The 133,673-nt window shown below is 44.7% G+C and overlaps 1 protein-coding gene across 1 annotated transcript; it reads right to left on the bottom strand.

The window, feature by feature from the left end:
* Positions 1–12,077: 12,077 nt before the first annotated feature.
* Positions 12,078–110,591, bottom strand: PGRMC2 (progesterone receptor membrane component 2). Its single transcript, XM_085641527.1, has 3 exons — positions 109,891–110,591; positions 35,854–36,009; positions 12,078–13,241 (listed from the first exon to the last, which is right to left on the bottom strand). The coding sequence occupies exons 1-3, from the start codon at positions 110,297–110,299 to the stop codon at positions 13,144–13,146; spliced, it is 663 nt and encodes a 220-aa protein (XP_085497653.1). The 5' UTR covers positions 110,300–110,591; the 3' UTR covers positions 12,078–13,143.
* Between the last annotated feature and the right edge of the window lie 23,082 nt (positions 110,592–133,673).

Raw genomic sequence — 133,673 nt, 5'->3', positions numbered from 1 at the left:
TGCTGCTTCTTAAAGGTTTTTGCCAGTGAAACATGTTTTTTAATCACTTCCCGCACTTTCTCCTTGAACCCTCACACTGAGCCAAGTAGGTTTCCTGAAGGTGTTGTTGGAACACAACTGTATCCTAGCTGATTTGGGCACATCCAGTGCCAAATTCAGGCAGGTGTTACAGGTGGTTTTGCCCTCTTGGAATTACTGCCCGTCACCCCTTTTCCTGCCCTGTTGCGGTATGTGCTACATCAACTATCTCCTCCCATTGCTAATGGCAGTACCGGTTGAGCAGTGTTGAAGTTGACTTTGCATGACTATGCTGTGGCAGATATATCCATCTCACATCTAATATCTTGCTCAGACACCCTAGGATTTTGTAGCATCTAGTGACAAATTTTGCAGCACAAAAAAATAAAAAAGGCAAAAATGAGTGGCCCGAAACCTCAAAATCTGCTGCATTTGTGCAGTAGGCAGAAAATGTGTCTGCCTCAAAAATATTGAATGGCCTCTGCTCGGTCGTTAACGGAGAATGTGCGATGTCACAATCTGTAACCTCAGCCTCCAGCAGTAATTACTTGAATTGGAGGATGTAGGATACTACAGAGTGTAGATTGCAATATAAAAGCTGCTCTTTCTGGTATCAAACGAACTGCCTTCCTTGCAGTGTGCCAGGCAGCAGGGGGTAGGGGTGGGGGCAGGGTCACAGGATCAAGGTTGGAGGTGGGGGGGCATGAGAGTCTAAGAAGGGGCTGGGAGGGGCAGAGGAGTCATGGGAGGGGGCACAGCAGTGGAGAGGCAGAGGAGGAGGCCTAATGTCCTTTAGCCAAGTTGAACCAGGTACTTACCTTCTGTAACAACCAATCTGGTAGAGACTATGTAGCCACATAATCCTTACCTTAGAATTATACACAGGCATCAGAAAGGATCAAGAATTATTTTTGTCAGCAGTACTCGTGCACACCGGTAGGTGGCGTTGTTCAGCTCCGCATGGCGTAATGCGCGCCAGAAGTGACGTGCAGGGTGCCTCTAAATGCGATACCCCAGTGCTTTAATGTCAGGTTCTTTTTGCAACTTTCCATGCCAGAATCGAGGAGCCACAAAGAGTACTGACCACTAGTGAGTGAAAACTAGGGCACTGAAAGAAGAAAATGCTTTAAGTCCATAAAACCATTCACAGAGCGGGGAGGAAGGGTGGGTCGATTAAGGAATCTGCAGCAAGACAGAGTCTCTACCAGATAAATTGTAAGCAAAGGTAAGTAACTTGTTCATCTCAGATTTCAAACCGCATATTCCTTACTTTACAATAGATAGCAAGACCATACCTCCCAGAGGAGGGTATGTAAAATGGTTTCAGACTAAAAAGTCCTGAACGACCAAACAGGAAAAGTGCCTGTCCCTACTGGTTTGACTGTCCAGGCAGTAGGACTTGGCAAATGTGTGCAGAGATGCCCATGCTGCTGCCTAGCAGATGTCCAGGACCAGGACTGTGTGTGGTAATGCAGTGGTTGTAGCCTTGGCTCTGGTGGAACGAGCACGCAAACCCTCAGGGGGTTGCCCCTTGGCCAATTGTAGGCAAGTAGGATCTGCTTTTTTTTTTTTTTATTACCCCACTTTTTGCTGGTGTCTTTCTGACTGGTCTGACTGGGATCCGGCTAATCAGGACACCAGTTACTGTGCTCTCTCCCTACACTGGACTATGTTCAGGACATTGGTACCTTGCTAATTGGCTACTGGTGTACCTTTCTAAGTACCTAGTTTATGGTACCAGTAGCAGCTGGTGTACAGAAAATATACGTTTTTAAAAAAAAAACACAAAGAACTTACCTGCCGCCCGACGCTCTTTTCTGTGTCCTCGCTGCTGCGAGCTCTGGATGCCGTCTTTCCTCCTGGCGCTCTCCCCGGCTTGGGTGGAAAGGGAAGGACTTCCTCCGTAGAACGCAAAACCAGTCAATCCTGGAGCTTCAGCGGCAGGAGCAGGCTAACCGAGCACTCATTTTGAGGTTGCGGCTCAATCCCTCAGCTGTTTCTCAGCCTTGGGATTGCAGGCTTTGAAGTACGCATGTGACAACGGTGGGCTGTAGGAAGCTGGCCAATCTGACCTGCGCATTGGCAGGGGGCTGCGCTACTCGTGCAATGGCACTGATCAGCCCTGCCCCGGCCATGAGCCTTGGACACATAAATAAAATGGTATTTAATACCATTTTAATAATGTGTGCCTTCTGCACTCTCAGCAGGTAGGGCGACGCTCCGCCCCTGTATGGTACTATGGTACCCAGGGCATAGGTACACCAGGGGGTCTCCCATGAGCAGCAGCATATATTATGCCACCCATGAGACTACTCAAACTGACTACATGCCTGCCATTGCAGCCTGTGTGAACAGGTGCTAGCACCACTCACCACAGATATAACTTTCCTTCTATCCGATTTCACTGCACTTAAAACCTAAATGTCACCCCTAAGGTAGGCCTTTCAATCCTGAAGGCAGGGTGTGAGGTGCCAAGTGTAAGGGTGCCCTGCATGAGCAGGGCAACCCCGACAAACCCAGGAGTCGATTTGCCAGGCTTTGTAAGTGCGGTCAGCCATTTTAGTTAATTATGACATTTTGAACCATATATTGGCTGCACGGACACCAGTCATGTTTGGTATCAAACATGTTGGAATCCTACCCCAACACCAACTTCAGTGCTGTATGTAGGGTCCCATGTACTGGGGGGCTCCCCGGTACTAGCCTTTCAGGGTCTAGCAGCAAGCTAGTGTTGCTGTCAACCACACAGGATTCTCCCCTCCTGCTGCTGAGCCAGGCTTGAGCAGGGGAAGGTAGAGCAATAGGTTTCCTGTCACAGGGAGGTGTAACCAGCTCCCAGACAGGACATAGTGTACTGGGCTGGGGTAGGGGCACTTACAGCGCCACCAGACTGCTTTGAAGGGCATATTTGGTGCCCTCCTTGCATTACTTCAATCGGAACCACTTCAGGGAGCAGTTAACTCCCGCTGACACGAAACTGGACCTCTGTCCACCTCCTCTTCTGGGAGGGGCCCCTGAATCGCCCCAACCTTTTCTTTTGGGTACTTAAGGGCTTACCTTTGGGTGGCTCTTCACATTAGTCGTGGGACAAGATTCAGACCCAAAACCGCTTTAGCGTCTGGGCACTTTGTTGGATTTCGCCTTGGGAACCGAGACTGCAACTGGGAAGACTCCTGCTGCTACTGGTCTTGACGTCCTGCCAGTATTCTGCGTCATTTGTGCCTGTGCACCATTCAGGCTCTTCTCCAGGCCTATGGGCATCAATGACACACAAAAGGAATCTCCCTTGGAGTGAAGGAGTCACTCCCCTGCATCTGCAGGCACCGCAACAAAACTGACCAGTCTGTTGCTCCTGAGCTCCCACGGACTCAGAAAGATCAGCAACACAGGTTGTGGTTCTGCAACTCCCTCGAGGACTGCACGGTCTTCTCAGCAATTTTGAAGTCCGTATCCCTCGTCGGAACCCCTGTGCACTGCGTCGACTTGCCATGCCAAGGCTTGTTGACTCTTCTCCAGAGATCTTCGGGCTCCAAGAACCTCCAGTATCTCCTACTACCAAGATCTTCATCCTCATCACATCCTCTGCACCGTAGACCTGCATTCTTGGTGAGCTGCTCGAGGTTCTCTTACGACTCCTGTGCCTTCGGCCTGTGGGTCCTCTAGAGAGTCTTCTTTGGCTCCAGTGGGCTCCAATGGTCCTGACACGACACCTTTTTCGTTTTCCTAGACTGTTGCTGCTGCCCAGGCTTGTTGGCACCCCCCTCGACTTCCGACATAAAACAGCTTATGAATGGTTCCTGGTCTTCCACAGTGTCACCCGGTCCTCACAGCTGCAGCAACAAGGTCCCAGTCAACTCTCCTGCATCTTCGTTCATCTGTGGTCATTGGTCTTTTGTGCCTCCTGGCCACTCCCGAGTGGCATAGACTCTGTCCCCTCTGCTTGCAGGCACTCCGCTTCCAGAATCCACCCTTGGATTCCACTGGACTCTTACCTTCTTCGCCAGCAGCATCTTCACTGAAGTCCTCCTTTGTGGTCTACGGCGGTTCCAGACGTCAATGCAAACCTATGCACCAGGCTTCCCTGGTGTCTGTATCCCTGCTCCTGGGGTATCCACGGTGGGGGTGACTGTCCAACCTTCCATGGGGTTTCTTCAGGGTCCTCTGGGAAGGCTTCTTAAAAACTGCAACCGTGACATCCAAATTGACTTGCATTGAGCAAGCGGTTGTGTTTCCACTCTGCACACAGCCTCTGTGGGGTTCTTGGGTCCCCAGATCTTCTAAATCTTCTGGGGCAAGTCTTGAATTTGGTTGTCCACTTTATTAGTATATGGTTTGGTCTCCTCCTGGAGACCACCGTATATTCATGCTATTTACCTGTTCTATTGTTGAAATATTGTGTGTAATGTGTTTACATCTCTGGGTAGGAGAAATACCAATGTGTTAGTGTTTATAACAAATAACTTTTTAACTACCCTCTGTGGTTCTTTTTTCTTAATCTTCACTATATGATTAGTACTGGTAAAACAAGCTGCTTACCACTCCTTCTGGACTAAGCCTGAAGGAAGGTCTCCACAGCTACCACTTAGAGAGCTTTCTATGGTTGTCCAAGACCACTAAAATCACCATAAGGGTTGTCTGGATTGGTGCAAGGTGCCTCATTTAAATAAGTGGTCACCATATACTAATCCAGCCTCCTACACCAATGCATAGTAGCATAGTAGTTTTTGATATGGAGCATGATCCTTTGAGAGATCAGGCATTTCTGTACCGCCTTACCTTTCTGGGCTCCAACATACTCCATGAAGAGTTGGTCACCGACCCGGAACCCTTTTGCGCAGTCATGGTAGAAAAAAACATGTTGGTTCCAGCCTCTTCTCAGAGGGGTGATGCAGAGTGCAAAAGGTGGGCAGGGTGATGGACTGGCCTACATGAAAGGGAGTGACCACATTCGGCAGGAAGGAAGCTCTAGTGCAAAAGACCAGCTTGTCTGGATAGATGTTGAGGTACGGAGGCCTAGATGACAAAGCCTGGAGCTCACTGACCCTCGAGGCAGATGTTACTGCCACTAGAAAAGGCCATCTTGATAGTAGGGAGCCTGATAGGACAGTTGTGTAGCAGCTCGAAGGGAGCGTACATTAGAGAAGTTAAGACTAAATTTAGGTCCCACTGAGGCATGATGAAGGGTGAAGGTGGGACCAAGTGTTGAATACCTTTCAGGAACCCATGCACAATAGGAGATTTGAAAAAGAATGGCTGATCTGGCAACTGTAGAAATGCAGATGGCAGAAAGATAGACTTTTAAGGCACCCAAAGCAGACGCTTGCTGGGCAAATGAAAGAATAAACCTAAAGTTCTAAGAAAGGGAAGCAGTAAAGAGGCAGTGGTGGTGGTGGTGGTGGTGGTGGGGGGGGGGGGGGGCACCCCTTTTCCTGCGCACCATGCCACAAACTTACCCCAACAGTAGGTGTATACTCTGTTTGTAGAGGGACGCCTGGCTGCCAAGATTGCATTACACTCTTCGGCTGGGAGGTCGAAAGTGGTCAACTGTTGCTGATCAATCTCAATGCAGGAAGGCAAAGCGCTGACAAGTTGGGGTGGAGAACCCTTCTTTGCTGCTGCGACAGAAGATCCTCCTGAAGGGGCAGCCCGATTGGAGGACCGATGGCCATGCTTAACAGTTCAGGGTACCAGACTCTCCAAGCCCAGTCCGGAGCCTCAAGGATGACTTAGACTGGATAGTTCCAGATCTTCTTGAGAACGCTGGAAAGGATTGGCATGGGCGGAGAGGGGTACAAGAGGCCGGAGCTCCACTCGAGACTAAAAGCATCTCGTAGCAAGAGCAACCTTGGAAACTCCAGCGCACCGAACTGCTAATATTGCACGGTCAACAGTGGCAAACAGATCTAACCAAGGCCATCACTCCTTACGCCACCTCCGGATGGTGATGCCATTCGTGATCTGCTAGGCATTTTTGGCTGGGTTTGTCCGCTCTATCGTTTAGAGATCCTGCCAGGTGTTGAACCACCAGTGAAATGTCCTGAGTTTCTAGCCATGTCCAGAGTTGTAAGGCCTCTTGAAAAAGGGGCCATGACCGCCACCCCACCCTGTTTGTTGCAGTACCACATGGTTGTGGTTTTGTCCGTGAACACCTTGACTAGCCTTCCATGCCAGTCGGATTGCTCAAAGCACCAACAGGTTGATGTGGAGTCCAGAATCCACCAGATCACAACCTCTCCCAGATGGCCACCCAAGAGTGATGCATCTGTCACTACTGTCAAATCTGGTTGGGGAAGGGAGAGGGGTCTGACACTGACCCAATCGGGGTTCACTAACCACTACTGCACATCTTTTGCAGTGCTCCTAAATTCTGGGCCATGTTAGGGAGATTCCCCTGATGCTGCGCCCACTGGAACATCAGGTCCCACCGCAGAGTTTGCATATGCAAAGGGACATGTGTCACAAGCTGGATGCAGGAGTCCATGAGACCCAGCAGCCTCAGAGTCAGTCTCCCCAAAATCCAGGACATAGGCTGAAACATTAGTATCATAGCCTGAATATTCCTGACTCACCGTTCGGGATGCCAAGCCTGAAACTGCACTGGGTCCAGAACAGCTCCGATGAAAGGGAGCATCTGAGAAGGGCTCACGTTGATAGTGAACCCCAGCGAGTGCAGGAAGTCTACCGTAGTCTGGAGGTCAGAGACAACTGCCTTGGGTGAGCATGCCTTTAAAAGCTAGTCGCAGAGATAGGGGAAAGACTGGCACCCCTGATCTCTGTAGATGAGCTGCAACCACCGCAATCAGCTTGGTGAACATCCAAAAAGGTGCTAGTAAGGCCAAAGGGGAGCACTGTGAACTAAATGTGCTTGTGACCTACCTTGTAATGCAGGTAACATCTGTGGGTAGGCAGGACAGGGATGTGGAAGTATGCATTCTGCAAGTCCAATGCTACAATCGGGTCTCCCGGGTCCAGGGAAGACCGTACTTTAGCGATTTTTCAGAAAGAAATTGAGGGTGCAGGTCTAGGATAGGAATAACGCTTCAGTCCTTCTTGAGCAACAGAAAGTAGCGGGAATAACCATGATCTACTTCTGATGCCGGCTCCATTGGGCCAAGAGAGCTACCACTTCTTGGCAGAGTAAGGAGATATGGTCCTCCGTCAGCCTGTCGCTAGTAGGTAGCATGGGTGGATGGGTAGTCACAAGGGGAGAGAGTAGCCTCTTTGGACAATCTCGAGAACCCAGCAGTTGGATATTATTGACCTCCAGTGGTGCGAGTGGTGGCACATCCTGCCTCCCCACTGGGTGCCCATGATGGTCGAAGGGCAAACTAAAGAGGCTGGAGGCTATGGCTCCCAAAGGGTGCGGGGTGGGCTGGCTGACCTCTGGCTACCTGGCCCCCGGGGCCTGTGGGTACCGCGTCGTCAACCGCACAGAGGCTGGAAAAATGGTTTCCCTGGTGGCTGAGCAGGTAGAGATGCAGCTGGAAGCCCCTTCCGTGGCCATGAAAGGCAGAATGGGGTTGGCGAGGGGCTATGGAAAGGCCCAAGGACCTGACCCTAGGACTGCTGTCCTTGAACTCTAGTGCAGAGTTCACCTTGTCACCGAAGAACTGGGAGCCATCAAAGGGCAGGTACATGAGAGAGACCTGGACATTTGCCTAAAAGACAGTGGTTCTCAACCAGGCGTGGTGCCGAAGGCCACAGACGAAACCACTCTGCCTAGTGCGTCGGTCGTATCCAGCCCACAGAGTATGGCAAACTTAGCTGTGTTCCTCCCGTCAGCAATAGCTTGGGAGAGTATGGCTCAGACCTCCTTCGAGACCATAGGCAGTATCTGTGCAACTGAGTCCCAGAGTGAGTAAGAGTTCGTCCCAAAAGGCACGCAGAATTCCCCGACCGCCGGTCCAAGCTGGCGGAAAAGAACATCCTTCCCAAGCTAAACAGCCTCTTGGATTTCCTGTTGGGTGGAGTGGAAGGGAATGCACCTGGATTTAGTTTGGAAGTGGAGGCTTGGACCACCAACTTCTCCACGTGGGGTGTTGGGTGGAGAAGTTGGCGTCCCCTGGGGCGGACGATGGCGGCAGGCAATCGTCCTATTCAACAGAACCACTGTACAGGGCTTAGACCGGGCCCAGAGCATGATGTCCTTCAGGGTTTCATTAAAAAGCAGAAGTGGTTCAGAAGGGGTGACATTCGTCTAGGCAGCCACAGAGGGGAAGCTGAAGGTCCAGGATCTCAGGTGACCTTAGCACCATCATTGCAAAGAAGGCTCCTTCCTCCGTAGGCACAGTAAGAGAAAAGACCAAGCCAGTATCGACGGAAGTGTCCAGTCCACTGGCATCTGCCAATTTCTCACAACAGTCCTCTCAGTGACATCGAGGGGATGGTATTCTTCAGGGCCCAATGGCCCCTTCCATCCATCCACAAGTCCTAGCCCATAGGAATAAGGTATAGGTTTCGGCCTGGATGGAATGCATCCAGCTAGCACCGAAGTATGCGCCGGAAGACGCCCATCTGGCAAAGAGTCGGAGTCAGGGATGAGAACAGGGATGGCGCTGCTGGAGACATCGGCAGCGGGGCCAGAAGCAGGGAAGGTCGAGGTAGCTTGACCAGTCCAGATCCACCCCTGCCCGACAGGGGGCAAAGCAACTGGTGAAAGACCAACAGGGGCCCCTCCCGAACTCACGGGGCTCGAAGGCGCCCCAACAGGGACGGGACAGTTGAATATGAGGTACATGGCCTCAAAATGTTCAGTTAGGTGGGGTTCACTCTGGCTCCTGGAAACTCAGGGAGGCACTGAGACAGCCCAGGGTCAACCATGGAGTCAGGCCTCAAATGCCGATGCTCCCTCAAGTCGTCCGATGACTTCGACGGACGGGACAAAAATGAAGTGTGTGTGAACAACTTTGAGTGTGATGACCAGCATTTGGAGGGGCTCCGTAACCGATCCTGGGGCCTTCCTCTTGACCGGGATCAAGACAATCGCAGCGTCACACGTCAAGTGGCAAGCAGCTTCAGGGACCGCTCCCTCAAGGGTTTGAGGTACATGGTGCGACAATTGCCTGGCCATGGCTTCTTGGTCGAGGCACCAGAGGTTGATAAGGTGTGGACCTGTCACAGACATTTGCCAGTAACAGGAGTCAAAGGGCTTAAAACCAGCCTTCATCATGGACATCAATGCAACACTGGGAGACAATGTCTCAAAAAAACTTCGACAAAAGGTCAAAAAACGGTCAGTCAAAAAGTGACTAGAGGTAGTTCTATATATTGGCACTGCGCAAGTCACTCCCAGGGAGCGTGACACCATGTGGAGCCGGACGAATCTACCTACCGGAGGGGTACAGCTCACGAAAGAAATCCCAGATCCAGTCCAATTGGAAAATTCTTCAACTTGACCCCATAGTGGGCAGAATCATGGGAAAACATCCAAATGAGGCTCTTAGGCGAGCAAACAACTTAAAAGATCAGTTGGTCCATAGCCATTTTCAGAAGAACAACAAACAAGGCCAGTGGCTCAAGACAAAAGGCTTCACAAAATGCCATAACTGCAAAGTTTGCCAAATAGCAGAAAATACAATGGAAATAAGATTGATAAACAACAAAATATGGAGTATAAAAGAACTGATCACATGTAAGAGCAAATTTGCAGTTTATGTAATCGATTACCCAGGTTTGTTGAAATATGTAAGCAGCACAATCTGAGTTGAAAAAACAGATCCTAGAACACGTCTGGGTGATCATAAATAAAGATCGAAGCAACGCTGTGGCCAAACACATGGAGTCGCATCATGGCAACAACTGGAAGCTCCTATAATTTAATGCCATTGAAACAGTAGCACGAAATGTACGAGGAGAAAACAGAGAGAAAGAATTGCGCCAAAGAGAATCAAGACAGATGCTTAACTTAAACCAGAGTGAAGAACTGTATGTACATTTGTGAATTATGATGCCTTTGCTTCCCTGAATTAATTTTAACTCACCGATAAGCATCTCTTCACTTTAACACTTTTTTAGCATTTTTTTTAGCATTTTTATATTCAAATAACATTGTCAAGCTTAAGAAATGAAACCAGATTGCCTCATAGAGAATAGGAAATAGCACATCAGAAAAATATATCAGTTGCACTGAAATTCCAACTGCCCACTGGAGGGCAAAACTCATGCGTAATATCAGGATTGGACGAATACAAATAGCATATGAATTGTAATAGGAATGAAGCACGATGCACTTTGTCTTAAATTCCTCAGCTAAAAATGCCTATATTTATGTTGTTGAAATCAAAAGGTTTGACAATTTGCCATTTTATCACTAATTTTTCAAAGTTTTTTTTATAATTTGGGCACTATTAGCACTGTGTTTTGCACTTTGTAATTTTACGGAGAAAGAGTCGGGGTAGACTACATCTTTCAACATGCCTTGCGATGCCGGTTAATACAGAAAATGATGTAGTTACAAAAGAACGTACTCAATTGTGTGTGGAACGCATCGCAAATACCATCGTGAACAAGGTCTCAGGGGAGACAAAAGCGTAGATGTTGCTTTCATCTAGGAAATGAATTTATTAAAATAATCATGGATTTTGCTTCATAAGCTTCCGTGAGTGCGACCTTAACTCTTTTGTGAGAGGACGTATGTATATAAAAATGCTAAATAAAAAGGAGGAGAAATGGGGCAGGTTAGGGGTGAACAGGAGACAGAGGGCAGTGGAGAAAGGGGGGGGCGGGGGGGCAACGGAGATGAGTGTAGTGGAAGGTGAGTGGGTAAAAGTGAGGTCCAAGTACCTGCAGAGCCAGCAGGAGATGGGCCACAGGCTAATTGCACATGAGGGGGTTCTGTGCATTTCAAAGGCAGTTGACAGAAGTTGTTAACACCTATGCTGCCTGCTGCTCACCTTCCTTTTCCTGTCTCAGACACACAGTGCCGAGCCAGTAAAGAGGGTCAACCTCGTTTTTAGGTGTCGCCTGACCAAGCGCATGCGCTGGTCTGGCGAGACTTATTGAGAGGGCTCCAAAAAGTGCTACCAGGCCAGCCTAGAGCTACAGTGCATGTGCGCGGGCGCGCCGCTTTTACCGCGATTATTTTCACTTTCGCGGCCGCATGGCCGCCTTAATCGCTTTCACTTTCGCGGCCGCAGGGCCGCTTGGCATAGCCAATAGGTCTCGCTTTTGGGACCTTATAAGTATTTAGTTATGCAACTGTTGCATGGCTCAACACTTATAAGGTCCCAAAGGCGAGACCTATTGGCTATGCCAATGCTTGTTTTTTTTTTTACTCCAGATTTGCAGGAACAAAATGTGTAAGGAAAAAGGAGGCTGCAGCATACACCATCTTCTCGCTCTGAAAGAGATCCTCAACTACAGTGTTTGGAATAGGCGAGGTGTATTTAAAATGTTCTGGAATTAATAGAGATACTTTTCATTAAGTAGTGAGGTTTTTACCTAAATGTATTGAAGGCTAGACATGCACGGATGACTGGTGATCAATTCCATTTTATGTTTCTGTAAGAGTAGAGAGCGAGTGAACGCAAACAGAGGACGCCTACTCTTTTAATGAATAGGTTTCCAGTCTTCCTGAAATCATGCTGTCCTTGATTTGAATCCTAATGCATATGCCATCAGAAGGTGAGAAAGAAACAGCCAAGCAACAAAAAACTCCAGAGTGGTTTATAAGCTTGAGGAACGCCCTCAGTATCGGCGAGGTGATATATACTAAGTACTTATCTTTAAAAACAATACTTGTCAATTTCGGAGGGTATTTAAATGGTTAATAGAAAAGAACATTCAGTGAAGCACTTTCGTGATCTTCCATGGGTAAGCAGTAGGTCCCTATGAGCTGATAAGTTAATAAGTCAAAACCTGTAATCAAGGTTTAACTTAAAAAGGAAATCTACATTTCAATTCTGATCTGTTATAAATAAGCGCACAACCTTTCCAAAAGGACACAAATAGTTGTTTAGAAACAGCATTCACTTGGTACAATTCAATAATCAATTTGGTGCCTTTATTCTGTATACAAACATATTTCATGACAACATTAATAACTTGCCAAAACAATTTCATTTATTGACAAAGCATCAGGTTTATTTATACATGCTTTATTAAAATGGTACTCATATTTACAATATCTGCTGAAACTATACTTTCCAGCTCACACTCACTCACACATACTGTCCCACACAGATGTGAAGGTTAAACTCCCAAATGTTAGGTAGCTCTTGGATTTTGTTTAAAAGACAAAAATAAAGCATAGAGGGGGAATGCATTTGGCCATTGTATGCTAATTAGATCTGTGCTAATTAACATATGGCAGTAACACTGAGTATTCCTTTTACAATCTATTTACAGAGTGACATTAAGGTCTTCCCAGTCAATACAGACTAACCCACCTTCAATACTCCAACTCTTGCAGTGACTAGTATACATTGGGAATTCTCATGAGAACAATTCAAGTGTTTTAAGAGAAATAAGGCACAGTTAATAGATTTGATTGGTTGATGCATTGGGAGTAATGAGTGTCTCTGGAATTTGAGGGCTGAAAGAATAGTTCTATACAAGTTCATTTGATTAACAAGCTTAACCACTTACCTCCCCAACTGCAGCACACTTGAGACGAAGTTGCCCGGAAGGTCTAGAAAAGTCAATGGCAAAACAAGCTTGGAAATTCACATTTTTAACACCAGTTTTCAGTAGTGCAAACTACATGTAGTTAAGTACATGAATGTCAAATGAGTATTTTAATGCGGAGAAAAAAAATACAATACAGCATGTGAATAGGTTTCCAAGAATAATAGCTTGTTTAAAGACCATGTGAACACGAATTCACCTTACTAAAAATAGTGATAAAGTGTACATATTGTGTTGCTTCTTATAATCCACGGCGCCCATCATTAGTTTTACCAGACAATACAACTGCAACAGAGAACAAAGATTTGGCAGCATAAACTAAACGCCAAGTATTAAAAGTTTTCTTGCAATAGTACATTGCTGTACTTTCTTTGTACAAAATGTTGTGAATAGTCTGCAGAAGATATCCTGTACCAAAACATGTGGGATGTTTTTTGATTCGTAAATGGGGAGAAAGATGTTGCAGTTCTGAAGGCCCCTAACTTTGGTTATTTACACAGTTCAATCTTGCTTCGGATGATCTTTAGCATCTTCCTCATCTGTGTATTCGGATGGTTCCTCCCCTGGTTTGAGCAGTCGGCCTACATAGTCATATTTTTCTGAAAAATAAAGTTTGCTTATAAGTGCACACATATAGGCAATTAAAGAAAATTACTTTGCATCGCATTGGAAGAAAAAATAAAAAAAATACAAAATCGATGTTATTTCAAGCATCAACTTACTACACTGGAATTTCCACACAAGAGTACTTTACATCGAACAGTTCTCTAAATACCAAAAAGTCATCAGGTTTGCTTGCCGGTTTAAAATAGTGTATGAAATTAGAGGAAGCATTTTGAAATAGGGTAGCATTGGGTTCACAGTAGGAAAACCTTGACAAAGCTTTCACGAAAATAAAAAAGGAACGTAGGGCCGTGTAGACCAGTGTAGGCCCAAAGAAATGGAAAGCGCTCTGCTCTTTTTTAACGGGGCATATGTCACCATCAGAGTCCCATCATATCCAGTTAGCAACACCAGACCCAGCTAATTTTTTTACTGTAAGATAAGGGTCCTGGCTACGAAGCTACTAATAATACTTACTTTTTCCTCTAGGACGGTGCCAGGGTTCCTTGGAAGAGAAGATTTGCAGCTTACAGTTAGTATTTCCTTCTCAGGGAAACACTAACTAGAAAAGTGAGCCTGTCCTTCATAAAAAGATGGAGCAATAAAGTAAGACGATAGTCTACCCAAAAGATGTTTTAGAGGGTCCTAATCCAACTGGGTACCTGCCCTCGAATCTAATTCCAGGCAATGTCATATAAACATGTGCGGAGACTTAAAAGTAGTGGCTTTACAAATGTATGAAATGGTAACTATTGTAGCTGCTTTAACTCTAGCACAGTGGGCTTTAGGATGTCCAGAGAAAGCCTTGTTTGGCAACAAATCAAAATTCTACATGAAACATTCCACTCTGAAATGATGAAGTGCTTAGTAGTGGCTAAACCTAGTTGAATGGGCCAGTAATTGACCAACAGGTGAAATGAAGAACGCTCTTAATATCAAGTGAGCGTTAAGGGATATCTGTTATGTAGAATTTTGACAACAGGCTGGCAATTAAACTGTCCGATTCATATGGAAAGCTGGAAGCTTGAGTCCGAAAATCCAGATGAGCCTTTATAATCACTTTTAAGGAGTACATTGGAAGGCTAAGGGCAGGAAAGAGCTTGTATCTCACTAACTCAGAAAGTAGTAATCGATGCAAGAAAAACAGCTTTCCCAGTTAAATGTTGTAGGGACGATTTATGTATCCGTTCAAATATGGGCACATTGTATTGAGTAGACTATGTAAAACTCCGTAGGGGGGAGAACGTCTCCCAACAGGATGGAAAACACCCTAGATAATTCTTGACCACTGGCACTTTTGAAAAAAAAATAGGTTTGTGAAGGCCGTAATGGCAGCAATATGTACCTTAATTAAAAAAGTAGTGCTGTTTTTATTTTAATTAATAGAGGAGATATAAAAGTATTGCTTCTTCTAAGCTGTTCTGTATGCATCATGCGCAGATCCTATTCTATTTAAGGGCGTATGAATCCCTGGTCAAAGGACGCTGTACTTATTTCACAATATCTATACAGTATTGGGGAAAATGTAAATGCCCATCTTGTAGTCCTTTTGGAGCCAGGGTGCAAAGCTCAATGACTGGGGCCAGATCCAGCATCACAACCTTCAAATCTGTGCTGCAGATTCGTTCTGTACAACAGCCTCCTGTGTGGTCGCTCCAACAGATATACAAGGCCTGTGACCCACCAGTGGCACGACCACTCTAGAGCCATGAGGGAGAGGTGTGGCGCCGCAGCCAGGGTGACTGACTCCAGAATCTGGGGATCATGGTTCAATCCCTGGCGCCAGATTAGCCCAGCACCATGTGACTCTGGGCAATAGCTTGCTTAATCTTCCCAACGGCCCCCAGCGCCTAGAGACCCTTACGGGTGATTGTTCGTGCTTTACAAATGTGGATTAATATTAATAATGAGGATTATCCTGGCCTTAGAGTAGGACAGTTTCATTATTTACGTTGGAATTAGGGGTATCGGACGAAGTGAACAGAAACATCCATGACCAGTCCCCTTCATCCTAGGTTGATAGTACTTCAAGGTAAAGTCAGAATATTTTTATTTCCTGCACCTGCCAAAGAGTCCATTGGAGAATAGCTCCAACCGTGGAAAATGTCTTGCAACATTTTGTTCGGTAATACCCACTCATGGTTTTCCTGGAATGGTCTGCTGAATGAGTTAGCTGTACTGCTGTAATATGTAGGTTCTTGGCTACAAGTCATTTCCAGATTGGTCAAGCATAGAGACAGACTCAAAACCTGTTCTGTCTCGCTTGTTCAATAAGTACACAGGCAGGACTGACATTAGCACGAACATAGGCTGCTCTAAAACAGAGAATGTTGGAGTGATAAGTTGTTCTTGCATCAGGTTTCTTGAATATGAAGGAGATCCTGGAGTACACCACCCCAAGAGGCATCTGCCATAACAGTCTGCACCAGGGTGTCCCAATGGAAAGGTACTTCCTCCAGCTGACTTTTTAACTAGCACCACCAGAACAATTGAATTGCAGACTAAGTGTGTCTTCCCACCCATCTGTGGGCAGACACCACTGGTCCTCTCAACATTACTAAGAGTCCTTATATGCAGATGAACATGAGGCAGTGTGAAAATGCAGGAAGCCTCCAACAGCAGCAAAACAATGCTTTTGGTGAATATATGCAAGACTCTGCTCTGATGCATACAGTTTTGAAATTAGAGTATCCAGTGTGGCACCTATGTAGTGAATGTAACAGATTAGTTTCAATGTTGATTTGACCCTGCAGGGACACAATGGACAGAGCGGTCAGATAGTAGCACAAAACCTTCTGTGGTGTTGAGGGTTTGATCAGCCAATCACCTAAACATGAATAAACAATATCTCCTACTTCCTAAGGTATGCTGTTAAAACTCAATATACAAAAGAATACTGTGGGTCTTGAGTGTAGGATCAGAGCATATAATGCTAGAGCAAGAAAGAGAAGGAGAGTCCGCAAATAACCGTGGCGGGTCTAAAAACCTCCACTGAGGTTTTAAGTTCCCATCACCCACCGGTGGTGGTTCTTCATCATTTGGGAACTAAGGACGAACCCCGGAGTACCAGTCACTATGTTGGTTGTGGTGGTACCCTGGTTGTCCAAGGCAACCGTGCCAAATTGTTACCAGCGGGTGATGATTGCAGTGCGAAAAAGTGATGAAAAAAATAGTGAAGTTAAAAATGACTACCAAGACACTGTGCAATTTTATTCTGGCGCTATCTTGGTGTCAAGATTAAAACCAAGTGTTGACAGCTTAAACAAATAACTGTCAGATTACAGGTCTACATGTTTCGGCTGTTTGACAGTGGAGTCCGAGCTCTCGTCAGGACCATGTAAACGCTACTGCAAAACGTGATAGAAAATAATAAAAACTGAATCAACGGTTGGTACCCAATACAACCTGGTGGAGTCCTGTGCGTCACATTGGAAACGTTACAGGCATTGTCTGGAGGATGGCCTCTAAATAGAAACAAACACACAGGTATACTAAGTGGGACACTCTATCGATCTATTGACACCCTAGTATATATAGCTGATCCAAAACTAATGTATAAAACAATGTACTGGACGTTCCTTAATTCTTAATATTTGTCAAAATTATGGAAATTTGCAAGGAGGACATATGTTGTATTAAATCAAAAATCGTTATTGACAGAAATTTTAAAGTGCACTTACCCGAGTCAATGTGGGTACGCACCTCGCCTCGCCTGGCATCCGCTCAGGACTATGAGGCACCGCTCTAAGGAGGAAGAATTCCAGAATGGGATAATGTTACCACCGTGGGTAGAGAAACACCTTCAGCCTGCACGGTCAAAAAACGGAATTCCCTCAACTTATGCTGGTGAAAACTAAGCTAAAACCATGGCAGAAATACCGTTCACCTAAGTGTAGAATCTAAAATAATATAGTGGTTCGCATACATGATATCGAAAACCATTCGAGTCGTGTATCTTAATCAGAGTGAAAGAATAGTTAAAATGACCGGAGCAGACTCGGAGGGAGAGAGAAAGGTCCCGTGAGTCTGCCTGTATGCCGTTTTGTGCTCTTACGAAAAAAATGAAGAAAAAGGTAAATAAGTGTGAGTTTGCTAAAAGCAACGCTTACCTGTCCGTCGGTACCCCGCTCCAAATGTCAGAGCTGGAAGGGGAGGTAAACGGCGGGCGGCAGGAGAATGATTTATGGAGTCTGGAAGTGTTTGTAGGCGCGCTTCCGTGTCAACACTACGGAGCGTGCGAGCATTCATAAGCGAAATGGTGTTCCCTGAGATGCTAGGCTTGCTGGGACATGTAGTTTCCGATGATAGTATGGTGATCATCGCATATTTGTGAATTGACGCAGCATAGAGGAGGCTGTCAAAGATCCCTGAGTGTGATGGGATAAAAAATCAAAATCTTTCAAAGGAAATAATGCAGAAAGAGCATCCATGTGTCCTTCCCACTAAGGTATATATATATATAATCAAGGGTAGAGTCAAAGCGTACCGGTCAAAGAAAATTAATCAATGTATGAATATACCATTAATCTGTGTTCTGAGTTGAAGGAGGATCAATGATAAAAAGGGGTTCTATAAAGAGGACCACGGGATATCATCATTTAAACCCTGTTGGTCACTCTTAAGTTTGAAGACCCATTTTTGTTCCTTGATAAACAGAAAACGTGTAATGTCAGTCACATGGGTAGGGATGAAAGGCTGTTCCAGGACCAGCCATCTTAAATCCTCCGGTGTATGTTTCAGTTCTAGAAAGTGATTGGTAAGTTTCGTTGCTTGTCTGTTTCGCCTGATGGTACTTTTGTGTTCTGAAATTCGTGTTTTGATTTTGCGTGTTGTCATGCCGACATAACGCAGAGAGCAAGGGCAAGAAATGAGGTAAATCACTTTGTCAGTGTTACAATTGGTATGTTTACGAAGTAACCAAGGTGTGCCTGTACCTATATCTACTGATTTGGTCACCTCGGTTTGAGGACAGACTGAACAGTGGCCGCATGGAAAATGGCCTTGAACTGGCGGCAAATTCCAAAGAGTATTTGGTTTACCACTGGTTTTGTTTCTTGGTCTGGTATGTACGAGGCTATCGCGCAGGTTGGACCCTCTCTTAAAGGAAAAGAGGGGAGGTGGAATAACCTCATTTCCTGTGTTTAGTATGCGCCAGTGCCTGCGCACCGTCTTTTGTACCTGGTTAGACCAAGTGCTAAAGGTGTTGACAAAGGTCATTCTAGATAAAGGTGGCTTGGGCATCGGCGGTTCCAAAAGGGCCTCCCGGTTGTTGTTCAGTGCTCTTTTACAAGCCTGTTTGACCAAACGTTTGGGGTATTGTCTGTCTTGTAGTTGATTAGACAGATCCCCGGCGTGTCGGTTAAAGGTAGTCACATCTGAGCAATTCCTACGAATGCGTAAGAACTGACCAACAGGTAAATTCTCGCGAAGGGACTTTGGATGATGACTTTTGAAGCTGAGTAAAGAGTTCTTAGATAATGGTTTCTTGTACAGTTCACAGCCTAATTTACCCCGATCAGGGACAATAAGGATATCCAGAAAAGGAAGTCGTTGTTTGTCAAATGCTACTGTGAACCGGAGAAAAGTATTCTTAGTGTTAAGCCATGCATGAAATTGTAAAAGTGAGGTTAAAGATCCCCGCCACACAACCAGGATGTCATCGATATATCTTTTCCAGATGGTAATGTGGTCTCTAAAAGGATTTGTCTGGGTGAGTACGTTGTTCTGTTCGAAAAGGTGGACATACAAATTCGCCAGACTGGGCGCAAAAATGCTGCCCATAGATGTACCCGAGATTTGTAAATAGATGGTCTCTTCGTGCTTGAAAAAGTTTTCCATCATGGCCAGTCTTGCACATTCCATGATGAAATGGACCGGGGTGATGGTGTCCAAATCTCTTGCATCCAGAAGACTTCTGACCGCCTCTAGAGTTTCAATCTGTGGGATGCAGGTGTATAAAGACTCTACGTCAAAACTGACCAGGAAGTCTGTCTCTGTGTCATAGCTGATGTCCGGGAGAAGTCTGAGGACATCCTTCGTGTCTTGCAAATAGCTGGGCATTTCTTTTACAAGTGGTCTCAGGAAAAAATCCACAAAGGTGGAAAGGGGTTCCAATAAGGAACCGATACCTGAGATAATAGGTCGCCCCGGAGGTGGTCTTTGGGTTTTGTGGATTTTGGGCAAGACATAAAAATATGGCATAACTGGATGTGTGGTTATTAGGAATTGCGACTCTTGTTCTGTAATCCAACCCGCAGTCTTAGCATCTTCTACAAGAGCCTTAATCTCCCTCGAGAGTCTGGGTGTAGGGTCCATAGGCAAGGGTTCATATGCTGTGCGGTCATTTAGTTGTCTAAGACACTCAGTGCGGTACGCATCCGTGTCCAGAACGACAATGGCACCACCCTTGTCAGCGGGTTTAATGGTGATACTCTCGTCATTTGAGAGGGTTTGTAAGGCTTGTTTCTCTCTAAAGGACAAATTATGATAAGGTTTGTTTTGTCTAGTGGTGATGTTAGTAATATCATGAATTACTGCCTGTTCAAACACTCTAACTCGGTCAGGTGTAAGATGAGCCGGAGGATTGAAGGTGGATGGATTTTTAAGGCCTGTATTCCTATCAGGTGAAGTGTCAACAGAGGATGTCAGATCTCTATCTTTAAAGAAAAAGTGTAGACGGATTTTACGGAAAAATTTGGCTAGCTCACAACGCAGTAGAAAAGGATCTCCAACATTAGTGGGGACAAAACCCAAGCCTTTGTTAAGCACTAAAAGTTCATCAGGTGTAAAAGTTCTTGTGCTTAAATTCACCACTAGCTCGTTGTGTCCGAGCTTGTCCCTGCTTGAGGTTGACCTTTCCTGCTGCGGGTGTTGGGTGGTGGTTGATCCGCCAGCCAGTGTACTTGAGGCTGCCTTCTCCTTCTGCCCCTGTTGCGTCCGCGGCCTGTTCCTAAAAAAGGCGGCTGTCCAAAGATAGGGGGTTCTTGTGAACCGAAGGGAGGTAAAGGCTGAGTGTAAGGAGGGGGGAATGGATAGCCCCATGGGGCTGGGGGCCACCATGAACCTCCTTGGTGATAAGGATTAGGCATGCCACGTCTAGAATTGGGTCTAGAATTGGGTCGGAATTGTTGTCCATACCCTCTTCTGGGTGGCTGCGTGTTGTTCTGAGTAGCTTAGTTTTCACCAGCATAAGTTGAGGGAATTCCGTTTTTTGACCGTGCAGGCTGAAGGTGTTTCTCTACCCACGGTGGTAACATTATCCCATTCTGGAATTCTTCCTCCTTAGAGCGGTGCCTCATAGTCCTGAGCGGATGCCAGGCGAGGCGAGGTGCGTACCCACATTGACTCGGGTAAGTGCACTTTAAAATTTCTGTCAATAACGATTTTTGATTTAATACAACATATGTCCTCCTTGCAAATTTCCATAATTTTGACAAATATTAAGAATTAAGGAACGTCCAGTACATTGTTTTATACATTAGTTTTGGATCAGCTATATATACTAGGGTGTCAATAGATCGATAGAGTGTCCCACTTAGTATACCTGTGTGTTTGTTTCTATTTAGAGGCCATCCTCCAGACAATGCCTGTAACGTTTCCAATGTGACGCACAGGACTCCACCAGGTTGTATTGGGTACCAACCGTTGATTCAGTTTTTATTATTTTCTATCACGTTTTGCAGTAGCGTTTACATGGTCCTGACGAGAGCTCGGACTCCACTGTCCAACAGCCGAAACATGTAGACCTGTAATCTGACAGTTATTTGTTTAAGCTGTCAACACTTGGTTTTAATCTTGACACCAAGATAGCGCCAGAATAAAATTGCACAGTGTCTTGGTAGTCATTTTTAACTTCACTATTTTTTTCATCACTTTTTCGCACTGCAATCATCACCCGCTGGTAACAATTTGGCACGGTTGCCTTGGACAACCAGGGTACCACCACAACCAACATAGTGACTGGTACTCCGGGGTTCGTCCTTAGTTCCCAAATGATGAAGAACCACCACCGGTGGGTGATGGGAACTTAAAACCTCAGTGGAGGTTTTTAGACCCGCCACGGTTATTTGCGGACTCTCCTTCTCTTTCTTGCTCTAGCATTATATGCTCTGATCCTACACTCAAGACCCACAGTATTCTTTTGTATATTGATTATTGATTTGGGGATTTTTGCTGTGTTGGTCTTTAAACTTATCCCTAGGACCCTCTTACTTAGCTTTTTGTTATGCTGTTAAAACTGTCATACACTTGAAAAATGTTGTCAGAGTGGACTTTAGGATGAGTGGATGAACTTTGTACTAGTAGGGATTGCTCCCCACTAGGAACCTTGTGAGCTTTCAATGCTGTGGTGCAACAGGAAAGTGAAAACATGCTTCCTGTAGATCTATGGTGCAAATATAATTCTGTTGAAGTAGTTGGAAAAACTGATGCAAAGGTAACATCCCGAATTTTCTTTTTTATCCATTTGTTTTCCGTTTCGAGATGAAGAATAAGTCTGAACTTGTCTGATTCTCTTCGTTAGAACCATAAAGTAAAAGGAATACATTTCCTTTCATATTTGGAGATGAGGGGTCTCCTCCGCACATTGTTTTTCAAGTGAGATTTTCACTTCTTGTAGGAGCTGGTCCTCACAGAATTGGGAGAATCGTTTTGAAGTAATGCATGGAGAAGATCTGAACCTCAAAGAGAAGCTATTGTGCACAATATTCAGCACCCATCTGGCTTTGGTTAGGTCTTTCCACTCTTCTAGGTGATATGAGATGCTTAACCCACTCACAGTGGGAAGCTAAGGAGTAAAGGCGAAGTCAAAGTTTTATTGAAGGCTTCCCTTTGAGCACTGGTAGTTGCTTTGCAGATCTTCCTTTGGAGGTGTTGCCCGGGTGATAAGGTTGTCTCAGCTGCTATTAGCGCTGCTGGAGCCACTGAGGGGGTTTGAACCATTTGTAGGACATAGACTGTTGATTGACTTCTAGTGCTGTTTCTTGAACTCCTCTGAGATCAACAGCTTTTAGTGTCTCTACCTCTGCCTTCAAAAGCAGCACCTAATCAAAGTGACTAAAGCAGTGTTCCCTGAAAAAAGAACATTGACAATTATTTACCTGTTAGCAAGAGCCAAATATTTTGTTACAACGCCAAACCATTACTATAATGGTGTGCAGTTAGGACGAAGTAATTCTCGGCAGAGCTGAACACTTACTTGGAGACACAGTGGCATATGTTCACACATTTTACTGCACAGAGTCAAGCATCTACTCTCCTCTTCTAGAGACCCTGGAAGAAAGTTTTGGCATCGTTAATTGTTGGTTGTAGCGACAATGACCTAATCTGGCTGAGAGTCTGTGTGCATAAACAGATGTCCTGTCTTTGAAGGCTTATACTTCTTCAGAATTCTGGAAGGCGCTGAGTTGGCAAAGAAAGAAGTACAAGAGCTGCATGGATTGTTCAAGAAAACAAAGTACTTGTGACAGCAATATATTAAAGCCTAACAATGGTGTAAATTCTTGCATATCACTGAAGCAGAGGAATGGATACAGGCACATGTATATTGAACTTCGTAGTTCCCTTGACTAGTGCATTATTTAAGGTATTGACGTCAATGTGCCATACTCTAGATGGAAGAGGAGCCCGTCAAGGTAGGTGAAAATTCTTTGATGGCCAAAGACTAAGTAATTAAGAATTCTTGGAGTGTGAGAATACTGAGGCATACAAAACATGCTTCTTTAGTGTCAGTAGTAGAGCGAGGACTTTGCGATGTGATCACTCAGGTGCTATTGGTGATAGTGGCACTTGTGTAGTAATCTGAACAGAAGTTTGAGTGTCATGGGGCTGGAAGAGCACGCAGGGGACCTTCTGGTGGACCAAGGAGAAATGAGATAATGCAGATCCCATGGGTAAAAGATTAGGAAAGATGTACCAAAGGCATTATCTAACAATAGGGTGAGTAAAGCCTTGTACACTTCAAGTTTGATGCATCTAGAAGTGTCTTTTTCAAGTGGTGGACCCAATCAGGAGACATGTTTAGTTATCTGCTCAAAGTCTAGGTCTTTGAAGTCAATTAATGTCCAACAGCTAGCAATGCTTAGATGTCAAGCGTCTTTGCAGTGTACTTGGCTTCTACGACAAATTGGGTCACCACTATGCCAACTCTGTATCATGAACCTCGATGGGGACTGCTTACACTTTACATGCTGCTGTCTTCATGGATCTTCCTCTCTGACAGTCTCTAGAAAATGCAGAACCACCGTAGAAGCCATGTCTCTGCCTAGGGAGTCTGTTGTGTCCAGCCCACACCAGATGACAAACTCTGCTGCATCCAAGCCATCCAGGAAGTCTTGATTAAGGATGGCGTAGCCCTCTTAAAAAGTATGGGAAGAAAATGTGCAACCAGGTCCCACAATACATGGGAGTAATGGCCCAAGCAACATACAATGTTCACCCACCACAAGACCAGGCTGTTGGAAGAAAACAAATATGCTTCCCAAAAAGGTGCTCAGCGTCTTAGAATCCCGGTCCATTGGTGTGAGAGGGAACACATTTGGGGTGACCTTAGAGGTTTAGACCTGCACAACCAGACTCTCAGGGTACGGGTGCTCGGACAGGAATGCTGGGTCTCCTGGGGTAGGATGGTGGCATTGGTCAATCATGCGGTGCACAGAAGCCCCTCTGCTAGGTTTAGCCCAGGTCCCTAAAACGTTGGTGAGGGCTTCATTGAAGAGGAGAAAGAGCTCAGTGGAACCTGCTCCTGGATGAAGCACCTCCGTCAAGACGTTGGTACTGACCTCGCCCCCTGGCAGCTGCAGGTCAAGGACCCACGCTGCCCTTCGTATCACGGTGGCGACGGATGCACCTTCCATCAAGGCCAGAGTTTTGGGACATTTCTAACTCGCTGGCATTCTCAGCTTTTGTACCAGTTTTCAGATGGATCAGGGTCCTCCTTCATAGGACCAAACCCTACCTCTTCTACTCCCCTCCCCTCTCCCCCTTCACAGAGAAAGGGCCCAGGGGTGTGGAATTTAATAAAGTATTTACTTGTCCATGGGGCAGGTTGCTTCATAAATCTACTGGTCTTGTAACAAAATCCACTTGCCCCTTTAGTGCCATGTAGTGCAGCGACAAATTATGGCAGCAATCTCATTATATAAGAACCCTGCTATAGCCTCGAGTGATCGAGGGCGAGTCAAGAACCGAAGCTCAGACTGATGAGAAACAAAGTTCCGCAGTTCTGATTTTAACAGCCAAAGGGCTGGTGCACAAATACCCAAGACACTTACATGATGGAGGTGCAGGTATGCTGTTACACAGCATCTCGAGGGTGCTGATTTAAAGATATCGCTGGTACACATTAGCGTTTGCAGAGAGACCAGTCGACCCAAGCCCTGATGAAGTTGCCGGTAAAGTAATATGGCAACGAAACATGTCGGTTTTTAAATGAGCAGCGACACAGCTGAGAATAAAGCACCATATAGCCAGTGTAGTGCTGCTCGGTTTTATTCCTGAGTGACTTGAGTCCTGATCAGGCTCAACTCACCGAATCTGGGTCGACACTTCCTGTTTTTGTAGATTAGCACACATCACTGCAACACATAGGTTGCTCGATAGATAGGAGTCATTAGGACGATCACGAAGAGTTTGAGCGCAGTACATTACACATTTCTGTTCCACCTTTACTGTTTCTGTTTGGGCGGCAGCGACCGATGATGACAACAGGAGGTAGTAGGCGAGTACCAGTCTACACATACCTCGTTGGGGCTGCTTCCGTGAGGCGCTGTCGTCCTATCACACCTTTTTTACCTTTTTCACTTTTCTTGAACACGAACTAATCACCAGGAGGGTTTTTACAGCACCATTGGACACAATGTTCTTAAGACACATGTGGTAAATACATCAGTGACTGAGAGTTAGGCAGGTACTACAGAGATTGAGCACCTGCACACTACACAAGAATTTTTATAAACTTGTTCATAGGGTAGGTCTTGTTGTATTTCAGGATCCAAGGAAGCCACAATCCACAGTTACAAAGCCCTCCACATTTCAGTTATAGCAATGAATCAAGGCTCCGACTGATGTGAGCGAGTCCACTACAGCCCTAGGCTAATTGATCTAATTGGACCATCCCATGCAAGACATTGGTTTTGTCCAATCTCACCTGCAATGGAGAACCAGCAAAAGAAGTCTATACATGAGGCTCCTGGGAAAACACTCTTGGATCTATTCAAGCAAGGACCCAGCTGTTCCTAACGAAGATTTACACAGAATCCACTAGACAGGCCTCCCTGCACAGGATGGTTTCGCTCATGCACGCATATCCTCCCTTTCACCCAATCACCCAACTTACCCACATTATTCTCACTCCACCAAAGATTGGTCTAGGCAGCACTTGAAATGGTCACCCAGAATCCCGGAGGACTCCCTAGAAGACGTCGGCTATGAAGGCACCTCAAGTAACATCCAGTTGAAGAAACTGGAAACTTTGAGCATATTCCACTGAATTTAGGTGGTATTAACACATTAAAAGAGCAGAATTGTTTCCAGAGACTTAAGAAGATCATGTGCTTAAGAAGGAGCTCTTGCACATTGAGGCAGATGGCGCAACTCAAAGCAATATATCATTTTTTACATATGTGAGCACCTCAAGTGAAAGAGCAGGTATTAGGTCCCGTCTACACAGTGGCAGAAATCCAAATACAGCTATGAGATTCGCTCGCATAGTCCACCAAAACAGTAGTGTGGAAAGAATGAATCTTGCAGCTTGGATGGCTGAGAAAGAGTTCTACTGACCCTCTTCTTCCATTGTTGAAGGCACAGGACGAGATCTTTTTCATAAAACCAATGCAGGTTAGCAGAGAATGGACGGCTATTGTTCTAATATTCCCCACAGCATACAAAGGTGATGAAGAAACCATAAACCAAAGGACAGGAAAATCCTGGCCGCCAAAAGGAGCCAAGGATGCCAGTGAATATTCACAGCTGCCAAGTAGAGAGAATGGATTTAGATCAGAAAGCTAACAGTACTACAATACTAGATCTGGGTGCAAGCCGTGGCATAAAGAAAGGGGAACTCAAAGTGTTTAATAATATAAATGAAGAGCAAATATGTGCTCCTGTCCTGAACTTGACAGTACCTTGGAAATACCATGAGTTTGAAGAAGAGAATGTAGCAGGACTTCATAGATGTTTAATCCCTTATTTTCATCATCAGTTTTCCTCACATTTTATAACCTATGAAGCAGGATAGCAAGCAAAACAGGAGGTAGAACTATTTTGAAACTGCACACTTTGGAATTTTTTGATGAGCCTGTGCAACTGCCACTACAGTAGTCATCTCCACATCCTGTAAAAAAGGTGTCTGCTACAAGCAGCTGTAGGGGCTGATCACCGATTTACATTCCTTAGAAAATTCAGTTACACAATTTAAAGGAATTACAAAACCCATTGAGGGAAAGCCACTAGATGATGTTCACAGTGTCCTTATAAGGTTCTATAAACCACTGCAGCACAGCCTTAGTCACCCCTTGCACCCAATTTTTGCCTAATGCTACAAAGTCAATCTATACTTTCCTATTTTCAGGACAGCTGTGTCGAGATGCAGTACTAGGATACGGTTTTCCTTCAAAGTACTTGTACACTACGCTGAAAGAAAGACAATAGTTCTATTGCATTCATTATTTTACCTAAGAACTCCAACAATAGGTCTAGGATAAAAATTAAAAGCAGTAGACAACTTTCGGGAAAAGAAAACTCACCCATCTTTACTTAAAACATTTTTATGGTAAAAACTGTTAATTCTTCAACTCAAGGCGTGTGGCCATCAATTGGGATACAGAAGGCAAGGATGATCAGAGACAGCAAAGACGTCTAAAACAATAAGCATGGAATACTACTTGCACATGACTGAAATCAGAAGAAGAGGACAGTAGATGTTTACCCTTTAGCTGAGATAGCTGCATCCAATGCAGGCACAGATAGGGCAACAGAGCATTCCGCCACGGGAAAACAGACCATCGGGATTAAAAGAAGAGTAGAGCTTGAAAGAAAGGGAACCCTGGTTCTGAACCACAAGATGTATACATTTATTACAAGCTTTCTCCTACAAAGTGGTCAAGAACGGCCGATTGGTAGGCTTTCATCATACGATTCCTGATCAGCTAGCCCTCTTTAGTCTCACTAACTGGTATAGGTAAATCCAGATGTAATCCCTAACACTCCTTGTGTCTCGCATTACCAACACTAAAATGAAGCTAAAAACATTTATTCTACTGCACTGTAATTGAATTTCTATAGTGCTACAGACCCCATTGAGAGTCGCTGAAGAGCAAATGCTGTGCGCCTATCTGGGAAAGCCATTTGGTGTTGTGTGTGAAGGACCTGGGTGATGCTCTTTTTTTATCAGGGCTGCATGATTTGCAGTGCTATGGAAGAAGGAAGACAAAGAGCCTGTTGAATTACATTAGCTGGATGACATTCCCGTGACTAGCACTATCGTCAGAGCTTAGACCAAGACAGCACAACACAAAAAACATAAAATAGTACATCAACTAACTGCCCATCACCACAACACTGGTTAACAAGAAAAACTGAATAAAATGTAAGTAACAAAAATAAAATACAAATGCTAAGACATTACAACCTAACATAACCGAACACAAATAACTTTGATGCCGTTTGATGAATCTGCACATAAACCTCCCCCCCCCCCCCCCCCCCTCCCCCACAACGGTAATCCAATTGGTCTCCTTCATGGAAGGTTTTGTACTGATAGCCAAGAAGATGGGGTCAAGCAAAAAAAGGGGCGCTCCCAAAAGTGCGATTTCCCATTTTAATCCACCTTGATATACCATACAGAAACAATGACTTAACAGAATCACACAAAACTTGTCAGAAAGTCAAAACTTTACTCATAAAGTGTGCTTTTTGTAATCTGTGTTAATCTGGTCAGCCGTTTCAGAAATTAGCAATTAAAATGGGGATTGGGTTGGGCATTAAAGGGTTAACCCTCAGAAAGAGTCTGATATATTTAGATGGCTGGTCCCACAGTACCAAACTTAAAATAAATACTCAAAGATTTTTCTTCTGTCAGCCATGTCAGTACTGGTTTCAGTTGGTCGCCCAACCTATATTGCTCATGGTTGAAGGCCACACGTAGTAGGTGGTTTCTGTCCAATTACTGCTCCATTGGGGGGGATTGTCTGCTATGTTTGTGTGGGGGGGGGGGGGGGGGGGGGGGACAGTGTCAGGTCCTGTGACACACAGCCATTTATTTCACTGGGATTAGCCCATGGCTGGCCAACCACCGCAGTGGCTTTAGAAAAAGAACCTCGCTGCAAATCACACCCTGCGGTCAACCTCTGCTGCGCATGGCCTTCGGAACTGGCTCTGACTTAGGGCATGGCACCTCCAGGACCCAACCCACCCCTCCATAGAAAAACAACTGGAACGGGTACCAAAAAGGCCAATGGCAGTGCGCAACAGGGTTGGATGCCCCACAGCAGTTTTGAAGCAAGACTTGGACATAGGCAAATTCTTATGCAATAAACATCACAGGGATTGGACCTAAAAAGCTACACCTACTGAAGGCAAGCATAACAGCTTATATTTATCCATATATTACAACTTTCCAGAAGTGCTGTATTCTACTGTACACATAAAACGTTGGATAAGTGTTAAAGCATCATTTTAATCCTAGATATGCTTTACAAAATGCACATACTCTTGCAGTGTAGTGCAAGGTTATCTGCAGAAGTGCAGGGCAGAGGAAAGCCAGACACGGTCGGTACAGTTGGGGGGGGGGGGGGTAATATGTAGATTTCTTTCTTTGTGACTTTGACAAAACAGTACAACGATGAGCCAAAGAATATTCAATTTTTCCTTTAAAATGTTACAACATACTTTAGTTTTTAGACACAGACATTACCACTTTTTTTTTTTACATTTTAGGTGGTTTTGAACAAGAACCTTCGCCGATTTGTAAAAGATTTGTTTTTTGTCCTGCACTTTCAATTTTGGGGGTAGAGGGGGTTTTCAATTAATAATAAGAAAAAAAAAGGCTATCAAAACTTGGATCCACATAAAACTCTTTCCCTGATGCAGAAATAAGTTTACAGCACTAGGTGCAGTACAATCCAATATTCGCACACTCACATTCTCTTGAGTGGCTAGGACTTACGAGTAGGTTTCAGAAAGGGGAGAGTAGCAGAAGCAATTAATGTGCCTTTATTGTCCTGTGGTCTTCTCTTTGCAGCATGCAGATGACTGCTGTGTTATGCATTCAATTCAAGAGCTTCATCATTCCAGAAGTATCAAAAGAGTACTTCTTACTGGTACCCATTCTGAACTCCTTCTGGCACACATTACATCAACAGTTTCGCAGGCACCTTCTATTATCCAGGAAGAATAGGAAAACACTGCTAAACATTGGACTCCAGATAGGATCGGAGCTGCTGGGCAACCAAATTAAGTGATAATGCATAACTAGTGTTGGGGAGAATCACACATAATCTTGCAACAGGAGGCGGCAGCCACATTGGAGACAGTATAAAGGGGAGCCTGAAGGCCCTTTCAGTCAGTCGTCCCTCTTTAGAGACTCATGTCTATTCTCAAAACTTCAGACAGTAAGTCCATCCTTGGTATAGTTGAAAGATCAACTGTAGGTAACAATACAGTGCCCTCTGCATGACCGTTCCTGCTTTGGTTTGTGATGTAATAGCAAACATATGTACTGTAGATTGCGAGAACATCGCTGTAGTACTAGCACACAACACATTTGAGGCTGGCAGGCCTCTCCTTGTAGATGGATCATTATCCAGTCCTAGGTCTTCAAATTAATCACCATTGTCAAAGTCTCAACTCACTAATCAAAGTAGTCAGACTACAAGTCCCAGAAAGTACAAATGTGTTCAGTAAAAATTAAAGCACTAGAAAGAACACGGATTTTGCATGGAAAGCAATCTTGCACATTTGGTTAAATTGTACTCTGGGTCCAATAACTTTAGCAAATTGCATTTTATTCAAGAACATGCATTTAGCAGTTATACATATAAACTGCATATTTGTGTGTGCGTCCTGTCAAAGGAATTAGATTTCCTATGCTGTGACATAATGCAACATGTATAAAAACTCACCACAATCTAAATTATTTCACTATGTTTAGCTTCCATTTTCATTACCCTATGTCCCTCAATACCGGAAGGGCACAATAACAATTAGTTTTAGCCGTTTTACAACTAATGAGTCCCTCTGATCTTCTCAAAAATCATAAGGTCAAACAATAAGAGCCCATGATAACACAATAAATGGCCAGCCCTAAATTGGTTGTTTTAAGAGGGGACTTGAACACCACCAATGAGAACAGCAGATGATACTAACATGGTGCAATAGCTCACTCGATGTATTCCTCTTACACTTCTATCTTGCCGAACAGACAGTGATGCTCTTTCTGAGGGAGAGAGAAGCCTGCTCATCCTGTTTGTGTCTGCTTCCACTAATAGGCATGTGCCACTCCTCATGTTAAGGCATAATTTGGTTCCATGATCTCAGCAGCAGTTGCGCTTTTAAGCAAATAAATTCATTTTTCTTGAGCAAAGCACTTTTTCTTCTTTCTGCCATGCAAGACTAAAGTTCTCTCACTGCCTCTGAGCTCTGATATTGACATATGAACAGCTGTGTTTAAAGTGTCTTTCTGAGTAAGGGTATGAGAACTTCCTGGTCAACCATGACCAATTAAGAAGTCCCAGAGCCTGTATGCACACCGCAATAGTTCTCACCCCTGTTCCACACACTCTGCCCTAAGCCCTGGCTTAGCTCTCTGAGGGTTATCTTTGGTTTACCAATCCCTTCCTCGCCAACAACTAGATTCCAATCCTAAGGTATACAAGGTATATAACCTTAGCGCCTAAGCAAAGGGTGTAGAAGTTAAGGGTTGCTTCCCTGTTTAGCATGAAAGAAATTGGGTTATTGGTTGAGGGAGGGCAGCAACCACAATTTGTGTCGGGTGAAACACAACACAAGCAATCCCCAAATTAAACCAGGCTGGTAGCTTGGCACAAAGCAGTTATGCCTAACTTAGAGGCAATGTGCAAAGTATTTATGCAGCACCCCAAACAGTAATATAATCAAAACACAATAAAGGAAAAATCCCACACCACTTTAGAAAACAGTAGTGTAAATGTTATACATTGTTTAAGACAAAAACTACAAATATCCCGTTAGTAGAAATGGAGATATGCAAATTTAAAGATTTAAGTTAAATTAGTGCCTAGAAACACAAAGCGCTAACTGTGATTATCTGGTTGTGCCGGACCAGTACAAAGTCACAAATTCTGGCCAAACATGGGCTGGATACATAGGCCAAGCAAGCCTACTACATAAAGTACCCTGAATCCTGGCTGCGGAGCGTTTCGAGATACCGCTATGAGAAAGCGTTGCACAGCAGTGTTTTTGAAGAAGCTGCAGGGCTGCGATGTCGGGAATACAGTCAACAGGGGCTGGCAATGTGAAATCTGGCGCAGAGTGCGTCGTGAAGGGGTGGTTCAAAAGAGCTGCGGGGTTCTGCATCATGGATGCGCATGCGGGTTCCAATGCAGTGCTGTGAGGAGATGTATCACACTGCTTTAGTTCTGCTTGGACCACAGTCGGATTGGCAAAGCACCTTTAGGCCCACTTTCAAAAGTAAAGGAATGGGGTGGCACCACTGGAGGGGCAAGACTCGCAGCAGTCCAGGTTCTCGGTTTGAGGTGGTTGGAGACTTTTCTGTGCCTAAGGTTCTCATCAGGAGACCAGCCAACCAGCCCTTGGAGGCCCTGGGTTCAAGAAGAAGGTCCAGTCCTTTTCGAGCAGGGCAGCAGAGCAGAGTAGCACAGCAGTCTGAGTATTCCACAGGTCACCTGAAGAATTGGGTATGAGGGTTCAATATTTATACTTGGTGCCAGCTTTGAAGTGGGAGACTGTTCTGGAGGTTTCCACCCCCAGAGGTGCTTTGAATTTGCTGCCTCTCTGCCCTGGCCCAAGAGTGTCAAACTATTTGTGTGGGTGCTCAGGTAGAGGCTTTGTGATGTGACAGCTAACCCCCCCCCCCCAATTAACAAGCATTGGCATAGCCAATAGGTCTCGCTTTTGGGACATTATAAGTATTTAGTTTTGCAGCACAATATCCTTGGTGCAACAACATCAACTGTTGCATGGCTCAACACTTATAAGGTCCCAAAAGCGAGACCTATTGGCTATGCATTGATGGTAATGAATCACATCAATGGGGCATCACAGTTCTTTAGCTGATGGTAAGGTGACTTCATGTTAGATTGTATTTGAACGTTGCCCCAATTTAGGCTATCAATATGCATTCCATAACCCAAGTGGTAGTGAGTCACTAGTGGGCAGGGTGACAAGAGGGCGGTAGTATTACTAATATCCATGTGGCGACTGTGGTTCATGCAGCAATAATGGAATTGTTATTCATGCGTTGCCATCTGTGGCAGCTCGCACAGAGATAGCATGCAACAGCTTGCTAATAATAAGAGGTGGAAGCAATCTCACGTCGGTATGCCTGTACAAGTCAGAGATTAAAATAAATGGTCTAAATCTGGCACGAGCAGTACAAGAGACCGGACTGTCTATTAAAAACATGCTACATGTGTGATCGTTTCGGAGTGCCTCTGGGCTTCTAATAAACAGAATGGTGCTGTAAGTATTGAAAAGGATTAGTGCAATAATAAACGCGAAAATGAATAGGGTTCGCTAATATTCATGGTGTTTTTTTTTTTTTTTTTTAAAAGGACGGCAAGTGTTGAAAGATATTTCAGTGCATCCAAGTGTAAAACTCTTCAGTGCAATCTGAGAAAGTGAATAATGTACAAAGCGTGGACTGGCGAAGGGAATGAAATTATTAACGGTGCTTTTAAAACACATGAATGTTGAAAGATATTTTAGTAGATTGGGAAAGAGAAAGTAATTGAGAAGAAAGCGGGGACTGGATTGAAAAATGTAATGTATTCATGTGCTGTAAGGGATGGCCACATCTTACCTCTATGGCGCTGCTATGAAACTGAGAAGCATGCGCCTGGAGCGGGAGATGAAATAAATAGGATTCAGCTGATCAGCAACGTGCAGCTGCGGGTGCTTAGTTGTAAATGCCTGCAGGCAAATGGTAAATTGGACCCGGCTGGAGACAGGGCGCAAATGCTTGGATTTCATTCAGCAGTGACATGCATGCGGGGGAGCTTCATAAAATGACAAGATGGAGTATAGTCACTATTCCTGTTACAGCTCCACCTGGGGAGCAGTACTATGAATTTGGCACTTTCACATGGACAAACAATCAAAATGTTGGTCAGCCACAGACGTGAGGTGAGAGGAACCTGCAGAGATGGTAGCCCTCAGGGGAGGTAGGGAGAGGCGGTGAGATGCAAGGTGCTCGTGAAAAACAAAGGAGGTTCATTGTAGAAGCAGCAACAGATGCTTGGCCGCGCGCGAAAGTGAAAGCAGCACGGCGGGGGAGGGGCGCGAAAGATCAGACGCGCTCTGTGGTAATCACGCGAGTGGTGCGCGCGCAACAGTGATCGCGCTGGAACAGAGGCAGATGGCGGCTGCGCGCGTGCACGCTCGCATGAACGCAAGCGCTAGGCCGGCTGTGGCAGCACTTTGAAAACCTGTATACTAAATGTCTCTCCAGCAGCGCATGAGCTGGCTCAGGCGAGACCTACAAAGCCTCTGAAGCTGCTTTAAAGCAAAACCTTAAAAGGAACTTGGAAAAAGGGAGGTGAAACAAAATTCTAGGGTATAACATTAGCACATTATAAAGCTACTTCTGCAATGGCTCTGCACTGTATGCAATAAGTGATTCTAAGCAGTGAATACATCTTTTCTCCATTAATTAGAATTTTATCATTGCGAAAATAAAACATTTTTATTACTTTCCATAAACAGACTACATGCTGAACAAACCGTTAAAACAGCAAAAATAAGACATGTACCTTCCTGCTAACACATTTTGCCCATTTGTCTCACTGTCTGGGAGCAGTACGCAAAGACCAAATGCCAACTACACCTAGTCATGTGACCCAGGATAGAGGCACCAAATGGTTGGGACAAGAAAATTCCAACTTTCTAAAAGTGGCATTTTACGAATTGGGAATATCATTAAAGAGGGTTTTAAATCATAGTTCTTTGGACAACAAATTCAATATTTCTACTTGCTCACAATTGAAAGTTATCACTTATTTTAGAGTGTTTTAGAGTGTTTCACTACCAGGGTCCACCTTTTTTAATACACTGCACTATGCCCATTGGGCTGTTTAGGGCCTACCCTAGGGGTGACATATGTATTAAAAAGGAAGGTATAGGCCTGACAAAAGGTTAATTTTGCCAGGTAGAAATGGCCACACACAGGCTGCACGGCAAGCCTGACGCATATTTAAAAGGCTACTTCAGTGGGTGGCATAATAAAGGCTGCAGACCCACTAGTAGCATTTAATTTACAGGTCCCGGGTACATGTAATACCATGTACCACTGTACTAGAGACCTACAAGTTAGCTAAATGTGCCAATTGGGCATAAGCCAATGTTAATATGTTTTAGGGATAGAACACACTAGCTCTTGTTAGCATAGGTAAATTGCACAGAGTCTCAAGTCCAACAAAAATGAGCTCAGGAAAAAACAGGGGAGTACAGCAAACTGTTTAAGGGGGGGGGGGGGGGGTAGGGAGGGAGACTACCCTAAGGCTGACAGGTCTAACATGCACATTTAGGGCCTAGAACCAGAAAATCAAATTCTACCCAGATGTGTGCCATCTTATCACTTACTCTCTCGGAACCGGTTCACTTAAACCAATTAATACTTTGCTGGGTAAGTCACAGATCATTTAACAGTTTCTCTGGCTCACTTAACTGGTCCTCATGGGATCTGTTAGCTTAGCATTGCATGAGAGAATAGGATTCAGTCACTCCTGGATTGACTTCATACAATATTTCTAAAGTACCACTACTGACATATTGCAGGTAGGTACTTGCATAAACATTACACCAGCACATACACAATCACCTGGATGCCTTCCTGTATGACAGAATTCATAACCTTCACGACAAATGGCATGACATATTGCAAGACACTTGGGACAACTTTAAAACAGACTGCATGCCACGCTGCTCAACAACCGAGTGATAAAGACCATGAGAAACTGTAGCTCAGTATGCAGGAAAATGTCTAATAGTGCAAGTAGATCACTGACTAAAGTGCCACCTTTCCACAAGCACTACCGTGCCTTGTCATGGGTAGGAATACATATTTAAATGCAGTCAGAAGACACATAGTACATTGATGTCCCTTTTGCATACATTTCCAATCAATGTGGCTTGCATCTCAGAAGCTGCTTTAAAGCCAAACCTTAAAAGGAACTTGGAAAAAAAGAGATTAGACAAAATGCTTGGCACAACATTAGCACATTCTAAAGCTACTTCTGCAGTTGCTCTGCACTGTATGCAACAAGTGATTCTAAGCACGGATAAATCTTTTCTTCAGTTAAAACAATGTTATCATTGCGAAAATAAAACATTGATTACTTTTCATAAACAGACTAGATGCTGAACAAACGGTTAAAATAGCAAAAATAAGACATGTACCTTTAAACTGCATTTCCCATTCTCGAACACTTTCCATCTGCACAGCATTTAAATCGGACAGGTCGTCATACTCATCACGGAGCGCCTCTTTCTCCAGACAAAATGTTGCTAAACCCCTGGATGCATCTCTGCCGCCGAATATTCCATATGGGCCCTCTTAAAATAAATAATACAAGCTAATTACAATCAGATAACAGCAACCCACTGTCCCATTAAATAAATACGTTTCTGGTGCTTTGTTTATGGGACTAACTACAACACTAGAGAAATGCAATCCCAAATGTTTAAAGCCATCTTTAAAAGTAGGGCAGCAAACTACATTGCTACTTGGGGTGGGCGAAACTCGCGAGTTTTACTCAGCGTAATTCCACAGTTACCTAAAAACTCTGAGATACCACAGAGGTCCACAAGCAGCCGAATTCCAGTCCGTTGCGCTGATTTTTAGCACCGGGAGCTTGTCTCATGCTGTAAAATCAGTGTGAACGGCACCACACGGTGCGCCAGAGGGCACTGCTTCTTTCTGCTGCTAGAGTAGATTTTCTACTGGAGCGGCAGCTTTTGCAACGCAATCGGTAACCTTCTCAACACGAGCAGTCGGGACCTGTCTCGACAAACTGTATTGAGAAATCTCGCCGGGAGGCGGCTTAGAACCAGTTTTTACCTCGCTCGCGCTCATCAACTTGACATTGGCGAGAAACACTGCCTCACAGTGGTTGGCTGAGTTTTTGCCAAACTCTGCACACTTGGATCACTGAGTGGGCAAAACTATGAACTCTGCTGGCCGAGCAGTTTACCGCCCACCCCTAATTGCTACTCCATGTGCAGCATGGTATGGAGAGAACACATGGTTAGCGCAGATAGACCGAAACAATAGCATTAGATTTACAGCACTCAATCTCTTGCCAATATATCTCCTAGTCCAAAATTCAATTAGCTCCTTTAGCCAGCAGTGAAGACATCAATAAGGAAAAAAAAATAAAAAAAATAAAAAATATCAATAAGATGGAGACGGGAAGATACAACAGAAATATGTTTTTAGTCAATGAAGTGACAGTCTGAAAAAATGTCATTTTTTATATATGGTAAAATGTCAGTCTGCCTGGTTGACATTCTGATACCTACCTCCCCTTCCACCCAAGTTCACTCTTCAAGAACTTCAAAACTTCCATAACTACTAAAGCAATCGAAGTACAGAAGTGAAGAAGCAGGCAAGTAACAATTTAACAAGAATCCACCTCCCTCAAACTTTTAACAAGATTCCGAACCAGGAAATAAGATAAGGGAAGTGACCGGACTCAACCGTGGAGCGATTACATCAAAATACTTAAATACGTTCATGCATGCCATGAGTGAGGCATGTGTGTTCCTTATGCCCAAGTTTGAGAAGTCCAAAGAGGAATACTCCTCATGCAGAAACAGAGCCCTTCTGAAAAAAAAAAGAAAAAAATGCTTAAACTTCTGAAAATATGCGCCTCCCAGCTCGATTCATTCAGATCAAGATGGCTTCATAAAACACAGGGAGGGGAGCCACAATATTAAGACAGTTGGCACGCCTGGTAGGGAGGGTGTTGTGTAGAAGATGATCCTGGCAAGATCATCCCTGGATTCACTACCATTCGATCTGGTGAGCTGGAGGGCTTTTGAAGCAGTCTCTCAAAAAATTGACCAGATGAAAAACTAAATTTCTACAGGTGATAAGTGCCTTTCTGCATCCATCAAAGTTAATGGGCCAAGATTCCCAAATACAACACGAAAACACGGATTACATATATTTATTTTTTGGAGCCTAAGTGACTTATACCAATGCGCAGGTTGTTCCACTTCGCTGAAGTGTTACTCTACCTGACAGACTCAGAAGGGTACACCACACAAAGGTCTCCACTGATACTCTATTTTACCCAGGTACAGCACTTGGGATTTCCCCCTTCTAGGGCTTAGAGCACTTCAATTGTTCTGAGAAGGTTTTTGGGGCTTGTGGAGCCCAAATCAGGAACTCAGTGGAAGGGCCCTCTCTTCTCTCCTAATTTGTGTAATGGAACACATTTCTGCTGTATTGGCGCAAGGATTGGTATGCATCACTGTTCATTGACCACCTCTTCTCTACAAATCACCTGTAACTGTATGGTGTCTTTTGGGGGGTGGGGGGGGGGGGGAGTGGGGAGGAGGGGAAGTGTCTTAAAGTTATTTTATGACTGAGCATCACTGAAAATTGATTTACCTCAATTGTTCATACCTTGCTTTGTATTCTGAATTAAAAAAGCAATAAGAAAAATCTGACAAAAAGAGAAAGACTGTATTATATTTCATATGAAAGGATCTCCACAACTTTGATCTGTTAGTGGCACATTTTTAATAGGTACAATATGGATTATGCGAAAAATACAGAAAATCTAAATATATGCAGACATTAAGGGAGCTGCAGAACTGCACTGTTCAAGTGGTCCGATTTACAAGATATTAACATTTTCTTGTATAAGCTGTCAAGTTAGCTAGCACACAGGGGTTTGAGAGCCTAGTGAAGATATTTATACGCTATAAGCGGTTAACATGGAAATATTTGGAGTTCTGTACTAACTGTGATACAGTCACAAATGAACACTGTGTGGATGGGATTCCTCTAAATTCGAGGATGAGGCCACAGTTGGTGAGGAGAACAAAAAGGGGTGAATCGTTCCACAATATGGAGCAGTTTGCAACTACTGCGACTACCTATTTTCTCTTAATTAAAGCTACTTCAATGACATGCTTGCTTCTAACTACTATCAAGTTATTGTTACATTAGACTACGACTCTACACTTGGACAACTTTGACAAGTGTTTATTTGGCCAGTACAGCAACTGTGCTTCAACATATTCTGGGACTGCAACCAAATTCTCCATGTCTTCCAGTGACAACTGCTTAAGAAACTATATGTGCTTAACAATGAGGTCGCGTTTGACAAATTGGGTTTTTAGTTGAGGGGTAAGTATCCACTTCAAGTAATAATTACAATCCTTGTAAGAGGGAATCATTAAAGTCACTAAATCAACCGGTGCTCAATCCCTTGCTATCTATGACACAGAGCAGATAGGCTGTGCTTAGTGGCAATGTCCAAAGTATTTATGCAGTACTCAACAGCAAAAAAGTCACAACGCAACACAAGAAAAATAACAAACCAATTAAAAGAAATTAGACCACATTTTAATAAGTACAACTACATCAACATAGTACACAAATGGATATCTCCAGATCCCCCTCCCCCCGTAGTGGAACAGAAAGGGGATCTGGACTGGTGTGATAAGCAGGAGGAACCGATGATCTACATGGCCTGGGTTTGCCCCCAGGAGCACAACAGGATCTTGGGGAAACAGTTGGACTAGCACGCGCTGGATCTTATGTAACAGATTGCATGATGAAGAGATTAAGTCTGAGTGATGCCGATATTTCTCGTCTTCACCTGGTGAAGATTTCTACATTTGGACTAAGTCACCTTTTTGACGCTCCGTGTCTCCCAGCGCGGCAAGGCAGCAGTCTGTAGAGGAGGGCTCCAAGATGCCAGAAACCTTCTACACGAGATCCCCGTGAATGGGAATTGCTGCTGCTGAGAAGAACATAGTTGGAGCAACCTGTATCTTTGCCCAACAGCAATGCACATTAATCAGTTTGGCTTGTCAGGTTGAACCAGGTCCCTGAGCGGTTCTCAAAACAAAAAGTTGGCAAAGGTTTCAAGAAACTTTAGAGGTTCACTTTGACACCAGCCAGTGGTCCATGACCTTGGAGACAGCACTTCAAGGTCAAAACTCCCTACAACAGAGGCCGGAAGTAGGGCCCAGGGCAAGTACAGTAGGAATTGCTTAACTCTGAATATATGAAAAATTCACTTTAAACTGGTTTTGTTCTTGTAGCCCAAACAGGAATGCTGATTTTATGACCTTTGGAGTCCACTTCTTTGTCCGGAGTATAAGAGGGGGAGCAGGTCCACCCTTTGAAGCTCTTCTTAGGTCACAGACAGCAGGTCCAGTCTTCCTCTTTTCTTCCAAAGGTCCAGAAGTGATATGACAAGGGTACTGTGGGTGCCACATTCATACCTAGTGTCAGCCTGTGGGTGGCGGAAACTCCTGGCCACTCCCTAACCAATGGGGAAAATGTTTTACGGGGGTTGTGGGGGGCGGGACTACCCACTTTTACAGCACTCCATGTGCGTTTTACTGCAAACAATCCACAGCACACATCACTGCCCAAAATCAAAATAAAAACATTTCCTCCCCTCCGCAGAGCTCCAGTACAAACCTTAGAGGTATGGCCAGGGAAATGAGCAACTCTGTAGTTACTCAAAACTGGTTCTGAGGGCAGCTCCCCTCCTTTGGGCCTGGTGCCTGACTGGCTAAGTGGACAAAGGAAGGGGTGGGCCCAGATGTTAGCTACATCTGCCTGTGAGACAGTAGGCCTCTTTGAAGCTAATCAAGTTCCTGGGCACAGCCTAGCAGATAAACTTACCATCTCCCCATACCCAAGCAGTTTGTCTCAGCTCTGGGAGCAAGTTCACACCTCATCAAGGAGCTATTCAGCCCATGGGTGACAGTTCGGAATCCTATGGAAGAGGGCTTTCTAGAGGCTTAAAAGGCTTAAATCAGGCAACTTTCCTAAAAAGAACCTATTTTAAAACAGGTATTACAAATCTATTTTTATTGGGGGGGGGGGGGGGTTCTATATAGCGCAATCAAAGTTTATAAAGTGCAGCTACTCACCCGTTAGGATCTCAAGGAGCTGGGGGGGGGGGGGGGGGGGGGGAAGGAGGGCAGGCTAGTGTGTGCCGGTGAGGTGGATTACAAAAGCCAAGTCTTCAGTTCTTTCGTGAAGCTGGGGAGGGAGGTGGTTTGTCTGATGTGGATGGGTAGGGCATTCCAGGCGGTGGCTGTGAGGTAGGAGAAGGAACGTCCTCCTGTTCTTGTTTTCCTGATGCGGGGTACTTTTGCGAGAAAGAGCTGGGCTGAGCGTAGGGCCCTGTGGGGTACGTGGAGGTTTAGTCGCTGGTTCAGGTAGGCTGGTACGGTGTTGTGGAGGGCTGTGTGTGCGTGGGCGAGGATCTTGAAAGTGATTCTTTTCTCTATGGGGAGCCAGTGCAGTGTACTTAGGTGTTGCGAAATGTGGCAGTGTCGGGGTAAGTCGAGGATCAGTCTGGCGGCGGCGTTCAGGATGTTTTGCAACTTGCGGGTGAGTTTTTGGTCGATTTTGGCGTAGAGTGCGTTGCCGTTGTCCAGTCTTCTGGTGATGAGGGGGTGTGTGACAGTCTTTCTATGTTCGAGGGGGATCTATTTGAAGGTCTTGCGGAAGAGGCAGAGGGTGCGGAAGCAGGTGGAGGTGACGGAGTGGATCTGATGGTTCATGCTGTGGTCGGGGTCCAGGATGATTCAGAGGTTGTGGGCGAAGCACGTTTTTGTCGGAGACCAGCCCCTATTGTAGGTCTCATGTACCGCCGTCGCCGGCTGACGTTTCTCGACCAGCGGGTGTGTACTGGAGGCCGCAGGCGGGGCAGCTAGTGAGGTTGCAGGCGGGGCAGCCCGTGAGGCTGCGGGCGGGGTGACCTGATACCCTCACTGTGTTTGTGAAATCTATTGTATTCAATACACCTTAAAAGGGACTGACATATCGCCTTTTCTTCTTATTGGTCGCTGGGCTTGATACTTTACTTTTTCTCCAATTTATTGGTTTTAGTCTGTTCACCCTTCTGTGGTTTACTTATCAGTTTTCAGAGGACCAAGTACTCATTCCCATCCACCAGTTTGAAGGCTGAACTTTTTTTCTTTTCATTAAGGCTGCACAGCATGCATTAAAGCGTGCTTGTGTTTTGTGGTTTCTTTCGTCCTATCTGTATGCATTTCGAATCAGCTTGTTACATTCTTGTCCTCCGATGCCTTCAAATAATGTTGTATTTTATTTGGACCATGCATTTATGCCTTTGAAAAACTTACCTCGTTCGGTTGACCACGCAATCAGTGGAATATTTTCGTAGCAGCATTATGCATCTTATGCGCGTTTTCTATCTTTTTTTTATTTTTATCTTGAATACCTTTGTATTAAATTAGCTTGTTCTTTATACCACGCATTCTGTGAAAAATTATCTTGGCAGCAGCACACATTTTATGTGTGTTTGAGATCTGAATATTTTTTACTTTAACTTTGCACCTTTTAATTTTTTACAATCGGCCCTATGGCTTCTTTCAAATAATTCTCAAGTTTTTGGGAACATTCATTTTGTGAATTTGCCCACAATCTGTGAAATATTTTCATGGTAGCAACATGCAATTTATGCATGTCTGCGGACTGTAAATTTTGGTTGCTTTAAACATTTTGCACTATGATGCCTCTGGATTAATTAGCTCGTTCCTAGTACCACGCAGTCTGTCAAAAATCGCTGTGGTACCAGCATGTATTTTATACCCGTTTTTGCTGCCTGCAGGTTTTTTTATTTAAATTTGACCCCTTCTTTAATTTGTGCCTCCGACACCTTTCAAATAATTAACTCGTTTTGGGGAACGTTTATTTTGTTAACTATGGTCTTGACAGGCGCACACATTTTATATGTATTTGCTGCCTGCACCTTTTTTGCTTTAACTTTGCACCTTTCTTTAATTTAGTACATTCGTGCCTACGACGCCTTTCAAAAAATATATCATTCTTGGCAACATTCATTTTGTGAATTTATTACATTAGGGCCTCGTACGCCTTTCTAATAATTTTCGTGTTTTTGGGAACAGTTAGAGAAATATTCTCATGGCAGGATTAAGCATTTTTTGGGAACATTTATTTTGTTTTTTACAAATATTTTCCTCCGATGCTTTTAAAGTACTTATCTAGTTCTTTACCACAACTTTTGTGAAAAATTGTTGGGGCAGCAGCACGCATTTTCAACGTGTGGGATGGGCAGTCTGTAAATTATGTTTTTTTTAAAAAAAAAAACATTTTCCACTCAGAGGGCTTTCAAATAATTTCACATTTTTGGGAACATTCATTTTGTGTTACCTCAGTTTCAACAACTTATAATGCACAACAATTCACTAAACTACAACTTACAACAACAAAAAGTATTATTGATCACATAGGCGAAACCTAATGCACTGACCAAGGCTGGTTTTCTTTTCTTTCAAAAACAGTTGGACAGAATGCAGAACAATGTCATACATTCACCCCAGTACAGAGATCTGGGCCTAAATCCATCGTTTTTTTGCTCACCATGCCGTTCCAGTTTGAACCCAGCCATATGCAAATCAGTCTTGACCCTGTGCCTCATGGGTACAGACCAGCCCGAACTGCAAAGCCAGGTCCTCCCTGGACTGGAAACAAGCATTCTAGGACCGGTTTTGGGGTTTCACCCCTCCTCAGCCAGGATAGCTTGATTCCAGTGGCATGGAGAGCACGGGACGCACATCTGGGCATACCCTTCCCACTCAGGGTGACAAATGCAAAAACAACAGTTGATGGCCAGAGTGCAGAACAATGTGCAACATTCCGTCCATCATCTTGTGTGTTTTGCTGTTCGCCCTATGTGGGAAGGGTATGCCCAGTGGGTCCCGTGCTCACGACGCCACTGGAGTCAAGCTATCCTGGCTGAAGAGGGGTGAAACCCCGAAACCGGTCCTAGGATGCTTGATTCCGGTCCAGGGAAGACATTTATTTATTTATAGAGCGCAACACTCATCCCAAGGGACATCACGGCGCTGAAACATAATTGAGTGCAGGCAGAGAAAGATTCCAGTTAACAGCTTAGTAACCAGGGAATAAGTGTGTTTTTAGTTTTTTCTGAACATTAGGTATTCTTCAGTCCGGTGTAGTTCTGGAGGGAGTTTTTTCCAAATGACCGCTGCTAATTTTGAAAACGATTGATCGCCCATCCTGGCTTTAGTCGTACGCTTGACTGATGCCAGTGCCTGACGGCAGGATCTCAGATTGCACAGAGGTACATGAAATTTTAATTTTCCATGTAGGATTTGAGGACCTGTTTTGTATAGCGTTCTATGTGCAAAGCACATGAGCTTAAAGTTGGCTCTTTCAGGTAGCCAGTGTAATTCCTTCATACAGAAGGAGGCTGAACTATATCTACTCTTGTTGCATATCAGTTTGGCAGCGGCATTTTGGAACACTTGTAGTCTGGTAAAAAGATAAGTCAGCCATGCCCACATACTATGCATTGCCATAGTCCAGCCTACTCACAAGAAGTGCCTGTGTCACTGTCTTCCTACAATTTAGAGAGATCCATGGAAAAAGTCTTCTAAGAAGTTTTAGTGTGGCAAAGCTTTTCCCACATAGTGATCGTATTTGATTCTGCATAGATAAAGCATCATCGAAAATGAAGCCCAAATTCTTGGCAGCCTGCCTAGGTTCAGGAGCGGGTCCCATTACCTGGGGCCACCAACTATTGTCCCAAATTGTTTGAGCTCTTGCGAATAGTAAGATCTCTGATTTTCCACCATTGAGTTTTAAGCAATGTCCAGACATCCAATTTGCAATTTCAGTATCTTTAGTATCTACCTTGGTCAGCCTGTCAAACAAAGGAATTAACAATTGAGTGTCATCAGCATAGGAGCATATATCAAAGCCCCATTTCCTGTTGATATCTGCTAAGGAAGAAACATATATATTGAAAAGAGTAGGGCTCAGAGTAGCTCCCTGCGGTGCTCCATGATCAATACTTTTAGCAGTGGAGGAGTAAGGACCCATTTGAATTATCTGGGTTCGGTTTTTAAGAAAAGACGCGAACCATGCTAAAGCTTTTGAACAAAGTCCTTTTTCATGCAGAATTCGCAATAGTTTGTTGTGGGATACAGTGTCGAAAGCCGCAGTAAGATCCAAAAGGATCAGTGCTACAGGTTTACCCTGGTCAACTAAAGACCTAATATTATCTGACACAGCTAGCAGAGTAGCCTAAATGCTGTTGTTGGCCCTAAATCCAGTTTGTGAAGAATCTAGTAGATTATTGGATTCGATAAAAGGCCATAAGTTGTTTAACTCATTTCTCTAAAACATTCGATAAATATGGTAGTTGGGAGATTGGTCTATAGTGGATCGTAGATGTCGAGACATGGCTTGGCAGTTCGGGCTGGCCTGTTCCCATGAGGCACAGGGTCAAGACTGATTTGCATATGGCCATATCTGAACTGGGGTGGTGTGGTGAGCAAAACAACGATGGATTAAACCCAGATCTGTGACCGGGGGTGAATGTTTTGCCAATGTGCAACATTCCGTCCATCATCTTGTGTGTTTTGCTTTCTTTTCGTCATGCTGCACAGCAGTAGCGCTGCTGTACAACACAGCTAAACAAACATTGACAAAGCCAATAGTTATTGCATAGGTGAGACCTATCTGATTTACTAATGCTTGTTTGACTGTGTTAGCTGGGAAATTGGAATATGAGCAGGCAACTGCTCAGTCATGTTTTTTTCAGGCTGATATTGAGCATTCAAATTTTTATTTGTAAACATAAAGATGACTGCCTGCATGTTTCAAGCTTTGCCTGAACATATTTTGGAAAGACTTCTAAATGTCAGCTCACTAGCACTCATTAATTCAGTTTCTGTCACACCCATTGTAGAAACACACTCTCCCTTTGGCCTTGCAAGGGTGTCTAACGAAGCAGGTCGAGCATGAGCAGAACATGCTCACCACCTCTTTACTGGGGCTGTAACGGGCACTTGGTAGGCCATGCAATAACATTACACAATGTGTTATGCTATGACGAGGGTACTAAACAGCAGAGTAAACCACCCCAAAAAAATATTTGTATAGCTATAATAATAATAAATGTGACATGAACTCCTATTAAAATTTGCCAGTTTTCTAAATTATTCTGAAGCACAACATTTTACTTAAGTAAACAATTTGATTAATTGACCTAGTTGTTACTGAAGCGCCATGGCCCTTCGTTTTTGGACAAGTACCAACCCTAGGGATGAATAAGGAAAACAGTAGTGGCCTTCTCTGAAGTTCATCCAGAGATACAGGAGTACACGCTGGGCATAAAATGAAAGTCTTAAAAAAGCAACAGACAGCAGAGGGAGGGTGCCCTCTACTCAGGCCTGTGACACGCCTCAGGCAGGGGTGTGATTGGGGGTATGGGTGGCCTTGCAGCGCTCCCAGGAGTTTAGGGCTGGCCCAAGGGGGTGGTGGTGGAGGAAGGGGCTGCCAGTGTTTGTACACAGTCCCGGAAACATCAGCAAAAACAAGCATTGGCATAGCCAATAGGCCTCGCCTTTGGGAACTTATAAGTGTTCAACCATGCAACAGTTAATGTTGTTGCACTAAGGATATTGTGCTGCATAACTAAATACGTACAAGGTTCCAAAAGCGAGACCTATTGGCTATGCCAATGCTTGTTTAATAGTATTTCCGAGTCCACTTGAGTCAGCAGAATTGTCTGCTTAGTGCCGCACACCTAACGGCTTTTTACAAGCAAGATACATTAATATAATCTCAATGTGCTGGTTCGAGGCGTTGGAATGCCTCACTGGATCGTATTGTATATAACTTTAGGTGTGTGCTGATATCGGTGTGGCCATCACAGGGGTTAACCCTTTCAGAATATGCCGGCTCCAAATAGAGCATTCGACCAATCATCCATCCATCCGTCTCCAGTGGAGCAGCATGGACGGCCACTCCCGCCCCAAACCCCCCACCCACATACACAGCAATAATCAAAATAATCGTATTATTGTGCATTTTGCTAAAGGACAGGTGTAGTGCAGCTGGCGACCTTGTTGGTGCGTATTTAGGCAGTAGCTAGGGGTTGCAAGGTTGAATGTGTTAGGTCGGGGATTGCTGCTTCTATGTTTTGAGTATAATTAATGGCGGAGGTGGGTTATGTGACAGTTTGTGTCACCGTGTGGTAAATACGTGTGCACAGTTGTACTCGATTGCTTACGAGCTTGTGTATGTTTGCTTTCCGTAAGCACTATTTTGTGGATTTGTGCGACTGGTATGAGTGGACAGAACTGTATTTACATATGACAATGTATGTATGCGCCTGTGTATGTAAATGTGCACACGTATCGTTGTTTGCTCAAAGTAGAGTATGGTGCACGAATCTGCAGTACAGGTGCTAAATAGTGCGAACTCTTCACAAGCAATACATCGCAGGAAGGGGAGATCGGCCTCACTCTAAGCAGGCACAGTGTGCTGAGAAAACCCTGTCCCTCCACCCTGCAATCTGGATCCACAACTCAAGCATTGATTATTTCCTCGCTTATTTATGGGCAGCTAAATGGATGCGGTGTAAAAGGGATCATTTGTGCACACGGCGGGGGCTGAGGTCGCTGCTACAAGCGCAGCACGAGCTCGCTCTGCGGTGCAGGCACATTCAGGCTGAGGTGACTCCCCGAACATAATCCCAGACTGCAGAAGCTTTAAACTCCATGAACAGTAGTCAAGCCGCCTGCAGCCGTAAGAATGGCCAGGCCCCGCTCCACCCCAAGAGAGGCCAAGAGTAGGGGCCTGGGTGCGGGACTCCGGACCACAGACTGAAGGGCACTGGGAGAGCTGGCACCCCCTCAAATCTGTCTGTGCTTTGCTGCACTGGGTGCACAGATTCCGGTAACTTATACAGTAATAAAACAAGTAATACAAGGCATGCACACCTTCGTCCGAGAAGCAGGCTGTGTGCAACACCTACAAAAGCTCAATCCTCCCCCCCCCCCTCCAAGAAAAAAAAACTAGGGGGCCGTGGGCAGTACATTGCATAAAAGCACAAGCTTACGCAATTTAAAAGAACAGAGCCAAGGGTTGTTTCTGTGAAGCAGCCAGCGGGAGGAGTTGGGAGGCGGGGCTTTGGAGGGATGCGAATTACATGACTAGGCTGTACAAGGATATCGCGCGCCTCAAGTTAAACATTTTTTTTAAAAGCACGCAAGTGGTGCGGGCGCAGCAGAAGTGAAAGTGATCGCACTCCAGATGGCGCCTCGGTGCTGAAAGATGGCGGCTGCGCGCGTAACCGCAAGCACTAGGCCAGCAAAAGCTGTGGTAGCACTTTGAAAACCCCACTTACTAAATGTCTTGCAGTGCATCGCATGCGCTGGCTCAGGCGAGACCCAACAAGTAATATCATGTTGATGTAGAATCTTCAATGAAAGATAGCAAACAAATAATTGTAGCGACAAGACAACCTAAGCAAGGTGAGCAGCAAGACACTAATAAAGCAACTATCGGTACTTGGGAAGTGAAATGGCACTGGCGGATCAGTGAGAAGGAAATGAAAAGGACTATGAAGCCAATCAATGGCAAGTAATGGGCGGGCTCTTAATTTTGCTAACATATGATCTTTCAAGCGATAACAAATATGCAGTCTCAGGCAAGACCTAAAAATGGAGGCTTTTATAAGTCATTATAATAGTCACTGCAGGTGTGACAATTAAATATCTTAAGGCATCTGAAAACTGTACACTGACATTTTTTCATGTTATAAAAAGCATGATTATTCAAATACTTGAAACTCTGAACAAAACTTAAGACAAGCATTGGTATAGCCAATAGGTCTCGCCTTTGGTATCTTAGAAGTATTTAGTCATGCAGCATATTATGCTGGGTCACGTGCCGTTAGGGATAGCTATTTAATTACTACACACTGGGTCATGCAGTGTAATTCAGGAATGCATGATTGCCTCTGCCGCATTTAACATATAATGGCAGACTGAGAATGTAAATGCAAAAAACTTCACATTATACGCGCACAACCCGCCAATCTCAATACAGTCAACAGACACACACTCCATTTATAATGTAAATTCTCTGACAGCGAAATCAGTCTTGTCACTATCAAAATACCAGATGGCAATATGAGCAATGGAGTGCTAGTAAAGATTATATCTAAAACTCAAATCAAAATTCAAAAATATAATTTTTACAGAAAAATCATGCGTACCATTGAACTTATTCTGTTTCACGAAACATTTCTGCTATAAAAGTTCACAATGCAGCTTTCAGGTGGCCCATTCCCTGAGTAAGCTGAAACATGCTGCAAGAGTGCCCTATTCTGAATTCAGCATTGCTACCGCTTTACCATGTCAACTCACAAGCTGCTGTTGGCCGTTGGTGTGACCCCTCTTTCAGCTGGATATGCGCGTCATGACTGACCAACCCATTAAGATGGCCAATTCTGTTTGCTTACCCATCTCTCCAGTGCTATTCTGTCTAAGGGTCCCCTTCTCCACTGGTGACAGCGTGAACCACAAACAGAACGGCATGTGTGCCGGTTCATGTGTAGTTGGACAATTACTTCAGAGTCTTGATGGAGTTCGTGCAAAAGCAGCTAGGGAACTAATTTTCCGGGGCGGATCAGTTTTAACCAATCGCAGACTTCATCTACAAATACAATGGCTAGGGTCCTCCTACTTCCGCCTCTTAGCCTGTCAATCAGTGTAAACTAGGTTTCTTATTGACTCGACTTGCCATCACTTATTGACGTAGCGGAGGCAACCAGATTTTTAAACACTGGGGGAAGAGTATTAAGTTGGCTCGTGTTCGTTCTGTTTATGCAAGAAGTCTGGCTGGCATGTGTGTGTTTGGAGGGTGGCATGAACCCAGTTTCTGCTTCTCAGTTTGTTATGTGAACTTCCTGTTGTAATGTCGCTCTTCGGAGACGCAGCACTGTACAGGTGGCAGGCGGCCTTCCAAGGCTGCATGTTTATGAAACCAGGGGTGACGAGCTGGCGCGAAAGCACTCGTAAACACTGGGGTAAGTTGGGTTGTGTTTGTTCTGTTTATGCGAGAAGTAAAAGTTACAGCCCTCTGTTCTCATCACAGTGAGGCATTCAGAAAGTTGGTGGCCTGGCAGTCCCAGCCTATATTTTACGCGGTCTTCCTTGATTGCTGCAAACCGCTATTATTTGTTTACATTGTAAGCGAGAGCGAATTAATCGCAGAAAAATTACCATTTTAGTATGCGGTAAATGACCGCTTTACAGAAAGAAAACAGGGGGAGGAGCTTGGTGAGAAATGTAAAAGCGCAAAATACAAAACCGTGTCACCGGGGCGTGAATGAAAGAAAATGCGTAATGGAAAGGATGTAGGGAACAGAAAGACAGATTTAAGAAAGACATTATGGAATTATTAGGGAAGAATTTAAAAGGGGAGAAGGAAAGATAATGAGAATGAAAGACACTGCATCGTGCCGCGAGTGGTGGGCGCGCGATCGAAACAAGCAGCAGCTGGTTTCAAGCACACTCGTGCTTGTGGCACCATCCGCCTTGCAGGAGCGAGCAACAGCCAATTAGCATGCGCTCCGCTGCTTGCTCCCGCAAGGTGGATGCCGCCACAAGACCGAGTGTGTGCTTGAAAATGAGCAGAGCGACGGCTAAAGGTCCTCCTATGCATCGCATGCGCGCCGGCTAGGCGAGACCTAAAAAAAGGAATAAAGTATTCGAATGTAAAGGGAAACTTTTTCAATGGCTGTTTACAATCAACATGATGCAGCTACTTGGTCTTCTGCCGCAGCCCAGAGAGCAGAGTTATGAGCCTCAAGGAGATGCTGAATAAGTCTGTTGCTTTAAACACAATCAGAGTGACAGCAGCAGCTGATCCTTCCTGCCAGTGCCATAAGTCTTTCTCTCCCAAAGATTTTGCTCTCATGCAATGCGTGGAAAGCAGAAGATAAAACAAAAATCAGACACTGGAGTCTGTTCTTCGGGCATTCCCTAGCAAAAATATCCCAGTTGCTGTGCTTTTACGAGCAAGCAGGGAGAGGTGGGGAACACCACAAGGCATGTATAACACCAAGGGAAAAAAAGACTGAGAGGGGCCCACGCCTGCCTCTCAAGTCACTATAACACTCAAAGATGGTGTGGTGTCCTTATGTTTGGTGCGTCTGGGGGAAATACCACAAGTAATGCAGAATATTTGGTTTGTTATTTTTGTAATGATAGATGCTTTTGTGTCTCCTTCTCAAGATGGCAATTCCAAGAATTGGACAAGATGGGTCCACTCACAATGTGATATGCTTCTTCATAGGCCACCTCGTTCCACCATGGTAAGGTGACACTACCATGGCAGGCTCAACATCGGATTGGGCTGTCCCGAGGGAGTACTTATGTATTACTACATTTCTCTGGGTAACTCTGGTCCATTTGCCAACTAAAAGTACCTCGGGGTATACCACAAAAGTATACTTTTCTTTACGTAGTACCATGGGTATGATTAAAAGATACTGTTGGGTGATCGCGGGGTATGAATGTGGATACTATGGTCCTTGCATCCTCCTAGGCTTAACCTACATGTTTCTGCCCTCTCCTACAAGACAAAAAGGACTTGGGCATTCATCAGGGTTACAAACTACCTCCCTATTCCCAACACCATATGAGGGTAAGGGGTTCGTTAACAAAAGCAGAGGACGGGGGCGTGGCCAGCTGCCGGGCATGGCGGACATGAGCTGAAAGAGCTCCGTACCAAACCCTGACACTTCGTCAAAATATCCTGAAGAGCGGGGGTTACCGGAGCCAAAAATAAGTGCTTCGTGTGTCGGACAGCCTGGAACATCTAAACTTGCTGCGGAGAGCTTGGACGCTGTAAATTGACAATACCAAACCGCCGCTGATGCGGGAGTCGGTCTGGAGAGGAGAGACGGCATGGGGCGCTGATCACTGCTGAGAGCGCTGGTGTGTTAGATTAACGGAGGGAGACCCTCCTCCCACCCACATCGGTTCGCGAGGACTACCAGGCGACAGCAAGAAACGCTACATATAGGCACGATCCCTGAAATCTGGCGGCTTGTGCGGGGCGACAGGTGTGGGAAGTGAGGACAAAATGGCACCCGACAAGAAACGTAAGTGAAAGAGGCAAATTGTAGAACGTTGCGGGATCAAAGTAGAGGTAGCCCGGAGACCAATAGGCACAGATTGGAACAGAGCAAGATTGAGGGTATTCGAAATCTTGGCTGAGCGCAATGGGGTTGTAACGAGCCTGGCTCAAGCTGAATCGCATTGTACAGACCGCGATGTGACTGCAGTAGGGACGGCAGTGCCCTGGAGCAGTAACGGCTGGGCGCTGATGTCGGCGGCTGACTAGGGCAAGTCAAATTGATTCGCGGAGCGACACCCTGTTACCGAGCTGGCAACAGAGATAGAACGCTGGCACCTGGCTGCTTTTAATGACGGCTTTGAGTTTTAATGGGAAATGTAAGCAAAGCTGACAATATAATTACTCAGGGGAGGCTGTGCTTTACTCCACACCGCAATTACGAAAAGACATTGGTTGATAACTCACTCCGAAGTGGCTGCGAAAATGAGCGGCGACTGGTGATGGGACCTGGCGCTTCGGTTTATGGTGAGGTGTTTGGTCTGAGCCGATGACCGGTCCCGATAAATTACTTCCCATTGGAGGAAACTGATATGACAGGCGGAGATAAAACTGGGAATTGGCCAAGAAACACGCAGGGCGGTATCATCAGAGGCAGAGATTTCCCCCCCTCTCTACTGCGGGTGACATAGAATTCCGTGCAGCGAAACGCTGAGGGATCGGACTCCAAGTTCCCGCGAGTGCATTGCTGGTGTCTTTTCCCCGACTGTAGACCTGAAGAGGCCTAGTATTGGTGAACATAGTCTGGTGGTGTCATGGGGCGCACAAGTGCCAAACAACCAGATCCTCATGCCCCGGACACTATGTCTGCTATGATGAGCAGAAACCTGTCGCAGGGGCCCAGACGCTGATGTGATACCCCCCAACGGGAGCGGAGCAACCCACAGATAACCTACACTTAATTCTAAAAGAGTAAGAGAATAGCGGACGGCGCTCGAAACGCAGTTGGGGTCCCTCTTCACTAGCCTAAATCTTTTACAGGCGGATCACAAGAAACTGACGGAGAGGGTGAAATTCAACAAACTGGCTTTGGATGACTGGATACCTCAAACTATACATACTTACCAAATGGAACAATTCCAGATACGGGGCCTTCAGGATAGAGTGGATGATGCCGAAGGGAGATCACGCAGGAACAATGTTCGAATTCTGGGAATACCGGAGAGAAGTGAAGGACGTAACCCCACCCAATTTGTGGATACCTAGGTAAGGGAAAATGTGGCGAAGGAGGGGCTGACGGAATTCTTCAGTGTGGAGAGAGTGCATAGGGTGCCTTCCAGGCCTCCCCTCCCGGGTGCGCCTCCTCGGCCTTTGATAGCACGCATTCTGAATTATAAGGATCGGGACACAATACTACGAGCCGCATGAGAGAACGCCCCTATCCGTTTTGAAAATAAGAAGATCTCCCCATACCCGGATTTTACACTGGCAGTACAAAAGGCCCGGGCTACTTTCCAAGACGTCAAAAAGAAGCTGAGGACACACAACCTGAAGTATGCCCTACTTATCCCAGCCCGGCTAAAGGTCATTACCGAACAAAAGTCTATATTCTTTGATAACCCAGAGGAGGTAGCGGACTGGTTGGAAATCACTTTTACTCCCTCTGCTTCCCAAAACTCGTTTCCACAGAGTGACTCTGCGTGACCCATGTCACAGCGGGAGGATGCAGGCAGCAAGGAAAACACTGAACGGCATGATGTGGGGTCTGGTGCGGGTCCCTGCATGGAACAGATAACAGATAGCCAGGGAGACGCTATCCTGACGGCAGCAGCGCTGGCAGACCATGATGCTCGATCTCGTGCTTTACCTGTCCACTCCTCGGATGAGGCCACGGCTCGCTCAGACTCGGAGTCCAGTTGGACGCTGTTCCCGTTGGTTACTCCACAAACTGCGGATAATTTTTGAACTGGTGGGAAGGGCTCTCCGGACATTGGTATTGTATATAGTATGGTTTTTCAGATTGTAATGCCTATGATGTTGCTTGATACCCCGTTCTTTGTACCTTTATGCTTTATGAATAATGGGGATTGTGTTGGAGCGATGAGGATAAGGTAACTAAGAAAGGGATAAGGACCGTTACAGCCACGGTGGTTGCCTCCCCCCCCCCCCCCCCCCCCCCTTTGGCGACTGCACTGTGGCAATGTTTATGTAGAGTTCCAGTTGAACTTTCAGTTATGGTTTGGTTCTCTGCTGTTCACATGGGGAACCTAGTATTGGGGTGTTTTAAGGTGTTAGTAGACTCTGCTTTAGTTCTGGTGGTGATGATCAGTCCACTTGGTCGCTTTACTCCCAGTAGACCACATTATACAAAACCTGATGGCGAACCAAAGCAACTATAAGTACAGCTCTTGGAATATAACAGGGCTTGGTTCAGTGCAGGAAAAGGCATAGATTACTGGCCCAACTGAACAGGCGGAAAATACAGGTAGCGTTCCTTCCGGAAACCCATCTAAACCATGGCGAAGCGATTAAAATGCAGAAGAAGTAGCGAGGTCAATTGTTCTTTACGGCCTTTGCTAGAGGAGCCGCAATATGGGCAGGAATGGTACTCCTTTTAAGTTATTGGAACAAAAAATAGACACGAATGGTAGATATGTCCTCATACACGAGTTACTAGACGGGGAGCACATAGTAATGGGGAGCATATATACTCCAAACACTGACCAGGACAAATTTCTAGAGACTGAGTACAGTATTGGTAGGATGGGAGGACTACACATGGATATTAGGTGGAGACTTTAATGCGGTGCTTGATGTCGAATTAGATAGGTCTCACCCACCGCTGCACAACAGCGGTGGGTGAGACCTATCTGAGACCTATTGTAGAAAATTAGTGGCTGCACTAAAGAGATGGGCAGCTGGGTGGGGGGATTGCGGATGCATGGCGCGCGATACACCCGAGGGATAGGGAATATTCCTTTTACTCCCCGCCACACAGGCTGCATACCAGGATAGACAGAATATTTTGTTCACTATCATTACTGAACATGATCAGTGACACAACACATTTGGGTAAAACATTATCGGATCATAATCCAGTTGAACTTACACTACAATGGGGCAAGATACCTACTCTGGTAACAACCTGGAAATTGCAACCACAACTACAGGAAGACAAGGTCTTTCAAGCGACGCTATGCACGGCCATAGAACATTATTTCACTGAAAATGCCGACACTGCATCTACGCGCCAAATAGAACGGGATGCCTTTAAGACCGTGGTGAGAGGAGTGGCAATTAGTGCGAGAGCGGGGGCAAGACATGCCCTTATTGCTCAGCTAACTGACATAGAAAATAGTCTGGGTCGCCTGGAACAAATAGCTGCACTTGATGATACACACAAAGCACAATTACAAGAAGCGCACATTAAACATGCAGATCTCTTGGAAGACCTGCGTCTTCCAGACTACCGGCTCTACACACAGAAACAACACGCCACAGCAGACAGGGCGGGTCCACTCCACGCTAAAATTATCTGGGACACCCCATCGGCCTCTCCCATTGTAGAAATCCAGACCATACAGGGTAATCGGGTGTGCACACAACTGGACATAAATAAGGCCTTTAAAGAATATTATGAGATTCTGTATGCACACCCAGCTGCCACGGCTGATGCAGAACTCGACTAGTTCTTCGACGGCCTACAACTCCCTCAATTGCTGCAAACTCACAAGGGTCTCATCTCCCAGTGAATGGAGTGTAAATTAAACAAGCAATTTATAGATTGCCCCGTAATAAGACACCGGGAGGAGATGGGCTACCCGTTGAATTTTATTCAACTTTTTCGGACTTGTTGATACCACACCTGCAGCAGTTATATCAGACCTCTCTGGACAATGGCACTCTTCCCCTTTCTACACTCCAGGCGATGGTAGTCTCGTTATTGAAGCCGGGACGAGAAGGCACAGACATGGCAGGGTACAGACCGCTCTCTTTATTAAAAGTGGACTATACAATTGTTAGCTATTGGACTATGTCAATTCAGAGCACAATTGATACATGTAGACCAGTGCGGTTTTGTCCCGGGTAGGAACACAGCCCTTAATATTAGACATCTACATCAAATAATGACACATATAATAGCGACAAATGAGATGGTGGGATGTATCTCGCTGGATCTAAGGCAGGCCTTTGACTCCCTACATTGGGAGTATAAGTTCCATGCCCTCTCCAAGTTCGGTATACTGGAGGAATTTATAAAATGGGTGAGATTATTATATTTGAACCCTACGGCCTGGGCACGCACTAGAACACATTTCACAGCAATACAAGGTTGCACGGGGCACCAGACAGGGATGCCCGCTCTCGCCCCTATCGTTCATCCTAGCTTTGGAACCTCTCTTACACAAATTACACGCTGCTGCGGGACATAAGGGAATTGTATTGGGACCCAGCACACATACTGTATCTGCATATGCAGATGACTTAATATTATATTTCAGGAACCTAGATGAGTATTATGAACCCATACCCTCCACGTTTAGTCTGTTTCAGAGACTCTCAGGGCTCCCGATAAACAAGAACAAATCCTACGTCTGTTTTTTACTGATGCAACACGCACTGAGTTGGTGAACTTTGGGAATTGGTCATTCCAGGTAGCACCTATTACTTTCAAATATCTAGGGATTAATATATATAGGGATGCAACGGATCTCCTAGATGGCAACTTACATCGTGCTATAACTGTCCTCAGGTCCCAACTCAAGTTCTGGACCTCCTTGCCTGTCTCGGTGGCAATAGCCAAAATGGTGATGTTACAGAGATTGCTGTACTATTTTACCAACTTACCCGTTATGGTACCAGCGCAGGTGTTTAAATTATTGACGTCTCTACTGATTGAACTAATACGGGGCAGGGGTAGAAGACGCATAGGGATTGCAAAGCTACAATTAGATGCTAGGCAAGGTGGACTGGGATGCCTGACCTGAAAGCTTATTGCTATGCGAGTGAGTTGCAGTGGCTAGCGTATTGGTTGGCGGGAAAGAACCTGTATGCGATTGGTATGTCCCGATTGGACTGGCAGAAAGGTGACGTGCATACACTCTTGTTGCCCAAAAGTAAACTTCCCCCAACGGCGCCCTATTTACTAAAGGTTGCGTTGCTGTACTGGAGAAAAGCTACACCAAGACAGCGATTCCATACGCCCCTACTATCCCCCTATTGGGGATACCCACACACCTTGGCAGGGTCACGCATAGGAGAATGCTGTTGTGGGAGGATGAGGGAGTACACACGGTGGGAGCCTTCAAGGACGGTACCATGATGCTTCACAAGGTATTTGTTCAAGAATATGATGTGCCAAACACGCTATTTCTTTTACACAACACTAGATACATACGCTCCACATGGGCCCGGGGGGGGGGGGGGGGATAGAGCCACCTACGCCTGCATTACTTACTATTCAACATCTGATGGGAAATGGGCGCCATCTAACGAAATGGCTGTACAGAGGGATTCGTACAATAGCAGCAACACCTCTGCAACCCCTGCGTAACAAATGGGAAATTGATGTGGGTCGAGAACTCAGTGACAATGAATGGAGTGTAATGATAGAATACCCAAGAAAGGTGTCAAGGAACCCTAAATTTAAGTTTATACAACTTATGCTATTACATAGCCTATCTGACCCCACGTAAATTGAGTGTCATGTCCCTGAACGCATCAGACATATGCCCCCGCTGTCAATCACAAGAAACAGGTCTCCTACAAATGCTGTGGAGCTGCCCACGACGGAGGCATTATTGGGCAGCAGTCTGTGGTATACTAACAGATATAGCTCCGGTGCGCAATAACAATCAGCAGGAATATTGCTTGCTAGACCTAAGCCCCAAAGGGAAGAAGGGTAGCCCAATCACCAAATTTAGCAATCTAGCCATTTTATTAGCGAAACATTACATTAACATGAAATGGAGAACAGCCATACCGCCTTCGCTACAGGATTGGCACACTGAGATGGTGAGATGGGGCAGGGCAGAGGGTGCGGAACTGAAGAGGGAAGAACAGGGGCTGCGCAAGAAGCCCATTTCTATGGAATGGAATATACTATTGGAAGAATTTATTGCTATAGACATACTAGAATATTAATTGCAATATTTGGGTGTCCACTCTTTCTCTCCTCCCCCCCCCCCCATTGGGTGTTCTGCCTGGACAGTTGCAATAAATAATCTGAGCTATAGTACAATTCAACAACTTAACGATGTAATGGAGAATGCTGTTCAGGTATACACTTTTGAACTTTTAGGTTTCTGGTGTACTGGATTGGTCTGACTAAATGAATGTATTTTTGCTGAGTCTACGGGGGGTGGGGGGCGGGTGGGTATATTATTAGTGGTTTTGTTTAAAATCTTTTATTTCCACAACATTTAAGTGATAGTAATGTTTTAGAAGTATTGTGCAACTGATCGGGATATTTCGCTACGGAATGGATATATAGAGACCATGCCAAATACTACTTGGAAAGCAGTAAGAAAGCGCAAGTAATATTGTTGTATGTTGTTGAAAAGAGGATATTTAAACAGCACATTACTTTACAGTATCATATGTTGGCAAGATAATATTATAGCATGTTTAGTAACATGCTGTTGTACTATGTCTGTAATGATTAACAATCCCTGCACTGTGAACTGATGATCATCTTTAATAAAAAGATGTTAAAAAAACACACAAAAAAATAAAGCAGAGAGGACCTAATTCACTGAAGATAAACGTCTATAACTGATACTTTTAATCATGGTGTCAAAAGAGAAACAATAGCATCAACAATGTCAGGCATATTTCAAGTGTGAATATGGTCATACCTACACACTACGTGTGGTGTGGCAACCTGGTTATAGGGGCTTTTTATAAAAACAAGACTGATATATACAATTATTAAATGACAACCATGGCGGCACATATGTAAACTCCCATAGGTGAAAAAGGCACATGTGAAACAGAGGTAAAGAACACATGCTCAAAAACGGGGTGGGGGGGGAAATATAGCCCTGTGTAACGTTACTTAGTTACTGGTGGCGCATTACCTCATGATCTGTTTGGGGGAGGGGGGGGGTTCACAGCTAATAAAATGTTAACCAATAAAATTACGTGTGTCGCATTATATGTATCCCAAATGGGGGAGGATATAAAGGAAATCTTGTTCAGTACACAAGAAAATACAGCCCCCCCATGTTTGTGGGAAATTAAGCACATGGAGCGCTAGACTTACTTCGACAAGGAGAAATGCCCGATACTATCCTATCTGTCCCCTGCCATTGGCCGACTGGTAGGAAAAGGAGCCTGCAGACTGGTAACTTGTTTTAAGAGCCAAGCCTTATTACTATCAGCTGACTTAACAATACGCAGCTGTCGTGATTCTCCACACCTGCCAATGCCGGAGGAAAATACCTCACACCCTGTACCCATCCGGGGGGACACTGGCCATTGGAGCTTATACAGAAAAGGGGTGCGTCGGGCGAAGCTTCCAGGCAATTGTTCCAAGTGGGCCCTGGTGTGCCACTTCATGGCGTGTCAGTGTTTTTCTGCCGCAGCTGTGGCAGAGAAGCAGTCCCTGCATACTCCCCAGGGTATTGCTGAGGAGGCACTGGCTTGTCATGTAACCACACCGTGATGTCATCACACTGCGGACCAGAGCTCCAGAGGCACCAGGGAAGATGGGAACTGCAGTCTTCTCCTGGACGCTCTACCCCAATGCACATCAAGTGTGCTTTTTGCGAGCAGGTACACCTATAAATAGTGAGGTTATCTAAAATTAGCCAACCATAAACTACAGAAAAGGGAAGCATGCAGATGCTCAACTAAAACCATCAAAGTATAGTCACCGTGGCAATGACTGTTGCAGGGGGGACAAAAAACAATTTTATAAAACCACAAGTGTAGTTATAACTAGGATTCTGGGCCATTTTGCTCAAAGAACAAATGGGGTTTCAGGAGTAGATATGGCAGATACCGAGACAACTACTATGTGATAAATTGCAAATGTAGGGGCTGGGGTGGCAGTTCATAAGTAGTTATCATCTCCCAAGGAGTGGGTTTTGGGACATGTGGTAAAGGCTGACATGACCCTAATGGAGACCAGGGTATTTAGCTCCAAAGTTACTAGCTAGGGAGGGCCGGGGGTGTCGTCATTCAGGCCCTCAGTGTCAGTCTTCAAGTGAAACACCCAGCATGGTTCATATTTTAGGAGTGCCCTGCTCATGTCTGTATGTCTGCATTCCAGTTTTTCTAATGACATACCATTCAATATTGTTTGCAGTGTGTTTTTGATCTCTGAAATATCTGGTGAGCTTAGTATTAAACCTCAAGCACCTTATAGTGCTTCTGTGCTCTGAGACTTGCATTCGTATTTTCCTAGTTGTCATGCCTACATATATAAGGTTACAAAGGCATTTTAGAACATAGATGAAGTGATCAGTTGCAATTTGTGAGATTTCTCAATACACAGGCGGTGGTCATTCCCAGGTCCACAGTAGCGCACTTTTTTGTGAACTGGCACACGCCACGGTTGCCACATGGCTGGTGGCCAGTCGGGTGGGGATGTTCTATTGTGCTCTTTGTGTGTCCACCCGGGTTTTCACTGGATGTGTATGCACTAACGCATCATGTACGTTTTGACTCCTTTTAAACAAAAACAGTTTTTTCAATCTTCAGGCCACATTGCAGGATACCCCAATTATTTTTTACCAGCTTTGTGACTAGATTAGAGTTGGGACGGAAGGCAGTAAAACAGATGGATCTAGATTGCCATGGCTTTTTGTATGAGCCTAGCAAAGCATCTCTGTTGTTGTTCCTGGCTCGTCTCTTTGCCTTTTTGATAGTTTTTTCCATCTTCCCTTTTTTTTTTAGTTTACTGCTCTGAATTTCAGCACGTTCTTTATATTTTGCCATTTCTGTGCAGTTCTGGCAAAGCCTGACAAACTGTCCAATTAGGAGCCCTCAGGGACTGAGGTGAAAGCTTTCAAAGCGCAGGAGGTTGTTCTTATCTGTAGGTTTATAGTAAACATCTGTTTTTAGTATTCCTCCATTGGGGTAAATCCTTATATGTAGGAAGGGCATCTCCATAGCGCTAAGCTCCATTGTGAATCTTAGTAAAGGATTCATGCATTGAAAGTGTGTGCTTCTTCTCTGGTGCATCTCCAGACTACCAGGATATCAATGTATCTCTTTCATAGTTTTATTTGGCTCAAGTATGGATTGTCATCATCATAGATATATGATTCTTCAAAACTATGGACGTACAAACATGCGGTCCTCAAGGAATTGTCATTGGTCTGTAAATAAAAGGTTCCCTCATACTCATACACATTCTTAGTGAGAACCATGTGGGCATAATCTAAGACCAACTGCGCCGGTGTTATTTCATTCTACTGCTTTCGTTTTAGGAGTTCTATTACTTCCAGGATGGATTCCTGTGATACATTGGTATATAAAGACTCCACACACAGAGTCAACAGGAGAACTGTTTCTGAGTCAAAGGTTATATTCTTCAGTTTGTTCAGAATATCCTTAGTATCTTTTAGGTAGGTGGGCATCTGGTGCGAAGATGCCCCCCTACCTAAAAGATGTGTTCGAGTATGAAAGAACCTTTCATTTACAGACCATTGGCACTTCCATGTGGAGCACTGGTGCTCCCAGGCTGGTGTGTTTGCACATCATAGTTAGGAAGAATCATATCTATGATGATGACAATCAATACTTGAGCCAAATAAAACTATGGAAGAGATACATTGATTATATCCTGGTAGTCTGGAGAGGCACCAGAGAAGGAGCAAATGCTTTCAATGCATGGATCAACAGCCTGAATCCTTTCCTGAGATTCACGATGGAAATTAGCGCTACTGAGATGCCCGTCTTAGATCCAAGGATATATCCGGATGGAGGAATCCTGAAAAATAGAGGTTCACTATAAACCTATGGATAAGAACAGCTTCCTACGCTTAGAAAGCTTTCACCCCAGGTCCCTGAGGGAAGGGCTCCCCATTACAGTTCCTAAGGCTACGAAAGAACTGCACAGAAATGGCAAAATACAAGGCTCATGCTCAAATTCTGAGCAATAAACTGAAAGAAAACAAGCATTTGCAATGCAATAGGTTGCGCATTTACGAGAGTTTGAGCTATTGACATTGCAAATAACAATGCCTTTTATTTTTATTTTTTAAAAGCATAAAAGGCATTGTCATTTACAATGTCAATAGCTTAAACTCGCGTAAATGCAAGACCTACTGCATTGCAAATGCTGGATTATATACTTTTGTGGAGGAGACAACCAAGGCAATCAGGAAAAGCCCAAAGGGCTAGTCTGACAGGTCAATGAGTGGGACTTTTTTGGGCAGTTTATGGACGCTTCTATGGTCATCTGGCCGAGTTTTACTGTCTTTTTAACGGATATTACCACAAACATTGCATGTAGCAAGCTCAAATTCATGCAACTTTCAATTCCTTGCAAAACAATAATATAGCGTGTTTACCAGTTCAAACTGCCCAGTTTGCAAATTAGGGCCATTTTTTGCTTTCCAATTCACTAATGGGGGCCACTTTTATGATGGAGCTTTGGCCTATTTTCTGTCCCGGTCCGTTCCTGGAGGCCACCTCCCACGAACACCAACAGAGATCAGGTTTTGAGAAAGGTAATTAAAGGCCCCCCAAACCCCGCCCCACTATTTTTAGAAGTTGGTTAGCTGCCACTGATGGCTTTTTCCCAAGTAAATTGAGCTCTTTATCTGCCTCAGAAGTAAGAACGGGTGTGTCAGACATGTTGGGAAGTAAAGATGCTATATGGGGGTCACATACCCAAAACAACCGGAAGCCACCTCGCTTGGTTAAAACCCTTGCTTTCATATAACCACCGAGTTGATTTGTCGAATAAAACCTTAAGAATTTAAGTAACGCGCAGATACATTCGAATAGATTGGGCCTACTGGTCTATCTTACTGCCATTTAGCAGCAGGGATGTTAACCACTAAAGCTATCATCCCGGTTTCAGGTCCCTGAAGGGCTCAATGGGATCCTACCTAGAAAGGGAGACAGAGGAGAACGATGGGATGGAAGAAGGCTGCTCAGTGATGAAATCACTGCTCCCGCGGAATGTTTTGCTGGTCGGTTTTTCTCACAGCAGCAGCAGCTTGCTTCACATTACGGTTTCGTAATCTATCATTTGGAAGCCACGTACATTTAACAGCGCTCTCGGAACACAAGAGGTTAACGCAGAAGCTTCCCAGGCCTCCTTGTCGGTCTGCTTATTCCACTTTACATTCAATTTAGGTCAGAGCTGCAAGCTTGAATGTTGGTGCATTGGAAATCCAGCCTTTCATTAAAACAAAAATCAACTCTTGCTAATGAAACTGTTTGACAGTACCTGGGTGACACTACGTCGTAGAAGAACAAGGAATCCAAACTGAATCAACTAAGCAATACTGCTACAGACACTGGGACAAAGAAGACTGCGCACAATGCATAGCAACGAAAAGGTTAGCGAGCATAATGGCAACACCGAAGAAAACAATAGGAAAATGACATTGAAAGTACCAATACAATATCATACATACCTTGGAGAAAACGAGCAGAAAACGAGAAAGGAACCGTCAGCGGCGATACGTTCCAGATGGACTCAACACTGCTCGCCTGCCTTAGAAACAAGCATTTGCAGTGCAATAGGACACACATTTAAGCAAGACCTATTGCATTACACACAACGGGGGGCACTGACAACAGAAGTGGGGGCGGGGGGAGAAAGGCAAGAAGGCCGAACAAAGTAGTACTCACAGTCTAAATAGCACTGTGTAACACTCGAAGTAAAGGGACCAGTAGCCATGGGAGGATACAAATGACGACATGGCCATAGTTAGGAGGGACTAAAAAGCCTCATAATCAGAGGGCAGCATTTACGAAAGACAATGACCTAAGCCAATTAAAAAACATGGGCGGAGCTTCCACAGAGTTTCCACTCCATAATCAATAGTGCATGCCTCGCAAAGCGAGCAACGCATGCGCGCTGCCACTGTAGGGTCAACCTAAAAAACTACCCGGAAAGAACCATCAAAAAGGCAAAAAAACAAGCCAGGAACAACAGAGATGCTTTGCTGGGCTCATGCAAAAAGCAATGACAATCCTGGCCCATCTGTGTGACTACCATCCGCCCCAACCCTAAACTAGTAACGAAGCTGGTAAAGAATAATGGAGGTATCCTGAACTAGGGTGGCCTGAAGATTGAAAACACTTTTTTTTTGCTTAAAAGAAGCCAAAACGTACAGGATGGGTTAGTGCAAACACACCCGGTGAAAACCCGGGTGAACACACAAAGAACACTATGGAACATCCAGACCCACACTGGCCACCAACCATGAGGCAACTGTGTCCTGTGCCAGTTCAGAAAAAAGAGAACTACTGTGGACCTAGGAATGAAAACCCAGTGGGTATTAAAAAATCTCACAAATTGCAACTCAGATCACGTCATCTATGTCCTAAAATGCGTTTGTAACCTAATATATGTGGGCATGACAACTAGGAAAATACGAACACGAGTCGCAGAGCACAGAAGCAAGATAAGGTGATTGAGGGCCAATAGGCTCACCAGACATTTCAGAGAAAAACAAACTGCAGACAATATTGAATGGTATGTAATTGAAAAACTGGGACGCAGACATAGACATGAGCAGGGTACTCTCAAAAACTGAACAACACCGGGTGTTTCGCTTAAAGACTGACACCCAGGGCCTGAATGACGACATCCCCATGTTCTCGCTAAGCCAGTAACTTTGGAGCCAAATACCCTGGCCTCCATTAGTGCCATGTCAGCCTTTACCACGTGCCCCAAAACACACTCCTTGAGAGGTGAGAAGAAGTACTTATGAACTGCTACCCCAGCCCATACCTTTGCAATTTAATTCACATAGTAGGCGTTTCTGGATTTAAGAAATCTACTCTTGGGACCCCATCTGTATTTTTAGCTAAATGGCCAAGGTTCCTAGTTATCACTAGACTTATTTTATAAAATTAGATTTTTTGTCCCAACAGCCGTCATTGCATTTTGATGATGGTTGTAGTTGTGCTTCTGCACGCCCACTAATTTTAGATAACCTCACTTTTCAGAGGCGTACCTGCTCGCAAAAAAGCACACTTGATGCACATTTGTGGACTGGGGTAGAGGGTCAAGGGGAAGACTACATTTCCCATCTAATCTGACGAATCTGGAGCTCCGATCTGCAGTGTGATGACACCGCGGAGAGGTGACGCGACAAGCCAGAGCCTCCGCGGCAACGATCGGGTAAGTATGCAGAAACCGCCTCTGCACAGCTGCAGCACAAAAAACACTGCCGCACCCTGAAACGGCGCACCAGCGTCCACTTGGAACAATTGCAGGGAAGCCTCGCGACACACCCCTTTGCTGTAGAAGCTCCAATGGCCATTGTAGCCCAGGGTATAAACAGAGTGGGAGGTATTTTCCTATGGCATCAGCAGATGCAAAGGATCACGACAGCTGCGTAGGATCGTAGTGGGCATTTCTCCTTGACAAAGTAAGTCTATCTCCAAGTGCTTAATAGCCCAGAAACATGGGGGCCATATTTTTTTGTATACTGAACAAGATTACGTTTATACCCTCCCCCTTTTGGGATACATATAATGCGACGCAATTAATTGTAATAGTTAACATTTTATTTGCTACGTTCTTTCAGTGTGTGACTACAGAAGGTGCCCCCACCCCCACACACACACACGCACACACAAAAGACCATGAGGCAAAACACCACCAGTAACAAGGTAAAGTTACACAGGGATATATTCTTGTGCCCCTTTTTATTAAGCATGTGTTCTTTACTTTTGTTTCACGTGTGCCTTTTTCACCTATGTGAGTCTAAATTTGCCCCATGTGTGCCACAATGGTTGTATTTTAATAAATGTAAATACTGGTTTTGTTTTTACAAAAGCCACTAGAACCAGACTACCACACCACACGCAGTGTGTGCGGGTATGACGATCGGGATGTTTATACTTGAAATATGGATGTCATTGTTGATGCTACTACAACATCTTTCTCTTTTGTCTCTGTGATTAAAGGTATTAGTTACAGATGTTACCTTCAGAAAGGTAGACCCTCTCTGCTTTTATTAACGAGCCCCTTACCCTCACATGGTGTTAGGACTATGGAGGTAGTTAATAAACCTGATGAATGCCCAAGACATTTTTGGCTTGTAGGAAAGGGAAGAAACATGCTGATTAAACCTAGGAATATTCAAGAATCATAGTATCTGCATCCATACACCACAATTACCCAACAGTATCTTTTAATCATACCCAGAGTACCTTTTAAATAAAAGGATTTGTGGTATACCCCAAGGTTTTTTTTAATTAGCAACTGGACCCAAGTTATTCACAGAAATTCGCAATATCCAAGAACTCCCTTTGAGCAGCCCAGCCCGAGGTTGAGTCCGCCCTGGTAGTACCACCTTACCAGGGAGGAACGAGGTGGCCTATGATGAAGCATTTCACATTACGCGAGTGAGTCCACCTCGTCCAAATCTTGGAATTGCCATCCTGAGTAGGACACACAAATCTATCTCTAGAACAATAAACAGAATATCCTGAATCACTTCTGGTATTTCCCCCCAGACGCTCCAAACATAAGGACACCATGCCATCTTTGTGGGTTCGAAAATCATAAGGCAGGCTGAGGGAGTTGGGGAATAGGTATTTGAGGGTGGGTAGCAGCATGTGAGGGGGAACCTGGCAAACACATGCCCCCTCAAAGTGTTCAATGAAAAACAAAAAAGTTGTTTCTTAAATGTTGAAACATTTTCAAGACCTTCCAGAACACGGTCCAGAAATAGGCTTTCTAGACCTCCGGCACCAAGGATTTTGTCAGAAAGCCAGGTGGACTGCAACCATCCCACAAACTACTGTGCAGTACTTGAGTGAGATGTGTTACAGATTACGATCAGTTATATGAAATATCACAGAGAGGATTATTGAAAACCAAACACGCTTTCATAACAGAAAGGCATACTCAAGAACACTAGGAAACCAATGGACATATTTTTAGGATTTCTCTTAAAATCTAAAACCTATCCTAGCCCAGACAATATGTATGGCAACTATTACAAAAAGGAACAGAATAGTAGCTGCAACGTTTACCAAAGTATAAACAGCAGAAACTAATGCAACATATTGGCTACTCAACTATATCAACCCCACCCTTATATGTATATGTGTGGATTACTAAACTAAACTCAGCACCAAAAGAAACGCCTAATTTGAGTTTTATAGAAAATTCTGATCTGCTTTGAATAGTGAGATTACTGTTCAATAAAATAGCATTGTCTGCTATCCTCGTCTGCATTACAAGGCAAGCTGATTGCCCAGCAAGAGAAGGTTGAATGTGCCTCCCGTTAGCATTCAACAAACGTAAGTTAAGGGAATATGTATGGCCTGTTCTCATCCCAAGTTTTCTGGCACAAAGTTACTCTCTTGCTCTTCACACTCTGTTTCCAAATTGTACCTTTCAGAATTACCAATTACCAGAAAAGGGCCTGGTGCCCTTATACCCATTTTTATTCAGTTAATTAAACCAAGCCTTTTGCATAATAAAAATAAACAGGAAATCGAATCAATGGTTTTTCATGAAATCTTGTTCACCACTCAAAAACTATTTAGAACAGATAAAGTAATTTGAATTGAATACTGTGAATATATTCGAGTAAACTTGATTACCATGTTTCAAAGAATAATGATTGCATTAATAAACATGTATTCTAATGTTGTCATATATCTAAACATATGTAGCTGCAAAAATGGGGATACCTAGGAGGGAAGAAACAGGACTATAACAATGTGAGCAGTGAAAGCATATGTCAGCCAATCAAAACGAGTGTTCAGACACTATACTCCAGGGGAGGAACAAACACAAGAAGAAGGAAGGCCATTTAATAAGAAGTAAGCAAATAAGAGTGATACAAAGCTAACCAATGGTAAGCTATGGATGGCCTGCAAGTCCACAATAGGTCGCTCTGGTATGCGAGAACCAAAAAGCATAAATCTAACAATCCAAAAAGACAAAAAAAAAAGAAAAAAGAAAGAAGAATAGATACACACAGGAGACCTGGGATGAGCCAAATATCAGCCCAAATGTAATCAAAGAAACAGTTTCAGAACCTCACCAGCTGCATGCAATTAATTCCTCCTTCTGGTTATTAACCACAGGTGTAGTTTGGTTCACCGTTATAACGCTGTACTAACACTTAGAATATTATTAGAGGGTTAACATTGTAAACGGCTCTCCTCCATTCCTTTTCAGTGGGTATCTGTTCTAAATAACACATATAGCCATTTTCTGCATTATTAACATAGAAGAACTGATTTTTTATTAAAGCCATTGAACAGCATCATAATTTGATCCGAACAAGGCCTCCTGCCTTGGATAGTACTGCTGTTGGGGGAAGAGGCTGGGGTTCACCCAAAAAACAGAGGCTGCACCTTTCTAATCTCATAAAAAGACCAAGGCCTGGTGCTTGTGGAAGTCTGCTCCAGATCAGAGATAGGCATATGGATTGCATCCTGGTTCAGCACCACTGGAGTTGGTCTCAGTTCAGTCATAACCATTTAGGCACCGGTGCACGAGTAGAGGTATGGGCCAGTGCCAGTATGGAACCAGACAGAGGTCCAACAGGGTCAGTCGGCACAACGTCAGGCCCCATTGGGCACCTCCCAGCTTTATGGGATCTTAAGATGCTCCACAGGGAGATTGTATCATCCTAAAGAGGAGCAGCATGGACTCCCTGAAGAAATATTTGCGGCAGAGTCAATAACAACCAAGGAAACTCTAGGTATGATAGAATCAGCTTCAGGGTGAGTTTGGAGTCAGACAATGGAAGCAGAGTAGGACTCTGAGTTCTGACTATGTGACTTTTCCAAGGAGAGAAGTGAAGGATTGTGACGAGTACCCCTGGTCTTTTGTATTCTTTACAAAACTAATTTCTCATCTCAGTTTTTTACTTATCAAAGGAGAATGCTTTTGAGGGACTGAACAGCTCAGACCATGACCTGCCCGGTTTCTTGTGTTAGCTGACATACAGCTTCACCTCCTACTCCCAGTTGCCATTCAGATGCATCTGGGAATATTTATCACAAGACTTAGGAGTAGTGAGTATGCTCTGGACACCAGAGACAGACATCTCAAAAAGGCTACAAATCTAATACAATATAATAAAGGGGAAACAGAGCAGCTCTGACAAATACCCTTGGTAATGTTAATGGCTAATGAAGAAGTTACCATATACGCAATCTTTAACACGGGAGACTGATACAGTAATTTAATATTATAAATGAGTGTTTCGCTCAGCCCCAGCTAGGTCATTACGCACCAGAGGTATCACAATGAAATCCTATTAAATGTCTTTTCCAACTGGGGGCGGGCCAAGCCGCGGACGAAGATGGCCACGCGGCATTGAAGCTCCGCCAGCCTTTCCAGTTAAGTTGCTCATATCCCCCATATAGGCTGGTTTAATCGACGTGAACCTGCCGCCGCTCGATCCCTGAGCGGCTACTGCGCCCGGAGAACTTGCCCGCTTGCAGAATGGAGCAGTCGCTGCGAATTTCTCGAAGTGGGAAGACCGGAGCGCGACCTGTGTAATGGCATCGGCTACAGCCAATATCATCCGGCATCCGTAGGAGGCTAGAGGGCCCGTAAGGTGCGCTTGGACGAGACGGGGAGAACGCGAGGATGGTGAGTGCGCTGGGTGCGGGGCTGGTCATTGCACTGCCCTCCCTTCACTGTGCGGCGGCCCGTTTGGCTGCTCACGTGTCGAGCTGTGAGCCCCTTTGTATTTTCCTGGACACCGTGGGGACAGGGCCCGCGGGAGTCCTCGAGGGGCAGCCTTTGGGCGGCCCGTGGGCTCACAGCGGGAGGTTGGCTGGGGTGGCCTTGCGGCCTGCGCCCGGTTGCCTCCCCCTCCCACAGTCGCTGCAGCTCCGGCGGTCTGGCGCACGGTCATTACCACAGTGTCTCCTGTGCGGCCGAGAACGGCACACTGACTTGCTCCTGCTACGGCCGCAGCATCCTTGCCTTACAGTTTGTGCAATCCTCGCGCCCAGAAAGGTGGGCCCCCTTACGCCACAGGTGCCCGCCTCACCTGCTGCCACGAGGTTCACTATTGCTGGACCTGCACAGTTGCCGCAACCACCATTGGCGCCAGTCACTACTTCTCCTGCTAGGCTGCTATTATACACGCTCACTCTTTTGCGCTCCCGCTGCTCCACACATCTAGCGGATTTTCTGTAAGGACAGCTTGCATCGCTGGCTCACTAGGTGGGGACCCCGGAGCCTCCCTCCTTCCTGTCTTGGGTTCACTCTGTGGGATACGGCGCTCTGGTCCCTGCCTTCAGACTGTGGTTTCACCCTGGGCTGTCCTACTGCCGTTTGTCTCTTGCACTAGCATGCGGCATGGGCCGCAAAGATCCTAAACAGAGGACCCTGCCCTTTGAGAAGCTGGTAGAAACCGCGCCAGAAAGCGGTTCAGGCATGGTGGAGGGCGGACAAGAAACGGAGAGGCTCGACGACCCCTCGGGTCAGGCTGGTTCGCTACTGCGGGAGACGAGAGCGGGATTCAGAGCCCTAGACTGTCTATTTGATGCTCTGAACAGAAGCCTCGCAGATCTGGGTGCTAAAATCCAGGTGCATGACCGACGCCTGGATGTCGCAGAAGCCTGCATATCCGACATCGAAGATGGCACAGCGCAATCCCTTAAAAGGCTTGAGCGCGTAGAACGCATCCTCAAAGACGTGGGTATCAAAAATGAAGACTTGGAGGCGCACAGTCAGCGGAAAAACATTCGCATTCTGGGCGTGCCGGAATCCACCGCCCGCCTGGACGTCTTTGTAGAGACACTGCTGGCTGACATGTTCGGGAGGGACTCCTTCACTTCTGGCTTCGTGATAGAGCGGGCCGACGGCCCAATCCTGGCTGCCTGCCAAAACCCATCATTGCACGTGCAATGAACTCTAGGGACCGGGACACTGCTCTGCGCCTCGCTAGAGAACGAGGCAACACCACTTGGCAGGGCTTGAAGTTATCGCTCTACCCGGACTTCACCATCATAGTCCAGGAGGCCCGCCTTAAGTACAATGGAGTTAAAGCCACTCTCAGGAACCTCTGCTTAAAATGCGGCATGCTGTATCCCGCCAGACTGCGTGTGGAAGTCGACGGCAGGGCCCGCATTTTTGACAGCTCCACGGAGGTACAAGAATTCTGCCACACGCACAAGCAAAACACTCAGACAATTGCAGATGGCATTAGACCCTCCCCGCCCCATAGTGGGTCTGATGCTAGTATAGAGCTCTTCTCTGGGGTTGGCACTGGCTGATCCAATCCTGCTGCTTCCTTTCCATTGATTCATGAGACTTTGGGATATTACACTTCACCATATAACGCTTCGCATAACTGGTTGTCTGGCGTGGCGTTGCCACCCCACACTGGTGTACACCGTGGTTTTGCGGATGTACCTTTTCGGGATTTTTTACATTTCCTTGTTAAGTCGAATGGTACTCTTGGTATCTTTGTCACTTTTGGATGTGCCTTACTTGTTTGGGAGTGAGGCTGGGTGGAGGGGGACAATTGCGATTACTTGGTCATGTTTGGTTGTTTATCTGTTTGTTTACAGTCACAGTCCACAGTGCATTGCTTCTAGATACATTTGTCATCCTTGTTAAGTCTACTAGATAGCCCAGCTAGGTAGCGTTGAAGGCACTTGGGCCTAACCCTGATGTCATGGAACTACCAGGGCCTTAATGACAATTGCAAGAAACGACACATAATACACTACCTGCTGCGACAATGTCGAAGTCGTCTTTTTACAAGAAACTTATTTGCCCGCATTGGATTCTGCCCGCTCGGCCCCTGGGTTGGATGGCTTCACAGGTGACTTCTACAAGGCTTATAAAGACCGACTGGCACCGCACCTTATCGAGGTGTATGCAGAGGCCCTTGAAACAAATCTTACCTTCCACACTCCGCGAGGCTGTCATCCTTCTCCGTAACTCGGCAAAGATCCGCAATTATGTGGATCATACAGGCCCCTGTCGCTATTAAATTTAGATTATAAAATCCTCGCTGAAATTATTGCTGGGCGCCTGTCCCAATTGATTGAATTCATTATCTCGCCTGCAAAATCTGGTTTTGTTCCCCACCGTTCCACATTGTTAAATCTCAGGACTCTCTTTTCCATTCTTCACAGAATAAATCCGGAAGTACCTGCGGCCGCAATTCTGCTTGACACGGAAAAGACATTCGACTCCTTAGAGTGGCCCTTCTTCCTGTCAGTCATGGGAATGCCTATGGGTTTCATGGCCACTACCGCGCTACTCTGCCGCTCAACGGCACAGCTCCGGTTAAATGGTATGCTGTCCCGGCTCTTCGCTCTCCATCGCGGCACACAACAGGGCTGCCCGTTATCGCCCCTTTTGTTTATCCTCGCTATGGACCCTTTAATTAGATATATCCAAGAAAAGCATTTACAGAGAGGCCTGCAATTTAACCCGGGCCCCCCTTCTTGTCTCGCTTTATGCGGACGACACCATCCTATATGTTAGGGAGCCACAGGTTAACCTAGAACCCCTCATAAGAGAGATACTCCACTTTTGGACAGCATTTGGGGTTTGGCATTAACTGGCATAAGTCCATGATTTTCCCTTTAACATCCAGCACAACTCCCTGGGAATGTGAATTCCCCCTGGAGTGACGTGCGGACTGTCAAATATTTAGGCATTCACATCCATTTAGACACAGATCAGATTGTTCGCCTCAATATGTAATGAACTTTCCCCCAAAAATTCGGAAGTTTGTGGCACTTAGTTTCCTGTTGGCCAAGAGAGAGGTGGTTATTCACTGGGGGCGCACGACAGTTCCCACAGTACAGAGTTTGAAGGGAAGCTTGGCTTCAAGCAACACTAAGAGCGAGGTAAACTCCACCACAGTGCCCTCTTCATCCTGCCACAAAGACATTTGGGCCCTCTGCGAGCATACCTCGAATCCCGGCAGAGAGATTCCGCTTCGCAGCTGGAGCATGGCATAGTTTCCACAGGGGTTGGGTAGCTTGGTTCCAGTATGCAATCTAACCTCTGCAATGTTTGTTAACCGGATCTAACTGTATGCATTGTTTGCATATTTACAACTTGTGTATACAGAGTTACCGGCTGAGACGATCACCATATAGAGATGAGAAGATGCGCATACATGACAGTACGAACTGTACCCTGAGAGCTATTGCCTTTTCGATGATTGTATCCATAACATGTATCTATACGTCTGAACAAGTTTCGTTTTATCTGCTGATGGTGACTGAACACTCTTGCATATGTTGTTACTTTTGTGACAAAAGGATAAATAAAGTTTACCCCAAAAAAGGCTTTTCCACCTCAAGTAATATATCTGGCCATATGGTCAAACACCAGCCTGAGGTACATTAAGTAGGGTTATAGCCTGCCTGACATGAGAATAAACCAGTAGTAAAAGGGTGTGACTAAAGTGTAAATTACGTCTGCGAATCATTTTGGAAAGATTGTGTAATATATTTTGGCATCAGAATTGAGTGGGAATGTTAAGTCAATAAGAATCGCATTCTGCTTTATCTTCTTTTTTTTTTTTTAGAAATACAATTCTATTTGTGTTACTCGGGTATACAATCATGTTTGCTGATTTTTATTTTACTTGTTTGATTAGAAGAATAAAGCCTGGGGTGAAAATATTACTAACTATTTAAAAAAATTCAAGGGCAATACAGTCTTCATCCATAGCCTTACCTGTAGACAGTGATCTAAAGGCTATTATCAGGTTCTCCAATGTGGCTGGTTCCTCAATTAGGCTAGCATACTGCTAGCCAATTCTATCCAGTAGGGCTTGCTTAATATAAGATTTCATTTGAGAATCTTCAGAGTCAGTCATGGGTATTAAGCCAGCATTTGTTAAAATCTAAGAAAAACTCGATATTGTCATCCTGAATGGACCTTTGTCTGGCCTCATTTCAGATTGCGTCATTTCTGCTGAATTGGGACCACCAAAATCCTACTAGTACATAACATTCATAAGCATGCACTCACAGTTTATGTGTTTTGCTACTTTATTCTGGTAATTATCCAAAAGATAAGAAACAGTGTTTTGATAGATATCGCCATAACATTGTATTAGGTTCTACCTCTGTGTTTTCCCCCTACTGGATATGCCAGGTTAACACCTCTTACCTCGCGTTAAAGAGAATGCCATACAATGAAAAGGGTGGTAGTCCCAAGACCAAATTCCACCAATTCTTCAATCCAGCTGCCCCTTCACTGTCCTTATTCATGGTTCTGCAATAGTGATGAGCCAAATGTCAAGCAAGGTTCCGTGGTTGGACTACAGGCACACTTAAAAATGCAGCTTCAGCAGGTTATGATCAGAGCTAATCCTTGGATCTCTTCTGTATGTTGCGCTTACACTTTGGAGCACAAAAACATACCGCTAAAAGAATACTGTTTGCGCAACATAGAATGGAAAGTATACCCAATGCCATCCCCCTTTCAGAAATGAACAGCAATAGGAGACTGAATCTGGATAAGATGAAAGATCGAAGCCTTAACTTTCCTCATGTTGAATCCTTCTCACCGTTTACTCCTATCCAGACTCCTGTCCAAGGGCCAGCTAAAACACCCACATATAATCAGCTTTCCTTCCATGATACTAATTCTTAGCAGTTTTCTGTCCCATGATGCTAGTTCTATGCTGATGAAGTCAAATAGAGGAAAAGTGGCTTACGTTTGTCCATACATGGCACAATACATTTTAAAGAACATGCAAGGGCCTTACGGAAACCTTCACTAAAGTGTCCACATACTGGTACTATACCCCGGAGAGACTGTATGAAATGCATAGACACACTGACAAGGGGTGCTGGCGGAGCTGCGGGCAGGAAGGTACCCTTACACACATCCTATGGGATTGCCCAGTGCTGACCGCCTACTGGAAGGAAGTTCTGGACGAGGTGGATGAGCACTTTGGCATAGAGCTGCCGCGCCTCCCGGCGTATGTCCTGCTGGGCCTCCCCAATGACCTAATGTACCCACTGAAGTCCCGCAGGGGTAGGCAGATTGCGATAGCGCTGGGGTCTGCGGTTCAGAACATTCTGATCCACTGGCGCACATCCACCGCCCCCTCCATCACCGGTTGGTTGCACAGACTCTGGCATGTGCTGGGGATGGAGAAGCTGTCGCTTACGGTTGCGGGGGAGACAGACCAATTTGAGGAGCTATGGCAACCCTTTCTAGCGCTGCTGTCCACTGAATTCCGGGAGCTCACCTGCCCGAGGTATCTTAGGCTTCTCAGGCTGCGGCCGCCGGTGACCCCGGCGGACTAGCTTACATGCGAGATGGGGACCCCCGGCGGGGGGGGGGGGGCTGTGCGGGGCTTCCTGGTTAGGGCTACTTTGCTGCGGGACCATAGGACGGGGGGAGGGGGGAGTGTTGTTTTTGTACTGGGAGGATGGGGGATGGGAGGGGGGGGACTGTGTTCTGTTGAGGGGTTGATTGGGGGGGGTTTTATTGCTCTGCTTTTGGGTGTCGGATACGCGCGTGGGATTCCACAGCTTGTAATTCTAGCGTTCATTTACTGTGTTCTTCCCTCTGAGCCAACGCTTCACCTATTGCCAACCCTCTGGAGATGCATCCCTTCTTCTTTGACTGTATTCCACGTATCCTGCCTCCTGTCCCCCTCCCCCATGGTTTGTTTTGTCTCAATAAAAACGTTTTTAAACATAAAGAACATGCAAATTGGGTGACAGCCATCACCCAGGAGTACCGAAGGCAGTAACTCAAATCAGATTTGCATTTGAACAGGTTTTAGAAATATGGTAAACCCCCCTCCAGTCCTGGAATTGAAGTTCTATGTTGCAAAGTTACCACTGCGTGATAAGCCCAAGTGATAAAGGAGAATAAGTTTATTGACAACGTAAGTTTATTATAGAAACTATTGTTGTCCTGCCCCAAATGTCCTTAAGCATTTGTTCAACCGTCTTTTCAGGACACTACTGATCCCTTTAATACTATATGTAGCAATAGAAGCCATAGCCATCTTTATAGAACCTTATTAAGACCAAGTTACTTGCGTATTCAAGAAATGCATTTCATTATACATTACTTGAATATGCAGGCCAACCACCTCCTTAATTAAAAACTGAATTTCCCTTACTTTGCTTTCTACTTCTGTACATGCACAAAAAGACGGTTTTGGGAGGAGGCCTATTCTGTCTTACTTGGAGCAGGGCATCAAAATAGTAGACCCAGTTTAAGTAGTGAAGGCTACCCATGAAAGAGACTCTCAGACATACAAGCTGGGAGGCACATATGAGGGAGACTCCACACCAGGAAACTCTGATGGCTGTCAAATAGTGAGTGTGAACTTTTTTTCCCCTTTGGGGTGGGCAGAGAAAGTGGCTATGGCCAAGAGAGGTGTTTGATTCTGGGTTGGCACAGTGAGACTAATTGGAATTCAAAAGTGTCAAGAAAACAAAATGATTTAAGTAGTAAGTACAATCAGTTTCTACAGATCAGCCCATGTACTATTCAAACACAACACTTATTTCTGATTTCCCAAGTCCTGTGTCGGGATAGATAGAAAAAGTAATTGAGTGTAACTACTCTGGAGGTCAACGCGGTCTTGATTTCAGACTATCTATGAATTTTCCCTTACTCTTTCAGATCTCTTCTGGGGTAATTCACACAACACAACTCTTTCTCAAGTCATGGTGCTATTCACTTACGGGATTGCAGCTCTGTCTGTTTACACATATGGCTTTTACGTGATGCTTAAAGATTTACAGCCTTATTTTTGCATGATGTTAAATGTGAAGGTCCTTGCTTTTTTTGCACCATTCCTTTACTTACGATATTTAGATAAACAAAAACCTACTACCTCTGAATATTATCTTGCATTTAATCAAAATGGAAAAAGTATGGTTGGTTAACTGTATGTGAAGCAGGCTGAAAGCATCCATCAGCTGTGAATATCTCATAGCCTCATCTCAGTGTCCTCTCCTAACTTGGCTAGCTGGGTTATGCCAGATTTAAGTGATCAGTTCCTGCAGCTCAGAAGACCTCTCTTGAAGATGTTGTGTTCGCTGCTATTTCAATGCCATGAGCTCTGCCTTGCGGGGGATAAAGTGAATGGTTACGTGATAAAGATGCTGGATTAATTTACGTAACATACTGTTTGCGTATAAGGCATGGTTGAGGTTATTAATGGTTAATGATTTGCTTTACATCACTATTAAATGTTTAATAGAAACTGACTCTACTATTGTGCTTTATTACATGGACAGGTTTTTAAGCAATTATATGTCAGATTAAGATTTCCGGTTTACTTCCCATGGGTGATCTTTACTGAGGAAGTAATCCCAATATTTACCATGGTTCTAAAGGAGCAACACTGTACAAAGAAAAGAAAAAATATGACTCCTCATTTTAGTTATTCATGAAAGCCAGACATTGAGAGGAGTCTGTCAGTCAGCCTCAGACCCTAAATTTGGAGTTGACAAATTCACAAGGGATGCTGGTTGAAAACGTATGAAGATGTTAAAGGGATATATTACTAACATCTTAACATAAGTCTAGTGTAAGTTCTTAAATAAAATTTTATAAGTATTCTTTGTACCACACATTGTAGCAGTTACTTGTGCTCATTTATTGTCTTATACCGCCTATTTAAAAAAAAAAAAAAAAAAAAATTTTTTCTAGTGACTAGATTACTTACAAACAGAACAGAAGAGCTTTTTTTTTTTTAACTTTATTTATCTTTTATTACCAAATCAACAATAAGTTCTCATCAGTTATTACAATCATCTTTGGTATATGAGGAACATTTCAGTGACCTCACATCTGTCTCCAGTTACAATATACACTGATATCTCTTAAGTGAAAATATAACAAACTGTGCAACATATCACATTACAGTCGCAGCTCCACAACTCCATGTGCGCAGCACTGTCCCCTCCAATATTTCCCAAGGCGTCAAAACGATACTCACTAACCAGTGCGACTCAAACTCTAGAGCGCTCAACAAGATGAGCCGGACGAAGGGGGAACGGGATAATACCTCCATGATACACAATGCCCTGCCCGACATGTCAGTGCTCAGACCACATGAGCTAACCAACCCCTGTGGGAACAATCCCTGAGCTAGAGTGGGACGAAGAGGCAGTGGACAGGGTAGCAATATACGCCTTGTATGGGCCCCAGATATCTTTAGGGCGCGCTATGCTGGGAAGCAGGCTAGAATAGATCTCGCTGTTTGTGCTGCAGAACACCAAACTATTAAGCCAGCCATGTGTCGTAGGAACAGCCCCGCCACCCCAGCGCAATGCAATCTCTCGTTAAGCCAGAAGGAAACCCAGGGATGCTAGCCTCCGGACTGCTTTGGGAAAACTTACTGTATAACCCAACAATGCCACCTCCGGAATAGGAACCAAAGTAAGCCCAAGAATATACCCCAGTATTTTGTGTATCTGTTCCCAGTACGAATGTATACGTGGGCATGTCCAAGTCATGTGGGCGAAATCAGCGTGTGGGGCACCGCGTTTCCAGCATATGTGGGGCCTTTCAGGGTCAATTGTTTGCAGTTTTGCAGGTGTCATGTAGCTTCTACGGAGAAACTTATAATGTAAAAGCTTACGGCGACTACTTAATGACACGCTTTTGGTGACCATGCAGCAGGCGGACCACTGGTCACCTGAGATAGGACGTCCCAGGTCGGACTCACACTCCAAACGAAGCCTATCATCCACGCTGGGAACATGTGTTATACACAGTTTGGAGATTATATGTGCACCTGTTTCCTTCTCAATGAGAAGAGTCAATGGCTCGAATGAAGCTGGCTCTAAAGGGAATCCCACTATCGCAGACCTTGCTTTTGAATAAAGTCTACTGAGAACAAATTTGCCCATGAATGTGGCGTCCCTGAAGCGTGCATCTTCTGAGACCGAGAATATGTGCCCGCCAGGGTACAAATCGCCCATCTTAGTAATTTCAAACTTAGTCAATGTGCGTTGCACGAGTTTCTCGTCCGTTATGGGAAGCCAACGAGCATTTGGCAAAGGAAGACTCGAGGAATATAAAATGGAGTTGCCCGTGTAACACAGGAGCGTGCTCCATGCCCAGCTAGTGGTCGAGACCGTTTGTATGTCGACCGGACTCCTGGGTTCGCCTCTAGGCAAAACCGCTGTCAAGCGGTCAGTGTGAGAAAGTGCCATCTTTCTTGCATGGTATGCCCCCACTTTTTGCTAAATTGCTGAATGTACTTCGATTGAGTGTACCCTGGGTTCCTGCCAATCAGGTGCCCAGGGCCTATGTTCCTTCCTTAAACCACACAAACTCCAAATTGGCAAACCCTAGCCACATGTCAGCCCCTAGTAAATGGTACCCTAGGTACCCAGGGCCTTGTGACCAGGGAAGGCCTCTAAGGGCTGCAGCACTCATTGTGCCACCCTCAGAGGCCCTGTACCCTTACACACACACACTGCCCTTGCAGGCTGAGTGTCTGGGTGCAGGACAAAACAAAGAGTCGACATGGCACACATCACTGTGTACCATGCCCATCACCTACACTGCCAAAGCATATGTCAGCCACCCCTCTAGCTGGGTGCATTACGCCTATGGTGTGGGCACAGGAGCAGGAGCCCTGTGCCCCTACAGTACCCGGGTCCATTCCTGGGCACTGTAAGTGCAGTGCTGTCATTTAAGAATACATGGTGCTGAGAGCTTGTCAAACACGAGCTCCACAGCACCATATTGGCAACACTGAAGCCTGGGAAGTTTGGTATCAAACTTCTCAGCACATTGAACCCACACTGATGCCAGTGTAGGATTTAATGTACTAAGCACCCCAGAGGGCATCTTAGAAGATGCCCCCTTACAGCTAACTTGCAATCCACGTCTGCTCTGAGGCTGCCCAGGCTGCCACACAGCAGACACGTTGCTGGACCCCTGGGTGGGAGAGCCCCTGCTCTCCCGGGCCTGCAACAATGCACATCCTGGGTGAGGTGAGAAATCTCCTCCCCCAGGATGAGCAAAGGGAAGCTTCAAAGGCATGCCGCCAGTTGGAGTTTCCCCAGGCCACTGCAACCCCCCACTCTGGCGGGAAGCTTGGCCGGAAACCCCATACAAGGACAGGGGATGTGCCAGCCTGCCCACCCCACCCCTCAGGTGGGGGAGGCGAGGTGAAGCACATCTCCGGGCTCTCGCCATCTTGAAGATGGGAGGCCCTACCCTATCAGGATTAGGCTACTGCCCCCCTCCCACAGGAGAGAGGCAGGATAGGGGGTGTACCCACCCCAGGACAAGGACCCATTGGTCCCTGGCCTTCACCTACCTGTAACGCCCCTAAATCTAGTATTTAGGGGCCCCCTGAACCTTCCTTCCTCAGATTCCAGATAGAAAAACGACAAGAAGAGCAAGAAGAACAAAGACCTGCCCTGCAGCTGCTAAGAAGAGAAGAAGACACCAACTGCTTTGGCCCCAGCCCTACCGGCCTGTCGACTCTCGAACCTGCACCAGCGCGGCATCCCACGTGGCCAGCAACCTCACCAACCCCGGAGGACCTGGCTACCTTTTAGCTCTAAGCCCCTGGGACTCCCACGAGTAGAGGCTCTACTCAAGAAACCTACTTGCTATCCCTGGCACCAGCCCGGGACCGCGGACCCAACACACTCTGCACCAGCCAAGCCTGGCCAGTGCCGGAGTGGACAAAGACCCAGAGGACGACCCCACGGCGACTGTGACCCAGAGTCCGGCACCCAAGGACCCCCCTCGACATCCCGGAAGAAGCCTGCAGCCTCAGAACCAAGTGCCACCCCAGCCGCGATCAACCAGAGGGTAAGATTCCCGACGTCAAAAGGCACCCCTGCACCCGGCGCCCTGCGACCCCCTGTGCCCAATCCCGGGGTACCCACCTAACCTACGACTACCCAACTTACCTCTCGAAGTGGTGGTGGCACCTGAAACATCCTCGTCCCCGAGCCTGCAGCCTCTTTTCAAACCGGAACATTCCCATTGATTTCCATTGAGCGCCCTAAGGCTCAAAAGCACCCTGCACCCAGCCGCCCGAGTGGCCCTGGCAGTGCCCTCTCTACTCTAACCTACTTCCCCACTTGCCCTGAGTAAGTGACCAGGAGCCCAGCTCCCACAGCCGCGTGGCTTGCCAGACAGCAGCCACCAACCGAGGCCCCCCTATCCCTCATAGGATAACATTGGGCCCAACTCTCTCTGCACCCGGCCGTCCTGAAACCGCTGAGGGTGAACCAACTGTACCTACCTGACACTGGGGGACCCCTGAGTCCATGCCCGGAAGTTCAACACTACCAGTCGAGTATTTACCCTTAAACCGCTAACTTCATTTTCCTCATAGGGTAACATTGACAGGCTTTTTCTTCAAAAATCTTCTAAGTGTGAACTTTTCAAAACTGCAAAAATTCACCAAAAATCAGCCAAGTGACAAAAACGAATTTACTCACCTGCTCCTAGGTGAGCTCCCAGTGCTGGATCTTGGTGCCCAGCCCTGACTCCGAAAAGTGTTCACAACTATACTTACTTCTAACTCATTTTTCTCCCATAGGAAACCATTGTCTGCTTTTCTGTGAAATTTCTTCTAAGTGTCTACTTTTGCAAATTTGAAATATTCTTTTAAAATCGTACCATTTCTGCAAACGAAATTACTTACCTGCTTTTGATAAGGACCCCAGTCCTGGGTCTAGGCACCCAGTCCTGGATTACTAAAGTAACGATAAAGTACTCTACCTGCAATTTGAATTTCTTGCCATAGAGATCCATTGAATGTTTTCTGTGAAATATTTTCTAAGTGCTAACTTTTGAAATAGCTAAATATTATCTAAAAATCATTACAGTTATTAAGTCGACTTTCCTCACTTGATTCTGAATACTGACCCCAGGCTGGTTCTAGGACCCAGACCTGGAATTCCAAAAGTAATCTGAAAAGTAATTTATTACAAATAACCTGAATTTACCATTGAGCTCAATGCATTGTTATGTTTAGGAAATAGGATTGTTTATTGCAACCAACTGTGACTGTTTACACAAATTTATTGCTTGAAACAAAAGTATTTATATTCAACCTCTCATTCTGAGAAAGTATATTTTTACCCCCTTGTGGTTCTAAAAATAAAACAAGCATATATTTTATATATACAAATCATTGGCCTAGAGTTCAGTTATTGAGTGTGTGAAACCATTTGCTGACTGAGTGTGTACAATAAATGCTTTACACTGTCCTCTGGTACTGCCTTACTGCTCGACCAAGCTACCACTTTTGAGAGTAAGGTCATACCTAACTTTGACCTCTATCAGCCTCTGGGGGACTGTGGACTCTGTACACCCTGTACCTATTAAGGAACAGTATATACAGAGCCACTTTCTCACATTGGTGGCAGCGGTGGGATACAAACTTGCATTTGTTGGACTACTTGGTTACCATCTGATCACACGACAGAACTCTTAAAAATTGCCTTTAGAATTCTGATTGGTTTTTCCAAAATTACTAAAAGTCTTGCTAGGGCCTTGCTTAAGTCCCATTAGAATTTTAGAAAAATAAAAGTCACTATAGTCAGGGTAGAGGGTTAGAACTGTCAGGTTAGAATGTCTCAAACAAACCCAGCTATTAGTGATAATAACAACATGGACCTGGTGGAGGAGCTCGACCTCACACCTTACTTACACTTGTCTTTCAAGGAATTGAGGTCCTTATGTAAACTCAAAAATTTACAAATGGGTCAGCATCCATCCAAACAAGGGCTCCAGGAGCTCCTGGCTGAGTATGCTAAAGACCACCCATCTGAACATGGTGATGGCCAGTCAGATGAGGAAAGGGAAACAGGGGAGGAGGACAGCAACCTCCCCATACTATTCCCTAGGGAGGAGATGGCACCCATACCCTCCAACTCAAGACATAGCATCTGGGCACCTAGAGACCACACAGGTGGCTCTGGTCCCAGAGACAACACTGGGGGACCCCCCAGTGAAGAGGACAGCCTTGTGAGGCTGGCCAAAAGAATAGATCTAGAGTCCAGGCTGCTGGCTCTAGAAAAGGAAAGGAGAGAGATGGGTTTAGCACCCATCAATGGTGGCAGCAATAATAAAAACAAGGATAGGGAGGAAACTTCTGACCTTAAAATCCCCAAAGGGATTGTCCCTAAATTTGAGGAAGGTGATGATATCACCAAATGGTTCACAGCCTTTGAGAGGGCTTGTGATATCAGGAAAGTAAAGAAACCTCTCTGGGGGGCACTCCTGTGGGAACTGTTCTCTGGTAACTGCAGGGACAGGCTTCTGACCCTCTCTGGGCCAGAAGCAGGATCCTATGACCTCATGAAGAAAGCTCTGATTGAGGGATTTGGATTCACCACTGAGGAGTATAGAATTAGGTTCAGGGGGGCTCACAAAACCCAGACCCAGTCCTGGATTGATTTTGTAGATTTCTCAGTGAAGACACTGGATGGTTGGTTAGCTGGACATGGTGTGCAGGATTTTACTGGATTGTACAATTTATTCATGAAGGAACATATTTTGAGTAACTGCACAAATGAAAAGTTGCATCAGCATTTGGTAGACCTAGGTCTAATTTCTCCCCAAGAATTGGGAAAGAAGGCGGACCACTGGGTCAAGACTAGGGTGACCAAGACAACCACTGGGGGTGACCAAAAGAAGGTGGTCACAAAACCTCCCCAGGGGAAAGGTGGTGAGAATCCCCAAGATAAAAAGTCTGAGTCTTCCAAAGGGCCCCAAAAACCTGTTCAGGTGGGTGGGACCCAAACTACTCCCTATGTGCCCCAACCATATAGGGGGAAGAACTTTGATCCCTTAAAGGCCTTTTGTAATACCTGTAAGAAGCAGGGACACCTAACTGTATCTTGCCCCCAAAACAAAGCCCCTAAGGCACCCAGTACAGCCACTCCTGGGGCAGCAAGTATACAAATGGGATCAGAGGTGTACCCTGAGCAAATCTGGGAACACACTGAAGCAAGTTTAGTCTCCTTGGGAGAAGTGGAGTTTGCCACTGTGGCTGTGTGGCCCCCCAACTTGAAGAAATACTTACAGTACCCCTGGGTGAATGGAACTAGGGTAGAAGCTCTGAGGGATACAGGTGCCAGTGTCACTATGGTGAAAGACACACTGGTTTCCCCTGAGCAATACTTGATTGGGAAGTCTTACCCAGTCACCAACGCTGACAGTGTCACCACTAGTCATCCCATGGCCATGGTAACATTAGGCTGGGGGGGGGGGTTACTGGCCTGAAACAGGTAGTGGTCTCTCCAAAGTTGCCAGCTGCATGTCTGCTTGGAAATGATCTGGAAACCTCAGCCTGGGCTGAGGTTGAGTTAAAGGCCCATGCAGCCATGCTGGGCATCCCTGAATTGGTGTGTGTGCAAACCAGAGCACAGAGCAAGAGGAAGGGTGAAAAAGTAGGTTTGGAGCCTGGAATAATGGCCCAACCAACCAAGAGGAAGGGCAAGAAGACTGGGGGACCAGCTTCTGTACAGCCAAACACTCAGAACCCCTCTCCCCCTGGAGAGGATGTAGATACCTCTGAGGGAACTGAGTCCATGGAGCTTGACCCTTACCAGGTTGAACTCTTGGGCCCAGGGGGACCCTCTAGGGAAGAGCTGTGCCAGGGTCAGCGAGACTGTCCCACTCTTGAAAGCCTGAGACAACAAGCTGCTTCAGAAGCCAGGGGAGATGGCAGTGGTACCCACAGAGCTTATTGGGAAGAGGGATTACTGTATGCTGAGGCAAGAGACCCCACTCCTGGAGCCACCAGGAGGGTGGTAGTGCCACAGAAGTACAGGGAGTTCCTCCTAACTTTGGCTCATGACATCCCCCTAGCTGGACATCTGGGGCAATCCAAAACTTGGGAAAGGTTAGTGAGTCACTTTTACTGGCCCCAGATGCACCAAAAGGTGAAGGAGTTTGTCAGCTCCTGTGTTACCTGTCAGGCCAGTGGCAAGACAGGTGGCCACCCAAAGGCCCCCCTCATTCCACTACCAGTGGTGGGGGTCCCCTTTGAAAGGGTAGGTGTGGACATTGTGGGTCCACTCGAACCTCCCACAGCCTCAGGGAACAAATTCATTCTAGTAGTAGTGGATCATGCTACTAGGTACCCTGAAGCAATTCCACTTAGGACTACTACAGCTCCTGCAGTAGCCAAGGCCCTCCTGGGTGTCTTCACCAGGGTGGGTTTTCCTAAGGAGGTGGTTTCAGACAGAGGTTCCAACTTCATGTCTGCTTACCTAACACACATGTGGAAAGAGTGTGGAGTGCAGTACAAGTTTACTACACCCTACCACCCACAAACCAATGGCCTTGTTGAGAGGTTCAACAAGACATTGAAAGGTATGATCATGGGACTCCCTGAGAAACTCAAAAGGAGGTGGGATGTCCTATTACCATGCTTGCTTTTCGCCTACAGGGAAGTGCCACAGAAGGGAGTAGGTTTCTCACCCTTTGAACTTCTGTTTGGTCATCCTGTAAGGGGACCACTGTGTCTTGTAAAGGAGGGCTGGGAGAGGCCTCTTCAAGAACCCAAACAGGACATAGTGGACTATGTGCTTGGCCTAAGGTCCAGAATGGCTGAGTATATGGAAAAAGCATCCAAGAACCTTGAGGCCAGCCAGGAGCTCCAGAAGCACTGGTATGACCAAAAAGCTGCACTGGTTGAATTTCAACCAGGGCAACAGGTGTGGGTTTTGGAGCCAGTGGCACCAAGGGCTCTCCAAGACAAATGGAGTGGCCCTTACCCTATCCTAGAGAGAAAGAGTGAGGTCACCTATCTAGTTGACCTGGGCACTAGCAGGACACCCAAAAGGGTCATCCATGTGAACCGCCTTAAACTCTACAATGATAGGGCTGACATCACCATGCTGATGGTGACTGATGAAGAACAGGAAGCAGAGAGTGAGCCACTCCCTGACCTCCTATCCTACAGCCCAAAAGATGGGTCAGTAGATGGTGTGATTTTCTCAGACACCCTCTCTGCCCAACAGCAGACTGACTGCAAGCAAGTCTTGCAACAATATGCTAGCCTCTTTTCCCTGACCCCTGGTCTGACAAGCTGGTGTACCCATGATGTGGACACTGGTGACAGTGCACCTGTCAAGAACAAAATCTATCGACAGTCAGATCAAGTCAAGGAAAGCATCAAAGCTGAGGTCAGCAAGATGCTGGAGTTAGGGGTCATTGAGCCTTCAGAGAGCCCCTGGGCTAGCCCAGTGGTTCTGGTCCCCAAACCTCATCAACAGGGTGAAAAGAGAGAGATGAGGTTCTGTGTGGACTATAGAGGGCTCAACTCTGTCACCAAGACAGATGCTCACCCTATCCCAAGAGCCGATGAACTGATAGACAAATTGGGGGCTGCCAAATTTCTCAGTACCTTTGACTTAACTGCAGGGTACTGGCAGATTGGCATGGCCCCAGGAGCAAAAGAAAAGACAGCATTCTCCACCCCTGATGGGCATTATCAGTTTACTGTGATGCCCTTTGGGTTAAAGAATGCCCCTGCCACCTTCCAGAGGTTGGTGAACCATGTCCTGGCTGGGTTGGAGTCCTTTAGTGCAGCTTATCTTGATGATATTGCTGTCTTTAGCTCCACCTGGCAGGATCACCTGATCCACCTTGGGAAGGTTTTAGAGGCTCTGCAGAGTGCAGGTCTCACTATCAAAGCATCCAAATGCCAGATAGGGCAGGGCACTGTGGTGTACTTGGGCCACCTTGTAGGTGGAGGCCAGGTACAGCCCTTACAACCCAAAATCCAGGCCATCATGGACTGGATAGCTCCAACAACCCAGACCCAAGTCAGGGCATTCCTTGGCTTGACTGGGTACTACAGGAGGTTTGTGAAGGGGTATGGGTCCATTGTGACCCCCCTCACAGAACTCACCTCCAAGAAAATGCCCAAGAAAGTTAACTGGACAGTTAGTTGTCAAAAGGCTTTTGACACCCTAAAAGAAGCAATGTGCTCAGCACCAATTCTAAAAGCTCCAGATTATGCCAAGCAGTTCATAGTGCAGACTGATGCCTCTGAGCTAGGGATAGGAGCGGTCCTATCCCAGACCAATGATGAAGGCCAAGACCAACCTGTTGCTTTTATAAGCAGAAGACTACTCCCTAGAGAGCAGCGTTGGAGTGCCATTGAGAGGGAGGCCTTTGCTGTGGTTTGGTCCCTGAAGAAGCTGAGGCCATACTTGTTTGGCACTCACTTCCTAGTTCAAACTGACCACAGACCTCTCAGATGGCTAATGCAGATGAAAGGGGAAAATCCAAAACTACTGAGGTGGTCCATCTCCCTACAGGGAATGGACTTTGAAGTGGAACACAGACCAGGGACTGCCCATGCCAATGCAGATGGACTTTCCAGGTTCTTCCACTTAGACAATGAAGACTCCATAGGACAAGGTTAGTCTCATCACCTTTCGTTTGGGGGGGGGTTGTGTGAGAAAGTGCCATCTTTCTTGCATGGTATGCCCCCACTTTTTGCTAAATTGCTGAATGTACTTCAATTGAGTGTACCCTGGGTTCCTGCCAATCAGGTGCCCAGGGCCTATGTTCCTTCCTTAAACCACACAAACTCCAAATTGGCAAACCCTAGCCACATGTCAGCCCCTAGTAAATGGTACCCTAGGTACCCAGGGCCTTGTGACCAGGGAAGGCCTCTAAGGGCTGCAGCACTCATTGTGCCACCCTCAGAGGCCCTGTACCCTTACACACACACACTGCCCTTGCAGGCTGAGTGTCTGGGTGCAGGACAAAACAAAGAGTCGACATGGCACACATCACTGTGTACCATGCCCATCACCTACACTGCCAAAGCATATGTCAGCCACCCCTCTAGCTGGGTGCATTACGCCTATGGTGTGGGCACAGGAGCAGGAGCCCTGTGCCCCTACAGTACCCGGGTCCATTCCTGGGCACTGTAAGTGCAGTGCTGTCATTTAAGAATACATGGTGCTGAGAGCTTGTCAAACACGAGCTCCACAGCACCATATTGGCAACACTGAAGCCTGGGAAGTTTGGTATCAAACTTCTCAGCACATTGAACCCACACTGATGCCAGTGTAGGATTTAATGTACTAAGCACCCCAGAGGGCATCTTAGAAGATGCCCCCTTACAGCTAACTTGCAATCCACGTCTGCTCTGAGGCTGCCCAGGCTGCCACACAGCAGACACGTTGCTGGACCCCTGGGTGGGAGAGCCCCTGCTCTCCCGGGCCTGCAACAATGCACATCCTGGGTGAGGTGAGAAATCTCCTCCCCCAGGATGAGCAAAGGGAAGCTTCAAAGGCATGCCGCCAGTTGGAGTTTCCCCAGGCCACTGCAACCCCCCACTCTGGCGGGAAGCTTGGCCGGAAACCCCATACAAGGACAGGGGATGTGCCAGCCTGCCCACCCCACCCCTCAGGTGGGGGAGGCGAGGTGAAGCACATCTCCGGGCTCTCGCCATCTTGAAGATGGGAGGCCCTACCCTATCAGGATTAGGCTACTGCCCCCCTCCCACAGGAGAGAGGCAGGATAGGGGGTGTACCCACCCCAGGACAAGGACCCATTGGTCCCTGGCCTTCACCTACCTGTAACGCCCCTAAATCTAGTATTTAGGGGCCCCCTGAACCTTCCTTCCTCAGATTCCAGATAGAAAAACGACAAGAAGAGCAAGAAGAACAAAGACCTGCCCTGCAGCTGCTAAGAAGAGAAGAAGACACCAACTGCTTTGGCCCCAGCCCTACCGGCCTGTCGACTCTCGAACCTGCACCAGCGCGGCATCCCACGTGGCCAGCAACCTCACCAACCCCGGAGGACCTGGCTACCTTTTAGCTCTAAGCCCCTGGGACTCCCACGAGTAGAGGCTCTACTCAAGAAACCTACTTGCTATCCCTGGCACCAGCCCGGGACCGCGGACCCAACACACTCTGCACCAGCCAAGCCTGGCCAGTGCCGGAGTGGACAAAGACCCAGAGGACGACCCCACGGCGACTGTGACCCAGAGTCCGGCACCCAAGGACCCCCCTCGACATCCCGGAAGAAGCCTGCAGCCTCAGAACCAAGTGCCACCCCAGCCGCGATCAACCAGAGGGTAAGATTCCCGACGTCAAAAGGCACCCCTGCACCCGGCGCCCTGCGACCCCCTGTGCCCAATCCCGGGGTACCCACCTAACCTACGACTACCCAACTTACCTCTCGAAGTGGTGGTGGCACCTGAAACATCCTCGTCCCCGAGCCTGCAGCCTCTTTTCAAACCGGAACATTCCCATTGATTTCCATTGAGCGCCCTAAGGCTCAAAAGCACCCTGCACCCAGCCGCCCGAGTGGCCCTGGCAGTGCCCTCTCTACTCTAACCTACTTCCCCACTTGCCCTGAGTAAGTGACCAGGAGCCCAGCTCCCACAGCCGCGTGGCTTGCCAGACAGCAGCCACCAACCGAGGCCCCCCTATCCCTCATAGGATAACATTGGGCCCAACTCTCTCTGCACCCGGCCGTCCTGAAACCGCTGAGGGTGAACCAACTGTACCTACCTGACACTGGGGGACCCCTGAGTCCATGCCCGGAAGTTCAACACTACCAGTCGAGTATTTACCCTTAAACCGCTAACTTCATTTTCCTCATAGGGTAACATTGACAGGCTTTTTCTTCAAAAATCTTCTAAGTGTGAACTTTTCAAAACTGCAAAAATTCACCAAAAATCAGCCAAGTGACAAAAACGAATTTACTCACCTGCTCCTAGGTGAGCTCCCAGTGCTGGATCTTGGTGCCCAGCCCTGACTCCGAAAAGTGTTCACAACTATACTTACTTCTAACTCATTTTTCTCCCATAGGAAACCATTGTCTGCTTTTCTGTGAAATTTCTTCTAAGTGTCTACTTTTGCAAATTTGAAATATTCTTTTAAAATCGTACCATTTCTGCAAACGAAATTACTTACCTGCTTTTGATAAGGACCCCAGTCCTGGGTCTAGGCACCCAGTCCTGGATTACTAAAGTAACGATAAAGTACTCTACCTGCAATTTGAATTTCTTGCCATAGAGATCCATTGAATGTTTTCTGTGAAATATTTTCTAAGTGCTAACTTTTGAAATAGCTAAATATTATCTAAAAATCATTACAGTTATTAAGTCGACTTTCCTCACTTGATTCTGAATACTGACCCCAGGCTGGTTCTAGGACCCAGACCTGGAATTCCAAAAGTAATCTGAAAAGTAATTTATTACAAATAACCTGAATTTACCATTGAGCTCAATGCATTGTTATGTTTAGGAAATAGGATTGTTTATTGCAACCAACTGTGACTGTTTACACAAATTTATTGCTTGAAACAAAAGTATTTATATTCAACCTCTCATTCTGAGAAAGTATATTTTTACCCCCTTGTGGTTCTAAAAATAAAACAAGCATATATTTTATATATACAAATCATTGGCCTAGAGTTCAGTTATTGAGTGTGTGAAACCATTTGCTGACTGAGTGTGTACAATAAATGCTTTACACTGTCCTCTGGTACTGCCTTACTGCTCGACCAAGCTACCACTTTTGAGAGTAAGGTCATACCTAACTTTGACCTCTATCAGCCTCTGGGGGACTGTGGACTCTGTACACCCTGTACCTATTAAGGAACAGTATATACAGAGCCACTTTCTCACAGTCAGGAAGAACAAAGTCAGCTTCTGGACGCAGAAATGGGATCCGTGCGTCAGGGTGGTACCAAGCAAAGGCATAGGCGCACTGTGCGACCAGGTAATATAGATAAAAATCAGGCACTCAAAATCCGCCTCTGTCGTACGGGAGAGTGAGTATCTTCCAACGGACACGAGGCTGTTTACCGCCCCATACCAATCTGACAAGATGGGATCGCAATGTGGCAAAGAAACTCTGAGTGAGGGGTATGGGGATATTATTTTAAAAAAAAATATAGAAATTTGGGGAGAATCATCATCTTAATGATAGCGATTCTGCCTGCCATGGATAAAGGGAGACGTAGCCATTTCTCGACTTGCCTGCCATGGATAAAGGGAGACGTAGCCATTTCTCGACTTGCGACTCCAATTTCGCAATCGCGCAGCCATAATTAAGTCATATAATCCAATTTTGATTCAGGTGTATGTAGATACCCAAATATTTGACAGTATCTGAGCACCACTCCAATGGAAACTCATATTGCCAAGGGGAAGTGCTGCTGGTTAAGGGAAAAATAATGGACTTGTGCCAATTAGTTCCCAGCCCAGAGTCCCGATCAAAGCGGAGTATTTCCCGTATGAGCGGTGCTAGGTTCAAATGTGGCTCTCTGACAAAGGATAGTATCATCGGCATACAATGAAACCAATAGGGGGCCTGTCCTAAATTGCAGCCCTCTATGAAGATGACACTCTTGAAAATGTCGAATGAAAGGGTCCATGGCGAGAATGAACAAAAGAGGGGACAGCGGACACCCTTGACAGGTGCCACAGGTAAGAGAAAACAGGCGTGACAGTGCCATTAATGCGGAGTCTCGCCGTGGGCCGACTGTATAAGTGGCTCGTGGTGGCAATGAAACCAGCCGGCATGCCCGTCCGACGCATTATGGATAGAAAGAAAGGCCATTCAAGAGTATCGAATGCTTTTTCTGTGTCAAGCAGTATAGCCGCAGCTGGAGTTGCGGGGTTTATTCTATGCAACACTGAGAGCAAAGTTTGCAAATTCAATGAGGTCGAGCGATGGGGAACAAAGCCTGATTGAGCCGGTGAAATAATAAACTCCATTAATTGTGAGAGTCGGTTGGCCACGATTTTGGCGAGGATCTTGTAGTCGATATTCGATAGGGGCCTGTATGACCCGCAAAGCGATGGGTCATAATGACCGCTTCGTTTAAGGTGGGAGGCGGGGTTTTCCGCTCCAGGGCCTCAGCATACACCTCAAACAGTTTTGGTGCCAACAGATCTGAAAAGGCCTTGTAGAACTCATCCATAAAGCTGTCAAGGCCCGGAGCCCCTCAGTACTTTAATTGTCACGCGAACCTCATTCACCGCTATGGGTTCCGCCATGAACTCCTGCATGTCTGTCTCTAAGAACACTAACGCAATTTCGGATAAATAATCCTCTCGCGCAGCACTATCACTACTATGTCTAGACGTATATAGTGCCGAGTAGTATGTAAGAAATTCGTCCCTAATCTCTGTGGAAGTTGTGCGGAGCACACCGTCCGGACCACGGATTACGGTGATGAACGCATTGCTGTACGGTGGTCTCAGTACCTGAGCTAAGGTGCGGCCCGGGCGGTCGCCCTCCCCATATCTACGGGCAGTTTGATATTTACTCCAATAAAGGATCTCACGATCCGCAGTCTCCCTATAGTCGGAAAGGAGGCTCAGCTGCCTGACCTGTAAGGAGCCAGGAGGTGCGCTAAGCGCATCTGCATCCAGTGACTCTAGTTCGGCCTCCAGCTGTGCCAGTGTTGTACACAACACTTTGAGAACCCCTGCATGTTTGGATATACATACACCCCGAATATAGGCCTTAAACCCCTCCCACAGCATAACCCAAGAATCCACCGAGCCGGTATTAATAGCAAAATATTCCTCAATCGCCTCACTGACCTCATGACGGAAAAGGTAGTCTAACAGAGCGCGGCCAGGGAAGCGCCATTGTCGCTCGAACCCTTCAGGGCGAGGAACTTGAAGACAAAGCAACACAGGGGAGTGGTCTGAATATGTCCTAGGGAGGGTCTTCAATGTCCGGTACCAGGGGGACACACCAGGGGAGAGCAGCCAGAAATCAAGCCTAGTCCAAGTATTGTGTTGGTCAGAAAAGTGTGTGTAATTAGTGGTGGTAGGGTTGCGCCTGCGCCAAATGTCTATCAGGGAGAACTGATCACAGAGTTCACGGACTGCACGCCGTGATCTAGGCTTGGTGTCTGCCACACCAGAGGTACTATCCAGGCCCGTATCCAGCAAGAGATTAAAATCTCCACCGATCATAAGCAAAGCAGGTTCTTGTTTGGAAAGTTGAGTGTGCAGCGCATGGAAAAACTCCGGGGAGTCAGTTTTGGGGGCAGAGACGCAGACCAAAACGACCCTGTGCCCCATCATCGCACCCATCACTATTACATAGCGTCCCTCCCTATCCCCGATGACCAGCTGGCAATGAAACGGGACTCTTTTATGGATTAAAACTGCTGTACCTCTTGCATAATTGCTAAAGTTAGCGAAGTACCTGTGAGAACCCCAGCTTGCTGCAAAACGTGCTGTATTTGTAGTGGGTAAGTGTGTCTCCTGCAGAAAGGAGACGTCCACATTATGCCTATTCAAATAGTGCACCACCGGTCTACGTTTACGCTGATTATTAAGACCCCTGACATTCCAAGACAACAGTGACAAGTCTGAGGGGCATTCATTTAAGCCTATCCGAGCCATCCAGGAGTATTAAGAAGCCAGACGAGAACAGATGTCATCACAAACAATATACCACCAAAAACAACATACCAAATAAATGCTACTGAAAACGGAACAACCTTCCCCAACCCCCCTCCCACCACCCAGCCTTACTACAAGAAGTGTAAGGCCTATCCCAACCTGTGAACAAAAATCAACGCACCATACATTTGTACCATAAGGAAACGCAATTAGTAGCAGGTACATTAGAACCAGCAAAAGAACCCCAAGGTATCCACTTGAGGGGGTGGCAACGCCACGACAGCAAACCAGCAGTGCATAGTGTACTCAAAGAGGTCATGTGTCCCCCACATATATTCAATGACATAAAGAAGGATCAAATAGTTCACGACGTCATCCCACACCGGAGCCAGAGAACAGATCCAAGCTAGCTACAGAGCCACTGTGCGGAGGAGACGGCCCACCCCCCTCGTCGTGCGGTTGACCCTTATTATTTTTGTATGTGCGACAAAAGTCTTGAACATCGTTAGGGTTGTCAAAGAACCGCACCCGACCTTCAATCTCCACCCGCAGACGTGCTGGGTATAGCATGCCGTACTTAAGGCCAAGATTACGGAGCGTAGCCTTTACCCCGATGAATTTACGCCGGGCTTCCTGCACCATCACTGTGAAGTCAGGGTAAAGGGCAATTTTTTAGCCTTGCCAGGTAACGTCTCCACGCTCTCTGGCCAAACGTAGGGCCGTGTCTCTGTCTCAAACCCAGGCGCAGGGGACATTCAGCAGGCCCTAACTTTCACCTCCCCCGCAGTGGGAAAGCCGCCGCCTGCCCAGCCACCGTCCCAAACAGGCGTTCGGCGAGAACGGGGAGCGGGACCGCACAGCATCGCCTGGCCGACCCCAGGGGGAGGGGAAGGGGGGGGGGGGGGACAGAGCCCGCCAAACAAGGACCCAGGTACTCACCACCCCAGCAGTCCCCACAGGTACGGTTCTCTGGCATGGGGTAAAGTCTACACCGATCTACCTCTGAACTAAGCCCATTTGCAGATGGGTGAGCTACAGTTTTGCACAATCTATGCAGCATACACAAGTCTGAGGTTTTAGCAAAATCTACAGGGAGTGCCGAAATTATCCCAACTGGCTCTAAAGCATTTACTCAGCCCAATCTGCAAATAAATGCCATCACTCATCCATTGGGTTTATCGAGAACTACCATCTTGCTTCTTCCGCCCCCTCCCACACCACATTTGAACACCACCCTGAGCCACTCTCCCTAATACGCCTCAATAAACATCACTGCACTACTCTCCGCTACATTCGAGCACTCTAAATATCTGCACATATACATCTCTGTGAGGGCCTGACATCTACTCTTTGATGTCCTTTGAAGAACTATGAACTTAAAAACTCTTTTAACAACCTATGATTCAGGGTATTCTCTGGGTAGTCGACTGTTAGTGACATGGTGCTTTGACTTGAAAGACAGCTTAGTGAAACTAACGTCTTTAACCTGGTAAAAGAGGAGTTAGTAGGCATGACATAAGATTTTTCTTTGAAGCATAAAAAGAAAATCCAAAGTATTGGCAAAGCAAATGGGTCTTGCCTTTGGGACATACTGACTTTGCCAAGGTCTTTGGTGATGTTGTGCAGAAACGGCAAAATGATATGCAGCATGGCAAAAAAAAATTTAAAAACAACAACAAAAAACATACTACAGGCTTGATGTTTTGGCTTTGTTATCTTGTGTACATATTTATGCGCGATGACGTACATGTAATATGAGTCGTCATGCATGGGTGACTAGAAAAAACAAAAAACATAACATTGCAGCTACTTTATTTTATTACCTATCCGAGAACGATAGGTAAATTAAAACAAAAGTGTCTTTTTCAAGTAAATAAAAGGGAAAAAAAGACTGGCTGTGAGGGCAGCAGAGGAGTGGATGGGGAACGAAGGAGAGGGTGGGGGGGGGGGGGAGTAGCACATGAGCAAAATGGGGAAAGGAGGGGAAAAGCACAGGAGGAAGACAACACTGTGTGGAGAGAAGGCAGAGTTTGGACGGTGAGAAGCTTACAACATGAGGGAGAAAACAATGAGTGTTGGGAGTGGGCATGGGAGGGGGTAGTAAGCACATGAGGGAGGAAGCTGGAATTCACATGCACTCTGTAAGAGTGCACAAGCAGGAAGAAAAAGTAGTTTCCTAAAAGCGAGCAGTTGAAAGATAGAAGCCCAAAGTTAATCTGTGAGATTGTAACAAGCCTATGCCTTAGGGGAGAGACACACAAGCAAAAGGAAAGCCACTGACTAAGATCCAAGAAAATAAGAGAGACAAAGTCAACCAATGGTATGGAATGGGCAGGCATGTAAACCCCTGTAAATTCTTGAGAAGCCTACAATAAGCCTGCTTACGCCATAGGCTCAAGTTAAAGAGCACAACTTTGGAGTTCTATTTTTCTTCATTCAGCTTCCAGTTCATAATCGGGCTGAGCACGCAAATGCCAAGTGATATTTCGTGATACCGGCTAATATCAAGAAAGATAAATTAAAGATACATTGATTATTTGCAGGAAGCTAATTACTGAGAGGGACTGATTACGTGTATAGCTGGACTACAGTTCAACTGCCTTTAATTGGGTTTCCCACGGTTCTTCGAAAAGTCGTTTTTTCAGGCGTTTTCTCTTTACTTGCATCCTTGCTGTGGTCAGCGATAAAAAAATATATATATACATATTTAATCCAAACATGGCATTTAAGTGATGTCATCTTGGAAAATTATAATTTGTTTGAGCGAATGTCACCATAAACGTAACCTTGTCCTGAATGAGAAAAGTGCCTGCAGTAATCATTACCACAGCGGCTGTGTGTGTGATAAATGGACAAGCTATCAAAACAATCTGAAACTTCAGCGTTTTTTCACGTGAACACATACCAAGTTCCAAGTACACGTCAGTGATAAAAAGTGAAACTAGTTTCTTGCACAATTAGACAACCCTGTCTCAGACATCGTATTGAAGTGGCACACATACTAAAATACTAGTATGGAGACGAAAGCTCTCCCAGCACACAATTTAACACTCGAAGAGTGGACTCGAGGGGGAAAAAAAAAAAAAAAGGTATAAAAGATTTAAATTCACTACTGTAATTTATCCTGCCTAAAACAAACAACTGTCCCTGTCCAGTGTTAAGGAACCTTAAAGCAAATCGATAACATGGTAAAAGTTGACCAATACACACGCCGAGAAAAGAAAATGGGTTCTCAATGTAAAATCGTGGAGAGTGCACAAATGAAGGAAAGCAGTCTATTTAATCATTTCAAAATAAAATGCAAGGCCTCAGTATACTTAAGTAACCACCACAAAATACGAACATAAGGTTTCATTTACTCAACTTTTAAAGGCAAGGCCACTGGGAGGAGAGAATTCAGTAGCTGTCGTATTTTTTCTGTGTAATCCTGGATTACTGTATTATCCGTCTACTCGTTGTGGCTGCATATTTCCAACAAAACAAATTAATCTAGCGCCCACCAATCAAAGTTACTGAAACGAACCACATGCGATTGAGCATAGTGCCACCAAAGGTTACCTTTCAGTCACTGACCACTATATTCTTGAATTAAAGTAGTACCAATGAGGTGAAAACTATTATCAAACAATAATAATCTTACCAATTAATCGATTGGAGAAGGGTTTTTGTCTGCAGCATGAATAAACCCGAACATATTTTAATATAAATCAAATAAGACGGAAATGATTGCTTCTTTGTCACGTGATCTAAAGTACCATTCTAAAAAGGCTGGTTCTTAATGTAAAATTGTGCTGTGGAACCACAGAATGGTGAAACGGTAAAACTAAAACTGCAGGTTTAGCAATTATCTTTTATTTGTTTTTTTTAATCACACCTTATCAATCAACAACGGGGGAGATCAAGGCTGCTGGTCACTTTCAGTCACCCACCAAAAAAATATATATATACTGTTACACCAATTACAATCCTCCATGTTATGAGGAGATGAGCAAGGCAGTGGAATTGTGGTATAGCAGGGGAAAAAAACACAAGAAAAAATAAACTCGAAATCCCTCCTTTAGACAGGAAGAGACACTTCCCGACCAGCTACTTCCATGAATATCACTCCAGTGACATAGGGCCGATGAACTAGCACACAAAACAAGAAAACGACAGCATATGCTAAACCGAGGAGGTATTCCCTGCAGACCAGCTTTAACCCGTAACAAACGCGAAGGACAAGAGAGACACTTCTTATAACATCAAGTACGCATCTGTAGACATGCTTTCTACTCCGTGCGACTGCGACGCCGTTTTTCGCAAACTATTACTGTAGGAGATGGTAGGGGCGGTGTTAAAATGTTGCTCCCGTAGTCTGATGCAAAACAAAAATCGCGGCTTGAATAGAGTTGTAGTTTTTATGAATGTGCGTTCGAGTGACAAATCAGTAAACTAGCACTTCTACAGGGTGAGGTGCACAGTTTCCCTTTTCCTGCTGCATAAATTAGGCAGGTCCTCTGCATAATTTGGTCTACCTCTGAAGCATAATCCAAGCGGTCCACACTATGGGAAAGTCCCCTAAACAAAACATCAATGACACCGCAACATGGGACATATAACCAGTACATCCCCTCTGCTGTATATTTAAAGGCCGTGTGCTTTTTGCTTGCAGTTACGCAGCACCTTCGGTTTCCTTCCGCATTTGGTGCTAAAGAGAGTAGTGGAGAATGCAGGTTCTGTCAGCTTTTTGGCAGCGCACTGGGTGGGCCACAAGTTGGGCTTGTGATTCCCAGCTTAACCGACTGTGGTTCTTTACGGCATAGCGCCCAACAGCTGTCATTTTTGCACTTTGTTGCCTCAGGCTAGTACAACAATGTTGATTTATCTCGAACAAAGTTTTTCATGGTTATCAGGCAAAGAGATCCATTACCGTGGGCACGTTTCTTCGATCTTTACTTATTTCATCTATTCTACTGGAGCTCAGACATACTTTTTGGCACATACTCATTTGACGTTAGCCAGACATCAGTTTCATCGCTGAAACAAACAAGCATTTGCAATGCAATACGTCTCCCATTTGCGAGAGTTTGAGCTATTTGCATTGTAAATGACAATGCCTTTTATTTATGTGTTGGTTTTTAAAACATAAATTAAAGGCATTGTCATTTACAATGCCAATAGCTTAAACTCTCGCAAATGCTAAACCTATTGCATTGCAAAGGTTTGTTTGTAAAAGCGCTCCATGCTGCGCTTTTATTTTTATGTCGGCCATGCCCCATTTTTTAGAGGACCCGTGACAAGTTGACAAACAAATGTTTTGTTTATTTTAAAGTGCCCCATACCACGCTTTCACTTTAATGTCGATGACGCCCCTTTCTTTAGACATGGTTTGTGTAAAGAAAGGTGCAAGGCAGATATTACCGTGAAAGCGAGGTATGGGGAGCTTAAAAAAAAACATTTGTTAAGCAGCATAGCATGTGCAGAAATGCAGAGCTGGGCAGGGAGCTTTTTTCAAATAAAGAGCAGCATCCATGATCGGGCGCCGCGCTGTCATGAAACGTGGGTGGGGGAGAGCCTGTCGTGCCTGCAACAGCAGCTAGAATAGACATTAAAGAAAATAATGCTCACAGACTATAGTTAAAACAGACCGTGTAACTACAAAAGTAAGAAGTCCAGTCCTTATGGGAGCTTAAAAATGCAGACAAGGAGGGACTACTAAGTCTATTCATGAATCAAAAGTAACCACTTAAAAAGGACAGTAACAGGAGCCAATTAAAAAGATGGGCGGAGCTGCAAGTCCATACCTGAATACAGCATGCCTCGCAGAGCAGTGCTTGCACTGCCCAGGCTCTACCTAAAAATGGGCAATTTCTGTAATAGATTTAATTTATTTAAATTTGCAAAATTTAAACTTAGATAAAAGAATATTAAATACAATGTGTGAACGACAGGAGCCACGTGTAGTGAACTGTGCCCTTTGTATATGTACAAAACATAAAAAGACCATTCAGCACCCAAAGAAATGGGTCATGGATAGTTTCCTGGGGATAGCTATTAGGGGTGTGGAATTTAATAAAACATCTACTTGTCCATGGGGCAAGTTGCTTCATAAATCTACTTGTCCCTTTGGTGCCATATAATGTGGCAACAAATTATGGAAGCAATCTCATTATATAAGAGCTCGGATATAGCCTCTCTGGTTACGCCAAGGCTCATACCATAGCAGTGTTTGAATACTTGCAATCCTCTTATGTTGCCACGTTTCCGCATATCTACATACTGGGTCGAAGGTCGCGGTAAGCAATAGTTCCAGAATTGGCATACCCTTTTGAGTCTGTGCAAACCTACTAACTTGCATGTGTTAAGAGTTTTCTTTTTTTAAACTCTTCTCTAATCTTTTCCCGTACTGAACATTTTTGGAAATGTACCACTGACAATGGCAGACGTAAACCTTCTTCCAGAGTTGGAAAAAAAGTGGTTGGAGGGAAAGTAAACTTGCAAACACAGATTTTCCCATGAGCAAATCCACACATGCATATCTGCTCGTGCTAAAATACAGTTCACAAATATTTTCTTGGAGTACTATTTCTCGTCCTACTTTTGTAAATTCTTCGGAATTCATGAAAGCCATATAGTTGCACGTAGTGCAGGGACATATACCATGGATGCACTTTTGAGATTTTTTTTTTATAATTGGGCCCCTAATTTGGTCTAGCATGGACCATGACCTTTTGCGTTTATTAAAATTCTGTTTCTCTATCTGTAACAGCTGGCTTCACTGTGAGTGACAGCATTCAGCTCTTTTACAAAGAGCATATCGGCACATAAAGTAGTTTTGTTCAGTGCCAGTAACTACTGTGGCAGCGTGTGCTTTGAGACCAAATATAATTTTTGCTTTTGCCAATGTTTTTTTATAATGGTGAGGCACCACAAGCTCCCATACCAATAAGGTTTTACAAAAACCATGCCAACATAAAACAAGTCACACATTGACAAATCTAAAAAGTTGACCACCAATTTCAGACCTACTGGCTTTGCCAATGCTTGTTTTTTTTTGTTTCCCATAATCCTACTGAAGCTGGTTACACTGATTTCCTAGTATGAATATTTTGGGGGGAAATACTAGCATGAATCAACACGTTACTAAATGATGCTGCAAAGAATTGGTACCTGAAATTTTACAGTAGTTTAGCGAAATGTTTGTTTTCCTGCTTTCATTTTTTTATGAACATTTTATTTTGAAAGCAAAGAATCATCAATCTTGCTTTCAAGCGACTGCAAATAATTGCATCAAATCAGAGAGCATTCTGGGAGCATTATACATAGCCTCATATTGATAAACTTTGAAAACGTGTACACACATTTTTTTATACTGGAACCACTGTCAGTAGTGCAGTCAGAGCTTACAAGATTCACTTGGACCACTCGCCCTAATAATAAAGGCTTTCAATTAATGAAACATAAATACAAGTTTGAACAGCATTAACATATGGACAATAATATTACCTTAACTGCAGACCGTGCCCTTTCCTGATCCATAATGAGGCACTGCAAACTGGCAGCCAAAGGGTTTGTGCTGCAGGGGATTGGGCCTACCAAGGACAAAATATACATGAAAACGTGTTGCCCTTGACCCCAAACAATATGTTCTGGGCGTCAGGCTATAGGAATTACAAATCCCTGCAGCGATCAATAAATACAGTTTATATAACTAGAATTAGGAAGTGAACGGGGAAGGGGATTTCCTGATGATTTGGAACAAATAAAGTCAAGACAATTTACTCTTTCCTGCATTTACAGCAGAAGCATTGTGAAGGGTAGGCCAGAGTTGTCAAAAATAACTAGAAGTTTAAAGTGATAAAACATGGTTGAAGGATGACAAAGTACTACTGCCCTGCTTTTAAACCCTACACCTCCCTCTGCATCTAAAACAGTTTACTCCCATTCCCTAAAAAACAAAAATGACACTGCTGATGGTTTGGTTTTTAAAAAGGAAAACAATGAAAACCCGCAACAAAACAAAGAAAATTATGCAACGTGAGTGACTGCAATCCAAACATTTTTTCAAGCATATTCATGTTTAACATTGATGTTCGTTCAGAAAATAAACATGACAGATCTCGCAGGAATTTACATCACGCACCTTTGACCTCCCTAAAGACATTGCTGAGGGGGGGGGGGGGGGGGGGTGTTGCAAATAGCAGGAACACAGACGGGGAGGGTGCGGGGAAGCAAAACTGAGGGTGCAGATGAGGTAAGCAAAAGTGTGTGTGTGTGTGTGTGTGTGTGTGTGTGTAGGGGTTGCAAATAGCAGGAACCCAGACGGGGAGGGTGCGGGGAAGCAAAACTGAGGGTGCAGATGTGGTAAGCAAAAATGATGGCGCGGTGGGAGAAGGGGCAAATAGGGAAGCAAACGATGGACAAAGCAATGTGGCGGGTAGTGGGAGAAAAGCAAATGAGCGAGAGCAAAAGTTAAGCTGGGAGTGAAAGCACACCTTTTACAGGTAATCTGAGCCGAGGAGCAAAGCGCAGCAAGCTGCCACTTTGAAACTGCAGAACTGCTCAGTAAAGCGCTCCAATACCGTCCGGTCGAGTTTGCGCTTGCGTGAGAGTGTGTCCAAAGAGACATTTGCAGCCAAAGAGTTTTTCTTTTTTGGATCCCTTTCACAGAGGAACAAAATCGAGAAAAGAGGGTATGAGCCATTTGTTGAAGTCATGGTCTTTAGCAAGTGAGCAGAGGAGCAAACCTAAAGCATATTCATGTTTAACATTGATGTTCGTTCGGAAAATAAACACGACAGATCTAACGGAATTTACATCACGCACCTTTGACCTCCCTAAAGCTGAGTTGCCCCCTTCTGTCTCCCATGGCCCCTGAAGAGCTCCCCGTTTGCTACGGTGGTCACAGCTGCGCATGAGAGGCCGTCCTGCAGTAAGAGAAACTCTTTAAAGAAAATATTGATAATATAAATAAGACGTACCGTGTAACAGAAGTAAAAGGGCCAGTCGTCATGGGAGATTACAAATGAAGACAAGGCTGTACTAAGGAGGGACTAACAAGCCTATTAAGGAATCAGAAGCCAGCATTTAGGAAGGACAATGATAAGCCAATGAAAAATGTGGGCGGGGCTTACAGCACTGGTCGCAGCGCATGTGCCGCCCAGGCTCGACCTAAAAAGCATACTTTCATAACCTGCATTTTATGGCTACCCAATAAAAGCGTTTTGTCGATAAATTCAATGTTTTGAGGAAAATTAGCCCGCACACTGGGAATTTAGTTAGAAGGGTGCCTATTTGTGAAAGGCGTGTTATTCGAAAATGTAAGTGCCATAGTAAAACATAATTCTGGTTGTAAAACATCAATATTAAAATACCTTAAAAATACAAGTCAACACAAAAAAAAGTTGTCCAATAATCAAAAGAAGAAAATAAACGAATGGCAGAAATAACACTAGCCTCACATGTTCACGACCCTTCATTACAACTGATGAAAAACTGGAGGCAAGGATAGTGAGCTCAAAAGCAGTAACTGCATATTCACTAGAGCCTGACCCTGCTACCTACTTACAGTTGCACGCACAATTTCTCGCTTCTCTCTTTCAAGAACACACTTTGCTTCAGGAATGTGTAAAGAGAGGTATCCAGACTAGGACCCAGTCGTGGATGTTTAAGGCTGCAGTTCCTGGTTAGAACAGAAGAGTACAATGTGTGGGAATGCGACGTGCATTCATCTATATGCTGAGCACTGGAATCAACTATATATTCTAAGAACACAAATGCAGCACCTGGAAGCGGCACCTAAGTAAGGATAACAGCTACCAAACTAAAAGGTCAATTCAAGGTGCAATTATATTGTTAAAGGTGTTCCTATTAAAAACGCCTAACATACGCAAGAACTGTAGCTAAGCATTTTGTTAGATAGGAGAGCAAAAGCAAGAAGAAAAAGAAACAGTACTTAATGTCTAGATAGTACATCAGTGGGGTCATAGGAGAGGACCTGCGGCTGCACGGTTTGAAGACCAACATGTCAGTGGAGAGGGTTCGCTGTTTGGAAAGAAAGTACAATTATAGGTGCGCGACCGCATGCAAATGTTCCTTGACGAAAATAAAGTGATTTCTTTTACAAGTTAGTGAAAGATGAGCTACGTGTTTAGAAGAACAAACTATCTGGCAAATATATTTTGGTATCCATAGATCGACTCGGCAAATATAATTTCACTTGTGCTATTAAAGTGGATATTTATTAGTTGAAAGTCTGATTAAAGAAGTTGGTTTGATTCTGGGAAAAAAGTTAAAGACCTTAACACACAATTTGGCCTTCAGACAAAAATATTTCCCAACACTATCCAGCTCTCAGTTAGTGAAGGGGATACAATTGGTGGATTCGAAGGTCAATAAATAAATTGTTAATGACAACATTGCGGTCCCTTAATAAAGAAAAGGATTTGTAAATCAGAAAGTGTAATTTATGTTTGATTTCTTTAATAAAACTGTAAACAATTATTCAGAAGAGTTTAGATTTAAGAACCACTTGTTGCTGCTGCATTTGCCAATGACATAGAAATCATGAAAGATAATTCTCAAACACTAACAAGAGGTGAAAGTGGTGGCCCACTACAAATACAAAAGCAGAACTCGGTGACAGTGCTCAAGGATGCCTAAACACAAGGCAGAAGGCAGATGGAGCAGGGTCGAGAACACCAAGCAGAAGATGCTGAGGCTACATTCAGGAGGAAAATCGGGATGGTGGGGCTCCACAAAAAGGTGGAGGGCCTCACTATTCTTGGAAAAGGAGCTTTAAAATAAAGTGAGATAATGACTGTTGAGAATCGAACACATCCCTCATCCACTCAAAATACCCTCCAACACACGATTGCGAAGCTGAAACTATAGGTATATGTTTGTTTATTGTTTTGGTGTAAACCACATTTTAAAATAATTTAAGTGCACACATTATATAAAATACAAACATGACACAAAACAACCGAAATGAGGTAAACACAATGAAATTGCCAATTGCATACCAGCAAATTCTACCCCATTTACAAACTTCAATGCTCGAATTCATCATTACCCAATACCCCTCATACATCCAAAATACACATCTAAATGCATAACAAGGGTATAAACTATAGATCTCTCAAATTACAATGCTCACTGCCTAGTATTTCTAGATATTCACAGAAGTGTATCCTTTTTAGTTACTTTTAAAAATATACCACGCAGACAAAATCTATCCCGACACACAAAAATATATTTGTCATGGCACGGCCTTTGCAAGCTGGTGCATTTTTGAGGGGGGGGGTGGGAGAATGTGGGTTTGTTGAAAGACATCTATAATTTATAAACGCATAATTTTACTACTAGAAATAAAAAGTAAGCCCCAACTGAAAGTGCAGCCTTAAACTCGAATAGATCCAAATTGTAAAAAATAATGTTATCGAGTGCAAAGGCAACCTTTAATCAAAATAAACTTAGGAAATTCTCCTTATAGAAGAAGGTAGACCATTTAATTGAACACAGAAGAACATAAAAACAATACAGGTCTACATACACCCATATGAAGAGTGCCCTGCATGGTCCAGTCACTCCAGGCCCCTCCAAAACGCTGGTAAACTTTTTTTAGCAGCTATACATCAAGCTACTTAACTATTTAAAATGTTTTCAGGTACATAACTTGGTTTGATGTTTAATATAGTCCTTTGGAAAACAGATTTGTATTAAGAACTGAGAAACATCTTCGTATTACTCAACAGGAAGCGGTCAGCACAGGTAACCTCAGAAAATGCTAAGTGGGACTACCAGTTAGAAATCAATTTCTAACGGAACTCTTGGCAAGGCATTCTGCTGTTAATTGTTTATTCAAAGTCGCTGAAGGAGGAAAGTGCAAACAGTGGTCTGCACTACCAAGGCATGACAGATTAAACGGTATGGAAAAAAACTGTATTAGGTATACGCAAAGCAGAACGGAAAGTCCAAAGGAATGGACACTAGAATTAATCCTATGCATCTAAATGAGTGAAAACTCCCGTTATCTTGTCATCATTGATTCGTGAGAAACGAATAACTGATCAGTGTCAGTGCAGCAGAAAACCCACCAGCCTTAAGAGATTAACACAACTGTATTTTGAGAGACAGCGCAAGCAAAAAACTGTCTTGATCACAGATGAGATCTGAGAAGGTGGCAAAAAACTCAACCTTTTATGTTGTATCAATTCAGGGATGTGGAATTCCTATAGCCCGACGCCCAGGACATATTGTTTGGGGTCAAGGGCAACAAGTTTTAATGTGCTTTTTGTCTTTGGGACAAGCAGGCCCAACCCCCTGCAGTACAAACCCTCTGGCTGCCAGTTTGCAGTACCCCATTAAGGCTCAGGGAAGGGCACTGCCTGCAGTTAAGTTAATATTTGTGTGCATATGTTAATGCTGTTCAAACTTGTATTTATGGTTCATTAATTGAAAGCCTTTATTGTTAGGGTGAGTTCTCAGTAAATGTAAGTTCGGACTGCACTACTGACAGTGGTTCCAGTATAAAAATGTGTACTTACGGTTTCAAAGTTTAGCAATATGAGGCTATGCATAATGCTCCCAGAATGCTCTCTGATTGGATGTACATTTTTGCAGAAGCTTGAAAGCAAGATTAGTGATTTTCTGAGAAAATTTTAATAAACCCAAAAGGTCATGGTTAACGCAAGACCAAATTAGGGGCCCAATTATTAAAGAAAGTCTCAAAAGTGCACCCTTGGTGTATGTCCTTGCATTAAGGGCAGCAATTTGGCTTTCGTGAATTCACAAGAATTTACAGCAGTAGGGCAAGAGATAGTACTCCTGAAAAAATATTTGTGAACTGCATTTTAGCATGAGCATATATGCATGTGTAGATCTGCTCATGCGAAAACCTGAGTGTTTGCAAGTTTATTTTCCCTTCAACCACTTTTTTGCCATCTCTGGAAGAAGGTTTACTTCTGCCATTGTCAGGAGTAAATTTACAACATTTCTCAGTATTGGAAAAGATTAGAGAAGAGTTGTTGAAAAACCTTAAAACATGCAAATTAGTAGGTTTGCAGACTCAAGAAAGGACATTCCAACCCTGGAACTATTGTTTACCACTACCTTCAGTCCCAGTATGTAGATCTACGGAAACATAGAAACAAAGGGATTGCTAGTATTCAAACACTACTATGGTATGAGCCTGGCATAATCAGAGAGGCTATATAAGAGCTCTTATATAATAAGATTGCTGCCATTATCTGTCGCCGCACAACATGGAACCAAAGGGACATGTGGATTTTGTTACAGGACAAGTAGATTTATGAAGCAACCTGCCCGATGGACAAGTAGATATTTTAATAAATTCCACACCCCTTGCAGCACCAGAAATTTACTACTTCTGTCTCTTACGAAGCTTTACCAGTACAGAGTTTGGTGTGGTTATATGCAGATGCTAGCAGGTGCCCGTTTAGGCTTTCCAATTCTGCCATAAGATACTACTGATTCAGTCTTGGGTCCATTTATCGGTTTTCCTCTGTTCACCTGCCCACATCGAGGCAATCATCATCCGACCTCCTCACCCAGGCAGCCCTGTACCACTGCTCACTTTGTTCTAAAGCACATCTAGTGAGGTTCTTATAACCAGGACCATTGTAATAATGAGATTGTGCAGCCACGGCGGTTTTCGCATACTTATAGAATTTGGCGTACTTGCCACCAGTGGCGGCTCCTCGAGGGACTGCTGCGGGGCGGGGAAGGGGCAGAGTGGGCGGTAGTAAACTTCGGAATGCGGCCAAACAGAGTTGTGTATACAAATAAATAAATAAAACAAATTACATTGCGCACGCTGCAACGCCAAATCGGCGTTGCAGCGTGCGCAATGTAATTTGTTGTATTTATTTATATACACAACTCCGTTTGGCCGCATTCCGAAGTTTAACACCGCCCACCCTGCCCCTCCCTCGCCCCACTGCCCCGCAGCACTCCCTCAAGGAGCCACCACTGCTTGCCACATAATCTGTCATCTGCCACATCATCTGCAGATTGTAACCAAAAAAAGTTGTTTCTAACTAATGGGAAAAAAAATTACTAAAAAAGCAGCAACATGTGTTGTCGCACAAAGGAAAGCCCTTTAGCAAAGCTGGACTGGTCATCTTTCTGTTGCTTATTGCTGTATTTGGGTGCTAAACAGGTACCAACGAGGTACCACCAAAACGAGAAGTGTTACCAAGTTTAAAAATGATGAAATGATGAAATAATACGGTTACAAAATGTGCCGTAAAATTTGCCTTTTCTTCTAACATAATTTACTCAAACCTGAATTTTCCCCCTCTCGTGCCGCATAATTCCAGTGCCACAACCTCGCCACATCCACCTTACGTCTTACCTAACTTAATCCAGGCATCCATCTGCCTAGAGCTGTAACAGAGTGCAGGTCAATCCCCTTATAAGCACAGCCTGATACTTTCAGCTCAGTTTTGAAAATGTGACACTTTCACATTCAATAGCAGGCCCAACTACCAAAAGTAGGGTCAGAACTCTCAAAAACGCAAAATAAGCCCATCTTTAATAAGCGTAGAGCTCCGATTCACAATAAGCAGGTATCTCCAACCTACGTTAGGGTGCAACTCTCACCTCACCAACTGCACACAATTCCTTTACCCTAACAATTCCTTTACCCTAAGCCTGCCCTTATTTCACATATTCCATTAGAGCATCCCATTGCCTGCTCCTGCACCAGAGAGTGTATAACACTAATATCTCCAACCTGTTATGTAATAAAAGCTATTCATGTTTGCTACGTCAACCATGAAGAGCCAAACACAATGAAGGGCAGCAGTCTAGCTACTTGATCAACTGGAACTTCCTGGCCTTACAGGAAAGGGCCAGGTGAGTGGTTTAGAAGAACACAACGAGCCAAGACATGAGGATGTTAGCTTCTCATGGGCAGACCATGTGTACACTAGTCGGGTAACTTTTAAATAAAAGGAAGTCTCATCACCCTCTGCTTCCTCACTTTCTAGAGGAATCAGGCTGTCGTTTATGCCGACAATACGAGGGAGGATCGAACAATATTCAATGAAGATCATGCCGAGCTACTAGCAACAATGGAGTTGTAGTAGTGACTATACCACACAAGATTACATTAGTGGTCACCATATGCAAGATTAACAGCAGTGCTCACTTCAGTTTATCAGGTACGGTTGTCAGCAGTAAAGTAAAAAATGCTGGCGATGTGGAATGCCTCTACATGAGCATAATGACAACAGCTGCAATGCCCCAGGCACCTTGTTAATAATAGTTTGCCCCAACGTCGCACGAGTTCTCACTCAATTCCAGTGCTATATTCCATTCGTAAACCTATCACTAGGGACATAGATATACGTGTTAGATCAGTAAAAGTTGCTTAACATCAAACTCGTGTCTGCTGCTATTCAGAAATTCGCTGGCATTGTCACTTGTTGAATGTGATTCTTTATGTCCTGCCAAGATGGTAATAGTGAGGGGACAGAATCCGTATATGGCGAAAGGCACGTCTTTGTGTTAATATCAACATAAAAATCCCAAACTAACCGAAAACTCACGGATGTGGATTTGCAACAAACTTTAGCAGCCTGTGGACCCAACTAAGCAGCAAGCTCAATGAAAAAGTAAGACGGTTCATAGAAACATGCTGATCCGCTGGATGTTAAGTGTTGACACCGTATTTATGGTTTCGTCGTTAACAGGCTTATTAAATCCACAAACTAATATTCACTCGCTATTATCAGGGCTACATTTCAGAACGCCGAGGCCTGTTAACATAAGCCGTTGTGCGAGTCACTTGCTTGAACTGCCTACTTACAAAGAGCTAAAGCATGCTTGATAATTCAAACAATCCAAGAAGAAGAGGCGCGGTTCAGGGACTCACCAACAACAAAACAAAACGTATCCGCCTCCTTTCCGTGATAAAAAAAAAGCTGCGAAAACGGGGACTGTCACATTTGCATACACCTAGGCAGGGATGTGTGAACGTGTCAATGGAGAGTTGACACATTTATGTCCTAGACTGACAGCGCAATGTATCTGCCCCTTTTTCCAGAGATCATATACGTGCTCGTGAGCTGTCAGATATCTCCGAAAAGGGTTGATATGCACTAAGAGCAAATGGGACGACCAGTGAGTGCCCCGCCCCAGGCCGGTACAGCAGTCAAACGAGAGAGGTGGATTACAGGCAGCAACAAATATGGAGAGCGGCCTTGCTGGGACTCAGACAGTATTAGGCACAAATTAAGCCACGCCAGCTGTTTAGTAAACAACCTAGTATCTTGCATTTGAGTGAGAGACCATGTCTTGGAAAAATGCTCGAGCGCATAATCAGTGCCCAAAGAGAGCGCAGCCCCCGTAGCTGACAGCACAATGGAGCAGAGCCCACGGGCCAACAACAGAATACACAAACTGCAAGATCCGGTGGTCCACGGAGTAATGCATTTACCCAACTTCATCATACTACCTCGTAACTGACCTCAGCATGCCCTCTTACCTACTCTGCCCACACAAAGGCAGTGTGACACAAGCAGTCCCTTGGCAAACCCACCTACAAAAACTCAGCTTCATTATACCAACGCACTCCTTTCCACGTCCCTTGCCCTTCCATGTATTGGTAACCTATATGCTACTGAAACATCCCAAGTCCACGCGCCCACACACAACCAGATACCCCCAGCGAAAGCACCCACAGTATAAACATTCCCACCGATAACTGTCTCGCGCCGCTAAATAGCCAATTAAGTACATGCACCGAAAAGTAGCATCGTCCCATGCCCTCTTCCGCCTCACCAGGACCGTAGAACTTGCGGCCCTTGGTCACGTCGAAGACCTTCCCGTTGACAGCCAGTAGGATGCGGCGCTCTCCTGGTGGGGCAGAAGACCCTTCCCCTGCGAAGTCGTCCTCTCCGCAGGGCATACCCCCGTATTGTCGCAGCTGCTGCAGAGTAAAGTCTCGGCGTTTCATGCGGGGTAGGGCGGGGGCCTCCCCCTCGGTGCCTTCGCCTGGGCCATCTCGCCGCCCGCTCCAGTGCCGCCACAATCGCCAGGCGCCAAATACAAGGAAACTAAGCAAAGCCACGTTCACCAGCACCCCACTGACCACCAGCAGTGGCCCCACCCCCTCCGCCTCAACAGGCGGTAGCGGCTCGCCTCCCAGTTCAGCCGCCGATGCAGCAGCCTCCTCCGCTGCACCCTCCATCTCCGCGGCTCACACCAGGTAGACACGCAGACCCGAGCCGCGCAAGGCCCACTGCGCAGCTCCCCAACAGCCGACGATCCAGCACAGGCGCGCTAGAGCTGGGGAGGCCGCGCGCAAGCTCAGCACGCTCTCAAGGAGGGCGTGGGGAGTCAGATCCTGCGATCCAGAAGGCGCAAGCCGTCGTCTAGCTCCACTCAATTAGCGCGCGACAATAGGGTCACGCATGCGCTGGATACAACGGCGGCGCCAACAGCAGATGACAGTCTGCCCTGTAGGGCTGTCATGGAAATCTGAAAGAGAAACTAGAGCAGTCACTGGTGCGTGTCTTTGCCTGGTACGTGCCTACTCTTCGGCGGCCATTTTAGGATGGGAAATGTTAACGTTCATGGAGCTCCAGGTAGAGCTGCGCAGAGAAAGTGTGGCTTTTGCGTAATTATATTACTTTCTGAAGAAAGTATGAGACATGCAAAACCAACTTGCAATGCCATAGTTTGGTGTGACATTTCGCCTTACATCTCTTTGAGGGGCAAGGGGCTAGCTGCCAAGTTTCACTGGTCTACACATGGTGTGGTTGCGCCTGTCCCTGGTTTTCTTTTCTTTGAATTCTGGCAATTGTAGCTTTGTTTGTTTCTTTATAGAAAAGGGCTACAAGTCCCAGAATTCACTCTTAAAACTCGGACGGGTGCACCATATCACGCATGGACTTAGGAAATTTGACAGTGAAGGGTGCATTACTCGATAAAAAAGAAATACAACAAATCACATAAGTATCGTGAACAGCAGCCACGTGTGTTCCTGTCATTTCTTTTTTTTTTCTCCAGATTTATATAGCGCGAACTCGAGCCGAAGGTATTGGAGCGCTTTACATGAGCATCAGTTACGTTACACAAGGACACATTCATTTTTTAAAATTTGTTTTTGGTACTCCAGAGCCAAAATATGTGTAAAATGGCGTAATTTCACAAAATTCGCTCTAGTGTTCATAAATACGCATGAAGCAAAGTATTTTACTTGCAGGCCCTGTCATAATAGTGCATCTTCATAAACTCCTCTAGTTCTCCTGTCCCCAGCTATCCCCACGTTCTTGAATGGAACTCAGATAAGTGTAGCGCACTCCCCAACCTGGGTACATGTAAATGATCATGTTACACACAGAGCTCGGTATTGCTCGTCTTTATTCTTCAGAGTGTAATCGTTACCTGCCTGTATTACGTCATGACTTTCCTCAACCACACCCAATCACATATGCCACTATTCTATGGAGTCTGTCAGGGACCAGAGGGGTCCCACTATCTCTAACATACACAATACTACATCTCCCTATACACAAAACAAATACATATAAACAACATGACTCCACAATGAGTCGTCAAGGTGCGTGAATCAATCTTCAAGATTTCGTTGCATGAGGTTGAGGAGGCATAGGAGAGGCATCCGCTGTAGGCACAGTTGACACAGGTGCAGTCTTTGTGCTCTCCTGATTCCCAAATGGAAGGGTCTCCTTCTGAACGTCTGGAGTCAACAAACCTCGAGGCAGGTGTTTGAGATAAGAAGAATCGCTTGTGAAGGACTTTCCAGATTGATGAGCAGTCACCATGTGTCCGTAGCTAGTCAAAACCCTCAGAGGGTCATCATCAAAAGGAGCATCAGACTTGCGTTTTGGTTTCTGCCTGACAATGACTTGTTCTCCTCTTTTGAACACTGTACTCCCAGCATAGCAACGTCTATCCCCATAGGTCTTCATTTTGCGTTTGTGAAATGACTCACTAGTGCGATGTTTATCAAAATCAATAGATCTTTCAGTTGTCCGTTGTGGCAATTTGGTTCCCATGGTGCTCCCAAACATCAAGGTAGCAGGGCTTTCACCTGTGGTAGGATGGAGAGTTGACCTGTATGCACGAAGAGTAGAGTGAAGAATTGACTTGAGCTCAAGTCTTTCCAGGCAGCACGCTGAACGGTCTTGAGGGTGCTCATAAATCGCTCGACGATTCCATTCACCTGGGGCCAGAGAGGTGTGCTTTTCTGATACTTGACATTTAGGTGAGTGAAGAAAATCTTTAAATTCTTCACTCTTGAAAGGTGGGCCATTGTCACATTTCAAAATCGAAGGAACACCCCAAGTTGCAAAAATACTTCTGATCTCTCAATCACTCTGTTGAGAGTAGTTGACGATAGATCTTCCACAAGGAGAAAACGGTAATATCGATCACAATTACAAGTAGATAATGTCCATTGTCAAGGGGTCCAAAAAAATCAATTTCAATCTTCTCCCATGCTTTGGAAGATTAGACATGGTTAACAGATGCAGGGTTGTTATGGATGACAAGCAGTTGCACAAATGACATGTCCATAATTCCTTTTCCACTCTTTCATCAAACCTGGGAATGACACTTGGTCCGTAGAGCTTGTTTAGTAGCAACAACTCCACGATGTCCCTCATGTGCCAGTTCAATGACGTGCTGTCTCAGGCTCTCAGGTGTATACAGTTCTCGACCTTCGTAATCTAATGCTTTCTGAGGTAATTGAAAGTTCTTACTGCACATTTTTGAATTTCTGTTATTCAAGGTCATCATGAAGAGGTCGAGTATGATTTCTCCAAGATTGCTGTATAATAATGTCTTTGAGTATTAGCAAATTTCTGTCAGTGCTCGTGGCAGCAATGATTTGTTCGACTAATATACAGAAGAACAGGTCGCAAAAGCAATGGCTGAAGTTAAGTCAGGGTCCCTACTCGACCCATGCCCTGATTTAATCTTTTCCCAGATCATACCAATTTTATGCCCTTACGTAACTCGCATATTTAACCAACGCTTACATACCACAGTATTTCCAGAGATCTGGAAAAAAGCCACCATAGTCCGTCTACTAAAAACAGCAGGTACAGATGTTCAAAACTCAGCAATCTACCGACCAATCTCTCAGCTTTCATACTTATCTAAAGTGATGGAGAAGTTGGTAAACAAACAACTGACTGACTACCTTGAAACCAATGAGCTCCTGGACCCAACCCAAACCCAAACCCAAACTGGCTTCAGAGCCACCAATAGCACTGAAACTACCCTCCTGACAGTACTAGATAATATTATATCTTTGACTGACCAGGGTAAAGCCGCCACCCTGATCCTGCTGGATTTATCAGCGTCTTTTGACACTGTTTCACACAACCTTCTATTGAAAACCCTTTATGAAAAGGGTATACATTCTAAAGCCCTTCATGGCTTTACTCCTTCTTAAGCAATAGAACACAGACAATACAACTGGGCCCTTTTTCCTCAAACCCAAAATCCATTGAATATGGTGTTCCACAGTGAGCTTCTTTGAGCCCCACTCTAATGTCTACGTATCTTCACTGGCCAAGATCAGCAAAAAATGGGGAGTCAGTATCTGCTCTTATGCAGATGACACACAACTGCAGATAGGTCTTGATGGACACGAAGATACGAGGATCAGACTAACCAGCTGTGTCTCGGAAATGTCGGCCTGGATGGTTGACCATTGTCTGAAACTGAATGCAGACAAGTCAGAGATTCTACTCTTTGGAGGAGCACAATTAGTCTGGGACGCAACCTGATTGCCTCCATCACTAGGTAACGCACTGCACTGCAAAAAACCTAGGCATTCTCATTGACAATTTACTAACTATGCAGGACCATGTCCCTGCACTGTGTGGGAAAAGCTTTGCGACACTAAAATTGCTAAAAAGACTCTTTTTATGGATCCTTCTGTAGTGTAGGAAAACCATAATTCAAGCCTTGTTTATAGGCAAATTTGATTATGGGAATGCACTCTATGTGGGCATGGCAGACTACCTCTTCGCTCAGCTGCAGGTGGTCCAGAATGCAGCTGCCAAGATGGTGTGCAACAAGAGCAACTACAGCTCAGCATCAGAATGCATGAGGGAGCTCCATTGGCTTTCTGTGCGACAAAGGGCTAGATTTAAACTGTTAGGCTATGCGCACAAAGTTTTACACCACCTTCGCCCCAGATTTCTACAAGCTAGAGTTTAATTCTGCGCACCCACACAGAACCTGAGGTTGTGCTACCAGGCAAGGGCAAAAACTAAACGTATTAAGAAGATTAAGGCAGGGGGTCGCTCCTTTTCACATCTAGCAGCGGCTGGAATTAATTACCACTAGAACTTCAGCTTACTGATGACCACCTGGTATACATGAAGAAATTGAAAACCCATCTGTTTCCTGGGATCTGATCAGTAACTTAGAGACCTTCTCTCAGTACTCCATTCCCACTTAGGTTGCGCTCTCCTTAGCACTGTGATATCCATGCAGATGAATGTTGCGCTGTATAAATAAATAAATATGGCAGCAGGGGTACTGGATTTTACTATGAAGTTAAGGTAAGCATTAGCCACTTTATAAGTGGTGCCGTGACGCAGTATTGGTACACTTGAGAAGTAGTCAGCAGGGTTTGATATTCTCCTGCACCATTGTATAATCATACTCCTGCAGTCGCAAACTCCACCTCTCATTGCGATGAGGCATCTTGGCTTTAGTATTGCTGAAAATGGTGAGTAATAATGGCTGGTTGGTGACACCGTGAAGTGCTTTCCATACAGGAACACATGAAAATACTCACAAACCCACACCATAGTGAGGTTTTCTTTTTCAGGTTGTGAATAAGCACAATCTGTTCATGACAATCCCCTGCTTGCATAAGCCACTATGTGTCTTGGTGCTTTAGGATGTCCATTGTGCTGGGCAAATATGGTACCTAACCCCACTGGGCTGGCATCAACAACAACCTCCATTTGTAGTGTTGGATCAAAATATGCTATCTCAGTGACATTCTCAATTGCATGTTTGATTTTCTTGAAGCTTTGTTCACATTCACCTGACCATCGAAATGGAACATTTAGTTTCATTAAGTATCTCATTGGGGCACTCAGTGGCAAAGTCACGTATGTACCTTGAATAGTAACTAGCCATACCAAGGAATAATTGGAGCATAGTTGCATTTTGTGGGGGGAGAAGTGGATGGCAAAGCATGTGCTTTATTTGGATTAGGAGTCTGTTGTGATATCCTCTTTGTTATGATTTACCTTGTACCTGTATGCAGTCCCTCTTACTCTTCCCCCCCTCCTTCCCTCCTCTATGGACTCTCCCTGTTCTCCCGCTCTGCTCCAGCCGCACAAGCTGACCAACATTCGAGTGCCAGTTAACAGCGACAGCGCAGTTTTCTTAGCGACCATGGTTTGGAGGCTGTTGCGGAATAAATTGCAGCCAACCCTTACCTAGTCCTGTGTTTTACTTCAACATATGGCAATGTACTGCTGGTCGGGGACAGTGTATCCAGCCTCCTCCCCGAGATCCTGTCTACCACGTCCGTTATTTCTCCTCACGTCTGCCTATCTTCACAGTGTCCTGGTGATTTGGTGAGCTGTGTAAGCTCCCTGCTGTCCTCTGGTGAGCACGGTTATTCCTACGTCTGCGTTCCTGTTCCCTCATGTTCACAGAGTCATAAAGTTGAGGTGAGGAGTAGTGATAGCAGCGGGAAGCTCTGTGTATGTTTCCTGCTTGCCGTGAAGTGCGTTCACGTTCCTCTTTGGGACAGTATTTCTGTTCAGCTCCTTTGGCCACTGGAGAGCACTCTTCCCATATTTTCTGCTTTTGGAAGCCCGTCATGCTGAGGGGCACAGCTTCTATTAAAACGAATTGAGGGAACATCTGTTGTCCTGTCTTACTATTAATATGTCACGCTAAAGATTAACAATGGACCCAGCTTCTTATAAAGCATATTGAATGAACAGCTATTGTCCTGCCTCGACATTAATCTGGGCACAACTGTTAGTATTTATAATGGCCCTATGGTCACTTCTACAAAAGTATTCAGAGGTGGTGTGGTGTCCTGCATTCAGAGCCTGTTTCACTGATAGGCACAGCTTAAATCTCCACGTGCATATTGCGACGTGATTCTCAGTAAAATTACGGGTAGAGCTCATCCTGGGTGATTTTTGGGGTTTAATGACTTCTTATTCCGTGTTCACTACGCTGATAGGCACAGCTTGGATCTTATGACTCTTTATTCTGTGTTCATTAAGCTGATCAGCTCCGCATCTGGCAAGGAACCAGTGTCATACAGTACAAGTTGAGTCAGCGCTAATTGTATGTTTCATTTTATCCTGGTAAGTTTTCTTTAGGGGTGTTCTACGCGAACCATGTGATAAATCTTCCAGTCATTATGGCAACGTCTAACTTGAATCAGCCTCCCCCTTTTCTCGATGAGGTTGGGGGACCTATCATACCTCATTGCAATTGGAGGAGAAAAGTTCTCTCCCTCGAGAAAGCAACACATCCTTTTGCATAACATTGGTATTTAGGGCAGGAAAGTCTAAGAGAATTTAACAGATTCGGAGAGTAAATCTAATGGAGAAAACTCTCAAGATGTTAACACAACAACTCGGTGAAAGTCAGAGAAACATTTTGGTCAAAAAGTGAATGTAGTGTTAGAGGGACACACATTTTGTTTGCAGAGCACAAGGAAAAAATAAAAAAGTTACATCATATATTGCAATTTTGAGAGGCCTTGCAAGCTTATGTGACTTTGGCACTCTAGGTGAATCTCTTATAAGAGATCAGCTAGTTCGCTGCACAAACAACCAGAAAGTTCAAGAGAAGTTGCTGACTGGGAACCCCGATTCAAAAGTTGCTATCGAAATTGCTAAAAGTATTGAACATACAGCTGAATGCATAAAAGAAATGAAACTAAGTAATGGTAGTGAAACTATGCATGTAGTGAAAAGCAAACCTGGGCCTGATTTTGTATAGAGGGAGGGTGGCATAAACAAAAAAAATTTGGAACCTTCAGGTAGAAATTTCCTGAGGATAAGAGAGGTCAGAGACTTAAATGTTTTTGTTGTGGAAATTACAATCACTTGGCCAACAACCCAAATGGTCCTGCTCGGTCCATTGTGTGGAAATGTAACAAAAGGGGGCATTACGCCAGATTGTGTAGAAATATAAATACAGAAAGGAAAAATGTTCACGCAATAGATAACGTTACTGACTGTGTTGACAATATGTATGTTTTTCAAATCAACAAGGGCACATTTGAAATGGGTAATGATTAGCCTAAATGTAACACATTACTGGATGGAATTGAATTCAATGTGTTTGTCAACTCGTGCTCTCCCTATAATCTCATTGATTATGAAATTTTTAAGCCCTTCGCTGCTAGACCTCCCCCCCGTGCCAAGCCTGTTTTTTGGCTATTTGGGGTAGTTCGCGCTTAGGCCCCTGTAACTTTCTGACCACATAAGGTATCCACGCCAAATTTGTGTCCTTTTCTTCCAACATCATGGGGTTTCTAAAGGAACCCAGGGTTTGTGGATTTCCCTGGAGGGGACCCAGAAATTAGCCAAAATACAGCTAAATTTTGGGATTTTGGGAAAAAATTAGAAAAAAGTGCTGCAAATAAAAGCGTCTGTTTTTTCCCCTGCAAATGGTATCAACAAAGGGATTATGGGGCTGAAATCATCATTTTCCCAGCTTTCAGGGACTGACAGACTTTTGTCAGAAAACCAACATTTTATACACAGTTTTGGCATTATACTGGGATATAGCATATTTTTGCAATTTTTTGTGCTTTCAACCTTCTTCCAGTTAATGGTAGAAATGGGTATGAAAGCAATAATGAATCCTGGAAAGCTATCATTTTGGAAAACTAGATACAATTCAGAATTCAGCAAGGGGTCATTTGTGTAGATTCTTCAAGGTTTCTTTATAGCAATTAACAATTGAATATAGGAAAAAATGAAAATTAGTTGAAAAAAACAGCCAACGATTCCACCTGTAACTTCTTCTAATTATGACAGCTATTTGAAAGCAATATACTGATACATCCGCTGGACCTTTCTGGTTGTGGGAATATATAGGACTTGTAGGTTCACCAAGAACTGGACGAACCCAGAGCTAATAACTGAGCAGCGACTTGCAATGGTTTTTTATTATGTACCGGATATATAGCAATTAATTTGGGAAAATATATCCATGGAAAAATTGGTATGAAAGACACCTATGTATTTCTGAAATTGGAACAAAATATAGAGTTTAGAAACAGTAGATATTTGCACATTTCCAAAATTGTGAGTACCCATACTAGCATGAGAATTATAGGTCATTTTTCAAAGTGACTTCTTTTTTACACATTGTCTTTCATTTGGAAGGCAGAAATGCATCGAAAGTCAATAGGTAATACCAGTTGCTCTGCAATTCTGTATTATCCTAAGTCTCCAAATAAAAATGGTACTTCACTTGTGTGGGTAGGCCTAGTGCCCGCGACAGGAAATGGGTCAAAATGCAACTTGGAAACACTTTATTTTTACAGTGAAAACTGACCCTTTTTCAGCAAAGTGCCTAGCTGTTGATTTTGAACCCTAGCTCTGACGGCACCTAGGGAAACCTAGCAAACCTATACATTTTTGAAAACCAGACACCCAGAGGAATTCAGGACGGGGTGACTTGTCTGGCTCTCACCAGGTTCTGTTACCCACAATCCCTTGCAAACCTCAGAATTTGTCCCAAAAAACACATTTACCTCACATTTCTCTGGTGGAAAGTACTACAATCTTCGTGGATCCACAAAATTCCACCCACCCCGCATTCCCCAAAGTCTTCCGAGAAAAATGGTACCTCAGTTGTGTGGGTAGGCCTAGTGCCCGTGACAGGAAACGGCCCGAAACACAACGTGGACAGACCTCATTTTCACTGTGAAAACTGACCCTTTTTTTGCAAAGTGCCTAGCTGTAGATTTTGAACCCTAGCTCTGCCGGCACCTAGGGAAACCGAGCAAACCTATACATTTTTGAAAACTAGATACCCAGGGGAATCCAGTATGGGGGACTTTTCTGGCTCTCTCACCAGGTTCTGTTACCCAGAATCCCTTGCAAACCTCAAAATTTGTCCAAAAAACACATTTTCCTCACATTTCTGTGGTGGAAAGTTCTGGAATCTTCATGACTCCACAAAATTCCACCCACTCCGCATTCCCCAAAGTCTTCCGTGAAAAACAGTACCTCACTGGTGTGGGTAGGCCTAGTGCCCGTGACAGGAAACGGCCCGAAACACAACGTAGACAGACCTCATTTTCACGCTGAAAACTGACCCTTTTTTTGCAAAGTGCCTAGCTGTAGATTTTGAACCCTAGCTCTGCTGGCACCTAGGGAAACCAAGCAAACCTATACATTTTTTTTAAACTAGACACCCAGGGGAATCCAGGATCAGGTGTCTTGTCTGGCTCTCACCAGGTTCTGTTGCCAACAATCCCTTGCAAACCTCAAAATGTGTCAAAAGAAACACATTTTCCTCACATCTCTGTGGTGAAAAGTTCTGGAATCTGTGTAGATCCATTTTTATCGGGAGACCTGGGGGCACGCTAGGTGGTAGGAAATGTGTGGATCCACGCAGATTCCAGAACTTTCCCACACAGAAATGTGAGAAAAAGTTGATTTTTTCACCTAAATGTGAAGTTTGCAGGGGATTCTGGGTAGAAAAACATTGGAGGACTCATGCAAGCTATAACTCGCTGGACTCCCCCGGGTATATAGTTTTCAGAAATGTGTGGGTTTGGTAGTTTTCCCAAGATGGCCGCCAAGCCTGGGGCCAAAAACCCAGTTGACCCCCCCTTGCAAAACCAGGTTTTTGTGTGATAGGTCATTTTGAAGTCTCCTCAATAAAATTTTGGCCCTTGCCTGTCGCGGGTACTTGACCTACCCACGCGAGTGAGGTACCATTTTTATTGGGAGACCTGGGGGAAAGCTGGGTGGTAGGAAATTTGTGGATCCACGCAGATTCCAGAACTTTCCCACACAGAAATTTGAGAAAAAAGTGGGTTTTTTCAGCAAAATTTGAGGTTTGCAGGGGATTCTGGGTAGGAAAACGTTGGGGAACCCACACAAGCTATACCTCGCTGGACTCCCCCGGGTGTGTAGTTTTCAGAAATGTATAGGTGATGTAGGTTTCCCAAGATGGCCACCGAGCCCGGGGCAAAAAACCCAGGTGACCCCCCCTTGCAAAACCAGGTTGTTTTGTGATAGGTCATTTTGAAGTCTCCTCAATACATTCTGGGACCTTGCCTGTCATGGGTACTTGACCCACCAACGCGAGTGAGGTACCATTTTTATCAGAAGACCTGGGGGAACGCAGGGTGGTAGGAAATTGGTAGATCCACGCAGATTCCAGAGCTTTACCACACAGAAATCTGAGAAAAAAGTGGGGGGTTTTCAGCTACGTTTGAGGTTTGCAGGGGATTATGGGTAGGAAAAAGATAGGAGGCCCACGCAAGCCATCCCTTCGCTGGACTCCCCCGGTTGTCTAGTTGTCTAGTTTTCAGAAATGTGTAGGCTTGGTAGGTTTCCCAAGATGGCCGCCGAGCCCGGGGCAAAAAACCCAGGTGACCCGATTGTTTTGTAGCAGGCCATTTTGAAGTCTCCTCAATACGTTTTGGGCCCTTGCTTGTCACGGGTACTTGACCCTCCCACGCGAGTGAGGTACCATTTTTATCGCGAGACCTGGGGGAATGCTGGGTGGTAGGAAATTTGTGGATCCACGCAGATTCCAGAGCTTTTCCACACAGAAAATTAAGAAAAAAGTGATTTGTTCAGCTAAAATTGAGGTTTGTAGGGAATTCCAGGTAGGAAAACGTTGGGGGACCCACGCAAGCCATACCTCGCTGGACTCCCCTGGGTGTCTAGTTTTCAGAAATGTGTGGGTTTGGTAGGTTTCCCAAGATGACCGCCGAGCCCGGGGCCAAAAATCCAGGTTACTCCCCTTGCAAAACCAGGTTGTTTTGTGATAGGTCATTTTGATGTCTCCTCAATACATTTTGGGCCCTTGCCTGTTGCCGGTATTTGGCCCACCCACACAAGTGAGGTACCATTTCTATTGGGATACTTGGAGAAATGCTGGGTGGTAGGAAATTTGTTGTTTCTTTCTGAAGCGTGAAAATCTTGGCACAATAATGCAAGGAAAATGTGACAGTCACATTTTATGGTTTGCAGGACATTGTGGGTAAGATAACTTGTTGAGATCCACAAGAGAGACATCACCATGTAATCCGATAGGTGTTTAGTTTATGACAATATCTACAGTTGATAGGTTTCTCATAGATGGAATGTACACCTTGGCAGAGAGACAAAAAAGACAAATATTACTGCACAGCCATCTGTTCCTCAAGCACACACACATACTGATTGGATTTGGCACGCGGGCGAGTGATGGTTCAGTGTATAAAAGTTTATTAATAAGAGATTTCACAAAAATAAAATGCACTGTCAATAATTGAAAGGACAAAAAACGGAACCAGTGACTCACAGCTTGTGAGCTGTAAAGCCGCGTCAAGGCCCCAACGGCTTTACAGGCATTTCACACACCTCTCGTACGTGATACACGCAAGACCATTCACACCACCAGGCACAAAACCAACACATTGCAACATTCACAAAAAGGGACAAGGTACACCCTGCTTGAGAAAGACAGAAAAGACAAATATTACTGCACAATCATCTATTCCTCAAGCACACATACATACCGGTTGGATTTGGCACGAGGGTGAGTGATGGTTCAGTATATACAATTGTATTAACAAGAGATTTCACAAAAATAAAATGCACTGTTAATAATTGAAAGGACGAGAAACTGAACTATTGACTCACAGCTCGTGAGCTGTAAAGCCATGACAAGGCACCAACCACTTTACAGGCCATTCATACACCTTTCATACGTGTGACACATACAAAACCATTCAGACCGCCATTCGCTGACCCATCACATTATAACACTCACACCAGCAGACAGCGCCATTCAAGGGCCCATCACTTTCACACGCCCACATTCCTGACACAGCAACCACACCAGCTAACGGATTGCGTGGACTGGCGTTTTGATAGCAGTGTGTGTAGTGACCAGCAGCAAGTCACTACTCACACACCGCCAGCCAAGCGCCAGTCCACTCACACCACCAGCCAAGCACTAGTCCACGCACACCGCCAGCCAAGCACCAGTCCACGCACTCCACCAGTCGAGCGACAGTCCATGCACACCACTAGCTGAGCGCCAGTCCACGCACACCACCAGCCGAGCGCCAGTCCATGCACACCACCAGCCAAGCACCAGTCCATGCACACCGCTAGCCAAGCGCCAGTCCACGCACACCACCAGCCAAGCGCCAGGCTACACACACCGTTATCACATTTAGGTTTTTTTTATACAAGAAAGAAAACACAAACAAATTGCAAATAGATAGAAATCTACTAACACAAAATCTGAAACTAAATACATTGCACAAATGTGAACCTTGAAATTGAACAAAAAATATAAAACAATAGAGACTAGGCAGTTCACTTTACCACTCATAGATGCTTCCAAAAATTATTTTGCGTGTGGTACATTCTAAAACAAGCAGGCACACACAGCTCAGGGTTAGAAGGACACTCGGGGCAGTACATACAAGTCTCCTTCCATGTAACTCTTCGCCAACAGGCTCTTCATCTCCTACTGGGAAAGACTTTTGAGGGTGTGGGAGGAGTGTGATCAGGAAAGTGGCGATCTTTCAATCTAGCCACATCCTCTAACACTCCAACTCTAGGAACAATTGCCTGTTCTACAACAACAAGGCTGTCTATTACAGACTCCTCCTGAACCTTAGCAAAAGTCATCTATGACTCAGGATAACAATCCTTGAATACAAGAAAAGCATTGAAGGTTGCCAAGTGGAAAAGATGGATAGCCAACTTCTTATACCAAATGTAAGCCTTACGAAGAGCAGGGTACGGTTCCAACCTCTGATCTACTCTATCAACAGCACCCACGTGCCTATTATAGTATAAAATGCACACAGGTTTGCGAGCTTCCGCAACCTGACCCCAAACAGTCACAGGTGAAGTGCTTTTGATCAAGCGCGGAATGCAAAATCCCTCCCTTCGTCACAGATCATAGATCACACTCAATCACTACATTCGCTGCTGGGGCCCATAACACCAACATTCATCCTCTATTAAACTGTTTCCAAGGAGGCGATTGTTCCATTCGCTGTAATGGAAGGAAGTACTCATTTATCCCTAATAGATTTCCCTACCTTTCTCTATTTATTAAGGCCTAAACTTCACCTTTTAGTACTCCTCCCATGAATAGGCCATGAATCAGCTAGCTGCTGGTTGAAGTGATAACTAAATCTATAATTTATTTACATAAATACACTTTTCATAATAACGACCCAACACAGTTCTTGTAATAAATCTTAAATATTTATCTAAATAATTGAAAATCGAATCTTTTGTTAAATCAAGCAGTAGACCATCATATTTACCTATTCTGGCTAAAAGTCGTCCTCTAAGCCAAAGTCTTGGTCATCAGTTCATACTGTCAGAGTCTTAGGAAACAGCTGTCCTGCAGTGTCACCGTCCTCTCCGTCAGCATAACGTCAGGAAATCGAAAATCTTCTGAAGGGTCTCGCTTCTAACCTCTCTAATCTATGGTGTTTTATAGTAAAATTACATTCCAAAAGTAACGAGTAATATTTTTGAATGTCTCTGATTGGTTGATGAGATCTGTTCCACCAGTTTCCCATGCGGAAAATGTGTCTTTAGATATAGTTCATAATTTCTTCAGAAAAGTATCTTCTATTGTTTCTTTCAGAGCAGCTGGCTGGTAGCCCGGAGTGTCCTTGAGTGGCACAGTTGAGTTAAGGTCGCGTAGAGGCCACTGCTGCTGATGGTGACGCATGCGCACTTCACCCAGAGACCTTCACAATAGAGTTGTGTTCGTCAAATAGGGATGTCGGCCATTTTGTGGCCACCAAATGGTCAACTTAAGCAAAGAAACACAAAAACGTAATTAATACATGGAAATGACTAATAGAATGATATCCCCTTACTAATACCCATATGTGTATGTATTTATCTAGCAGAAGCAACACTTAATGCGGGTTATATTCACATTAATAAAGCACAAATCACGAATACATCACGTAAGCAACATATATTCATGCAAAATTCTAATTATCTATGATCAATATGCATATACAATTTAGTTTACGTATTAGTTAGGCCATGCAAATGCAATTCCCACGTGTATTCTTATTAGTAAAGTTGATTAAATTCCACAGCAATCCAATTAATACAATTAAGATTAGTTAATTATTCTTATTAATAGAAACATGCAAAATGGAGAGGGTATACACATTTTTTTTAAAATAAAACCCGCTCCAGCAATCCCCCCTTTGGTGATTTTATCACCACAACAACACTAAATTTATTCACCCTTTTACGGAAACTCAAAATGTGTTCTTGCTCTTATTCATAATTCAGTTTCTTCTTCATCTCTTTTTGCCTTTTTATACAAACTTTCTTTCCATTCTTCTAAAGTTATCTCTACTAAATCTCTATCTGTATCCTTTTCTTTTCTTTTTAGTTTTTCTCTTTTTGTTTTATTCTTTGTTTTCTTATTTTTACAGCACATGCAACCTAATCTTAATATTAATAACACAAAAATTACACATGTTAATGAAAATAATATCTTACCTATAAATGTACTACCTATTTTTACTAAAAAGTTTTTAATAGCAGCTATTTTCTTCCCAATCTTTTCCCAAACACCTTCAACCTCCAGTGGTACAATTTCGTGATGCAATTCAGTAATATTTTTAATGTAAACTTTCAGATCTTTGCTTTCGTCTGGAATGTAAGTGCAACAATGTTGAACTTTCAGCATTCCACAGACTCCACCCTCTTTTGCCAATAATATATCAAGGGCAAGTCGATTTTGCATTACCATAGCACGCATTGCAACCATTTCAGTATTAACCAATAAGAATCCTCCAGCGGTGCTTGTTAACAAGCGATCCACTACTGTTGATAATCTTCTAACATTGTTCGCATTCAGAGATATTCCCACTGCTGGTATCAATGCTCCAAAAATGTCACCTACAATTTCTGCCCAAGATTCTCTTTTACTACGCACTAAATGATTACCTAAACTATGTACACCATCTTTACCTCTGTCCATGTGAAAGAGTTTTGGAAAAACCAGGTCTACGTAACATGTGCCATACCAATGGTCTGGCAAACGATAATATGCCCTGTTCCCACAGATAAAATAAAGTCCAGGGAAAACTGGATCTCTTCCACCTTTAAATCCCCATCCACCCATGATTCGGTATGTGTCATGGCACTCACTATTCCCTAGAAAATGATTGTCATACGCCGTTTGATTCCTTCTTATACACAGTTTCCCTTTCTGAGGCCAATCTAAAGCCAAAGTTAGGTTAGACTCTCCCTTCATATGTTTTTCCATTTCTACATCCCAGACTGTTTTCTCCCCTTTTCCTTCAGATGCCTTTCTTTGCATTTTCAATCTCCTTTCCTCGACCATGTCTAGGAATGTCTTTTCTTCTTTCTTCAAACTGCAAGTCAAATTATTTTTAAATATATACTCTAATGTTAACTCCTTAGTTTCTAAGAAAAATTCACCTAATACCTTAGCAGGTCTTACTTTGTTTAGTTTGTTATCAGCAGGTACTTGCGCAAAAATGTTATCTACATCTGAAAAATAATATTCTAATTTACCTGTCTCGTAAAATAAGCTAGCTATCACACTACATGCTATTCCATACGTTGCTGGAAGGTGATGATAAGTCGCTCCCTCTGACACAGATGCAGGTAACTGCATGCATACGTAGCAGTCCCTTACGTCCATAGTCTTTACATATTCATACAATAATTTTGAAAACACATTATTTGAAAAATCATTAATAGACATATCTTTATGTAAATAATTATTATCTATTCTAGTCGGAACTACCTTTCGAATCTTTTTTTATGTTAGTAATGTTTTCAGTGTGTCCTTCTAGTGTATCTATAGTAACCTTAAAAGAAATCAAAAGAGCAAGTATGCTCCATAGAAGCATTAATAATCCTGTACAACAACAACACATATTACACCATCTCTTCATGAATGTACATCTACTTTTGCTACTATCTATGTTAGCCATCTTTGTTAATTTGAACTGTGTCTTTTGACTTAGCCTGTTTTACTTCACAACTAATTTTCTAACCTTAGGCTCTAAGGCCCTACTTGATTCTACCAGTATCTATCGTTTGACTTAATTGTTATTCCTTCATCAATAGTTTTCTAGATTTTCTCAGTTTGGCATTTCATCGTTTTTCACTTCTTTCTGTTCATCCAAATACAGAATTTCCTGATCTTCCGTTTCTTCTTCTCCGATGTCGGATAAGATAACTCTCAGGATTCCTGCTTCTTCTTCCTCTTCAACCACTTTCAGTACAGCCTCCTCTGGATTTCCTTGACTGTCTGCCTCTTCTTCTTTTTCAGGCAGAGCCACGTACGTTCATTCCGGTGACTTATACTTCTGGTTAGGTTTCCTTGTTCTTTTTCCTTCTTCCTTATTTTCATTAGTCTCTTCTTTCGATTTTTCTTGGCTTGTCACTTCATTCACCTGATCTGCCCTTGGTGATTTCACTCGTGTCAGCCGATATCTCAATCTCTTTATTTTGTTTGGCCACACTTCGTCCTTTTGAACTCTTTTCTGTTTACCTTCTTTATTATTCTTTTCTTCTCTCCAAGCCCTTTTTCTTAGAACTTGACCTTCTGGTATTTCATTTTCACTCTCTTCAGATTCTGTTTCAACTTGCTTTTTCTTTTCAACAACTTCTTTTTCCACCACTTGTTTTGTTTTCCCTACTTCTGTCCCTCCTCGGGTCTCCGACATGAAATCTTCCTGCTGGCTACTTGTCCCTTCACCTAGCTGGATGTTGCAGTTCCCTACACCTCCTCGGGGGTCTTCCGCAATCTGTCCCTCTCTCTCTGTACCTGTTCCTTTTTCACTTTGATCTATTATTTTAGGTGAAATTTCTCTTGGTCTTTCATCTGAAACTTCCTTCTCTCAAATTTCTTTTACTGCTTCTTCGTTGTCTTTTCCTTTTTTCTTTCTGTGTTCTTTTCTGGGACCTTGTCTCCCTTGTTCGTCTTCAGAATCTGAACTGGCATCAGAAATCTGCAATCGTCTTCTCAGAGAGATACTTCTGGGGACTAATATTTGATCGGATTCTTTTTCCCCCCTTTCAGGATTTTCTTGTGTTTTTGGCTCTTCGTTATCTGATTCAGTACTTGACTCTGATTCGTCATAGTACTCTTTTCCTTTACTGTCAACTGGATTTGGTATCCTCAAAGTATGGCTGGCATGGATCCAGTTTTTCACTCCAGCACACTTCACAGCTGTTGTTGTGGTCAGAATGACTTGTCTTGGTTTTCCCCACCTTGGAACCAAACAATTTCTTCTGCTGTGGACTTTTATCCTTACCCAGTCTCCTGGGCTCAGATCAAGGGCTGGCTTCCTTTCAAGAGAGGTGGCATCCGCTCCAATCTGATGAAACACAGAATGAACTGCGTCAGCCAGGCCTTTACAGTATTCCAACACCATGTCATCAGTTATTGTCATCAGCTTGTTGACTGGAATGTACACATGCCTCATCGCTCGTCCCATGACTATTTCATGAGGACTTAACCCTGTGGTTCTGTCTGGTATTGCGCGAATTGTCATTAATACTAGAGGCAAGACATCAGGCCATTTCATACCAGTGGCTAAACACATTTTCCCAATTCTGTTTTTGATTGTACCATTCATCTGTTCAACCACACCAGAAGCCTCTGGTCGGTAGGCACAATGTAGTTTCTGTTGTACATTCAATGCTTCACTAATCAATTTTACAATCTCATTATGAAAATGTCCTCCTCTGTCTCATTCAAGAGTCACTGGAAACCCAAACCTGGGGATGAATTCTCTCAAAAGTAGCTTAGCCACTGTCATCCCATCATTTCATCTTGTTGGGAATGCTTCCACCCACCTGGAAAATAGGCAGACTATAACCAGAACATACCTCATTCTGTTACATGGAGGCATTTCAATGAAGTCAACCTGCATTCTGGTAAAAGGCCCTCCTTCTCGGCCTATGGTTCCTAGACTCACCACTGTCTTCTTCCCGGGATTGTATTGCTGACATATTAGGTATCTCTGACATAGACTTTCTGCTACAAGTCTGAATTTTGGGTTGTACCAGGTCTGCTTAAAGGACCTAATCATGGCGTCTCTCCCTATGTGTCCCTGGCCATGATACATCCGTGCCATGGTAGAAATCATGCTATCAGGCATCACTGGTCTTCCATCTCGATAAACCCACACACGGTCCTTTTCTCTTGGTGCACACCCTGCTTTTATCCACTGTTTAATTTCCTCATCTCCTGACTCTTCCTGCAATTGTCTCACTTCTTCCCAAGTTCCCACAACGTTAGTAAACATTACTGAGCAAGAAGACATTTCTCTTTCCTTGGCCCGATTGACCGAATTCTGATTTCGTGCACAATACTGTGCCATATCGTTCGCATACCTGTTTCCGGTAGGGATGTAATCACTACCTTGACTATGGGCAGCACATTTCACCACAGCCAATTGTCTAGGCAGCTGTATCGCCTCTATCAATTTTCCAACCACTTCAGTATTCTTAATAGGGGTTCCACTTGAGGTCAGGAAACCTCTTTGTTGCCAAAGCTGGCCAAAATCATGGACAACCCCGAAGCCACACTGGCTGTCAGTTATCACAGTCACTCTCACACTTTTCCCGATTTTGCATGCTCTGGTCAAAGCAACAAGTTCAGCTACTTGGGCTGACCTCACTCCTTTCAAATAAGATGCTTCCATCACTGCTGCAACCGTGCATACTGCATATGCTGCGCTTAGCGCTCCTTCTTCTGTTCTCAAACATGGCCCATCAACGAACAACACAAAATCACTTTCTGGCAAAGGTACATCTTTTAAATCTGGTCGTGGCTTTGTGCAATACTCAAGCACGTCCAAACAATCATGATCTGCTTCATCTCTCACTTCCACATTTTCAGCATCTGGTAACAATGTTGCAGGATTCACATTCAAACATCTCGCAAGGCTCACATTTGTTGCACCTAATATGACCTTTTCATACTTAGTCAGCCGACTATGTGTCATATACTGAGTACGACGCCTTGTCAAGAGGATCGCCACGTCATGAGGTACAAACACTTTCAACGGATATCCCATCACAATACCTTCACTCTGCTCCAAACTTCGACATGTTGCAGCCACTGCTTTCAGACACCCAGGTAAAGTTGCAGCCACTGGGTCGAGCATTGATGAAAAATATGCAATTGGTCTCCTCAACCTTCCATGTTTCTGGATCAACACAGAGAGTGCACATCCATTTCTCTTACTGCAATACAACTCAAACTCTTTCTCATAATCAGGCATGCCTAGTGCTGGTGCTTCACACAAACCCTCTTTCAATCGTTTGAATGCTGCCAATTCTTCCTTGTTCAATTCAAGGGGATCTTTTACATCACTTCTGGTCAAACGTACCAAAGGTTTTGAGATCAGGGAAAAATTACTTATCCACTGACGGCAATACCCCACCATTCCCAGAAACATTCTCACCTCTCTTTGGGTCATGGGGGCTCTCATTCCTTTTATAATTCTGATTCTGTCTATTGTTATTTTTCTCAATCCTTTCTCGATTTTATGTCCCAAATACTGTACTTCCTTCTTACAATACTGCAATTTTGCTGGTGACACTTTCAATCCTCCGTCTGCCAAATGATTCAGTAGTGCTATTGTGTCTACCTCGCAAGCTTCACGTGTTTTTGACGCCACCAGAAGGTCGTCGATATATTGCACTAGTACTGAACTTTCAGGCATTTGCAGACTTTCCAAAGATTTCTTCAACAATTGATTGAATATTGAGGGGCTTTCTGTATACCCCTGTGGGATTCGGCACCATGCCAAAATCCGCTCTCCAAAACGAAATGCAAAAATTTGCTGACTGTCATGATGCAATGGGATAGAAAAGAAAGCATGGCATAGATCAATTACTGTATACCATTCCGCATCATGGGGAATCTGATACAAAATCACTGATGGATTTGGTACAATGGGACAACATGATACCACAATTTTGTTTACCTTTCTCAAATCTTGCACTATCCTGAATTTCCCATTAGGCTTTTTCAGTCCCATTATCAGTGAATTACATGGACTACTCATTATTTCTCTTAGAATTCCTTGTTTGATCATTTTCTCAATTATTGGAGTTACTCCTTCAATTATCTCAGGTGTCAATTTATATTGAGGGACATTTGGATAGCTTATTCCTTCCTTCACAGTTATTTTGACTGGATCTACATTTCTCATTAACTCTACATCTTCTCCGGTAAAATCCCACACTTCTGCTTTCACGGACTGCTTCAGTTCTTTAGGTAATTCATCAGGGTTGAATATTGCATAAGTCTCAGTAACCTCATTTTCTCTGTTAGCTATGGTCATTTTATACAGTACATCCAAATCTGGTGTTTCAAATGCTATTCCATCTGGAGTACAGAATATAGTGCAATTCATATTGCACAACAGGTCCCTACCTAATAAATTCACTGGACTGGTGTCGCACACAACAAAGCGGTGCATTTCTGAAAATTTCCCTATACTAACTTTCACTGGTTCTGTCAGAAATGTCTTTATCTGTCTGTTGGACACACCAACTACTTGGATTGTTTCATCCGAAAGAGGAAGATTCTTAACATCAGCTGATCTAACAGTTGATCGAGTAGCACCAGTGTCCACTAGGAAAGTAATATTTTCATCATTAACTTTCCCATCTACAAATGGTCCTGTCTGGTCTACTTCTAGAGTTGCGCCAAGTACGCACTCTTCTTCCTCCTTTCGTCACTGTCAATAGCTTTCTTCTGAGTCACTCTCATCGCGTTGCAGCCAATACTGTGAAACAGCGCGAGCGCGTGGTGGTTTATTTACCTGTTCTTCATTGTAGAATCCAGATTCATTACTATACTTCTGAGTGTTTCTGCTCTGCGGGAAAGGTGGTTTTGGCACCTGATTCTGTGAGGTAACCACATGCTGCTGTTGCTGCAGTTGACCACTCACCTCATTCTGCACCTGCGGATTCAATGATGCATTTTCATTATTAGTACTTGGAGGAAATTTACACTCGGATTTCCAATGCCCTAACCTACCGCAATTATGGCATGGGAACTTCTTTTTAGCTTCTTCTATATTGCCTTTCCCTTTTCCTGGGCCAAATCTCAGTCTAGTTCCTGGGTTATTTGCTTGTTCGACCAACTGAGCTTCCTGCCTTTCAGCTACCTTTACTTGTGCCCACATTGCCTTTTCTTTTAATTTTCGCTGTTTGGCCTCAATTTCGTCACTGAAATATTTAGCATGTCTCAATACTTCATCTATTTTCTTATTCTGCCAATCAACCGTATGCTGTTTAATCATGTCACCAATTTCTGGGCGTAAACCATATACAAATCTGTATACGAAATGACTCAAATCCTTATCACTCAGGTTCTCATCTCCACTGAACTGCTTAAAAGCTTGAATTAGCCTCTCATCGTATGCATGTACTGATTCTTTTCCTTCCTGATGTGTTTGATCAATTTTTACCCAATCCGTTTCTTTAGGGGGCACTTTGTTTTTCAAAAATACCATAACCTGTTCATACTTCTTCATTACCTCAGGGTCCGGAGCTCCTGTCTTGGGATCCCTAGGGTACTCTTGAGTTGGCCAGTTGATCATCAACTTGCACTCTGTCCACAAATCTGCTGGTACTATTATATCAAATAGACTATTCAAATCTATCCATAGTACTTTCAACAATTTTACAAATCTGTCTACCTGCCGGTACCACTCGACGGGCTTTCGCGTAGTCGAGGGAAATCATTCGTAAATGACAAAATGTCCTGTCTTGTCCATTGGACGTGTACATATCCTCCTCCTGGAATCTCCCTCATGGGGTATTCAGTTACTGCCTTTTCTTTCTCTCTAACAGGGAATGCTGAAACTGTCTTTTTTGAGGCATCATTACGTTTTCTATACCATTTACTTCTCCATTTATCCACGTCTCCCCATTTTCTCAATAAAATGATTATGTCCTTAATCTGACCTATCTGTCCTGTGGTGTTCAGATTTTCAATGTCTTTTTCAGTAAAATCAACTCGATAGGGTTTCTGTAAGGCTTTTACCTTATCAATATCTATACCCATTTCATTTGCAACTTCTCCTAGTCTTTCATGCAGATTTTTCGCACTCAATGTCACGCTTTTGCATAGGAATAACAACTCCTCATCCTGATAAATTTTGTATTTTTCTACGGGAATAGTCCCTATAATTAATTCTTCCAATACCATCCGTAATTTAGCCACATCTGTTGACTGGGATTCTTTATCTTGTTTCTGTAACCCTCTTAACCATTCACTTAGTTCTTCCACAGAAGGTCCTACCGGGTTTTCTATGCTACTCTGTTCAGGATTTCTCTGGGGTTCCAACAAAGTTTCTACTGTCGTTCTACTCTTTTCAGCATAATTTTGATTTATAAATGGATTATTTGAAACATTTGGTTCAAACATATTTATTGTCGGTCCCCATGGATTTTCAATTTGACTCCGTTCTGGACTCTCAGCCAAAATATGGTTCCGGTATGGTACCATCAAGCAATGTTCGCTATCCTTTTGCTTCTCACAAATGGGCATTACTGGACCTATGGTCACTGGAACTGTTACAGCTTCTAGATTCTTAGTTAATTCTCTTATTTTCTCTGTTAATTCTAGGGTTGTTTTGGCCAATTCTGCTGAATTTTCACTATTTATTCTATTCTCTGACTTCCTTTCTACTTCTCTAGTGGAGTTTCTCTTTTCTAAATCTGGTGACATAGTCTCAGTCTTAATCATTCGTAATGTTTCTCTCATTGGGGCATTTGGTGCCAACATTTCTGGTTCTGTTCGGTACGGTGGTGGATTTTTATAAAACACATCATCCAGCACATCATCATCTGATTCATTTGCTCCGTAACCTCTTGATTCCACATTATTCCTTTTTTCCACACATTTTCTTCCTTCATTCTCTCCTACCGCTCTTACAGGAAACATACCCTCAGTCATACTTGCATTCCGCCATCTTTTCATTCGATCATCATGTGTTTCATGTCCATATGACCTGCCAAACAAATATCTATAACTTCTACCATTTCTTTGCTTTTCTCGCTCATGCATTTCGTCTTCCCACTCCGTCAATGCTTCAAACTGCGTCGGTCTAGGTCTTGGTTCTAAATACATCATTTTCTCCCCTAGATTCCTTAAAACTGCCAAATTAAAGGAACCATGTTCTGGAAATGCCAGGACTCCATCGTCCTTGGTATATTTTACCCAATTATCTAACCAAATACAAGTATGATATCCATATTTCGCAATCATTAAAGATGCGGGAGTTTTCGGTGGAGGAAGTAACTGTCCTTCCCTAGTTTTGACCTGTTTAT

Source organism: Triturus cristatus, chromosome 2_2 (genome assembly GCF_964204655.1).
Source record: "Triturus cristatus chromosome 2_2, aTriCri1.1, whole genome shotgun sequence".
Taxonomy (NCBI): Eukaryota; Metazoa; Chordata; class Amphibia; order Caudata; family Salamandridae; genus Triturus; species Triturus cristatus.
Note: the sequence above shows the minus strand (reverse complement) of the source record. Positions and strands in the feature narration are given on the sequence as shown.

Excerpts from the sequence above, each read along its gene's own strand:
- PGRMC2 (XM_085641527.1), bottom strand. The coding sequence starts at position 110,299 with ATGGAGGGTGCAGCGGAGGAGGCTGCTGCATCGGCGGCTGAACTGGGA. Across the intron at positions 36,010-109,890 it reads CCGCAAGTTCTACGGTCCTG|AGGGCCCATATGGAATATTC; the intron begins GTGAGGCGGAAG and ends ATTTATTTTAAG. Across the intron at positions 13,242-35,853 it reads ATGGGAAATGCAGTTTAAAG|AAAAATATGACTATGTAGGC; the intron begins GTACATGTCTTA and ends TTTATTTTTCAG.